Here is a 144,179-nt window from a genome sequence, read left to right as displayed (position 1 = left end):
TGATGTCCCAGTGAAGTTTGTTTAGCTTACATAATACCATCATGTAGGTACTTGCATGATAACAATTAAAGTAAAGAAATTTCATAAAATAAAAACATTTATTCTCCAGAATTTTGCCACTGGAATCAAAGTATTTTTAATCAAAAACTCATAAGTTCATATAGCTTGTTCATTTTATTGCTATGTTACTGAAGAAGGAAATTGGGAAGCCCAACAGATAGGACTTGATATGATACGAGTTGCATGTTATTGTTTATGATGGCTCTAGAAGATGTAATATGAATGTACAATTGAATGATAGGATATGATATGAAATATGATGACTGCCAATTGACATGACCATGCCAAGACATTCCTATGCTTGGTATGTTATAAGATACTATGAGGTTGAGGTTATCAGGCCTAAGGGGCAATGACTTTTGAAGCTGTCATGAAACTGTCATGTCTGTTTACTTAAAAAAAACATGATCATATGTTTGTGTTTGTAATATATTCTTGCCTTTTATAGTGCTCTTACTTACTGCATCATGTTAATTTATATGGGTAAATTTGTATTTCATCTTTGATGTTTAATTTTTGGTGACATGACTAACATTTTAGTTGTGTTACTTTGTAGATATGTGAAAGAGAATCGGCCTTTCTTTTTAATTCGAGTTTTTGCCCTTTTTAAGCCTTTTTTCCCCTGGGCCAATACTCAGAAGGAATTCTGATAGTTATACATGTAGAAGTTGAAGACTGTTCAAATGGTGAAATAGTTCTTGGTCAACACTTTGCTCAATACTAGTACTCTGTTGTTCTTAGTTCTGTTCTTGTTTTTGTATTATGTTACTTCATCATAAGAGGTAGATGGTGTATTAGAATCAATGACCACAGGGCCTCAGAAGGGGAGTTAAGTAATCTAAGAGCGATGATCTGGTCAGTGTAGGAGATTGATACATGTATGATGATGTTACAATCTGCAAGATGACTCAGATATGAATCTGATGACCCTCTAGAGAATGTGAGATGCGATCTTAACACACTGCTATCAATCATAAACACAGCCAATCTGATGATAGTCATATCATGCATATGAATATGTTATTGCATTGTTGGCCCATGCAGTGCCCCTGTTCCCCCTTTGAATAGTTATTAGTGTTTAAGATATTATGGGGCATCATTGCATGTTGCATTTTACAAGTCTCTCTTTTTCAATACTGTCGGTTGTGTATGAATTTTCTTCATTCTGCAAATAACAATGCTTCATATAAATTGAACTGAACTGAACTTGAACTTGAATTTTATTACTTATCCAAAAAACAATTACAGCATAAAAACTGTACATCAAAGAAGTATAATGAAACATAATGGGTAATAGGAACCAGAAAATAGCATGAATACTAGTCGGGTCTGGTATGATATGAATTATTAAAAATACTGTTCAGCAGGTAATACCATTTCAAGGTAAATGTCCCACAAAGGTATAAAAATCAAAAGCCAAAACTAGGCACACATTTTTTTGTAAAAAGAGCTAAATTAAGGCCCTATCAGTTACTCTGACCTAAGAGCAGTACCACAATATCTTTCCTTGTCTATAAAAGTGACAGTTTGTGAAATGAATAGACCCCCAATAGTACTCAGGCTATAATATTACATGTAAATTATTCCACTTTTGTTGAAATGTCACTTGCTTCCTTTTGTCCTTAGGGAGCAGCAGTAGATAGGATCTGTAGTAGATATGATATCACTTTCAGGCAAATTAATCATGATTCTCTTTAAGATTGTTTTCAAAAGGAGTATTGTGAGCAATAATTAAAATCTAACACTATTTTTGCATCATGTTGTAGCTGGGGCATTAAACCTCATATTATTAACCTCATCATCCAAAGATTTGAACCGGACAAACAATTAAAAATATGGCATTGTCCAGAGTCTCGAGATGCTGCTGCTGTCCCAATCCACCAACTTTCGACAAAAGCCTCTCAGCTCTCCATTGATATTTGACTTGTATTTTCAAAGGAATTGCTGCTTTGTAGAAAACTTCCACGTCATGATTATGAAAACTCTCTATTGCATCGTAAACGTGAACAACAACTCAATGACTCGATCTGCAAATGATTCTACACTACATTTCAAAATACATTTCAAAATGCTTTTTTTTTCATGTTTGTTGGTTATCAAAGATATGAACAACTAAAACTGAATTAATTTTGAAATAGCCTAATATGCCAGAATATCAAAGACCACGCTCATTGATAAATGGGATGAGGTTATTCACTGCTTCAAAGATTTTCTTGACAGATTTTCTGTAAATATCAACTAAAATATAGTAACCATATACACACATGTTAAAATTGATCATTGATCAAACATCACATGACCAAACATCTTGGCCTTGATCACTCCACGGACCTCAGTAGTAGGTCCATGATCACTCTAATTGTTTTGTTCTTTGCCACTTGATGATCATTGACAAATTGATTTTAGGAGGCTGACTGATACACAACATGTGCTATACAGGCTTTCGTGTACGGCCATTGGAGAGGATGCCGGAGGTTGCGGAGGTTGCGTGCCTCACCAAGTGTTTCACAGGTCATACCTTGATCAAATACCAGCAGCCGGTCCTTTGAATGCAGAATTACCCAACATCAAACAGGGATAAACCGACACACCATGAGTCTTTTGTTTTCCCTTCATTCATTGCATGCACTCTTGCACTTGACCCAATTCCATTCCTAGGAAATTTGACTTTTGGCATATTTTTAAGGTGTTCTTGGAGACTTTGTTGACTTTGTGGTCCATTTCTTCCATTTTTGTTCCTTTCAAGAATCGGAACGAGAATAAAGAGCTTGATTACATGTAACCAATGTGACAGGTGTGAATAACACTCAGAATGCAGTTTAAAGGAAGCCGAAGCAGAAGATTATGACACATTTACCCCCATTTCGGCGTTTTGGGTTGCAGTTACTGTTAAACAAAATTAATATTCTTTTATTTATTGTGAATTTTTTGTTATTTCTCTTTTTGGCCCTAGATTTAACAACTTTTTCTCAAATTATATTTGTTTATTCCCCACTTTAGCTTTTTTTTTTGCTTTTGCTGTTTTAATGAAAATATTCTTTTTATGGTGATATGATTTATTTTCATTTCTCATTTTGGTTTTGACAACTTTTCTCGAAATAGATTGCAAATATTCATCTACTTTGGTGCAAAAAAAGAAGATAACTACCTCCACCATTGGATATTAGCTCCAATATCTATCTGTTGAAAATTGTGAGATAAATGGTGAAAGCAGAACCCGCAAATCCTTAGTTTTTTAAAGTTTATCTGCTGATAAAGATTAATTATTAAGTTGCTTGTAACAACTTTGGCTACATATATACATATATAAAGCTCAAATGTGTCAATGATGAATAAATTTGCAGGAGCCTACCTATTAAGGACGTTCCACAGTTATGTTTGTGCGCATTATGATCTGCGCATAGTTTACAGTCTGCGCGCTGACGTCACAATGGATGAACAGGTGATTAATTAGCTGCGGGTATGAGCTGATTTTTCTCATCTTTAACTGCAGATCCGATGTGTTATTTCATGAAGCTATAAAGTGGAATTATTCCATGGACCATTCAAAAAAACATTCTCTACAATTTCAAAATACTTTACTCTGCAGTGCTGCCAAGAATCACGAATATTACCCCGAGTTTGAATAAATGGTAGAGTGGTTTTGATTTTTTCTTCACATAGATACAAAGCATTCGGCGCATTTTTGGTGTTTTAAAAAGCACATTTGCTCTAATAAAAATGCTGATAGTTTAAAAACAAGCACATGAACCCCTATTTTTTAATGTTTGTACCGCTTAGGTATACCTTCTTCTACAACTCTGCAAATTTTGGTGAAAATGACATGGATTTTGAATAAAGTGCAGCATTTATTGTACGTTTGTAGTTTGTAACTGAAATTTCACATTTTTTAGATTGGGATTTTGTTATCTTTTATGCAATTTTTAAGAAATGGCAGTGCTGTTAAACTTAAAATTGCAAACAAATAGCACTATAAATAGATTCTCCATTCTAACGATACAATTATTAACTCTCTTGCGAAATTTGATGACTTTTCATGTATTTTGACTGAGTAATAGAGGTTTAAACTCATTGTAGTAATCTTGGGTGGTCTAAAAATGCCAAATTCTTTTGAATGCGCAATTTTTAAGAACATCAATTTGGGTGAACTTTGAAGCTCTATAGCAAAAAATCAAGCACATGGACCTATGTTAATTTTTGCATATTTCGAATATTAAGGTTCTAAAGTATCTATGTGCAAAGTTTGGTGAAAATGACATGGATTTCACTTTAACTGTGGAACGTCCTTAAAACACATTAACATTAACAAGTGTGGAATAGTATACAAATATACCAGGCTTTGAGTAAGTCTACAGGAATTATACATCCGAAGTTGGACTGGCATTACTATTTTTTCCCGAGGGGAGGGAAAAATAGTGATTATGCCAGTACAACCGAGGATGAATAATTCCCCCTATACTTTCGAAATAAATGCCTGGTATATTTGTTTTATATCCTACTTTAATAAGTTATAGAAATAGATCTTGATAATCTAGTTCTTGTACTCTTAGTTCATCCTTTTTAAAATCTGAACCAAACCAGCTGCGCTGACTGACCTACTTTTCCTGAAGCGCTTAGCTATGCGCTCAGTGTGCGGAACGTGTATTAGTGCTTACGCCATCATGATCTGTAACGTCAATGGTGGAATAGTCGACTATTCCATCATTGACGTCACGGAATAGCACATTTTCTTCGGTGGGTGTTTCATTTTCGACATCGTCGCAAAATAGTGAGAATATGTGTGGTCACATGATACTATTTAAACCAATCAGCATACAGGATTTAAATTATGTAGGATATAATGACTTATATAATTTGTTGCAATTAAAATGAGATTATATGAAAAACTGACTCTTTTTGTTTAATGTCAGAAAATACTTTGGGCTCACAGTTTGGCTCTTCATAGTTCAATCCTTCATAAAGTTATGCATAACTTTATGAATATTTTTATGAAACTATCCCCTGTTCATTACTTGACAGAAGAAAACATCCTAGATATGCTGTGCATCTCCATCCACCATCCTTTGGTAAACTAACCAGCAACGAGCAAGATATGGTGCTGTATTTATGACTATATCTTTAACAAGTAGGCAGAGTATGTTTATTGAGATAGGTTAAGATTATTTTGAATTGAAGATGCTCTTGGTCTGTATTCAGGTGAAGAGTGATATCTTTAAGGTGGCGTGATGACATTTTATCCTTGATTGTTCTTGACTCAATATACAAGTACAGCCTTAAGCTTAATGTATTTCCTGTAAAACAAGAAATGTAACCGCACTGAATGATTTGTGTGTATAAAATAACTTGATATTCAGTGCTTATTTTTTGTCAAAAAATAAAAACCTGATTAGCAAAATCAGGTAGGGTATTCTGTATTCACATATTAATTCCCTGTGGACCTATTGGTGTTTGAGTTTGGGTAATTTTTATTTCATCATTGATAGCACCAAACTTAAAATGAGGCTATGCTGGCTATCCTCAGATGAATATCACTATGCTTTTCACACTGCACCTTTTTTCCTTAACCCCAGGCTAACCTCAGTCTAAAAAAATAGTATGGGGTTAAGAAAGACAGTGTGAAACCAAGAAAGATAATATGGGGTTAAGGATAGTCCGGGGTTAAGAATAATCCGGGGTTAAGAAAAGTGTGGGGTTATGGAAATGCAGTGTGAAAAGCATATACATGTAATTGAGCTACATGTATTGATAATGCGGTTTGGATCATTTTCTGTAAACTCTAGTTATGGAGCTAGGTTAGGCAATCAAAATTGTGCTCCCAACACCAAGCAACAGATCAGCAGTACCAACACTTACTTGAAATAACCCATTTTCATGTCTGTGATAAAATCTGTGGACTAGTGATGAAGGGATGCTTGCAGGATGCAGAAAAGATGCGGCTTTGACGTTAGGCTAGGTGCCTTGTTAAATAATGATATACTACCAATTCTCCTTTAAAGATCCTCTCTGTAGAGAGTATTGCTTGCTGCAACTGCTTGGGCTTGACTTAAACCATGACCATGCCAGGCATGTAGAGATATGATAGCAATAAAAACCTCATTAGAGAGATACACAAGATTGGTGAGAGGGGAGTAGATGATGGTGTGATGAGGGATGAAAAACAGAAGGAATGATGACAGAGCGATGAATGAAGAGAGGTGAGCTTTGAGGTAAGGGGTTGTGGTTTAGAAAAGGAAGGGTAAAAGGAATTCTCATTTATAGTTCATATGGTTGGATGTCACTTGATTGAGATTGCAATAAAGGAAAGAAATTTACAAAGTAGGCCTATTATACAAACTATAATGGAGATTAGAAATAGTCCAGATCATAACTCATTACTATCATCTAATGAAAAAAAAACCAAGCTGTATAAATGAAGGGTTTTCACATTTTACGAGTTAGCCAGTGCATGCAGATGTGGCAACCCTTAATATATCTATTTCACGAATTGCCATTTAGTGAATAATAAAAATGATTTCTTGATCTATCAATAACCCTTGATAAACAAATCATGGGTCCTTGTCATAAAACTTGTTATTATAACAAATTTAAAATAACAGGTAAAAGCTACTGAAATCTTTCAGTCTGATTGGCTGATAGTACATTTGTTATTATAAATCTTTATGGAACAGGACTCATACCAGAATGATATATTTTTATATTAATGATTAGTGTGAAATGATGAAATGACTTGCTTCATGTATGTCCGCATCGGCTGGCTAGAACGGCCAGTTGTGACAGATCTTTAATATGCTATTTTCAACTTCTAATGTCCAGTGACATATCACAGAGACATCACCTTGTCATCAGTTGACCATGTGCTGGAAGATTGTAGGGATCAAGACACAAAGACCATAAGAAGTGTCATACAAGTCCAAAAGCATCTTGGTCAGATTCGTTCCAGGGGAGCATTTCACGAAGAATTATGTCAGTGATTTGCACCAGCAAATGTTACAAGCTACTGACCATCCTTGTATCTGATTGGCTGAGTACAAATTAGTCTGTGAAAATCACTGACAATACTGTTCGTGAAATGCTCTCAGGTTCAGGTGTGTCCTTCAAGTTCGCTCCATAATAAACATTCACCTTCATCCGTTTAAAGTCAGAAAGGTTTTTTTGACTCTGCAAGATAAGTTAACATGGGGACGCTTTTATGTCATCCAGGAATGTTGATGAGGAAAGGATTGAGATGGTTACTGGTAACCCTGTGATTGGAATTTAAAGTGCAGTGGATATCCAGAAAGGATTACTGATTTGTTAACATCACAAGGGTCTTGAATCCATTGTTTTCAGATTCTGATTTTCTGCTGGTTTTTACTTGTAGCAGGATGAAAGTTTCTAGTTATGATGCCCTCAATGACATAATGGTATCCCAGTTATTGTTCACCGGCATTGAAAGGGAAGATCTAACAGTGAAAAATCAAAGACAATATTTGAAACTGCATGTGTTTTAACTTCCCATTTCAATTCAGTTCAAATCAATTTCATGAAAAGAGATCATTTCATTACAAAGGATGGCATAAACATTGAGATACAGTTAAGAAAGGCTTAATTTTTTTTTAAATGTCTTAGAATAAAATATCCATGGGATGATTGTTGTTAATGAATAATCTTGGCCCACATCAGCTGTTTTGAACTTCGTATCTCCTGGCGATAATATTGTGCCCTTAATTTATTTGTAAGGTATGCAATGCATTTCATTCATATTTTTGTTGGCATCATATTTTTTTAACTGTACATAGGCCCTATAGATATTATTTTAATCTTGACTTTGATTTAAAAAAAATGATTATGCACACAATGTTCCCTTCATGTCAAAGAAATCTTTGCCAAACTTGCCATTTTCACACTATCCTCAACCATCATGGAGATCTGTTGCATTAAGGAACTTCTTTGGCTGCTTGATTTGCATGGTGCGCTTGAAACAAAATCTGAGCTGGGATGTATCAATACCCGACATCCAATGAAACACTCATCTCGGGTGAATCGTGGGGCTCTTCATAGAGGGTCATATCAGAGCAAGGTCAATGCTAATGAACCTAGTTAGAGCATTCCAAGGATTATATTAACCCATCTAATACCCCTTTCATACTGCCCTCTTCATTTTTCACTGGCGAACTTCGCCTGCGAACTTCTCCGCCTCGCATTCCTCACTTCCCCGGCGAAGAAAAAAATGTATCTTTTCGCATCGACACTTCTTCCCCGGCGAAAGTCAACGGGCGATTGCAGAACAAACGAAAGAAAATTGTAAACATTACTTCTTGCCTATTACAAAAAGGTATCAAAAAATTAATTACAACATATTTTCGAAGTATTACGATAAAAACAAACAATATCACCTTGTTTTTATATTTTAGCGCATTTTATACATGTAAAAAGTGCTTTTTAATAAATATTGTTAGTAAAAAAAAAATTATGTTCGAGGGTATCTACTTGGCCATAGCATTCAGCTGAGCTTGCAACTATCGCACGCGGAATCTCGGTACAGGGGACTTCGGGAGAGAAAAAAAATGACCTCTGACGTCATTAAAGAGGAGAAGTTCTCCGGTTTGCTTTCATACTGGCCTTTTCACCGGCGAAGAAGTTCGCTGGCGAACTTCACCGGTGAAGTTCTCCTGTGTACCTTTCATACTGGACACTTTCCCCTTCGCTGGCGAACTTCGCCGGTGAAAAGCGCAATATGAAAGGGGTATAATATCTGTGATGAGGTGCTTTTACACCTCCCCAATGAGAAAAAATATCAAGTATTTTGCTAATGGTAAGGCAAAGTACTTTAAAGAAAATACCAGGAAATTAATAGGTAAGTAAGAATAAAAACACCCTGAACTATTAAGCCTGTTGGAAAATGCCTTTTTAGATTAAATCATATTCAATTGGTGAAGTTTGTATGAGGTGCAGGAATTCCCCTCCCCATGCCTTGGACAATAGTGAAAACATGGAAATGAATTGCCAAATGAGTATCAAACTTAGAAATTGCATTAAGTCATGCATCTATGATTAATAAATAGACTGTACTTATGTATATTCATTTATTGAACAGAACTTTTGCACTTAAAAAAAATAAATGAAATAAATATGACTTAGACTCAGTTGTTGTGGGAGGTATTATAAGGTGCTCATTGTATTATTTAATAAATTCTTAACTAAGTCTATATGCTTTGGCACTATCTCTATCATGTCTCCTGCTCTATTACATTTTCAGACTTGAACATATTTCTGAACTGTGTCACTGTCTTTAGAGTGCAAGTGCACACCTGTTTTCACCATTTGATGCAGATTACCCGCCCTTGTCATTTTCTACCATAGAGGTCATGGAAGTCAAATAGCAGGGTTTGAAATTCAAATTGTTACAAATATGTGGCATTGTGAAATCTGCCATTTTCCCATTTTGATCCGAGAAACATCTAGCATATTCCATTCATTTATTTTCCATTGACATTCATGGTGAAAAAGTATGGTGATCAGCTCAAAAAAAAAAGATTAAAAAAAACCTGGGGTTGAAATTGACTGATTTGAGGGTAAAGATTGTCAACTTTTTTTGGCATTATGCCTGTAATGTAGGTATGTTGAGGCATCAATGGCATAATGAGCCTGAAATTTTCAGGGGGCCAGATATGGCGTATCAGGCAAAATTAATTTTAAAAGTTGCAAGTGAGCAAAGTGAGTGAGCAAAAATTGCTATATTTTTATTACATTAATCCAATTTTGTGATAGATTTTGACGAAATATTTAGAAAATAAAATCAGATTTTAACCTTCTCTCTTTCTTTTTTCCCTTTTCTCCTTTTTTTCTTCTTGGTCATGATTTTTTATATTTTTTTGGGGGGTTGGAAGCACCCTGAAGTCCCCCCATATGTACGCCACTGTGAGGCATTATGGGTTTAATGGTATATATACCCCTGGAATATGTTCCAGGTTCAAAACAAACCCATGTTGATTTACTTCTTCTTCATATGCCACAACTCATTAGGGTCCTACCCCCCACAATTTTTTTTAAATAGATAAATAGAATAAATGAATAAAGTAAAATAAAATGAAAAAATACAAAAATTATAAAAGTAAACAAAAAAAATACAGGAGATGCATGCCAGGTTAAAAACGGACTCAAGTTGATTTACATCTTCTCCTTCATGTGCCACAACTCCTTACCCCCCCCCCTCCAAAAAAAAAGAAAAAAAAAAAAAACCAGGAGATGCATGCTCTCGACAGGTGAAAAAAAAGACTTAGGTTGATTTAGTTCTCCTCCTTCACATGTCACAACTCAATGCCTCCCCCAATTAGGAGATACAGGTTCAAGGTTCAAAACAAAACTCTTTAGTTGATTTGCTTCTTCTCCTTTATATGCAACAACTCCATTCTTCCCAAACTGGTTTCAAAGACCACTTAAGATTGCTTACAAGACGGCTCCAAACTTTCCCCATTTACATGTTACACTGGTTTTTTACTAAACTGATTTAAGAAAGTATATAAAAAGGGGGTCTTAGCTATTCCTTTTACCCCATTCACCTCCCTACTAGATTTAAACTTGTGGAATGTTACAATAAAATGTTTGAAATCTATTGTAAATTTCCCTCACAAATATAGAATTGATAGATCAATCTTAACTTATGCAAATCAATTTAAACTTCTTGTTTCAAAAAGTAAACCAGTGATTTAGTGCAAATTTACAATCATTTGCAAGACTTATCATTGATTTCTGGATCTGAATTTGACTTGGAATTGATTGCAAGTTTCTTGCATGCTCCACTAGCGTTCTTTATAACAAAACTAATGTTAGTTTTAGGGTTATTTTTGTTTGTTCCTGGCCCCCTTTTTCACAAATGTGAATGGGATCGGATCTCAAAGTTTAAATGTTTGCAGAGATGAGACCAAACCTCTGGTAGTTTTGAGAATCGAGGCAGAGTTAATTTTCTTTGAAGGTCGGGTGTCAGTGGGCTGAAAAAGAGAGAGAAAAAATTGTTTATATTTCATTTTTACGTATTCTTGAATGTGGGTGTACCATCTACATGTACACCCTTTAGGAAGAGGTTTGAGATTGCAATTGCAAAATTTCATTTCAATAGTATATTTGAGGACGTGTAAAGCATGCTTTAGTTTAATGTAATATTTAAAAAAATTGATCAAACTTCTGTGATACTTGATTTTTTTAAATCCAGTTTATACTTAAAGCATAGTCTTTCTTTTATTTAACATTTTGATTTTAAGCATACTCTGTAACTCACTATGTACCACACATGTAGAATTGTAATCTTTTGTAATTTTCTTCCCAAATGTTCTTGACCACCCCCCCCCCATCCCCTGCCCGAGTTGAAGTTGGATTTCAGGAGATATAGGGACTGTATTACTGATATTTACTTCATGAGCCAGGGGTCTACAAAATGATTCCCCCATCATGCCAGTGTGGGAATCTCATAACCTTGGTAACTGACCAGTATAGCTTGCAATGACCTATTAATTATGGAGAGTTCAAGTGGAGAGTTTTCTTTTTAAATCAACTGGGCTACTAAATCAATGGCTTAATTCAATAAACGGTTTAGTCGATTTGAGATGATGAGGTTGAACATCAGTTGTATTCAAATGACATTGGTACTCATGATAATAGAATCATTAGGCTGTGCTGCACCAGACCGAGTTTGCTCAATCTCAAGATTTTAGACCGATCAGCCCTATTCGAGAGTAATCTCGTGAATTCTGTAATTCACAAGTCTATTTCTTTGTTTATATTATATGTATTTTTGTTTCCTTTATTGTAAAGCATGTAGAGAAGCTTTCAGTTTATTATGCGCTATATAAGAGAAGTATAAAGAAACCCCGTCCCCACCATCGCAAGAAGAGCGATTCATGCTCGAGCGAGGCATCGATGCATTATGGTGTGACACCGTGAATAAATAATCCCGAGTGCGTCTGCACCTGCGAATTAGCAGGATAATTCGTAAACTAGTGCGCTATTTTGCAAATAATCCCAAGTTGACTTGGGATTGCAATCTCGAGATTAATCCAGCGAACTAACGTACGTGATAATTGCATCTCCATTACAAATAATCTCGAGATCGGGATATTTGCCGGATCAGAAAGAGTGCACTAATTTGAAAACTCAGGCTGGTGCAGACGACCCTAATCTAGCCCGTAGAAACAAGCTATGGTCTTGTTTGATGTGATAGCTGAAGGGGTATGGGGGGGGGGTGGAGTGGGGTCTGGGGATAATGCTACTGATATAGAACTATAAGAGAATTCAAGTGCAATCATATCTCATTTAAACACAGATGGTAAGGCACCCACAGATATTTTCCGAAACCAGGAATCATCTCCAACAATTGAAAGTAGAAAATCATGAGTGACATTTCCCTTATGAGCAAAATCCTTTATATTCTGGGCAAGTTAGTTTTACCAGGAGTAACTGTATACTTCATGTCATGAAGACAGCAGTGTAGACTGATTGTTATCTAGTCTTTATTCACTGAAATACCTGCACACCCCGTCAAACTCTTGTAGAAGTCTCGTAAAGTCTTGAGGATGTAACCCAGAAGATGAAGGCTTGATCCAGTTTGGAAATTGAGCCGGGCACGATTTCTTTTTGTTTTTGTTTGCTTTCCATACTTCTTCCATGACTGATCGTAATCTCTTCTATCGTACCGAACTATTATGGAGTGAAAGAGGTTTACTGTCAGTAGGTGGTTTCAGACCGCCTCGAAGTTCGTCAGTTCCAGGTATTTTCTGATCGGGAAATTTACCCCGATCCAAAAATACCAGGTAATATTGGCAATGTGAAAGCAAATTACACGTAATCTCCCCGAAAGAAAATACCCACTGACTAGTAGGTACTTGTCAAAATTACGAGAACTTTCGCAGGGATTTTTCCAAGGTCGCAGGTATTTTGGCAATGTGAAAGCAATTTACGGGAACTTTCAGCCTAGCGTGTAGTTTGGCGCGGGCGCCTTGGGTGGCTGCTGAGCTAGTGATTTTGAATTTCGCGCCTTGCTTACTTATCAGACCATACTGCGCATACTCGTACCTTCAGGAACTTATCCCGCAGGGTATGTCTCGGGGCGTTGTGAATGCAGGAATAATTAATGGGTATTTTTTAGCCTAAAAAAGTTCTCGTAATTTAACGGGGATTCTCATGATCGAGGCGGTTTGAAACCACCTATTTTGAGATACATGGATTTTAATTTATCTGTTTGGGTCTTCTAAACACCCCTAGGATGATAGACTGCTCAAGGATTATCAATGCCTGGCTGACATAGCAACAATTCTTGTTGAAAAGCTTGTGATGTACATATGCTTCATGCCTATACATGTATATATACATGCAGGTCCTGATGCTAAAGACAGACATTTACATTGTAACAGACACTTGGTAATGTTAAATAAAGAGAAAATGTGCAGTTGTAAATGTATGATACAAAAATGCATGTATGCATTATTACACACATATGTTTCTGAATGTGCACTTTACCAGTAAATTTCACTAACTGATGATTGAGTTCATGCAATTATTTTATATTGATTCTTCTATTGATCTATTCAAAAATACATTGAGTACCGGTATTTATAAAAAAATGGATTAGTACACTATTTTTCAGCTTTTGAGGCTAAAGAAATAGAGTTTTAAAAATGCTCACAGAGGTAACTCCAATTTGATGCCAACTGTAGAGTATACAGAAAGTCTTACAGATACTATTATTTCTAACAATGTCAGAATATTGCTCACAAATGTCAGGCGCGGCTATCGACCCAGAGATCGTCTTCAGCAACTTGAGGAATTTGGCATCCCAGCAAGGGCCCGACAGTTGGCCCATGTAAGTAGTAGTACCGCGAAGAGACAGAAGGATGCTTCCTTTTTGTAGATATTAGTAGTAAATGCCCTTCTTTCTCTTGATGGGCATGCCATGAAGGTGGTTTGATTCATCGGTCCTTCAACCTACTGTAACTTAATTAGAATATCATATTTTGTGGAAGGTTTAGCTGGTCCTCCATGAGCCAAGTTTTCTCAATCAGGAGATTTCTGCTTTATTCTGGATTAAACTTGTAATTCAAGACATTCCATTTCCATCAGCCGAAGATGAAGGTTATTCTCGCTTGGGTGTTGAATGTGACGTTAAAAGGCAGTAGAGCAATTCAACGTGATTTGTAAAGATACAATACAGCGGACTATTTCCCCCCAGGCTTAGCATGGCTAGCCTGATCAGGTGCTCAAAGATTGAAGGAATCCCTTCCTATCCGGTACCTTCTTACTGCACCTGGGTGGAGAATGGCATATTTATATAAACACCTTGCCAAAGGATGCAAGTGCTATTGTAGGACCTTGTGGTTCAAAAGTCCAGAGATTTTTTACGCTGAGCCAGATTAGCTCTACACCTCTGAAACACTGAGTATAGCATGGTATTTTGAAAAATATTTAGCTGACTTGGAATTGTTATGTCAGTTTCAGCCAACTATCTCCATTACAATTTTTTCTTAAGATGGGTACGTCTGATGGGAATAGTTTGCTGGATCAGATAGCTGGAATTATTTAAAAGCTTGGGCTTGCAATAATGGGTCAGAAAGTCAATTTGATCTATAATATAAAGCAATATATTGAATTTTATTGTTTTCCTACTTCACACTTGTGAAATACCCAATATTTTAGCCTGCATCAGGAAGACTTTGATTCATTCATGAAAACATATTTCTTAAGGTGTGAATTACTGGGAAATGGCTACTTTGATGTTTTCTAGATTTTAAAAACTCATCAGTGGTTTCCATTTTGAGAATTGAAATTATCAAACTAATTCTTATGTAAATAATGCTTATCACTTCTAGCTTCTTTCTTGGGAGTTACGTGAATATGTTTATTTCTCACATTGAAATAAATCATACAGCATTGCATGGAGATTCGACTGGTGGCAGACCTGCAATACTAATTCAACACCTGTGAGAAATAGGGGGTGTCGCATAATTTGATCAGTCACAATTCTATTATTTGTTTGTCCCTAGTGTTTTAACCTTCCACTGTCCTTTCATTTACCCAAATATATTATTCACACCTGCTCATTGTGTCATAATTCATCAAAATAAAAATAATGGCATAAATTAGATTTATGAGGAATGGGAAGATTTCGGATTCCGCAACTTGTCAACGAACTACCAAATAGTTGTGACCTGCTTTGCTCTTTGTTGTTGTTGTTATTGATAGGATAAACATAAGTTATATATTCCAGAATTTTTGGAATATTGTTCTATGATTTTAGAAGTTGGAATAATTACAAAGTTGTATTTTGTTTCATATCTTACAAAGATGTGTTATGAAGAGTAATTCAATCACAAATAAAATATGTAGATTGAATATGGTCTCTAAAACCTAGATGTAAATCACATTAAACTTGCTGACAAGTGACCACATTTTTTAATGTTAAACCAATCCCCTACTTCTTTAATTATTTAATTCCCATACTCTTTGTACACTTTGAACAGGGACTAGCCTGTTAGGCAATGGATACGCTTGATTGGAAATGATAATGGTCAGTCAGTTGCATATATTAAACAGTGTTTAAAGTGTGTAAAAGAGTGTAAAAGTTATACTGTGATTAAACATTTTAGTTTTAATATCAGAAGACAAGAAGAAAGATAAGAGAGCAAAAACAAGATGAATAAATATTCATTTCATCTTGGAGAAGTAGCTTATCAAAAGTTATTCTTCCAAAGTTTTGTATAACCTTGGGGGGAAAGTCGCATCACCAAGAAAAGCAAAACCTGCTTCTTTTTCTAAACTTTCCTCAAATGAATTACATCCTGTTAAGTCTAGGGAGATCTAGAGGAAACGGCAAATAATCCAATTGGATTGTTTTTGTCGAAACTACACGGTTCAATTCTTTCGAAGTCTGTTTAAATTGTTTTGGGTTCAATTTTCTTCATCATGATGCCAGGACTAGATATTTTTAGTCTGACTTTCTCATTGTAGCATCAAAACCAATGAGTCTGTTTGGGGGATCAATTTGATTGCAAAGAAAAAAATATAGTTTTCCAATTTATGATGTCGCTTTGTTCATTCATTTCTTGATATGAATCACACATCAGCAAATCTAAACCTTCAAGGGAAAGTTTACAGTTATCAAATCATTTTATATACAAATTGCTTCTAAAATTCATTCATATATGGTCGTATTTTAAGTATTTATTTTTTTCAATTATAAAAGAGGTAAGTATGAGACTGCATCACAATAACCAGGATAATCAACAAAAACAGAGCTTGACTTTGATTTCAAGTTGTTGTGTAATACCCCTTTCATAAACCCAATAAAACATATCCTCCAATTAGCCGCCTAAGAGTAATGCGGATAATTCAATAAAAATTGCGTTCACAAACTCCATAAATTATTTTTACGAGCGCCCGTCCTGAAAAAGGCGGATAATCGTCATGACAACTGAACACGCCCCCTCCAATGCGGTTGTGTTGGAAAAGGGTGACCTTGTGACCGCACCATGGCAATTATCCGCATTATTTGGAAATACGTTCATAAACTCAAATCTTGTCCCGATGCCACTATTATGCGGATAATAGCAGCATCAGAATAATGCGGATAACTCTTGTCCTCCTCTGATTTTACGACCAAATTATGCTGCTATTAGCCGCATAATTGTGTTTTATTGGGTTTATGAAAGGGGTATAATTCTCTTTCACCTGTTTTGAAAAATCTTGTTCCAGGTTGCAGATCTGCAAATGCAGATTTAAACTTTCCTCAGTGATCCTATGAATCCTAAGAGTCCTTTTTATTTGTTACTTTTCAAAGGAATTTGAACAAAGCCAAAAGTGGCAATGCACTTGGAATGTAGAATACATTAACCTAATCCAAGAGAAATAAACTGACTTGAGATAGTTCTTCATCAGACCAACTTTCCTCAATCTTGAGATCCTGTAACCGATTTTAAACTACTAATTTGTCTACATCTGCTTTTTGTACTCTCTGTTTTGTGTTACCCCATATGGTCTAATCCATGGACGGATCCCAGATTTTCAAAAGGGGGGGGGGGGCACATTTTTCCAATGAAAATTTGAAGAAAAAAAAAGTTTTCGTCTAAAATCTGAGTTTATTTCGTCCGCATAAAATTTGAAAAAGCAAAAAAAAAGGTCCTCACTTTCAAACAATGGGGCACACTAGGGTTAAAACGGTAGGCCTATGTTTACATTATAAATTTCGATTATGGCTGTGCCCCCCCCCCCCCCCGGATCCGCCAGTGGTCTAATCCTACTTCGTCTCCAATCAGTTTGTTGCCAATTTACCATTTTGACTTTGATATCTAGTGATGCTATAGGCCTACCAATTTCGTCTAATATCCACTTGGTTTAACACCACTTGGTCTAATGTAAGATGAACTATTTATGAATACTAGTATTAAATGATTTTTAGTAGACTAAGTGGGAATTAGACCAACTGGGAGTAAGTCTCAATGAAAAGTTCCTTCGTCTCACCTTTGTCGTCTCAATATGACACCCAAGAAATAGCGAACTACTTGCATTTCTGATTGTGGATATGTGCCTGATATATCAAGACAGTTTGTCTTGTCAAGACAGTTTGAAAAGTCAGGCTGATAAAGACAAGCCCTTTGTGCGGTAGGTCTTGATCCTGAAAAAGAGACTCCATCAACACATCTTACTTTCAAAACTTTGAATTGAACAGTAAATGATGCATTCCATCAAATGGACAAAAAAATCATCCCACCTTTTAACAAACATCGCTTTGTACCTGTTCAGAGAAATATTTCTTTATCTCATCAATTTTTAGTCTTTTCCTCTTTTCCAGATCTCTAACAAAGAGGTATCAAGGATGCATCAACAGCATCAAGGACTTATGAATGGAATGTGTCAAAATTCATATTTTTTCCATTTTCCCAATTATATTGTGGCCTTACTGCAGGCAACAGAAGTTATTTGAAGGAAGGATGAATAGATTTTCCCTATAATTTTTAAATTTCTATTACTTCTACCCTAACAACTACTATCCTCCTTCTACTATTCCTACTTCTACCTCTTCTATTACTTTGACTTCTTCTTCACTATTGTCATCTAGTTCTTCCCCCTCTCCTTTCTCCTCCTCCTCCTCCTCCTTTCAACCCGTTCTCCTTCACCTTCTCCGATCCTTGTCATTCTCCTCCCATATCTTAATATTCTTCTTAAAATTATTCTGTCTTTCACTTGTACCATAATCATCCCCATTCATTTCATTTGTTTTATCATCACCTCAACAAACATTTGACCAAGTTTCAGATTTTCTCGTTTCATGTGAGATATTGTATATGTTGCATCCTCACTTGTTAGTTCACACTACATCAGCTTTCAGCCATGACTTCAAAATGTTCCTCAGAAATGATTTGAAGTCCTCATATTTCAGCATGATCCCATGTTTCAAAATGTCAACGTTCTGTGTCCCAAGATGGCCTATTATAAACTGAAAGTGTGGATTAATGTGTTTTCTTTATGATTTATGATAGGAAAATGGGATTTGGGGTTATATTTCATGTTGGTGAGATCATTGTGTCAACATTTATGAAGTGAAAATTGGGAAATATTAAAGCTGTAATTTGTATTACATTTAGTATGAATTTTATAATGGTTTCTTCAAAGAGTAAAGTTTTCCAGTAGGCCTAAATTACTCCAAATTTATCTTTATTTAACTGATTATCATGAATCAAACTTTTCCATAAACAATTGTTTTGTTAGCCCATTAACTTCAGAACACATATTCCTGTTTATACAAAGTTTGCAAGTGCAAGCCAAAATAATTGTTGCATCCACATGTTCAACATATTAGCAATGCACATTAATTTCCTTTGATAAATTTATGGCGTAATCAGAAATGATCTTTATTTTTCTCACTGTAAAAGATTTACATGCAGGATTATACTTTTGATGGGATATGATTATTAGTTATTGTAAGGGGATAGCTAGTCACCGCACCTCCCCATACTCCGTGCAGGAATTCAATGTGGTGGATATCTCCATCTTGTTGTGAACAACTTGAAATGTTTTGAGGATTTGATTTGTGATTGAGGCAGACTTGATGCTAATTGCAACGACTTATGAAGTAAACAAGGCCGAGGGGAATATGAGGGGAAAGAATACTTGCTTGACATGAAATGTGAGGCTTACGAATTGGCTGAATACCTCTTGGACGTGAGATATGGGGTATTTCAATGTGTCCCCAAATGGTACTCATGTTATTTTTATGTCACTTTGGCCTCACTGGCTTTCCTCCAACCATCAACAATCTACTTTTTATTTCAAACATCAAAAGCAACTTCTCTTTGAGTGAGCTAGTGCTAGTGGGGAGGGGGGGGGGGGTGCTTCAGCATGTTAGAATTACCATGATAGTTACCCCCAAAATTGACATATCTCCTGATGTTTTTGATGTTTCAAATGGCACATTAGTTCTAGCCCTTTGCCCTTCATGATATTATTATTGTTAATATTTCATTCGCTTAATCAAACATAAAAAAAACAATGAGTTTTTCATTGATGTAATTGATGGAGAGAGATCAATACGAAGTGCACCATCTTGTTCACAAGTATGCATGAAATTAACCCTGTAAGTATTCATTTGCATTTTAATACTTAATTTGATAATTTGACAAAATAGGCCTATGTACTTCTGTTTTGGAATGAGTTTTAGGGTCACATGTTGGTCAGTTATGAGTTCAGGTAGGGGCTAATAAAAGTAGGCCTATACATTTCATCAGATGTTTGAGATACCAAAAGGGTGGGCTGTAAGCATATATCTTAATATTTGATATGAATTCATTTTGCCCAGGTATTGTTGGATAAATACAAAATCTTTTCCAGATATTTGATTATCATTTCCATCTGTTATTAGGCTGGTGTTGCTTTATCAGTCCCACATGCTCATCCTTGTGTGAGGTTTTTGTCTCTTGAGGCCCACGGTTCATGAGGGCTGGTAGGCCATTGACTTGTTTGGTTCTTGTTAGCATGCAGTCATGATGTCTTCATTACTTCTGAGTCTTTAGGTGCCTCCATACCCATACATTCACAAAAAATGCAAGGTATTTTCTGATCTAGAATTTATCTTGTAGGTCATGTCCACCCCAGAAAGGTATTGATTTGAATCAAGTGAGAAAAATCCAACGAACAATGAAAATTTCATTGATATAAAATTTCGCTTATTTTTCACAAAATAGTTCTATGCACCACTCAGCGACAAGCAATATAAATAGTTGGTGATGTCCCTCACTCACTATTTCTTTTTTTATGGTTTGAATTATACAATATTTCAATATTTACACATTTGACAATAAGGGTAAACTTGACTGAGCCAAAAAAATTTCAAAAAATGGTAAGTCCACTTATTCTGGGAGAAATAAAACTCACTTCACATGACAGTGAGGAGAAAATTAGAATATTTCATTTAATAAAATACAAAAGAAATAGTGAGTGGATGATGTCATCATTTGCCTCATCTGCACACCGAACAGGATGTGCATATAACTGTTTTGTGAAATTAGGCGAATTTAAAAATGTCATAACTTTCTTATTTTACATCTGATTTTTATGAAATCTTCAGTGTTACTCTTGTTGGATTTTTCTCTTTTTATTCAAATCAACTCTTTGTTGAGGTGGGCTGTCCTTTAAATGAGAATAGCAGATATTTTGCCTGGATGAAATAAATGAACGTCTAATGTACCCATAGATAACACATTCAAGGGTAATTGTTGGCTCTTTTGATTTAAAAGTTACAAGAACATTTTGTAGTCATTTCTCCACCAATGATATGGAGATGTTTGTTGTTCTACTGTGAAGTGTGAAGGCATATTACAGGACTTAGTAAGATAGGATAAATGCCCATCAGTTTTTTTTTATTAATGAAAGCAAGAGTATTGTTATTGGCCTATAATTATGCATCTGCTTTGGATAGGTAACAGTGGGATGATTATTTGGGACTTGTGTTTTGTTAGGACTGAACAAGTGTTCATAGTTCATGGGTATTTTCTGATCAGGTAGGTATGAATGTAGGCTACTAGCGTACCTTCTGACATTTGCATTTTCATATTTTAAAATCAATACCAGGAGTTATGTAAGGTCATTCTTTAGAGATCAAAGTGTAGAAGTTCATTTTTTTGTTTATCTTTGGAGGGGAGAAATCTATTCCACATGGTTTGTGCAATTTAATAGGTTAATTATCCAAATATCTACAAATAATTGAAAGGGAAAAAAGGCTTACAGTTACAACTTGACTTTGATATTTGATTTTGTTTCCAATTTAACAAAAGTTTTAAATTTTGATGATATTGCTGGATGTCCATGCAGATGTGATGACTTAGTCTGCCCCTGACATGAAAATCTACAAACGAATTGTTGCAATAGTAAGCCTTTGGCCTAAATTAAAACAAAACAAAACAAACAAAATTGTCTGGATTTTGCTATTGATTTGTTATCAGGGTTGACTGAACTTGATTCATTGTTTAATTTTCCTCACCTTATAGGCATTCTTTGAGAAAAAAATGATGATAAATTAAAATTCAAGTATGAGAGGTGGGAGAACCCCTGGGGGCCCCCAATGAAAAGTTTGAAAATGGGTTAATTCTTCTACAGCCAGCGTTGTGAGAGAGAGACCCATAAATTTATGAAGTTATTTCCTAGAACTTCAACTAGTAATGTATTGGAAAGGATTTGAATCCATAAAAGATGGATAAGATCTCTGCTACAATTGGTGCACAGGATAAATTTGTCAGAGCACCATTCAAATAAGAATAATAACAATATATTTGAATAATTGGATTCCTATATAGGCCTAAGTATTAACCTTTAAGATTCACCCTGAGATGAGAATCAGTAGGTATATACAGACCAACTCAACTGTAAATTTACTCTCTAAATGCAAAGGAGCTAATCTGAGTCCCTAACACAAAGGTTAGCGATTGATCGTACGCTTGATTTTCACGATTGATTGTACATTGTAGTCAATGCAATCAATCGTAGAAAAATGTTCTACGATCATTGCTAAGCTTTGCGTTACGGGCCCCTGGTCCCTAATTACACTTCTCTCTAAATGAGTTGACGAACCAGTCCTGTTGGAGTGAGTTTTTGCCTTTTCTTGAGTGAAAGTTAGGAAAAAGATGCACACTTTCACTCCACAAAAGTTGGAGGTTCTCTCCTGAAGGATTGAAATCTCGCTCCATTGGGACTGGTCCCTTATCTCACTCTGCATGGGAGGAGTTTGAACTTCTTCAAGCATCAAAATACCTGATAATTATCTTTGGCATTCATACCGTCCCAAAGCAGACTCTTTCACTGTAAGTTCATGAAGTTACGAGATTTCGCAATATGGTGTTTTATATAACACCTAGATAGATCCTTGTGATTTGATTGGTTGTTTGATATCGTTCATTCAGCCCATTTTGAAACGACTTCATCAACCGTGCAATTTTGGATCCATTCATCTTGCAATTTTGGATCCATACGATTTTGTCCATTGCACGCGCGCACTGAGACTGCAGCTGCAGGCATCAGCAGTGCGCATGTTGTAATGACGTAACAAACAACAGACCGAACTTGCACTGCTTGAGCATGTTTTGCATCGAAATTCATAAATTTCATATGAAAATAAATAATTTTTTAGTTGTCATATAAACCAAATAATGAATGTTTCTTAATTTGTGCAATGGACAGAATACTTTGTTCAGTTAAAGATGAAATAATGATCCATTCAACTCTGCTATGCCTCGTTGAATGGATCATTTCAGCTTTCACCTCATGAAGTATTCTGTCCATTGCACTCATAAACATTCATTATTTGTATGATAAGCAGGTGAAGCGCAAGCAGCCCATGTCACCCGCACCCAACTACTTGATGGGTTGAAAAAGTTTTTATAATTGGCTTTCACACTGCCAAAATACCTTCGACTTTGGATATATTCCTGTGAAAGATCTTGTAAATTTAACAAAAGCTTACTTTGTTGTGGGTATTTCATTTTGGGAATGTTATTAGTATTTTCTAAACGGGTAGATCCGGCAAATTTTGCGATAAGAGAATAGCAGGTCTTCTCGAACACGCCTAATGGTCACACCCTTTCAAATACCACCACTACAAGTGAACAGGCCTCACCACTTCCACTGGTAGGGGTTAACCACTTCCCAAATGAAGATTTTCAAATGGTTCATCACAAATGATCATTGACATGTCCTAACCAAACAATAAATGATCCGCAAAATTGCCTGTGAAGGCATTTTCATATTTCTTTATTCAAATCACCCCCTTGGGTGCCTATATGCAATATTTTGATTTTAGAGTAGCCATAGGGGATGGATGAAATTGTCACATGGAAGGTACTTTGGTAAAAGGGTGTTGAGGTTATATTTTAAAGGGATGGATGAATTTTTTCCATGAAAGAACGTTTATAAAATTTTGTTGAGGTTGAAGGGAGATCAATGAAATTGTAAAAGCAATGAAAATAGAAGTTGCAGAATGTGGGAAGAAATAAAAATAAATTCTTAGGGACGATGTATCAGATATCATGAAGATCCTAGAAAGTTTTAGAAAGGTGAATTACAGAGATTATTCTTTGAAATTTATGACATATGAATTTGACTTTGATTATGAAGTAAACATGAAATCTTAGTAGTCTTTTGATATGATTCAAATTGTTATTTTTTATTGCCTCATCCAGTCATTTTGCAGATGTTATCCTTGCTTTCCATTTATAGGCTAAGATTGCCAGGGAAACAACACAGGGATTTGGTGGATTAGTTTAATCCATTTTCTAGGTGACCCTGTATACAAAATGTTTTGAAATAAAAGAGGTAGAAGAAATATTAATTTCCACTGTTCCCAAAGCCATTATTGTATTACTACTCCCATTATAGCATATTTTGCATTACATTGATATGTTGCAATTATGGACTGCTCAATTGCATTTCCGTCTCATTATAGGAAAGGATAATTTCATGGTTATGATCACACATATCGATTAAAAAAAATGAACCTGAGCTTTTAGGATTGAGCACATCATACTTTTATGATCATTCATTCATTTCCCTAATCCATCTGCTCTGGCAAATGTCATTTCATGCACTATCTACTTCAAAATGAGGCCCATCAAAAATGCCATGGACTGTAAAATTATAGCCCAATTTATTTAAATGTCATTCCAATTTCAACAATATATGACCTTTTAAGAGCCCAATATTGAGCATTGTTTCCAAGAAAAACATTTTTAAAATGAATTGACAATGAGCAGCCATTGATGTTCGCTTCCCAGTATATGCAGAGATGAGTTTAGGCCTTTAAACGAAACCAGCTCCCCATGGCGCAGAAAAGTAACTGACATTTGAAGGTTTATTTTGATGCAGCCAACGCTCCAAATTGAGTTAGATGTTTTCATACATAATATTGCCCTCTCACTAAATTTGAATTTAAGCTGAAAAGGTTAAGTAAATTAACCCTCCCAGTGTGTCTTCAAAAATCAAAAATTGAGAAATTGCAAGGAGCAAAAGAACGTATTCTACTTTTCTTTATTTAAAAGTTGGCTATTGTGTCCTGTTTTCATTACAGCTATTGCTATGATTATAGGAGTAGATACATTTTTAAAGGTGTGTAGGTTCTTTGTCATCACTTTTCCATTTGGCATTTGTTTTTTAACAAAAAATAATAATCTTGACTTTCATTTTAGTCCAAGCTGATTCTTTAACTGCACATGTGCAGACATGATAAACCTGAGGAGGGGAAATTGTCATCTATTTCTAGTTTCCAGAGAATGCACTATTGGAATTCCTTGTTTTCCTGAGGAAAAAGATGCACAGATGTTACAAAAATTAGACTAAAGTTGTGATATTTGTAAGGTTAAAGATAAATGAAAGTAGTTGCAGTAAACACTGATTTCACGAGAAAGTGTGCGAAACCAAGCTTAATTGTCAGTATATCATCGAGGATCTAGATCTGGTAGTTACATAAACTGAACTTTGTGAAATCTTGAAATCTACATGTACGCTGAAAAACGTTCACACTGAAGATCACCAACACAGATAAGCGCATGTGGGACAGTGTATTATTATTGCTTTGAATGTCGGCCCGACGCTTGACCCGAATCCCGTGCTTATTTGTTAATTTCTCAGCAATTAAACAATTTCTCCAGAATCCTTTGGCACATATATTTTATTTATACAAACAGACACTTGGGTGGTCATTTCATTGGATTCTTACGAACTCATTTTGAAATCGTTACCACAACTGGAATTTATCTTTAAATGCAAAAGAAAAAGTGAATGAGAGACATCAACAGTTCTCAATTATTTGCCTATCAGCTATAAACCCCTCATGTTGTGAATTATGTTCTCTATTATGTGAAAATAAATGAAAATGTACTTAGTTGCTTATATATTTACTTTGTATTTAATTGTTTCATCATTTGAATACTCATTTATTTGTTTATTCAAAATTATTCTTTTTTTTTAGGGGGGGGGTGCACTTTAACTATAGCAGAAAGTGTTCACCTAATTGCAGGTGTTTATTGCAAGAATTTCAAAATTAGATTTGCCTCTCATTGATCTCTAAATTTGTTCATATCAATTTGTCCTTTTCATAATTTTCTTACTTTTGAGATTATCTTTCTGACGTTGACAAGTGATAATATTGAGTAAAAATTTCAAACCCTTATGAAGTTTCTAACCACAGCTCAGCAAGTATATACCATAAACCCTATAGAGAACTCGGTAGGGAAGAATTTAGTTGTGATTAGATAATTTACAAAAACATTTCTGTTAAAAGTGCAGAAAGCTATGATGCATTGTTTATTTTTAAAACTTATGTTAAAAAAAAAACTGTCATAAAAGGAAAAGTACCTTCAACTTGAAAAATCAAAATGGACTCTAACCTGAGACATTGAGCACTTTAAAATAGTCTGGCTATCAGAGATTTTTAAGTGGGAGTACATTTGGCAATTCTGCATATTGTTTGTTATATGTATTGAAGTTGTTTTTCCTTTAAAACAACAGTATTAGATCTCAGATTGTGACCATTATTTCTCCAATATAGTAGAAATAGGTAGTTGTGTGATTTATGATCTGCCATCTTGAAATAACAATGGTCATTGTATTTTGTAAAAATTTCATTCTTCTTGGGGCATTCTGTTAAAATAGAATGAAATTAAACTTACTGAGAATGATCTCAAATTGTGTAACACGTATATGTATAGGCCTGTATTCTGAACTCGGGTTTAACTTAGACCAGTTAGAGGTGGTACCTCCTTGCTTAGACCGTAGTCTAACTCTGTGCTAAAATTATGGGAAGCCAAACATGTCAAAATTTATTGACGTGGTTTGTTTCTTATATTTACTATGCTCTTTCCTAATTTGTTAATGGTGAAGACAATTATCGTATTTATCCTTCCCAGACAGTTAAGAATGATTTGAGAGTCAAATGAGCTGATACTATGAACCTCTACTGTTAGAGATTTATGGCACTATTGGCAATCCATAGTTAAACCATAACTTTAGACCAGAGTTCAAATGAAATTCGTCTTCAGAATGTGGGCCATGTAAAGATCAAATTCACATTAGGGCCGTCTGCACCATTCCGAGTTTTCAAATTAGCGTGCTATTTCTGATGTTAAATTATCCCGATCTGAACAATCTCGAGATTATTTGCAATGGAGACGCAATTATTGCGCTACTTCGTAGGATTAATCTCGAGATTGCAATCCCAAGTCAACTTGGGTTATTTGCAAAATAGCGCGCTATTTTACGAATTATCGCGCTAATTCATAGGTGCAGACGCACTCAGGATTATTTATCCATGGCGTCGGACCATAATGCATCGATGCCTCGCTCGAGCAGGAATCGCTCTTCTTGCGATGGTGTAGACGGGGTTTCTTGAATCTCGAGATTAATCGCGAAGAGGGCCGATCTGGCTAAAATCTCGAGATTGAGCAAACTCGGGATGGTGCAGCACCACCTATTGTGTTTGATTCAAATCTACCACAATTTCTTTGCAAGACGTGGCCCTGCTCTTTTGACACTGGACAAGGAATAACTTGCAGTTTAATTTCAAGTGTGAGAGAAAGGAGGCATAGCTAAGGCTCTTCCACTTGATTTTTAATGGGAGGAAATATATAGGCAGGATGTGGGTGTGAAAACCTGGACAGCAAAGCCAAGAAAATACGGAAACAGATTCTTGATCTCAACACAAAACTTAGTCCATCTTTAGATTTAGATGAACTTAAAAAGTTTGGATCAATCCTAATTGTTGACTTCCAGATTGACTGGTTCCTCCAAGAATTATTTCGTTGATTGTAATTTGAGCTGCTTATAGCATGCTATTCAACATGCACATGCACTTTTCTCTGTCTCAAAAAAAAAAGAATAACAAAAAGAGAAACTCTAATCTTAGGACTGACGTAATGAATTTATTGCAGTTTAACAATGACCAACCATCCCTATAATAGAAGGAGGAGGTATGTTATAAGCAAGGCCAACATAAATGTTATCTAAGGTTTTGAGTTCCAAGTAATTATCAATGTAAACAAAGGGGTTGATTTGAGTACAAACTTGTATGTTTGAAGAAAGAGTGCTAGATTTAACAGTCGATATTCATTCTGCTCCTGTGTTGATGGAGGGTGAAAAAATTACTGTGTATTTTTGAATGGTTAACTCACTGGGTAGGGGCTTGAATCATGGACCTCCTGAATGAGAGGCTAATATATATATATATATATATATATATAAAAGCAGCTGTACCACTGCACTTCTTTTTTTAATGTTGTTTTCAGTGATTTGAAGGAAAGCATGTTCAATGTTTTGTTTTTATTGGGTCAGGCTAGGGCAATCTTCACCCAAACAAGGAAATGTTTAGTCTGGGACTCTAATTTACCTACCTCGTATAATTGATTCACATCATGATTTTACATCTCCAGGGACCTCCCACTTTACAGTTTCTGAGGACTCAAAGTGCCATACCGTAATTGAGTATGCCAGCCACAAATTAAATATTTCCATATTCCATGCATGATAAGTTAATAGTTGCAGTTGTAGCTTAACTTTGGTTAAAGGCCTAGTCGCACTGGCAGACGGACACAAAACGTATTCATAAATGATACAGCGGACAATCACAATTTCGGGATGGCTCCATCCGTTTTCCAAACAATGAACAAAAATGGGTGAACAATGAAATCACAGTGGACGGATGCTCGATGGATACAGAGCGTATGAAACAAGCATGCAAAGAGTACACATCGAAAACGCAACGTTTTCCAATGGATGGCAAGATTCTTTTCCGTTTATCCTCTCTGCATCCGTAAGTGCAGTGGGACCAAGCCTGTAGGCCTGTTAGGAGTTGCTTCCTTTATCTCAGTCTTGTTTGAAAGAATTTCTATAAAAATTAGACATATTTGTTCAATAGCTTTAATATCCCACTGAAAAGCCATATTCTTCTTTAATAATGTCTTGTTTGTTTTCATGGCATTTATGTTAGTTACTGGTTTGGAAAGTTTGCAAACTCGAGGTAGAGTTGTGTATCAACACGACCCCCCCCCCCCCCTCCTCTGTCGAATTTAAGCACTTGCCTTGGCAGTGTTTTGATTTTGCAAAATATGCCGCTGGATTCGGTTCTCCAGAAAAAAATAGGGTTAATTATAATTATAGTCAACTTAAATTTGGGGGAGAGGGGGGGGGGGGGCACTCATTACACCATAGATACCATGCTTATACATCATGTATTTTTGTTTCAAAATTGACCCATCCAATCATCTCAATGCAACCAAAACAAGTTTATGTAACTCTAGCCTAAATACTGCCTCAAATATTCAATTTTATAATAAAGTTGACAAGTATAGGCCTACCCCATTTCCCTAATTTGGTAAATTTGATACCACTTTCACCGTAGATGCGTTACTCACCCGGACATTAAAAGCAACCCCTATTACATGCTTTTTTGTACGAGCGTATTGTAATGAGAATGGGCCCTTTTTGCTTCAATTCTGACCGGACAATGCAGTGTTTCTCATTTGGAGTAATTTTCGCCAGAGCAAGTGGCATGGAGTCCTCATGTGGTTGTGAAGTTCACCAATGAACTATCATTTGTCAGGTGGGGTCCATGCAAGAAGATTGTATTAACCCCTGTAACCCTGACGAGGACATGGTCTACATTGCCTTGATTGCTAATGATATTGTTGAGTAACAGGTGCTTTAATGAAATGTATGCATGTTCTATTTTGTATGTGGGCTAATTATCATGCTGGGAAAGTGGGATATCATATGAACGCTTTCAGTTTCAGACCCATCTGATCACCAAAAATACCAGCTGGGTGTTTTATAAAGCTGTTCGTAAGTTAAGAGCGACTGGTCATCCTGAAGTGATCCATTGGCATTGATTTAGTTCCTAAGAAGGGGTCTTCGACTAGAGCTTTATGAAACACCCACCAGTTCGAGAACTTACGAATATAGCTTTATGAAACACCCACCAGTTCGAGAACTTTTTCTTGCCTTAGCACACAAGCAGAGAGGTGTAACATAAAAGATACAAATAATTGTTTAATTAAGCGTAATTGCAAGTTTATGGCAATCCATGTACAATAATTGAGATCAGTTATAAATTTTGAACTTTGTTTTGTGTTTCACCCCTCCCCCTTGAGAATATTATTTTTTCATGAAGAATAGGTTTACAAAATCAAGATAGACATAGGAACATAGCTGTTTAGCAAAGCATAACATTCAAGCTTTTGTAGGAATTAAATGTATAGGCCTAGAGTAATAATCACAATATGTTCCTAAAAATCATCTACATATTTTCGATCAGGGCTCGTACAAGAAATTCTGCATGCTTTCAAACAGGTGAAAATGCCTTGTATTCCTTCATTGGGGTAGATTTGATCAAATAACGCCAGATAATTTTGGCTTTCGAGTTGGTCTGAAAATACCTTCTGTATTCTGACACAAATGCTAACACAGTATGGATTTGTAGCTAAACATTAGAGGACCTGCTTGTATTATAAACAATGATGAAAATAGTTTATCAATATTTAAAAGGACCACACACAAGAATAAAACATTGCAAGATTCAACTACAAATGTGACCCAAGATACTTATAGCACATTAATGTCAAGGAGGTTGGTATGGTAACAGGTGTGTTGGCTCAGTTGGTAGAGCGTCCATCTCACTACCAGGAGGTCTGGAGTTCAAACCCTGGTCACGTCAGACCAAAGACGTTAAAAGATTTGAGTTGCTGCTACCCTGTTTGGCATTCAACAAGTAAAGGGATAGAGCCATGTCGATCTGGCACTGCACAGCGGCTGCCGGGCCCAGGATCAATTGGGCAAAACAATTTTTCGGACTGTTTCATTTCTGATGTGTATTTCGAACAATAAAATATGGATTTTCATTTTTTCATGGTGAATAAGGGCAAATATGCATTATGTTGTAAATTATAATTTGATTAAGTAATCTAGTACATTTTTTAGGGGTGACAATTGAACCTCAAGAACCGTAAAAAAGTTTTCTTTGAAATTTGTATTTTGAAATTGGTTTGCAGTATACAGCCAATATCTGAAATCCCCTTTTAATGTTAATTTTCCTTTAATTGACGTAAGTAGGTTAGATGATGAGAAGATTGTTTCAAATGCATTGTCTGTGCCTAATCTGCAGGGAAATCCATTCTTTCCCCTCTCAGATTTTGGTCGCTTTGGTAATGATGACATTAACCAAGATATCATAGGTTGTACTCATCATGCCCATGGACTTTTACTCTAGATTACAGGGATTTAAAAAGAATTCTAGATACATGTAGAATGTGGTTAGTAAAGCTGTAACTATAGATTTCAACTTAATCCTAAGGATTTATGATAATGATTATGATGATAATAATGAAAATAAGTTTGAAAAAATGATGATAATGATGATCATTGGTAGCAATAATTAGACCTCTGTTTGCTGCTAGTATCTAAAACGCTTTGAGGATATGATAATAATAATAATGAAATAGGCATTTATATGGCGCCATCTATCTAGAAATATTCTATTCCGAGGTGCACAAGATGGGAGAGTTCGGATGAGTGTCAAAGTGCCAAAAACTAATACTGTAAGAAAAGGTAAGACTTCAGTTTAGATTTGAAATTATTATTATTATTACTCTGGCCAACATATTTAATCAGCTATGCTTCACATACAACATTATGCACATTCTCCGATTCCCTGGGTAGTATTCTAGCCAGTGGTTTCAGTCCAGAAGTACCCCCTTGAATTCTTATACTTCTTCAAATACTTGTCACTACCATACAAAAGGCATTTTATGAGTGATGAGCATAAAAAGGGGATTGGCCAGTAATTGGAGGTCTTTTGAAATTTTGATTTTGATTGATTAGACCTACTTATATCTAGAAGGTTTCCTTTTTATTGTATTCCATCTTTTCATACATTTAGCCCATACTGTACCTGTGTGGTTGAATGAAAAAAGTGTGTTAATTTATCTTAAGCTTGTAATCCTTTATCTATTTATCCATCCTTCCTGAGGGTTTGGATTATGCATTATCTTCTATAATGCTTTTGTTAAAATTATTTAGATTTTTGGAATAAAAGCTAGAGTGCAGTTTCATATTTCAATGTCAAAAATATTCTTTTCTACTGATGTGGGATGAGTAAATGATACTGACAATTTATATGGGAGCTTCTTAGAACATGCTTTTGGCGATCAAGCATGGCATTTGTGTAACTATATAAGCCTGTGTGCATACAAATACAAAGAAAAAGTGCAATAGATAATACCGTTAATTAGATTATGATACAATCAGGGACCTCTATGGTACAATTAAAAAGGAATACAATAGATAACCATGATAATAAAGAGCTATAATTAATATTAGGGTTTTATTGTCATATTTAGAAAAAAAAGAAAATGGTAAATGGAGTCAGTAGGGGGAATCGAGGGAGGGGGGGGGATGCAATGGATGGGGGTGAGAGGTGGAGGGCAATGGAGACAGAATGCCCGCCCTCCTTGGCAGAATTCGTTACTCGTCAGAAAAATTTTGGCTGAGGAAAGTGCTTCATATAATCACCTCGACTTTGTTATTTTTTAGTCTTTAGAATATTTTTGATCTCCTGACCATACTTTACAGGTATGGCTACTGGAGGATGGTAATACAGCACTTGTGCCCTCTCATGCTATAGAAAAAATATGTATCTGTAAATAAATAAATGAATGAGTCTCTCTGTGTCAGTCCCCTTTTTCATCCTCTCTTTCTCTCTCTCTCAGTGTCTCGCACCACTCTCTTGCAACCTCCTGAGCTCAGTTTTTTTTTGCCAAAATTCTTTCCCTAGAGAGTCATCCAAGTTTTCATCCTGCTATCCTGTTGCTAGGCAACAGTAAACATACCTAATAATTTACATCATATTCCATTGGGTATCAGTTATTACCCCCAGCCTACAAGTCTCTGGAATTTAATTGAATAAAGTTGAATTACTTAAAGGTATCTAGGAATTATACTACTGATTCTAGGCTTGCATGGGTTTGGCTAAGGAGAGTCGACAGTCTGTGCTGCTGTATCTCTCAGCAGGCAAGGCCTGGCAAGCAGGCATCTTTTTTGCAAGCGTTTTTCCCCATTGTCCTATCTTTGATAGGATTGCAAATTTATTTTGAAAAGCTACTTACAGGATCCCATCATAAAATCATGGCCTTAATTTTGGCCTTTATTTTGGCCTTTATTTTGAAAATGTACAAAATCAAGCCTAGCCTATGGAGAGAGACTGGGTGTAGGGGGAGGGGGGGGGGGGTCATCAACAGTTGGTCAAATATAAACAATATAACGGTCAATACACTATTGTAAGATGAGAATTTAGAATGATATTTAAATGTAATTCACAATATTGGACCTGTATCAAAACTAAAGACATGTCTTTTTTTATTGTGGGATGAAATAGCAATTCCATGATACCACATTTCATCCCACAATACACATGAAGTGAATCCCATACAGCTGTAATACCTCTGGCATATCAAAAATTGACATCATATCATCCAAGTTTCAAGTGCATGATTTTAAGTATTGGGAGGCAGTCAGGAAAATATAAACTGCAAGCATTGATATCGATTCAAGCTTGAAATTTTATTAAGCCTAGATGTTTAGTTCAAGTTTGTGCAAGGTGAAAGAAGGTTATTGTGTGAGCGAGTATTTACTTTTCCTGATTTGGAAACGGGTTCTGAAGGAGTGTGGCTGAAAAAGTGACATAACTGGAACGCAAATCCTCTGAATTTCTGATTAAACATTGAACGAGGTTATCTCGTTATCAAGTGATAGTAGTGCTATTTTCAGTAACAGGGTTATGTTCATTTTCTGAGATTAAGGATCATGATTAAAAAGTGGATCGTATTACAATCAAATATTTTATTTACTTTTGAAGTAAAATTGAATTTATCTCTGTCAACACCAAGTGATAGAAAGGAAGGGAGACAGTGAGAGTGAGAGAAAGAGAGGGTAAGGGGGGCAAAGATGACATTTTTGCTTGAATGAAAGACAGAAAGATAAATAAAAAAGAGCAAAAAATATGGAAGATGGACAAACATAGCTTGTTGAGTTAGAACAACAATTGTAAAATGAAGATTATAGAATTCACAAAACTATCAATGTCATCTTGTGAACACTATACTGACTTCAGATTAAGGCCAACCCTGGCTAGTCTGAGTGCATTTATGTCAAGAGTTACTATATATCTCAGCTATATGATCTTGATCTGAAAGGGATACAAATTTCTTTGTGAATGAGTTCTTGTGTGAGATAAGTCTGTTTGGTGAAATATTGAGTATGTAAATATAAAGTGCCTAATGACTTGGTATTTCATTGTTATGCAAAGTAATCAAAATATTAGGTAACTTGTAAAAAAGATAGTTATTGTTTGGAAGCTGTACTATAATAACATGCGAATAAAATTCTACTTAAAAAATGTAATTTTTCCATTGAAAATATTTACTTCTTGTTTTAAAGAGTTGGAATAAAATTCTCAAAATAAAATGTGAAAAGATCATTCTTTGCCATTGCGAAGCTTTACGTACTTTTTATATAATATGTTCAGAAAATTCTTGAAAGGGGTATAGTCTTACATTTTAAGCAAATTCTAATAATCAATATATAATTGTAACATATTTTCATTGTTTCTTATTTTCTTTTCATGTGCTGCTTTTGATGGATTTCTGTTCATCTTTACACTAATCAGGTAATTGTGATCAACTCTTATTTATTTATATATTTTTTTTTTTTGGGGGGGGGATAATGTTTGTCATAAGAGGTGGTTATACATTTTGGTTTAGCTTGTTGGAGACACATTCTTTGTGGCAATCCAAGAAAATTTACCTGTGATGTGGTTGTTGTTCAATACCAATCAGATGGAAGAAATTCTAATCAGAGGCTGTTTCATAAAGAGTAACAATTCTTGTAACTTTGCAAGTATGTTAACTGCCATGGAAACCGTGATTGTGATTAGCTGCTGAGCCCAGTTGTCATGATGCTCAACAGCCAATCAAAATCAAGTATTCCATGATAGTCACCATTGGATGGCAAAGTTACCGTAATGGTTACTTTTATGCAACAGAGCCCAGTTGTAAGTTGTTTATGAAACAGGCCCTAGAAAATATGAGGATTTTTTTTTCTTCAGGTTTTTATCAAAGCACCTTTGGCAATTATCTTTTCTTCTCTATTCCATCACCTCCTTTTGATACCAATCTCTCATCCCTTTCCACCATCTTTCACCTCCATTTATTATCATCCATCAGAGATGCCTGAAGCTGAAACACTCCATTAACATTCAATTATCTCTAAACCAGTAATAAAGATCATCATTGGTTTGTCTATGATGATTTGTGTGTTATTCTAAGGTACCCAACGTTGATCAAGAACTTGTTTTCTTCTTTCAACTGATGATATATTTTTTGACCAGTGGTGATTGATTCGACTTGAGACCATCTGCTTCCATGTCTGTAGAAATTTCTACCTCCATTGTATGGGATACTGTCTGGAGAAATTGATACCTCTTTACTTTTGAAAGAAAGTTGGGATGATATAGTAATTGATTTCATATCTTATATTGTCCTCATACTATCTTCTCCACTTTTGTTTGTAACATGTTGTCTTTTCAAACTCAAATTCGATATGATTACAACAGAAAAAAATATCATGCAAAATCATTGCATTTTTAATAATATTAAAAAGACTAGAAATTTAATGTAAAGAAATGTACAAACAAATTATTTTTTGTTATGAATTTATTTGCATACATATTTTGAATAGAAATATAAGTATTTTTTGGAAATGGGCAATTCCCTCAAGGCTCAAAAGCATAGCTTTTTTCATGTCAGCCCCCCCCAAAAAAAAATAATGAAATAAAAATTGATATAAGAGAAGAAATAGCTGTTATGTGCCTACAAATATTCCCTGATAACAAAGAGCAAGAACCCTCATTGATATGGCTTGTATTGCATTGTGATATCCATTGCAACATTCATGTTGCAATTGATACCAAAAACATCCGTGAGCCTTTAATTTTCCAAGTTTTTAAGGGTTTGCAATGGATACAAATTATTTATAAGATGTGACACACACAGGCTTACATAATTCTGATCTCCGGCCATCTGCACAACTGTTGGTGTTTGATTTTCTTCATATTATTGATAGTATGGGCCCTTTACATTATTATGTTGTATTATTCATTACATTCTATGGCATTTATATAATTTAATGTTCATCTGTGTTTTCCTCTTTCTACGGCCCCATGCTGCTTGCCTGATATGTTCTTCCTATTCATAGATTTGTGCAATTTTTGATAACATTCATGGGCAGGAAGATTATTAATCCATGTGCAAAAAAAACAAAAACAAAACAAAGTGAAGAGGGAATATGCTCTTTTAAAACAACGGTAAGAGAAGTATGAAGCTTTCTTGTCTCATTCTCCTATTCCTAATTATGCCTCTAGCTATTGGTAAGATCCAAGAGAGGGCGTGTCTTATTTTATTACCCTTTTTGTCTCGCCTGCATAGCAGAGCGAGACTATAGGCGCCGCTTTTCCGACGGCGACGGCGGCGTCAACATCAAATCTTAACCTAAGGTTAAGTTTTTGAAATGACATCATAACTTAGAAAGTCTATGGACCTAGTTCATGAAACTTAGACATAAGGTTAATCAAGTATTACTGAACATCCTGCCCGACTTCCAGGTCACATGACCAATGTCAAAGGTCATTTAGGGTCAATGAACTTTGACCATGTTGGGAGAATTATTTTCAAAATCTTAACCGAAGGTTAAGTTTTTGAAATGACATCATAACTTAGAAAGTATATGGACCTAGTTCATGAAACTTGGGCATAAGGTTAATCAAGTATAAGTGAACATCCTGCTCGAGTTTCAGGTCACGTGACCAAGGTCTAAGGTCATTTAGGGTCAATGAACTTTGGTCAAGTTGGGGGTATTTGTTGAATTACTATCTTAACTTTGAAAATTTATGGATCTAGTTCATGAAACTTGGACATAAGGTTAATCAAGTATTAGTGAACATCCTGCCTGAGTTTCAGGTCACATGACCAAGGTCAAAGGTCATTTAGGGTCAATGAACTTTGGCCAAGTTGTGGGTATTTGTTGAATTACAATCATAACTTTGAAAATTTATGGATCTAGTTCATGAAACTTGGACATTAGGTTAATTAAGTACCAATGAATATCCTGTGCGAGTTTCAGGTCACATGACCATGGTCAATGGTCATTTAAGGTCAATGAACTTTGGCCGTGTTGGGGTATTTGTTTAATTACCATCCTAACTCTGAAAGTTTACGGATCTAGTTCATAAAACTTGGACATAAGAGTAATCAAGTATCACTGAACATCCTGTATGAGTTTCAGGTCACATGACCATGGTCAAAGGTCATTAAAGGTCAATGAACTTGGCCGTGTTGGGGGTATTTGTTGAATTACCATCCTAACTCTGAAAGTTTATGGATCTAGTTCATAAAACTTGGGATATAAGAGTAATCAAGTATCACTGAACATCCCCTGTGAGTTTCAGGTCACAAAACCAAGGTCAAAGGTCAGTTAAGGTCAATAAACTTAGGCCATGTTGGGGTAATTGCTGAATTGCCATCATAACTTTGAAAGTTTATAGATAGAGTGAATGAAATGTGGACATGGGTGTAGTTGACAAGTCTTAAGTGACCGTTCAAATGTCATTTATGGTCAATGAACGTGGTATTATGTCATTATATGAATGGTGTTTTTGTGAATGATTATTTTATAGTAGTTTTCAAAGTTAGCACTGCTGCTATATTAAATCGCGTAATGCAGGCGAGACTGCCAGAGGCGTTCCACTTGTTTATTTCATTTTTTTCTGAGAATTCATGAGACTGACGGACTGAGAAAATAATCTTTTATTGATAGAATGAGGATGCACTTGACAAATGAAATATAGTCAGTCTTTGACTCTACGAGAGGCGGAGTCATGTCCAAATTTTGTTTAGGAGTGTTCTCTGAATGTATGCCAATAGGCATGTTCATACTGCCTTGATCACTAGAGTGATGTTAAGTTATGAGAGCTTGTTCAGATCTTGAAATACCTGATAATTATTTTCTACATTTATACGGACCCAAAGAAGACCCTTTTGGTGTAAGTTCTTGAAGTTACGATCATGCGCAGTATGGTCTGATAAGGCATGAGATTCGACATTGCTAGCGAAGCAGCCAACCATTTGGCCCTTCCTTGCCAAACTACATGCTGGGCAAAAAAAGTTCCAGTAATTTGCTTTCACACTGCCAAAATACCTCCGACCTTGTAAAATCACCACAAAATCCTTATAACTTGGATGAGTACAACTTGGACAAGTACCTACTGTTTAGCGGGTATTTTCTGTTGGGATATTTGCTTTCACACTAGGTGGTTTCAATCCACCTCGATCACAAGAATCCCTGTTAACTCATTGAGTGCTTCGTGCACGCTACGTATCCTACTATAACATGCCACACTCGTGCTCGCACGCCTACTATTGAATGCTTTGTGCTTGCATTGTTTCCTACCCTCGCCTGCTTCGTGCATGACTGCGCACATTCGGAATTACAATCATTGTTACGCCATATTGCATTGTATTGCGCATCGCATGCACGCCATTATTTGCACTATTGTGTGCAGTGCGAACTCTGCTTTCTGACAGATCAACTTACTCACACGGTTTACATTCGACTTTTTCGAGTATTTCTACATTTTTTATATATGGCTCCGCCTCCGAGAGGGAAGAGACCTAGGTTTTTTTATCTATACAAAACACTCCACAAAATGGAACTACTTGATACAACTCATATTTTAGCGGTAAAGATAATAACCAATCCATATAATGAGGACACCATTATAAGGGGTATGAAATTTCCTACAACTTTACTACACAATATTTTGTGGATAAACTAATCGTTAGAGGGTTACAAGCAATTGTAATCATGACAATTGAAAGGAGTGAATACGACTCGCGATCCCAAAATCAATGTGGCACAGGGGGGTTTTGTGGCTGGCACAGGGGATTAGCATCGGATTAGCACTGTGGCGTTGGGTTAGTAGTGTGTATGGCATGTTAAGAGTTAAATTACAAGAACTTTTTCATGCTAAAAAATACCAGATAATTATTCTTGCATTCAGATTGCCCGAAACACACTCTTCGGGGAATTTTTTTGAAGTTATGAGCATGCGCAGTACTGTCTGGTTGCAGACGAAGAAGCACGCGCTTTACAACAGCGGTACGTATCGCGATCGTGGGACGGCCGGCCGGCCCGGGCGGGAGATCCGGCCCGGGCGGGAGATCCGCCTGCGGCCGGCCTAGCTCTAGCACGTACTAACTATACTCGATTGTATGCGCAAATCATTTGTTCCCTTGTATCTGCTATTGCACTAGATTTCTCTCCACATTGAAATTAAGGCCTTGGTGGCCTCCTCACTCCAGTGCAAGTCATCTGGTATAAAAATGTAGAATACCGGTAAATATCACCCTTAATTCTTTAAACTAATTTTTTGAAGAAGAAGGATCAACCGCCGAGTCAAAGTCGAACCCTGAGTCACGTCGCATGAAAAGTGCACGTATGTTTATCGCTGCATGCACTTGCTGGCTTGCTTGCTCGGTAGGCCTCGCATATCCATGCATATCGAACAGCGCGCGCTATGCACCGGAAATTCACTTATCGCGGTGATCGATGGGATACAAGTTCTCGTACTTTGCTTTCGATCAGAAATAACCTGGAACTGACGAACTTGGAGGCAGTCTGAAATCACCTTTTGATAGATCTTTGGCCATTGACCACCATTTGGCTGGCCAAAATTTTACATACTAAGTGAATACATTTTGACTGGGCAAAAAGGGAAGATCAAGACAAGTCCAACTTACTCAGATGTGAAAAGATACAAAGTTACAGTATTAACATTTTAATGAAATTGCCACCTCGGTGGGGCTATCTAGAACTTTTTTGAAATTTTAGGGTTGCTTATCAAAACAAATTTTAAACCAGATTGAGCAACTATATGAATACGGACTTTTCAGAATAATGTTATCTTTCAACCACAGTGCTTTTGCATTGTAAGGGGAATTGTTATTTTTGAAAATACCCTTTCCAGGATATATTGAATGAATATTTAGGCACTCCAAATATAATCCTGAGGAAGTTTTCCCGTGGGTTAAATTTGTGGGACTGCCATTTATTTTTCTGGAAATTTCTTGTTTGCTTTAATTTTATTCATGGGACAATATTTTGACTTGCCCTTTTTGCATTTAAAACCAGTTATCAAGGAGAAAGAAATCAAGATTATGATTGTCTTTTTTGTAACATTAAAAAAGCTTGATTTTTTAAAAAAGATTAAAAAAAAGAATTTTAAAGATTTTTATTAAAGATTTTTTTTAAAGATTTTTTTTTTTTTTTTTTTGTTTTTTGTTTTTGGGGGGGGGGGGGGGGGGGGTGAATCTTGCAGATTCTTGGTGGTTCTCTCTCTCAATGAGAAGTCAATGCCAGGCCAGTTGTTCACTATCAATTTTCTCTTCCACCCACACAACAAAATTGAGAAATGAAATAAAATGATTTTGTGTTTTTGAATAATGATGGATGCCATCATTTTGGTGGTGTAAGGATAATACTTTCACCTCCTTTGAGATTAACCAAGGATGGGTATGTCTACATGGCAATAACAAGCTTTTAATATCAATAGTTAATACATCATAAATTGACCTGTACTTGAAATGATGAAATATACCATGGGATGGGTTTGTTTTCAAGTTGATTACCTTGTAAAAAAAAAAGACCCCATATATTCAGGATGTTGATATTCATGTTCGTTTTCTTCTCAGGCTTTTGTGTTTTTGCCTCCTTGACAAAGCCCATGCCCATATTCTACTGCTATATGTGGACTATTTAATTTCATTTCTGATGCAATTAGTAAAAATGCTTAAAATATTTACTATTGTAACTGAACAATGGATTCTCAAAAATGTAAGGATGAATCAAGTTTTTGTTGTAATCTGAGTGATAGCCAAAATGAAAGAAAACGGCAACAACAAAGGTGTGGGAATGCAAATTGAAATAAAAAGGAAAATTGGAATTAAAACAAAATTCATCCTCATGGAGGGGGGCTGCTCTCTCCTCCCTTTTTGGATCCACCAATGCTTGTTTTATGTGAGGTATGGTTGGGGGAGGGGTGATGCTATCATACAACTTACTTTGCCCCCCCCATACAATCCACCAATAATTGACTTGTGTGATGTGTGGTAGTGGTGGTAATGGTGGTGGTGGTGGGGGGGGGGTGGTGATACGCAACTTTCTCTAGGATCCCCTCCCCCTCTCAGGTCCTTTAGTGCTTATTGATCTGAGGTGTGTTTGGAGGGGCGATACCATGATGATACAACTTCCTTTAGGACACTCCCCATCTTAAAGATGACAAGGGATGAGATAGATTGAGACAGATGGAATGACTTTATGGGTCGCATGAGAGAGGGGCGATGGTGACAGACTGACCACTGATTGACCATGACAAGCTCCCTTTGAGCTTGACCTGGTCACCACATTCCAGGAAGAGTGTGGATGTCTTACACTGAATTGATTTTCTTTAGCTTGTATCACAAATCAAAATTAGAACACAAAAGACGTCATGGTGATGGGGATGAAATTACACTTAGGCAAAATATGTATTTATACTGCACGAAATATTTTAGCGGTTTGCAATGTTTCTATGACTTACTGTTGATGTAAAATGATTAACTACACAATGATAAACCACCATGCCACTCCTATTGATGCACCCTTTAACCAGTTAGCTCCTACATGTACTTTTTGGCATATTGGGCACTTTTATAGAAGAAAATCACAAAATTCACAATATCTTTGATTTGAGTTGTCTGGACCCCAATCTCCCACTCGAAACATGGAAGTATTAATCTTTGAAGTTCTGGCAAAATCCCAAGGTATTTTCTTATGTTGATATGCAGGGTTGTAATTAGATTTATACTTTCAACAGAAACCAGATCAAATGAAGTTTCTTTTGCATGTATTTAGGATAGAAAGTGTCCTTTTTTCTGGACACCTGTTGTTTATCTTGGTTTCTGTATTTCGAAATAAATACAGAAAGAATGCTTGTCATACTGCGATAAATTATGTATTTTCTGGTTCTGTTTGTATAATTTCTGCAAGTTGTATTTTTTTATATGGGCTTAACCCTTTCCACACGTACTTCGCACCAATGCACACTCGGTGCCGTGCGAACTTCGCATTTCACACTCAACTAACAATGCATTGTTTCCCTCCCTGAAAATAATTCAGTACAGATGGGTTCATGGTCCAGCACACAAAGAGTTAAAGAAAGTGATATACAGCAACAGACATTGTTGAAATAAATCATTGTAAATTTTAAGTTTCCAATTATCAGACAGCCATCCTTGATTGTGTTTAAAAATTTTGCGAGGAATGGGCTAAGCCAGTGTAAATCTTTAAGGAAGGGTTCTAGATAATGAATTGTATTATATTCAAATCTATCATAAAGCTTGACTTCATCACTTTATTGGTTAAAATCTGTACTATTATTACAGTAGTTAATAGTTATGATGTTTTACTTCAAGGGATGCTTCAGGCTGAAAATAAAATGATTTGAACAGATTAAGAAAAATCAGGCAAACAAAACACTGAATATTTGATCAGAATCGGACTAGGAATAACAAAGTTATGGCATTAAAAAAATTTGCATTATTCCAGTTAAACAGTTCTTGGCATTTCTTTATGAATGTTATTGTATTTTATTTTATGAAATAAGGTTTGTTCAATTTTGTTCCTTTAAGAACCAAATATATTGGAATAACAACTGATTAAGTGCATTAGATATTCATTGCTGCAACTTATATCATTACAAGGGAGACAGATCATTCACACATGTATGATTTCATGTAATAACATAAGATAAAGGAAAGTGGGGATGTGACATCATCAGTCCATCTAAATGAATATTCAAGACGATGTGCATATAACTCTTTTCACAAAATATTGCTAAACTTTAAAAATTCAATAACTTTGCTATTTGTTATCAGATTTTAATGAAATTTTCAGCAGTTTGCTCCGTGAATTTTACTCTACTTCTCTATTTACTCTTTTTTACTATATACTATTCTTACTCTATTTTTTTCTATTTACTTTGATACAAATATTTTCAGCCCGGAGCATCCATTTAAGTAATGCCTCCGCCCCCTTTTGGTCCTTCGATGGATTTTTGTTATTGATAAATATTGCATCCCATTTTCTTACCCCATCCCTCACTTGGGAATATATAAATGTAGTCTGAATGAAAATAGGTAATCATTGGGACCTGATATATAAATTTAAGAAAAGTATTCATGCTTTGAAGATTACTATTCATTACATTGGCCATATAGTGCATGCATTTATATAGAATTACATTAATTGCCTTCTTAGTGTTTTGATAAGCTTCTAAAACTATTTATCAAAGGCATTCAAGTGTAAAAGTTAATTACCAATATGTCCATAACATTAAAAAATATGTTTATTTGAAATAATAATTGTGTTTGCTATACTTGATTCGAATGACGGGGTTTTGCTTCTTGAATTGTATTTCCAGTTTTTGCTTCTCTTTACTAATTTTTTTTATCTTGGAGCACTTGGCTTTTCATCCCTTTGCGATCTGGAAGCATTCCACAATGCAAACAGTGATTTTCGCTGACAAATTTACTCTGAGCCAATCAGATGCAAGGATTTCAGTAGCTTACAACAAATAGTCATTGAAATTTGTTTCAAAGAATGCTCCCTAGTACTGTGTCTTGATGGATAAATCCTCATTGTCACGGCCACCAACAATCAGTCCCAGATTGAAAATTAAATTGGCAGCTTAGAGGAACCTTCAGATTACTGCTGTACTAATAGATTTGTCAAAGTGTGACATTTAGCCATCGGTTTGATCGTAACTGATTTACGTTCTGTTCAGACTACAAGAAAGAAGGATCATGGGGTAGATAACACAAGAATTAAAGAATCTTTGTTTAGGAAGAAGGGACTATAAGTACATGAAGAAGGTAGTATCATTTAAGCATTGAATGTGCATTCAACAATAATGGATTTCTTTTATTTATTTTATTGTTCAATTGTCTGTATTTCTCTTTATGTATCTCTTTATTTATTCATTCAGTCAGTCATTTATTTATTTATTTATTTATTCATTCATTCATTCATTCATTCATTCATTCATTCGTTCGTTCGTTTGTTCGTTCGTTCGTTCGTTCGTTCGTTCGTTCGTTCGTTCGTTCGTTCGTTCGTTTGTTCATTCATTCATTCATTCATTCATTCATTTATTTATTTATTTATTTATTTATTTATTTATTCATACATTCATCCACCAACCCATCCATTAATTCATTCTATTTTATTTGGAGGGGGGGGGGGCTAGGGTAGAAATAATTATTTTTTGCTGAGCATGGATCCAGGCATGGACGGATCCAAGGGGAGCAATAGGAACATGTCCCCCCCCCCCACTTCCCCCCTCTCTCCCCTTTATGAAAAACTCTTTTTTTTTGTTTTCCGAAAATGTTCTGTTAAATGATCTTTTTCACTGAACTGAGATTTCCTATATGTGACATCTTTTGCACAATTCACTTCTGCATATAATAAAGTCTAGTTATAGTGATGCTGATGCAAATGTTGGTCGTCTGAACAGGGGGGACTAGCCAAACAGGCAAATCTGTAAATTTGTCGCAGATGGAGAATGAGGGGTGTTTTGGTATTAGGTGGCAGGAAAAAACTTGTTGGGTATCCGTAATGGTTTCATTATCAAAGTAGATCCCAAGTATTTTTTATATTCTTTTATTTGTGAGATTGCCTAGGAGCCATTGAGACATTTATCAACTTTACACATGAATCATAGATTGTATCAAGAAAAGCTTAATCAGCAAATAAAAATGATTGATGCAATACATGTATTTTTAGAAGCTCTATGGTTGTTGAAAATGTGAAGTGTCCATGAGTCCTCATTTTCTTGTAATAGTTTCAATTGAAGAGGTTTTTGAGAGTTGATTGGACTGGAGTCCATATAAATGTGATTTCCGTCCATTTGAAAACAGTATACTCTTCAGTGGAGAAGAGAAAGAGGCTATTGGAGCATATCAGTTCCAGGCAGTAAAACATGAATTGAAAAGTTGAAAAGAGAGGTTTCAATCTGTGACGCATCTTGGCAAATTAAAGTTAGAAGTTTCATGTGTAGAATTTAGTAGGATTGAGGGTAAAATAAGCTGAAGGAAATTATAATAATGAAATAAGTGCACTCACATCCTTTTCAAGGCATTTATCTATATTTGTCACTCTCCACCCAGGTGTAGTATATGTGTACCTGGAAGGAATGCATTACATGAATGCTCAAGTACCTAATCACATTAGCAGTGGGGTATGATGTACATCACTGAGAAACAAGTGTCACAGATCTATTGGTATAAATGCTGCATATTATTATTATTATACAAAAATAATAAACAAGAACAAAGTCATATCATTATTTATATACAAAAAATAATAAAGAAAATTATTTTCTTGTTTTATCTATTCAGGTGATACCTCAGTTGATTGCTCGCATTGACACCAGGCAGCTCGTCGGGCGTCTCATCCAAGAATTGCTTATTGATATTGGAAAACATCATCCTCAGGTAGGTGGCATTGATTTATAGATATCACAATGTCACATTTGATTAAGGATACTTTGATCTATATGTTAAATATTTGTATGTTTAAGATTCCCAATGCCATTTACATATATGATGTTATATCTTTCACCAAACAATGAACATAGATTAATACTATTTCAGAGTGCTGTAATTGAGGGTGGGATGGGTAGGCTTCCAAACAAGAACAAAAACATGTCCATTCGGTCATGGAAGAGCCATGTACGTTGCTATGTCAGGGCATATGTTATCTTTTGTTAGGATACGTGAAGCCCCACTCCCCCTCCCACCTATTTGATCGATTGATTGATTTAACATTTAACACTGATTCTGTTGACTTTTGTGTGGATAAGCTTCCATTTCTATTTTTCACATTAATCTAGAATGCATTGTCATTTATTTTATCATATTGCTTTTTTTTCTTGAATCATTAGGCTTTAATCTACCCTCTGACTGTTGCATCCAAGTCTCAGAGCTCCGCTAGACACAATGCCGCCAACAAGGTGCTTAATAACATGTGTGAACACAGTAATACACTGGTACAACAGGCTATGATGGTAAGTGCCCTTTCATCATAACTAAAACAGAAACCACATCTCAAATTTGTTTGTAATGTTTGTTGAGATCATCACAAAAAACCGCTACGCTGGTGTTGATGGTCAGTAACATCAGGTAAATAAATATCGAATGTGTATTATAATGGCAGCTAATGATTATTCAGAATTTAAAAGAAACGTTAAGTTAATATAATTTTTTCTGATGTATCAACTTGAAAACTACTGGTATTTATACCTCCCTTCATTCTCATTCTTTCTTTCTCTCCCCCTCCCGTTTTCATCTCTCATTCCTACTGTCCCTCCCTCTCTCTTTCTCCTCTTTTTAATTTTTCTTCTCTCTGATGCACTCTTTATTCCCTCTTCCTCCTATCCCTCCCCTTTCTCCCTCCCTTTTCCCCTCCCCCTTACTTTCCTACCTTCCCTCCTTCCTCATTCCCTTTCTTTTCTCTCTTTCTCTCTGAGCCCCTCTCTTCTCCGTCTCCTTCCTTATATCTCCCCCTCTCCCCCCTCCCTCCCCCCCGGCAGGTAAGTGAGGAGTTGATACGAGTAGCTATCCTATGGCATGAGCTATGGCACGAGGGTCTGGAAGAAGCGTCAAGACTCTACTTTGGCGAGAGGAACGTCAAAGGGATGTTTGCAGTCCTGGAACCGCTCCATGCCATGATGGAACGTGGACCACAGACCATGAAGGAAACCTCATTCAATCAGGTACTCTCCAGGACCCTGTTATTAAAAGATACAATCAATTTCATAATCAATCTTAACTGTAAGACAGTGACTACATTGTGCTAAAATATTAAAGTATACTCAATTTGTCAATATTGATTATATTTCATTATTCAGGGTACAGGGTTGGCCCTGGAATGACTTTAAACATGGGGAATGTGGGAAACCCCAAGTCATCATTGATCGATGAGAGATGCATAATTTTATGGGCATATGGTTACCTTAAATCAGAAGATTAAAGCACAACAATTTTCTCCAGAATGTAAAGAAAAAGGAAAGAAATTTATCAGAATGGAGAGTGAAAATATTTTTATTGGCCTAGGTCAAAGTCAAAACTGCTTGTGGCTGGGGAGTCCAAATTCAGAGGCTTATTGAGAAGAAGTGACCCTAATGCAACTCTAACTATCCCTTACTAGTGCCTCTTTTGTAAATATGTTCATAAATTTACTCAGGACTTTTACAAACAAATGAATCTCAAGATTCGTGGGAATGTCATTCTCCTGATTTTGAAAGAAATGTGACTAAGTATATGTCTATATTACAAATGTAAACTTTTTATGCATGGAAAATCTTAACAGGTATGTTAGTTTGATATGAATAAAGAACGGAACTGAACTGGAGTAATTGTTGTTGTGAAAGAACATTGGCAGCAGCAGCAATCTTGCTGTCACAAACTCTGTCACTTCAAACCAGCAGCTGGATGTACTTTTCTTCTGAGAACATACATGTTGTCCTAGTCACATCAAATTTGGTCTGGTTCACCTTATCCAAAGTTGTGTGAAAACACCTAAAGAGCAACAATCCCTTCAAGACCTGTCCCAGTGCCATTTCAGTAACCCTGACATGGTGTATGTTTAATGTGAGCGATCCTTATGGAATACAGTAGATGGAATAAGTGTATAAACAAGTTATTTCCACTGTTTTTATACAACCCATACCGAAACAGGGATGAGTCCGTATTGTGCTCGACAACTATTTTAGTGTGAACAGGCCTTTGTTCAACTCAACCACAGAAAAATGTTACTTTAACTTGAATGTAGCAAGGGGGTGAAAGGACTTTTTCATGTTTGACATTTGGCAGCCTCTAAAGAAAAAAATTAGTGATGAATTTTTCTAGCCCCTGACTTTCCCTCCAGCATTTCTATACAAGTCAAAGTGTAATTCAACCTATTCATACTTTTATTATTTAGTTATGATAGATGTTGTTGCTCTTGGATAGTCATTCAAAATTCAAACGTCATGTGCAAAGTTGTGATAACAGATTAACTTGGCCTAAATCATGTGTTCAAAGTGTTTTAACCTTTCAAATATTCTATTTTAGAGTTTATCACAATAAGATAAAGTGTAACAACTAGTTTGTTTGAAGGGAAGTATGAGACCTTTTTTTCTCCACCTTAGGACATATAAGGCATATGTAGTTCTTTTACCTCTTGGTTCAATGGATACACATATACCTTTATTATTCTGAATGTGCTCATATCATACATGTATATGCAGTGGTTATTGGCATTTGGAATGTTTGAAAGTTAGATTTGGTGTTGTAAATGATGCTTCCTTGGATATGTATCTTGCCATCTCTTAAACTTTCTGTTAAAGAGATGGCAAAATACAAATCCAAGGAAACATTGTTTTTACTCACTCTTTCTGTTAAAAACATTTAAAAAAAATCGTTTTGTGCTATGTTGTATCATTTGTGTAATTTTTCAAAACTTATCTTGTTGGAAAAAGGGAAATTGTGTGAAGCTTTTCTTTAAATGCTCACTGAAATGAGTAGAATTACTTGTCAATATTTTATGTAGATATAGATTTTGTGAGTTGTATTCTTAGTTCGTCTTCGACATTGATTTCTGATCAATGATTCATTTTTTTAGGCATATGGTCGAGACCTGATGGAAGCACAGGAGTGGTGTAAGAAGTATACAAGATCTAGGAATGTGAAGGATTTGACACAGGCATGGGATCTCTATTATCACGTCTTCAGAAGGATTTCTAAACAATTACCACAGGTAAACGTTGTTATACAAGAAATAAATAAACTCTTCAATTCATGGTGTTAGTATCATCCCCATATTTTAATGTCGGGACCTACGTGTATATGTAGTCTATAGACTCATGTATTTGTGTATTTTATAGAGAAAGTTATTTGCAAGCTTTGTGGTTGATTCTTACCAGCATACCCACCTGCTTACATTTCTGTATTTTTTAATATCCCCTTTCTCTCTTTCTCCCTCTCTCTCTCGCTTGTCTTGCCCTTCCTATAATATGCTTCTGTTTATTTTCTGAACATCTTTTGATTAAAATTATCTTTTTCTAATGAATGAGTGGCCAATGGCACTACGTAAAATTAAACCAATAATTAACTAAACATTGGTTATGAAAATACCATCCAATGGCCCAAATTATTTTCATTTTCTTAAGACTGGTTTGACAGGGTCTAACTCTACCAAATATCTGGGAAGCCAAAAATGTCTAAATGTTGTTTACATTGTACAAGTACATGTGTACATGTTGTTTACATTGTACAAGTACATGTGTACATGTATTGTGCTTTGTGTGTTCTTTTCCCAATCTTTAGTGTGGAAGAAAAAACATTTCACTTATAGTTCCCAGACTATTTTGTATGAATTTAGCGTAAAATTAGCTGATGAATTGAACCTCTACTGTTCGAGATTTGTGTCACAGTTGGCTCAGTTGAACACAACCTAGGCATGCTCTACTTGCTCAGACATCTCAAGATAGCATCAAATCAATCAAGAAATATCTCCTCTGATGAGTTCTGGGGAAGAGTAAATGAGTGGATATGATACCTTTATTACACCCTCCAGCTAGAAATAGTAACAGATTTCATGACCCGGGGCTGGTTACAGGATTCCTGTGAGTGGGATCTATAAGAGGATGTGACAGGTTCATCTGCTTCGGTCTATATTTTCCTAGAGGAAATATTTTAAGGAGAACTGTTTTGGAGGGATATATTTTTGATAGGAGAGGCAGGATATTGGTTACTGGTGGGGGAGGGGTGGGGGAGGAGTGGAGGAGGAGAGATGAAGAATAACAATTTGTAAATAGACACAAAGAGAAAAAGGGGGTATTGAAGAGCCGAAGATAAGTAAAGGAGAGAAGGGGCAGAAAGGAGAGGGAAAGTTAAAAAGGGGACGGGGTGCCACAGTCTGAAAGAGGAGAGATGAACAGAAAATTTAGAGAGAAAGGACTCATACAGGACCAAATATAAGGGACTGAGAGGGAAGGAAAGGAGAAGGGAGAGGGAATTTAATTGAAATGTAGGGAAATTTAGATGGTTGGGGAGGAGAGAAGAAAACAGGTAAAGAGAAAGAAAGAGAGAAAGTGGGGGTTTAGAGTCAAGGGATAAAAATACTGAGAGGTTTTAGGGAGGGGAGGAAATCATTTCTCATTTGGCTCGGAGTAAACATGTTTATAGGTCAGTGAACATCATGAACAGTAGAGGGGGTAGTTTCATTGATAATAAAAGGACATTTCAAATGCTGTTCTAACATGATACGAGAACTCCATTCTGCCATTTGTGATCTGATGGCCTGGGTTAGAAACATTCATCTAATGTGCACGTCCAGTCTACATTTTAAACCATACCGATTGGTCACATTGAATAGTCATTCATTGAGAGAATGTCTCAAACAAAGGGGTATTATTTACACATCTTGTAAATTTAATTATTTAAATTAGCTTCTTATCAACTTAAGACATTGTTTACAATGAATAAGAATGAAATAATCAGAAGCTGAAAGACAAGCATACCTAAAATCACCACCACAGACAAGAACGTGTTGGTGTGTGCATAAATTAACCTTTGAAAAGACCTAATGACAGAACCACAGTAGTCATTTGCAAATTGCATAGCTTATATACTAGTCCCCCTTTAGCTCCATGTGTTTTATTTCTAATGCTCACTGTTGAGCTCTGATGAGGCATCCACATTCTTTATCCAGTCCCTTGCAGAAATGGGATATTGACATTTTTATGTACATATACATATAGCAGTTTTAAAGTATGTAGGTTGATGTCATTGTAATAATGATTTGGTAATTGCTTGTTTTTCATTTCTCTCTTGTTCAATTTGTAATCGTTATCCAGCTCACCCAGCTAGAGCTCCAGCTTGTGTCTCCCAAACTCCTGATGTGTCGAGACCTGGAGCTAGCTGTTCCAGGAACCTACGACCCCAACCGACCTGTCGCTAAGATCCAGAGGGTCCAGTCAACGCTGCAAGTCATCACATCCAAACAGCGCCCTCGCAAGTTGAGCATATTTGGTAAGGCACTGATAAGTAAACATATGTCATCTAGGTTAAATATAAAAAGGACTTCATTACAAATAATAGAACATATCATACCGTTGGAGACTGGGACTGTGTGTGTGTTAAGCACAGTGGCCAGTATTCTGTAGTCAGGTGTAACGTACACCATGGTCTAACTCTGTGCTGAAATTATGGGAAGCAAAAAATTGTAAAAATCTTGTTGGCATTGTATATTTCTTGAGTTCACCTTGCTCTTTCATCATGCGATAATGGTGAAGAAAAGTAATTCAGACATCATTCCGAGACGGTTGCGAATGATCTGAATGATTTGTATTGTTGTTGTGTCACGTTTGTCTTTGCACAATTAAACCACAACCTTAGACCAGAGTTTAAATTAAACCGCGGTTCAGAATATGGGCCAATAAGTTGGTCTCCGACAGGTTAAGAGCAGGCAAATACTTTTGTGGATATTGAGATTGGCTACTCTGGGGCCTGTTGCAGAAAAAGTTGCGATCAAATGCAAATAAAAAAATCTTGCGCAACTTGATTTTCAGCCAATAAAGCACCCGTATTCGGGACTTGCGCTTGATATTTTGACTTGCGTTGCAGATCTGAATTTTTAATGAGGCAGTAAGTCTTTTATCTATCTTTCTTCACAAGTCAACCTAAATTCTTGCCATTTTCTTTGACCTACAGGAAGTGATGGTGCAGAGTTCATGTACCTGTTGAAAGGTCATGAAGACCTCAGGCAAGATGAGAGGGTGATGCAGCTCTTTGGTCTAGTCAACACCCTACTGGCTAACAACCCTGATACTTTCAGAAGACATCTCAAGTATGTTGTTCTTGATGTAGCTCTTACTCTATAGAAATAACATTGTCCTGTACAGAAAACTACCTATGTATAGAGGATAACTACCTTCCAGAGAGTGACTATCATTGGAATTATGGATATTTATGTCCTATTTGTGCTACTCAGGAATCCGTGGTTTATGTAAAGGCTCAAACCATGTATATGTTTTATAATTTTTAAACCAATCTTTTAACATGCTTCTTACAATTGTGCTATCGTTAACACTGTATATATAAAAAGGTTTTGTACATTTAATTGTTCTTCACTTGAAATTATCTAAATCTTCTTTTTTGTGTTTGTGTATCCAGTATTCAGAGGTATGCAGCGATTCCCCTCTCCACAAACTCTGGTCTTATTGGTTGGGTGCGCCATTGTGACACACTTCATACACTCATCAGGGATTACAGGGACAAGAAGAAGATCCTATTAAACATTGAACATCGCATCATGTTGAGGGTCAGTACCAGGGAAAAGAGAGGGTGGGGTGGGGGGGGGGGGGAGGAGGAACCAACTCTGGTCTTATTGGTTGGGTGCGTCACTGTGGCACCCTTCATACACTCATCAGGGATTACAGGGACAAGAAGAAGATCCTATTAAACATTGAACATCGCATCATGTTGTTGGTAAGTAGCAAGGTAAGGAGGAATGGAATGGCTAGGGATATTAGGGGCAAGCTTCTGGAGTAATTAACCTTTTCATATGCCTGATCACCATTTTATTTATTATTACATAATAAGAGCTTGAGGAAGTTGGAAGATAGAGAGAAGAATAGAATGTAAGGGGACTGCAGCTAAAAAAAGTCTCTGACAAATATATTTTAATATTAATCATTTATCGCTGTCTTGATTGATAAGAAATTTATTTTCTCAATGATTTCTTGTAAATTGTAGATGGCGCCAGACTATGAGCACTTGACGTTGATGCAGAAGGTTGAGGTATTTGAGCATGCTTTGGATTACACCCAGGGTGATGATCTGGCTAAGCTGCTATGGCTCAAGAGTCCTAGCTCAGAGGTACGTCTGGGTTACATTTCAGTGATTTCCTCCACCTCTCGGCCAATTAGGTGCCAGGATTTTCAGTAGCTTAAAACATCCGTCAGTGAAAATCGTTGACAAATTTATTCATGAAACGCTTCCCTGGAATTGGAGAAACCAATACATCGATGAAATGAATCCATATTCACAAAAACATGATTAATAATTTAATTTTTCATTTAATTTTTTTAATTTTCAGCATAATACTAATCAAGATATTGCAGTCAAGTAAATCATGTCAATATGATAAATTGTGCAATTTTTACAGTTGATGTATATATTTAGGATAAAATAAATATAAACATTAAAAAAAGAAATGCATTATGAAATAACTTTGTGATTCATATCTGAAGATCAAATTTTATGATTTCAAATAGTAATGACAGTCAAAACAAATATTTATGTAACCCCCCCCAAAAAAAAAAATATCAAGATATTGGTTATATTAATGATAATAAGTTAGTGTTTAATACATGTACATCAGAATGACGCCTCTGATGGCTTTACAGAAATGACACGTTTAATAATGCAGTATTCGTTGTTTTTTGATTGAAGGTTTGGTTTGAGAGAAGGACCAACTACACAAGATCTCTTGCAGTCATGTCAATGGTAGGATATATCCTTGGTCTAGGAGATAGGTGAGTACTTACTTTCACTTACCTATTATTCTTTACTTCGTACTAATCAACAGGTTTTAATGTCAGATTGCAATTCAGCAAGTATTTGTTATCCAACATCATAATAATTAAGTATACTCATGGACTATGGACCTTGAACCACAAGGTCCGGAGTTCAAATCCAACTGGACCTCTTACTTTGACAAGTTTTCAAAGCCAGGGTAATTGTAGGCAGCACTATATATGTATAAAGGATGCATATTATTATTATTATACCAAAATCAGTGTGTTTTTATTGATTTGATATTATCAAACTATTGTTGCCATGAGAAATTGACAAAATAATTACTGGTGAATCTGCATAAGCCAATACCGTGGGACCACAATCGACTTGGAAGATGCAAAATAACACAAAATTGCATGTTATTAAAGGTCTGAAAACTTGCTTGGAATTTGGTAAGTATTCAATCTTTGGAAGACTCACCTGTATGCGGACCTATTCATACTAATATGTACTATACCAAAACCAATGCTTGTTAATAGAAGAAGAAGTACATGTAATTTGGTGTTGTGAGTTATACATGTATCTTCCTTTTATGATTTCCAGGCATCCGTCTAACTTGATGTTAGATAGGTTAACAGGCAAGATTATCCACATTGATTTTGGAGATTGCTTTGAGGTATGTAATGGTTTGCATTCTCATTTGTATCTGTTATTGTTGTGGGTCACCATAGCTCATACCAAAATAAACAATCATCCATAAGGCCCTGATATTACAAATTACAAAAAAGAACTTTAAAAAGCTTGAAAATTTATCAAAATTAGTCGATTTAAGGAGACACAGGAAATTAGAAATTAATATAAGAACTCAAATATTAAGATTTGTTTATAGCTTTAGGCACTGAAATATTCAAATGTACAGGGCTAAAATACTCATTAAGCCATTTTAAGCACATTCCACATACATCAGCATCCTCTCCATTGTCTACTCAAAGAAAACACGCAAACCATGATCATCATGCCATTACAAATGTAGTACAACATGACCTTGTTTTTAAAATGTAGCGTAATTATCTGAGTGCCAGTGGCCATGCACTCCAAATGAAATCTGTGAAAGGAAGTTCTTATATAAAATTTAGTGCATACATCGGTCAACACAGGTGTGGGGAGAGACAGGATTATTCACACATTGATATACCTTTTCTCTCCCTGTGGTTGCTTTAGACTTCAATTTTGTAATAGATTAAACATAACCAGAAGATGTACCTATTTTATGCTTCCTACGTGTATTCTTTCTTCAATTATGCCTTAGATTCTCAGTGAATTTCTTTCTATTTCTTTCATTGTACCTGAAACATTTTGCAGTAGTTTCCACATGCCATGATTCATATATTATTCATTATCACCCTTACAAGGCATTTTAGCAGATAGATATATGTCATATTTCGCTCGCTACTTTCAATCCGAGACCAACGGGGTAAACATAGGAATATTGTACAAAAACAGAGGGCAATATTTGCCATATTTCTGCTAGTGCGCTTGCACAGTAGGAGCCGATTTTGATCGCTAATTTCAGTATTTGCAAAATCTGGTTGAAACCAGTTTGTGAACCACCGATGCATTGTAGATAATGCAAGATGCGGCCAGTGCATACACATTCCAAGCTGATCAGATCCAAGCGCAAGTTTTTTACGCGATAAGTGTACGTGCGCGTCATGTATGATGCGCGACTGCGCGGTAACAATTTATGTCACAATTGCTTTAATAGCAAGGATTAATTCGCCCAGTTTGTGAATAATCCGACATGAGAAGTAGTGGTAGGCAAAGAGGCATATAGATTATTCCAAATTATAGCTTGAATTACATGCACACATTATTCAACTCTAGGTAATAATAATGATATTAACTGGCTTTCCTTTCGGGAAACATAAAATATATTGCCCTTGCCTAAAGGCTCGGGCCAATATGATTCCATTGCGAGCAACATATTTGATGTTCCCCTCAAGGCCAGTCAGTATTATATAAATATTACCATCTAGGTCTGTTGAGGTTGTACATGTAATTGAGGTCTTTATTTACTACATAACTGTACTTTGAATGCATCAAACTAACTTGATAAAGGGGTGGGTGTTATTAATGATGCTGAGCGATGATTATTTTCTATTTTTTCCCTATTTATTATTTGATGTGTCATTGGATATATCCTGTTTTTGCAGGTTGCAATGACAAGAGAGAAGTTTCCTGAAAAGATTCCTTTCAGATTAACCAGGATGCTCATCAATGCTATGGAGGTAAAATAAAATTAATTAGTTGCTGACAGTTATGAAGATTGAAAAGGGACGTGGATCATTTTTATGATTATTTCTTTTTCATTACGCCCTTTTGAATATACTTTTGACTTCCACTTGAAATTTCGAAATTATTTTTGCATCATTGAATAGCATACAATGTATTCTTTTGATATTTGAAATAAAAGGAAATAATGGTAAAAACTACACCAAAGTCCCTTTTTTGGGGGAAGCCGACAAAATTACCCTTTATCGTACGGAAAAAAAGCATGGAGAAGGTTGTTACAAAACACCGATATAATACTTATATGATATCAAAGGATATTAGGAAACCATCTAAGAAGAGATGAGCCTAAATTGAATATTACAATTATGAAGGCTGAAAAACACTTTCATTGACTTTATTATTGATTATCTACAAGAGTTAAGGCTACAGCACTTTACCAGAAGTCAGATCTGTGTGTTTTACGCATGAATCTTAGAAGCGTCTTTTCATCTCTATTCCTCTATTCATTATGTTTACAAAATAATTGGGAATGGTGCTGTCTAGATCTAAAGGTTATGTGTGTCATTTGCAAGACCTTCCTGCATTCTCCATTGTTTTGTCTAGGATGAATATGAAAATTAACGGTGAAAAGATGTTTGCGGGATTCCTGTAGGGTGCATAGACTAACTTTTACAGTGATGATGCATTTTTCATTATAACATTGACAATGGTGTTAATAGTGATGACAGTATACAAGAGTTTTACAGGATAATCTAATTTTTAAAAATCTAGTTTGTGAAATATCTTAAGGTATTTTGAGTGAGTGTATTTTGTAATGACTAGTACTTCAGTTAGAAAGGAAATCACAGCTTAGCGGGTTAAATTTTCATGGATAAATTATCTATTAATTGTACGTTTTCAAAGTGTTTTTTGTGTTTCAAGAATATTGCAGATTTTGCAAAGGATCAGTTTTGTTAAAGTGATTGGTTAACATTGGTTTGACTTAAAAAAAATATGAGCTAGAAGCTCACACTTGTCACCTGTGTCTGTGATATGTTACAAAAATGAAGCCCAGAAAAAACTGCGTTCGAAAATAATTATTTAGTGCTTCAAAAATTGAAATATAAAGTGACCGAAAACACCATCTTAATTTCATCCCATACACTTATGTGTACTATTTAGGCGTCTATAAGACGCCTATTTACAAAATCGGGGTTTGCCTTGTAGTTTTAGCTTTTCATTCTCAATAATGGTTGTTTTCAGGGTTGATTAGTTCTAATACATGTACATGCACTTGTACACATGTTTCATCTTGGTTTGAGAATTTTTTAAATTGACTGCTCACAAAGTTAAACAATACCTTTAAGCTATTGCTCGAAGTATTCATTTTTTGTCTATGTTTTGTAATTAGGTGACTGGGATTGATGGCAACTACCGCATCACATGTGAGAGCGTAATGCAGGTGCTTAGAGAGCACAAGGATAGCATCATGGCCGTACTGGAAGCATTCGTATATGACCCTCTCCTAAACTGGAGATTGATGGATAGTAAGTGGATGGAGTGAGAGATGGATAGAAAGATGGGTAACTGGATGGATTGATAGATAGATAGATAGATAGATAGATGGGTAGATAGATGGGTAGATACATGTAGATAGATAGAGATAAATACATACATGTACATAGAATGGTAAACCGACATAAAAGATTGATCGATAAACATTAGAACATATATTTCTATTCTGTGTCAATTCATTACTACATGTACATAATATTTTCATATTTTACTCTGTACAGCTCCAAAAGGAAAGAGATCCAAGGCCAGATCAGGAGCATATTCTACCAGCCAATCAGGTACAGGTAATAGTTTATTTCTTGGTGCTGTTGCTTCAGTTACGTATAATGTATTGGAAATGTATTATGTGTGTAAATTTTCCCTGTGCTTGTATTTTTTATATATAAAATGATTTACCAAAAAAGGTGTCACTGCATCTTTTTATCTTGTTTCTTGTAAAAAAAATCTGTGTTTTTTTATGATGTGTTTTAATCTGTTCTTATACTTGATGCAACTTGATGCAACAAGAAATTGGTTGGAGGAATGTATAGACACCCTTGATTTGTAATGTATGAATATTTTGTATCAACATAGATATTATAAGACCTGAACTATTAGATTTTAGATTTCGATTTTTTTTTAAGTAATAAAGTTTTAGCAGTCATAACATGTACATATATACATATTTCAAGCCAATGAATTGAGCCCATAAACTATTTTTTTATAATTTTCTATTTATAAGACACACAATTAACTAACATTTAGTTCAGATGTACATGTAAGTTACAAATTATAGGATTCTTCAATGTTTTTATTTTTTTTAATTCTTAAAGAATGAACTAGGAAGCATTTCAACTTATTAGGTAGAATATGTCAATAATAATGAATACACTGTCAAAGCATAATACATTTCTTATAATATCTTTAGACCTACTTGATGAAATGGATCTTGAGATCCCCAAACAGAAGAAGGCTGCTGGTCAAGCTGAGTCTGTACAATCCCAGGGTAAGCTTTCAGCAATTAACCAGGGAGTGTTTTACAAAGATTTAAATGGGACTCGTAGTAGTACTTAACCCGTTAGAGACTGCATATATGTGAGCTGGTGGAGTCTATGGAAAACATGTGTTAAAGCAAAATCATTCAGTCATTAATGCCAGTTGTAGCAATGATCTTAAATCAAGTTTGCATGAAATCCAATAAAATGACCACTCAAGTGTTTGTATTTGAATATAGATAATTGATTAAAAATGGTTCAGGTAGAAATTCCGTCATTGCGGCAAAATGGGAAAAATAAGCATTGGTCAGGTCTGTACATTGTATATCATTAATGTTATTACTTTGCCATTTTTTACGTTATTGTTATTTTGTATAATTTGTATTGTGACTTTGAGTGTGTTTCATATACACTTGTGAGATGATTAATTTGGCAGTTACCATACATGATTGTATTGTTGTTGTTCTAGATGGGGAGCCTGGAGTCCAACCCGAGGCATTAAACAAGAAAGCCATTTCCATCATCAACCGAGTGAAAGATAAACTCACAGGTATGTCAATCATTAATTGTTTGACTCTCACCTCTTGGGCATGTTACTTAACCATACTTGCCCCTAGAAGCTTCCATTACCTACGTTTTTTGTCATTTTTTTCCCTTAGAAATATCCACCAAAAGTGTGCAGCAGATCATTCATGTATTTCCTTCAAATTAAACTAAACCCTTTTTTTGTAAATAAAGACTTAACCAAGTACAAAGTCAATTGATATCATACAGAATATAATTGCACACAATGTACAAAGTTTGTATACCGAAATTAAGTTACATGTACATGCATTTCCATCACCAGAATCAAAGACTAACACACAGTTATGTCGGTCAATCATGTTTTTAGACATCTTATTGTTGTCGTCTTTACGCCCGCCTTGTAATTATAAGGCACCTTACCAAAAGTCTGTGCCATGGCTATTAGTAGGAATCCCACTAGAAAGTGCTCAGCTTCTTTCAAAGCAGCTGTTCCCTGCAATCCCACTATTTTGTTTGGGGTGATTAGTGACAAAAGGACTGAATTTCCTGCAGGAGAGATGTGTATTGACCAAGAAAGCAAGGAAGAGAACAACAAACAGGAACATTTATCTCAAGATTGACACTAAAGGCACGATAGCTCAGTAGAGCGGGGGTCTCGAATTCCGGTAACACGGGTTCGATTCCCACTGGGTGTGCTGATAAGGCATTAATCATCATTACCAGGCACTTCGGAGAGCCCTCGGTCCTCTGGTGGCTTGCTTACAAGCATTCATGCATTCTTAGCAATCAGGTTAAAAAATCAATCACCATTTACCATTATTTACCATTTCTAATGCTATGCTTTGTGTATTACATGGTTGGATCAACTAATAACACTGCTTAATGGTTATGCTGCCCTCTTTTGTCAGGATGTGACTTCTCAACCAACGATCCCGTAGATGTTCCCACACAGGTAGAGCTGTTAATCCAACAGGCCACATCTCATGAGAATCTATGCCAGTGCTACATTGGATGGTAAGTCAAACTAGTAGAGGGCGCCATACATGATTAAAAAAGGTTTTTTGCCCATCAAGATACATATCAATAGGGATATAAGAGGGGACATGGCAACAATAATACAAGTGTATTCTTCATTTGCCATTAAAATTTTTGATGTCTATAAATGAGTGATGATCTTGACACTAGTGGACATGTACAATGATGGTAGTGATGATGCTGCTACTGATGTTTATGATGGTGAGGAGGAGGATGGTGATGATGATGATTATGCTGATGGTCATGTTGATGATGATGGTGATGATGATGGTGATGATGGTGATGATGATGATGGTGATGATGATGTTGATAATGATGGTGGTGATGATGATGGTGATGATGATGATGATGGTGATGATGGTGATGATGGTGATGATGATGATGGTGATGATGGTGATGATGATGGTGATGATGGTGATGATGATGGTGATGATGATGGTGATGATGGTGATGATGATGATGGTGATGATGATGTTGATAATGATGGTGGTGATGGTGATGATGGTGATGATGGTGATGATGGTGATTATGGTGATGATGATGATGATGGTGATGATGGTAATGATGGTGATGATGATGATGGTGATGATAATGATAATGGTGATGATGATAATGGTGATGATGATGTAGACAAGCATACATTTTCATATAAACTGCTTTTGTTATCTAATCTACCATTAGTAGGCGATAAGATTTGCATCTATATTAATCTATCATAGGTAATGAATATGTGTGTAAATTATTATTGATTTTTTTTTCTCTATCATTGTCTTACACAGGTGTCCATTCTGGTGATATGCATTTGAAGAAAAAGAGGAGTTATGATCACGTGCGAGAAGAACAAATCCTTCTGCCCCGTTACATAACATTTTCACAGGTCAAAGGTAATGCACCTCTATTGCACCGTGTATGACTAGCTGTAAGTGTTGTAGAGCTTCAGTCTGTGGCACAGCAATTAGTGCTTAACTGTAAAAATTACTTATAAAAACACTAAAACACACAATATGTGCAGTTAGCATAACCCAATTCAATGTTCTTGTGACCTCAGAAATCTATATACCTTCTGAGAAATTCAAAGACGTAAATTAATCATGGTACATGTAGCATAATCAAGTTTGAAAAATATGTTTGACAGAGGTGATTATTGACGTATCGATGGTCAACTATGTAGACATTTTATGGAATTTTAATTCATTTTTCATGCATGCACATGGTTGCAGGGCCCACAGCAAAAAAATTTCATTACCGAATCGACCGCCTTGTGTAGAATAGATATTATATGACAGAATTTCTTCTAAAAAAAGAGGAAAGATAAACTAATTTTGTGGACTTCATGGAAATATGTCATGTATTTCTTTGTCCTGTGTATTATGGAACCAAAGACTGGGATCGTGTTTAAAAAAGGGTTTTGTTAACCATGGAGTGATGGCAATTTACTCTGAATATCTAATGAAAACAATGATTTCAAAATCAATACAAAGAGAATTTTCTTTTTTGTGAAAAGAAAAGATTACTCGTGAATGTTGAAAATAATGTACATGTATCTGCAACTTATAAAATGTTGAGATTTATTAAATGGACTCATGTTCAAAGGCAAATCATGTGGATGATAAAATGCATTAAAGGATGGAGAAATGCATTCTGGGAGGATATAAATGCATTATGGGATTGAAGGGGAGGAGGGGGCTTCTGGGCTTAAAAGAAAAAAAGACTTTTGTAAAATAATATTTTTTTTTCAATCACATCCTTCAAACATCTTAAATTTTGGCATTGACCAGATTTTCTCAATTATTGTAGAAAGCAAGCAGCATTTTTTAATTTAATTATTACTAGTATCCATGGCAACTCTCTGCAACAGGATTGCTTGTGAGAAATGTGCAATCTACTTATATGTCATTGTTCGGAAAGAGCATCGGAAAGAGAAACATGTAGTTCTTGTGAAAAAGTCACAAATGTAGCATCATACATTTCATCTTTACATGTAGCAAAGTGAATATGTACAGTATTATGATATCACATACATGTACAGACAAAGGTCGGGAATATCAATGAGCTGTATGGAAGTGAATGTTTAGAGGGGCGTTGCCTTGTGTCTAAACATTGGCCTGCCCCTTCGATACTTGGTGTGCTGGCCTTATCCTGAAATAAGTCACCTCTCTTCTCGTGTGTGTGTGCGCTCATTGTGTACAAAGTCAAAGGGAGATGAAAGAAGTCACCGCCGCTGACGAAATGAACGGCAGTGAATGGAGTGGTGACTTAAACCAGGATAATGCCGGTGTGCTCAGAGCTCTCAGATGTCTGTGACGTCACATGATGGCTCTCTTGCAACCGTGCATCAGTTATGTATATCATTGTGTGTTATAAGCCAGTACAAGCTATTTTCAAGCAATGTTTAGCTCTCATTGGGTTAGGTTCAAATTCATCAAACCATATGAAATATAATTATGCTGTTAAAACATGATTGTAGCTTTGAAATTTTCTGAATTTGAGATTGTTATCCAAGGGAGCTGTCATGTTCAGCATCAAAACATGACAACAATTGAATTACAGTCCCATTTTTAAAATCTTGAACTTCTTAAGAATGTTGCTGAAATATCAAAATGAAACATGTGAATTCATTTTTCTTTTATGCTTTCATGATGGAATGAATTGATTGGCCAATGTGTATATCTTTATTGAGCAATGAATAAAATATGGCATATACCCCAAATATTTAGTTGGTTTTCCTTGTATGTCCTACATTGTTGAGCTTGAGAATTTTCCTCGTTTCACAAATTGTTGAAATCAAACAGAAGTGAAATGTCACTGGTAAGGAGCATGTATCTGGGTTTTACGTTTCGTTCTATTGACTTACATTTAAATTGCAACCGTATCTACAACAGTATCATAGTCCCTATGTCACAAAGATTTGAAATCAATCACTTCCATCAACCACTCGGTCATTGTTTAAATGTGAAATCGATCGCCAAGGGCCTTACCAGCCCTTGCAATGATAAATTCATATGTAAGCAAGTTGAAATAACAGGACATGGAGATATTATGTCTGCAATAAATTGAGTCATACTATAAAAGGGATTTTATTGAAATGATTGAAATGTATTCAGAGTAGACAAAACAAAGTTCTTCTTGGCAAGAAGCTGTACTTTGACGTTGATATAATGCTCTTTATCAAGATTTGTATGACTTTAACTAGATCATTCTCATCAATTCATACAAGATATCTTTGTATTAGTCTTCGTATTTTGAAATAAGAATCGTACAAGGACTTTTCATCATAATCATCAACAATTATCAATATCAGCAGCAGCAATATCAACCCCATCAACACAGTCAAATACCATACATTCGAAAGAAAGACAATCTGAAAAACGAATTATGGTTCAAGATTTATACATTTCCAATATTTACATATAACAACTTCCACGACTCATTAGAACGTACCTCTATAAATAGTCGAGACATTTGCACAACCTACATGTAGTATAAGAAAGTAAAAATATGTTGACACTCATATGGATTATTATACTACTTGAACAAGGGCTTCAGGACTAATTGTGATATATTTTCATCAAAGATAAGGATGAGAAAGAAACAAAGTGACATAAAAGGTAAAGGACGAGTGTAGATGTGGGTGAGAGAGTGAGGGGAAAGAGAGAGAGAGAAAGAAAGTGACATAAAAGGTAAAGGACGAGTGTAGATGTGGGTGAGAGAGGGAGAGGAAGGGAGGTAAAGAAAGGATAGAGGGTCGGATGGAGAGGAGGGAGAGATGGAGAAAGGGGATATGAGGGAGAAACCGAATCATAAATAGAAAGATAATTATAGCCATTCATTCATATACAAAACCAAATTGATTGAACCATTGTATTAAAAATGGATAAGGAATTCCTAGAATGCCATATGGTAATATTTTGAAGTACTGACATTTCCTTAATTACTATGTATGTTTTTCATGATTCAAACATGTATTACAATTTCTTTCTCCTGCATATAAGTACAATGAAGAATACATAATATAGATACATAGCCAACACGTATATGATTGATACAGAGTCATTTGATTCACTGAGAGAAATTTTAGTGAGGTCTAATCCACAAAGTACCAAAGAGAGGTAGAACCGTTTATGCAACTTTAGAAGCCTAATGTGAAAGTTTGTTACATTCTAATCGTTCAGACCAACTCAAGACCAATCAAGGCTATGATGTTTTGCTTGAAACAATACCATTGGCCAAACTGTAGTCTGATTAGTTGGTGTGGCTGCGGTTTCATAGAACTCCATCACTGTTCCTGCATCGTGATCTTCAAACTTTCCTGCGCTGGACTAGTACTCCCTGAAAGGCTTGTGCGATACGACGAGGCGGAGAAGCGATGCGTTCCACTGGTGATCGGTTTCCGGGACCCGCCCTTCTGGATCATGGTGGAGATGGTGTAGAGGTATGGGTTGAGTGAGGAATTGATCGGGAGGATGAAGACAATGGTCCAGACGTACGTCACAACGGGGATAACGGCTGAACCACTCTGGGATAAGATACCCATGATGATCACGGGCATCCAGCAAAGGAAATCGGTCCCAACGATGATTGCCATTTTCATAGCCATCCTTACTTCATCCTTCCGCTCTGTTTTACGTCCGGACGATGCTGCTGCCTTACGAACGTAGACAAAAATGGCCACATAGAACACAAAGACTGCTACAAAACACATCAGGTTGAGACCAATGAAGACTGCGGTGGAATACGCCCAGCCTGAATTCCCAGTCGCGACAAAATGGTGTTCAAAGGTGTCCCCGTTGCCGGACTCAACCCAGACGCCCTGAAAGCCAGTTGCCGGGGTAACGAGTGGCAAGCCAATGCAAACATCTGAGTAACCATAGAAACCTGTGATGCGATCGCCAATGATGACTGGAATGACGGCAAGGAGAATAGCAAGGAACCATGCCAAGCATAGGGCAACCCGAGAAGAGCGGGTCCGGAAACGGAATACCCCGAACGGAAACACGATGCAGATGAAACGATCCAGGCTAATCAGAACCAGAACAAGAACAGACGCTTCACTGGAAACCATGGCAACGAAACCTGCCAACTTACACGCAAAGCTTTTGCGCCATGACGCCGAGTGCAGATAGTAGTCCGCACCGAAATAGGCATCTGCGCTGCCGATAAATACCATGTACACGCCCATAAGTAAGTCAGCAATCGCCAAGTTGGTGATGAAACTCATCTGCACTGAGTTTTCACTCCGGTCAAGTTTGCGTTTGTAGGTACGCCAGGCAATCACTAGAACATTCCCCACCAGAGCACTGATACCAATGAGCCAGATGCAGATTCTTAACAAGGTGTTGCGTAACAACCCTTCGCAGGTAGCGAAAGGATTCGGTGGTGTGTTGCATTCCCCAGATGGCTTGAACAGGCAACAAAGTTTGGGGTCATCTGCCGTCCTAGAAACAGCAAGAGAGGAAAGTGTTCATATTATGTTTTTCATTATGTTAACTATCCAAATGTGCAATATTTTAGATATAACTTCGGATATGGACATCAATGAATGTTGATCTATCAAGTGGTTTCAAAAGCGCCCTTAAAGAGAAATTTTTGCTTCAAAATCGATTACAATCTTCAACATCTAGAGCATGCCAAGATGTTTATAAACTTGGCACATCGTCCATATTTTAGAACCAAAATGTAAAAGTAATTTTTTCGGGGGGGGGGGGGGGTAAATGGTAGTTGAGTCTGATAAAAAAAATATAGCATTTTTTTGCATAATATATGTCTATGTTGTTAATCTATGATCAGTGATAAAGTAAATAACATGCCAAGCTCCAATTTCTTACTATGAAAGACAAAGATGACATAATTACCAAAGAAAGATAAGATACCATATAACACCAACAAAAAAGAAAGAAAAAACAAATATTTATGCCTAACGATCCAAGTCCATGGCAACTCCTGTCGAGTGGACAAAAAAATAAATGCATTCTGTGTGTGTTCAATGGTGATTGTTGTATTTCGGGCACTTCTGGATGCACAAGAAGGGCTCATGCATATGAAATAATTTCCCATAATGAATTCAATTTGGCCAAATGATAGACTTGGTTTGTTCTTGTAGTCAGGTTTGAAATATGAAATTATAGTATCTTACAATTCAAGTAAGTTGTCCATTCCATAAGCAGCATCTTCGCCTACGTTGACTACCTGTGTCTCGGATATTATCCTAAAATCGAATGGAAATATTTTACCTCGTTGAATTTTCTACTCATCAATTCAATCAATTTTTAATTCATTTTATTTCCATCAAGTTTCACAAACCTAAAATACACTGGGTGAGGCCTTTTCTTCTAGAGATCTGTTTCATTTGCATATCACGCGTCTTGGTCATAAAACTGCTTTGTGATAAAGCGAAAACTTTGAACTATCATAACTTTATAATTATCTGATTTTGATGAAATTTCCATCATTATTGTATGATTAACTCGTTTTAGTACATCAAGCTTTTAGAGCTAACTTAACCTGAAGCAAAAAGAATTCGGCACATACATGGCCATGGATATCATAATCTTTGATGTAACTTATAAAACCAACTCTGCAGTCAGTAAGAAAGAAGGTAAATGTATGACTGAATAAAGAACATAAACAACGCAGAGTAAGTAGATAACAAATTGAAATAAAACTGATAAACCAAGAAAAGGAATAACACACATGTAGGCCTATTGATTACAAATTAATATATGTAATGACATGAATATCGAAATTTGTGATTTAACACGTTATTGATTAATTCTAAATATGTAAAGAAATAAAACAAGGTATAAAGACAGGAAAATAGACCTATGAATGAATGAATGAATGAATACAGGAATAGAGACAATATTATATATTGATTTAACTTAATGATTAATACTTACAGTATTTCTAAGTGTGACAATCCTTTGAAAGCATGGGCGTCAATCAGGACTAAAGGGTTTCCACTTAGGTCTCTAACGAAAGTAGACAATTTGCAAGAAAACTAATGAAATAGTAGCTTCAAAATTAAGTAATTGTACATTTTAAAAACTATGATGGATCACATTGACCTGAAAACTGGAACTTCATAATTATAAGATCAGGGGCCCGTTTCATAAAGGACCTGCAACTGTTTTAACTTTGCCATTACGGCAACTATCATGGAAACCTTGACTAAGATTGGCTGCTGAGTCCTGTTACCATGGTAGTTGCCATAATGGCAAAGTTAAAACAGTTGCAAGTCCTTTCTGAAACTGGCCCCTGACGTGACACAGAAACGGGTCTGATCAGGTGCCCGTTTCATAAAGGACTTGCAACTTTTGTAACTTTGCCATAATGGCAACTACCATGGTAACGGGGGTCAGCAGCCAATCAGAATCAAGGTTTCCATGGTAGTTGCCATAATTGCAAAGTTAAAACAGTTGCAAGTCATTTATCAAACAGTCAAATCTGGACTGTAAGTGATCACATCAGACTTTATCCTGGATTATTTTCTTAAGTCCATCTCCCGATATTTTTTTCTTGTAGAGCAGGAGCGTACCGTGAGCCGGAGGAGACAAAGCATTGGGGGGGGGGGGGGGGCACTGCATTGTTCACAGACAATGCAGTGCCCCCCCCCCCCAATGCTTTGTCTCCTCCGGCTCACGGTACGCTACTGTTGTAGAGTGCACAATTATTATTGACTGAAGAGAAATTGCCAATGCATTAATCATTTTCAGATTGATATCTTGTTGGTACTAAAATTGGATATGAGAAATACATGTATTAAAAAGATATGCACATCAAAACAAAATTAAACAATATACAAACTAACTTACAGGTAAGTCAGATTCATCAAGCTGACAAATGTTGAATTCCTAATGGATGCAATCTTGTTAATACCCAGATGTCTGAAAAGAAAAACAGGTTCAACATGATTACATAAGGAGATTGTATTTCACATGATTATAATTCATTAGGTCATTTCTTAATATCAAGGGTGTCGCTTGAAACGCGGAATAAAGGAGTGTGTTTTAAAGGCCAATTTGTACCAGTTTTATTCGAAGTAGAGGTATAGATTTTCTTAATCGTGCTTGAAATACCGCTAAATAGGATGGCCAAATTCAATCTGCATAGGCTATGGAACTATCATAGTCACATCTCTTGAAATAGATAGTTTGTCTATAACAAAATATGGATCTTGCACATCTATGGGTTTGAAGATGAAAACTTATTTGCCAGTTTAGTCTTACAGCTTTTTAGTAATCTGCGTTGAATCATGTCCCAAATATGAATTTTGCAAAATATGAAGAATACCAAGCGAGGATGAGCATGATTTTTTTCATGAATATTGGATAAAGAAGATGTTATTTTATAAAATGGTTAGCTAAAATTATTGTTTTAGTCTGGACTTTAAATCGATTATTACTCTTGAGAAGAATATGTACTTACAATGAATCTAAATTTCCAAGACCATTGAAAACTCCCTTCGGCAGCGATGATATGTGATTCGACTGAAGATCTCTGTTAAATAAGAAAAGTCACAAAGAATAACAAATCCATATTTTGAATTTCATTAAGAAAATATGTTGCTTATAATGTCCTATATTGCTTCTTCTACGAACAGAAAGTTATTAATAAAATTGTATACAACCGTCAAATGAGGTGTTGCAAGAAAATATTTGCAATCAATTGCAAACTTCTGCTGCTAATCTACAATATATGTATTGTAACTATACCAAATTTATTTTAACTACTTGTTGCAAGAATTAAGCAGACCAGCTATCAAGTATGGATTTTCAAATAATTGCCAGACTTGTGACTGATTTTGTGACCTAAATTTGACTTGCAGTTGATTGCAATTATCTTGCAACGCGCCCCATAGGTTTAAATTAAATAAGAAGGTGAATTATTGATCTTTAACAACGTTGGTTGAATGTCACTTTTAAGGACATGAATATTGATTGGTTGATAATGATCTAGGCAAAACCGTCAAATTATGACTATTATTGCCTTCTTCTTATATAATGATCAGAAATAGTTTTTGTTTTTTTTTTAACCAAAAAAAAGAAAGATGGCTCACTCTTATGATTATTTTTGGAAAGAACAAGATAATTATATCATGTTTGATTACCCACCATGAATACTGGTGGAAATTGCTTTGTGGTATATATTATTTTTTTTTATAAAGCGCTTTTCATAGTGATTTTGTTGTATGTTGAAATCCGGGGGGGGGGGTGTCGCATAAAACAGTTGATAACTTTCTTATATTTATTTGTATTGATATGGTTGTTCAAGGAATGATTAAAGAGGAGGTGCCCTCTTCCTGTGCTCTGCCTGGATCCGCCACTGACCGTTAAATCGAAAATGTCTTTTAGGGAGACAAATTTATATCAAGTATAAAGCATTGCCAATGTGACAGCTTACGGAAGACGAATGGGAATATTTTTTAGCATTATTCGGTAATAATTTTTTTTTGTCAAAGATCCAACTTTGCATAAAAGATGTTGAATTCATACTCAATGAAAAAAAAAAACGTATAAGCAAAAGAGTAGAACATAAATCACAAACTGCACTGTTTTAATCTTTACTCTATCATAATAATCAAAATATAAAAAAGAGGGGTATGGGCAAGATATTTGGATGTTTGCTATTAAAACGGAAATTAACACCTTTTGTAACACAAGCTGGCCTATCCCCAAACAAGTCTTCCATAATCCGAATTGGGCAAGATAATGGCAATATACTGATAATTGATAGTTTTCAGTGGTAGTAGAGTAGTATAGACAATATACTAGTGCGATGGCTCACTTTTCCATTGATATGATCTATGAGTTTAATCCAAGAAAGCTTTTAATTGTCTGCATTACCTAACACACTCTTGACTCTGTCTACTTGAAAATATAATATTTTAAAGACAATTTTTTTCTGGATATTAATAGATTGATACTCACAAGTAATGAAGGGATACAAGGTGCATAAATGTTAACGGCTCCAGCACTTCAATATAATTACTCTGGAACGACCTGCCCCCAAGCAACAATATAACAAATACATTCATAAATGTTTTAAGAGGTACAAATCTTCATATTCTTCATTAAATATTACACTGAAACAATGATTAATATTCATTTAATTTATTTTTATGTTATAGTATTGATTTTTATCCTATTTATTATTTATTGTACTGTTGCATTGTTAGAATTTGCCAAATAAGTTTTGACTGCTCTGAAACATGGCCCTACGCAGACATTGTTTTTTATCAGCAGGGGGAGGGGCTGTTGGCAAAATGTGCAAGCTTATACAAGCGAGAGAGTGAAACGAGCTAGCTGATCATGGGGGCGTTTCTTCTACGTTTTAATCGAAATGGAAGGATCTGAGGATCAATTTGAATTGGATATTGTGTTTTAAATAAAAATAAATAAAAATATTATGACTTAAAATTTTCAGGAGGGCCTGAGGAAAGTCCCGTGGCCAACCCACCTGTCCAGTGCAGAATTATGCTCATTCTTCGAGGGACTGCCAGAACAAATATGTGTATACTGTATACCCAGTTGTTGTGTGTCCGGACAGGTTGTGTGTCCGGACGATCAATTTTAGAAAGTCATTTGGAAAATTTTACAGGCGAAGTTTCATCAATTTTTAGTACAAAATGTTAGGAAATATTATAGAGAACAAAATAGAAGATGATTACAACTATTGAATTCATATTTTTAGTGTAATCCAAAGACAAAAAAGAAGGCTTCAAAAATTATAAAGTGTCCGGACCCCCCATCCTACTTTGTTTCATGAACTATTGATGTCGACTCTTGGTCCCCGTCTTACAAAGAGTTGCGATTGTTCCGATCAACCTAAACTATGAAACGTCAACATTCAAATATTTTCTAGATATGATTTATATTCATACATTCATCGTTATCTTGAAGATTCTCTTTATTTACTAAGGAGATTGTTGAATAAAAACTATGATATGGATGGATTTCCATACAATTGAAATTGACTTGATCAATCATAACTCTTTGTAAGACAATAGTCATTTATTGAATAATATCATTCAAAAAAGGTTTATAAAGGTTATACGAAACCGGATTTAGACCATGAAGACAGAGAAAACAAACAACTTTCTGATTAGGACAGAGTTTCTCTTTTATGATGATTAATCATCAGGGCTTTCAGGATATTATCTGAAAACATATTAAACACCGTCTGAAACCAATGTTTTATGGCTGCTTAATTAATAAGTGGTCTGCCTCTCTGTTTCCCTGATATTCTAATTTATATTGCCTTTACCCAGACAGCAAAGCAACATCTATTATTCTGCTTCTGTTTATGGTAACTCCCGTAAGAACTCAGTAGAACAGCATTTTTGCTGGTAAACGCCAAGCTGGATTACAATCAATTACCTAGGAAACATTTTACGTCTAGGTTAATCAGTCTCGATGGCTGACCTTATATTGCAACTATGAAGTCAAATTGTTATTTTTCTTCTGATATTATTGTAACTAAAATATATCAGGCGTTGAGAAAGAATAGTGGGAATTATTCATCCGAGGTTGGTCTGGCAATTACCATTTTTTCCTGAGAGATGGAACCCCGAGGGAAAAATAGTTTTATTGCCAGTCCAATCGCAACGCTCCCTCGCAACTTTTTAAATATTTTGCCCGATACACCATATCTGGCCCCCTCAAAATTTTTGGCCCATTACGCCACTGATTTCAATCGGAGAATCGTGGTTTTGAATCCGATTCGAATTCGAATCCGAAACGATTGTATGTTTTCCTTTCTGTAAGAAATTATGCTGCACCCAACCCAGGTGGGGGTACCTGACAAGATCAAGTCCTCGGCTGCTCTGAGCGCTGGAAATGACACCTCGATTTTTACGCCGGATAATCAGGTAAAAAAAAAAAACAATACGCCTCTGAATAGATTTCTAGATAGAGCTCGTCGCGCGCAGGACACCTGCGCGATGTCAGTAAGAGAACATGGTAATCATTATCCTAAAAAAGATTATGAAAATGGATTAACTATTATTATCATTATCAATATCACTACACTATAAAAATGATGTGCTAATATAGCACTTAAAGTGCTTGTATAGTGACTGCACTACGAGTGCTGATTTTCTAGTTTAAATGAACTAGCAAATCAACACTCGTAGTGCAGTCAATATACAAGCACTGTAAGTGCACTTAGTAGTAGTAGTAGTAGTAGTAGTAGTAGTAGTAGTAGTAGTAGCAGCAGCAGCAGCAGCAGCAGTAGTAGTAGTAGTAGTACACACTTAAAAATAGGTAGTCAAAATTTGACTAGTTTGGGTGGTCATTTCAAAATAACCCTGGATGTAGTCAAATTTGACTGCATATGGGGTCAACCTTTCACTGTTTACTTTGCCTTTTGGCTTTTTGACTGCGCCGGAAGTTAAAAATGACTAGGTGTATGAAGTGGAAAAATAACTTGCCTAAAGAGTCATCATCAAAATGACTGCAATGCAAGTTGAACGGCGGAGGGATATATTACTGTGTGCAGTGTTCAATAATCAATAGTTATTTTGCTAATACTTGTAATGTTGTAATAGCAAACAAATTTAATCAGTGTGAAAGAAACAACATTTTAAAACTTTCCATGTATTTCACTTCATTTGCGTTGTGATATATATTATTTTTATCAAAGAACTATTTTACTTCAGGTCGAATCACTCAATGTATGGTGAGTATGATTTCGAATATCCCGCGCCGCCGCGTACGGTCGATCTCAAGTTGCGAATTTTTTACTGCAGTCTACGTCTGCATGCGACCGCTTAGTTGGTGTTGATGATGGAGAGGCTCCTAAATAAGTGGGGATTAGTTGCTGTGTTTGAAGGTAAGAAATTTGTCTTGAGTGTCAAACATATTTGTGTCTTTACTATGTAAACTTACATGATTGTAGTATTTCGTTAAGCTTAAGTAATTTCACAAAATAACACGTTGACATTGGCATTGCCATTGCACTTGCAGTGCATGGCATCATGTAACCCAGAGAGCTCCCGCCCGCGCAGCGGGCGGGAGCCCAGAATCTAAGACTTAGTAACACTTAACATAACAGACATTAATGCTAAGTCAATCGTATTTCAACACTGATTATTCTGAAGTAAAGCGTTCCTGAATAAAATAAACTGCTGAGAATTATACTTATTCATATGAAGATGAAATAGAGGGGACGGACTAGGCCTAAACTTCAACTTTCAAGCTTGAAGTTTGGGCCTAGTCCGTCCTAGACAGCTGGCAGCCGTCTGTTTTGAGGAGTTTTTTAACATTTTTTTTTTAAAGTTCTCCTCATACACAGACGGCTCGCTAGCGTGCAGCCACCATTAGGGGACTTGCAATGCAAAATCCCCCCGTCGGGGCTCTTCAATTTTTGTCTTTAATCAATAAAAATTTTGAAAATTAATGCGACCAAAATGCAAATTGATATTCCCTCTTGGCATTAATTGCCAAGAAACGGAGAAAAATCGAGTTAAAAGGAACAAAAACAGTGACTTACCTCGGCTGTCGCGCAAATTCACTTCCCCGTTTTATCCGATCTTAAGTACATAAACATATGGCCATTGAGTCCCCTGTACAGATCGCGCTAGAACTTCGGTCTCTGTATTTGGTGAGTGAAGCCAACGGAGTTCAGCTGAACAACCAACATAACAGACACCGAAGCTTTTGGTCTAAGTCCGTCCCCGCTATTTTCATACCCCATGACTACATCGACAATCTCGCTAGCCGGCTAGCACCGGCGATATCAAAGGCCGGATCCCGCTCTGACCATATCCCTACATTGACCTAAATTTGAATAGGCCTAAAATCTACAGTTTGTCGTAACTAAAAAACAGGAGGTCGGAAACAAGTCCACATCTACCCCTGATAATTGTCTAATCACAATAAAACTGAAATAAAGGTTTACTTTGGACCTACATGAAGCATTCCGATGAATGTCTAGATCTACGACAAACTATAGTCTATATAGACCCCTAGATATAGTATTTTTTGAGAAACTCAATGATCACACTTATTTGGAAGTCAGGCAAAAGAAATATTGAAATTGAGGTTTACATAGTGCGTAATACAGGATGAGCCCCGAACCCCGGCAAACACATTACAATTTGCAAGTGAGATCAAAACATGAAAATGAGCGTAACTTACTTTTATTCCTATGGAATGTCATTAGAATAGTATTGATGTTCCCTCCAAGATTTTCCGCTCCAATGAAGTTCACTCAGAAACCATGATTTCGAACATCAATTCTATAAACAGATAATTAGTCTAGCTATTTCGTTTCAGAAACTTCAAATTCGCAGAGTCCAAAAGAACGACACTTCGCACAGATATCGTAGGGAATTGTGGGACGGAAAAAAATGTTTAATGCATGAGTACATGAATAAAACATTAGCGTTTAATCCAATCATACAAGTGCATTATGCGTATTTTGACGTCATTCTCATGAATAAAACATTGACCCTCCAAAATCATCCTTCAAATTGTCCGCCGGCAGCCATGTTGGCTATGTACAAAACCTATGGGAAATAAAAACACGCGGAAAGAGTTCCCTCTCTAGTATGTCGTAAGATCGTATCTCTGTGCCTACAACACACAGTACAATGTCCCATGCAATGTCTATCACTCTATGTGCTTGTGTGCTTTACGCATACACACAACCCAGTGTGTAAGCACTGCGCGCATATCATATGCAAATAGGTAAACAGGCCAGTCTATTCTCAAGCAGGGTAGAGTTAGTTACTTACAAAGATAATCAAAGAGTTGCCTAAATTTTAGCAATATCAGTTTTAGGAAAAAACAAACTGAATAATCATGCATTTAGAATCTATTATAATGCAATGAAAATGATATTTAGCCACTGTATCTTCTGTTTGACATATTTCCCCATTATGTTGATACCCCTATTCCGAAATTGATGAACCTATATGGTATGATAAGTTTATTGAACTTTATTGAACCCTGTATGTCTAGACTATTCCATTTTCAGTTAGGTATGTGGTGCATCATAAATGACTTGGAAGTACTAACAATTGTTTTTCTCACAAGTAAAATGTATTCTTATAACTGCAGGAATTTATTTTTTCATAAAGATGTTATTTCTTAAGATTTATGTCTATCATTCATCCCATGTAAAGCTCCTACAGGTTGCATAGGGCCAATGTCTTATTACTCTGAAATCATATATCCCCATAAGTAAGTGCTGTGTTCCACACTAAGTATAGATTAGACTCTCAAGTTGCCAATGGGAAGAGTGGTCATTGAAATCCTCTCTGACAGGCCCTCTGTCGCGAATGAGTTAAATCGTAAGCACAGCTTACATCGCAAAATTGGATGTTCAGTTGAATTTTTGGACAGTTGAAAATTAACGCAAAAAATTGAATTTTGAAAATGAATAGAGTTTTGTGTCTGATATGAAGACAAATATTGGATTTTGGACCCTGAAATTTTTTTTTGATGTTAAGCCGGCATGTACAATTTTGTACGCCAATGTTAAAAAAGACGCGCAAGCGTCGTTTTAAATCGTAAGCACAGCTTACATCGCAAAATTGGACGTTCGGTCAGATTTTTGGACAGTTGAAAATTAACGCAAAAAATTGCATTTTGAAAATGAATAGAGTTTTGACAAATAGACAAATATTGGATTTGGGACCCTGAAATTTTTAGAATTGGATGTTTAGAATTGCAAAATTGGACGTTCATTTAAATTTTTGAGAGGACTGCCTTTCAATAAAAAAAATACTAATCAATAATAAAAACACGATATTTTGAGCAAAATAGGAGTCATGCTGAATAATAGGCCTACAAAATCAGATTGATGTAAACATTTTGTATTTCGTTATTCATTGCACTATACATAATTACATGTACATATCAACTCGTTAACAAAAACTTTTGATAACAAAAAGTATTTTTGTCAAATCTCAAGAAAATGCCTCACATGGTATAAATTTAAACAGTTCTGACAAGAAGTAAATTCTAATTCCCATGTACTTTAACAAGTAACAAATAATTTTTTTCTGGCCTAACTGAAAAAAAAATACTGGTATAATAAAAATAACCGTTCAAATATTTGTTTTTTTCTTTACCAAATTCTAGGACATAAGTGCTATTCTGGAAAAGGCTGCTGGTGGCCAGTCCATTCTCGGTGAACTTGAAGAAGGTGGACCACAGAGTGCCTCTAACAGACGAAGAATGGTGAGAATAGTTGTATCCCACCTCATGGAGAAATATGGAAACAAGTAAGAAAATACTCAAAAATTTCCAAACAACTAACAAAATCAATAGACCAGGGTTGGAGCTTAGACCAGTCAAAAGCTATTTTTCACAAAAGTGGTGAAATGCAGGTTTGCTGCCAGCTTATGCATGCCCTGTCTGGGGATATATGAGGGATGGATATAAGTTCTCAACCTTCAGGTAGAAGGAGAAAAGATAAATTGATGATTTTCATATCCCTGATATGATTCAACAACTCTTAAAATTGGGGGGGGGGGAAGTTTCATTATAAAAATTAACTGAAATATTTGCTTTGTTACAAAACTTTGACTGTTTCAGGTTTCTGAAGATAACTTTTCAATAGAAAATGAAAAGACAGTTACAATCAATATTCATCTCCAAACTTGTTCAGATGCATGAGAGTCATGGTGCAGTGACATCACTGGAAGATGATTGCCCTTGCTGTGCTGCTAAAAAGTATGCAGCATAGTTTAAAGGCAGCATGCAGGGAGCATCTGGAAGATGAATGAGTGCAAAATCTATTTACTAATAAAAGACAAATTTGTTCTTATATTATCTTATAGGTATCTGTAGTAGATCATTATTTTTTTCCTTTCTTCTTGGATCTTTATAATAATAGACCATCTGCTGAACAGAAGGTGGGCATGGCAATATCCATGATTCAACAATTTCCAGCACTGAAAGATGTTGAAGGACCTGGTTATGTAAGTATAAGTTTAATCACGTTAAAAGAACATCATTTGAAGCAGAAAATTGTGTTGTTATCAACAAGTTGTTTTTGTCCCATTGTACCCCATGAACAATAACTTTGAACAGAAGAGAAAATACCGGACTCATCTAACGCTTATTGGTGGCATTTCGGTTTCTCTCGTGCCATATTCTTTCTGTTGTTCGATAACAACAATATGCGTTGTCAACTATTTTGCACCATCATAAGTGTTTAAATACTGAATTGAACAAAACTTTTACACTTAAATGTTACACTTTTTTAGGTTGTACTGTAAAGTAGGTGCTGTATATTCACTCATTGCTGTTACATGTATTTCTTTGTATAAATTTCGCACATAGGAAGCATGGTATACACCAGCAGTAGAGGGTGAACATGCAAAGGGCTTCATCGAAGAAAGGTTGAAAAATGTGAGAAAGAGAATGCCAAAGCAAGGGTGGACATCTTTGGAACCTTCAAGTTCAAGTGAGGAGAACCAGAAAGAACCATCAACCAAGGAAAAAATTGAAGAACTAAAATCTAAAGGTATGTTAATGTGCCTAGTTTAAGTTTTGTTGCATGCTTTGTGAACATTGAATGTTTAATTATTACTGGCTCATCTTCAAGTTCAAGTTGGGTTTGGTAGGCTTACTTAATTACAATCTTCAGAATTATCAGATGATTTATAATGTTCCACATTCCACAGGGACCAGTCTTTGGTCTACCAATTTTCACCTCATGATGCTCAGCAGATTGCTTGTGATCAAGTTAGCTCAATCGGTAGGGCATTGTACTCCAGATCTTAAGGTTGTGTGTTCAAGTCCCAGCGCAGCCATGATTTGTATGTTTGATTGAAATTCCCTTGGCCACGGAACTAATTGCTTATTGTCTCAGCTACCGGTATAATATTCGGGGACTCCGAGAGCTGGTCCCAGTTGCAATATTGTTCTTCTAGATGTAGGCTGAATAGGGTTCTGTGCCCAATAGCAGCTGCATCCCTGGATGATGCTAAATGGAGTGTCTTTTGGGTGAAAGTGATCAATGCCATTTCTCTCAAAGTGTGTTGAGGCTGTGAGTTTATGCTTTAAATTTGTAGAGCGCACTTTAAAATCATCTGCATGGTTTTTTTTTTTTTTGTTGTTGCTTGTAACACTTAATCAACTTGCATCAAAGGCATGTTCCAACCTTTTACAAGAAACCTATAACTAGTTTAGATAAATTTTTACAGGTAGCTTAGTCTGATTCCTGCAGTGCATCTGGTCAGGAACTTACATCCCAGGGGGGGTCTGTCCTCATTGAAAGGGGGGTATCATGCATGACCAAGGACTTGCCAAAAGCATCCTAAACAAGTATTTACAAATGCAAAAATATACACCCTAAATAAGTATGATTATCGTTAATTTGCTACCCTAAGTAAGTAATCCCCAAAGCAAGTAATAACTATTTTCAAACCAAGCAAATAGTGATATATGTTTTGCTTTCCGTGCATGAGGTCGGGCTAATTCAAGTGTTTGCGGGCATATGCAAAGTGTTTTTGGCTGGGATTTGGGAATATTCCATCATTGTGATAAACTGTAGTGTTAAATGAACATGCAATTAGCCCTAAGTACACAGGTAAGGTGAATTTTTTTTTAAGACACTGAATGCGTAACTCATCGGTTTAAAAAAGTGACCCTTTTTCTTGATTTTTGGTGATTTTGAGACCCTATTTAAGTTACGCACGTAACGTGCATGATTGTAAAAAACACCCTTTTTACGTGAATTCTTGGTCAAGCATGATACCCCCCCTTTCAATGAGGACAGACCCCCCCCCCCCCCCCCCGGGACTTACATCAGTGCACTAGATCTTAGGATTGATTGCCGTCAAATTTTAGAGCCTTAAACAGGTGTCACCGGCATGGTGGCCTAGTGGTTAGAGCGTCCGCCTCATGATCGGGGGGTTGTGGGTTTGAACCCCAGCCGGGCCATACCAAAGGCTTTAAAAATGGTACCTACTGCTTTCTTGTCAGGCACTCGACATTAGAAGAATGGAGTAGGGAAGTTAAACACATGGCTACCAGTGGACTAACCCCCTGCTGTAGTTTCTCTTCTTTCCAGTAGACATGTGGCCTAGGTTTATTGAAATGGAGATAGGCGCCGCTCTATGGGCCGAAAGGCTTGAGAAGGACTTTAACTTTTTGTAAAAGGTAGTTTAGGGTTTGCTGTAGGTAGCCTACTATTGATTTTGTTTTTTATCACCTTGTCTTTTTCAGAAAAAGATATGGAGCCGGAGAACTTGGAAGAAATGAAGCAATGGCTTCAACATAATAATAGCCCTATCCCTAAAGTGGTGGAATTCATGAAGAAGACTGCACTGAAAAGACAAGAAGAAATTCACTCAGAGAAGAAATCTACCGTGCATGACATCGAGTTGCAATGGCCTGGACTCTTTGATGTCCCTAACATGGTATGGGGTAACTTTTGTTTTCTTGGTTTATGTCAAAAGTACAGTAAAGCATTAATTCTTGAGGTGTGCTTCTCAAAAACCCAAATAAAATTCCTCATTGATCTTTTTTGCCTGCCAGGACCAGTAACAAAAGTCTACCAAATTCTGCCTGTTTTTATTTGGTACTACTGATAATAATATACTTCCCTACATGTATCTTTTGCCAGGTGTCATTAACATAATCAAGGCCTAGCTCCTTGGTTGCTGGATATTCATTTTGCAATTAGACATTACACATGTGCCCACCCCAAAATTACCATACTGAATCAAGGTTTTACAATCCTTCTTTATGCATTTTAATTTGCATCACAGATAGATGGTGATTTCAGAGCAGTTCATGGGGATGTGTCTGACAGATTAATCATGAAATGGACTCAAGAACTGGCAAAAAAACTACTGCAGTATGGAGAAAAGCAAAGTCCACAAGTGCAAGCCGGTACATATTTTCCCCGGGGGGAGGGGCACTCAATATGAAAGTGACGTACGAGTAAGATCACACATCTCGAACATAGGGGTCTTTCGGTGATGTGTTCAAATGAAAAATAGGGGGTCTTTGGGTGACAAATGAAAAATAGGGGGTCTTTGGGTGACAAGTAAAAAAATAGGGTGTCTTTCAGTGACAGTCTAAAATCTGGGTTTTTCGGTGACACACCAAGCTAAAAAATTGGCTCTTTTTTAGTGTGATTAAATGGCATTTTTCTGAAAATCAAAAATTTGGGCAATTTTTGGGTCAGAGAGTGCAAAATTCATGGGTCTTTGGGTGACAGAAAAAAATTGGGTCATCAAATGGAAAAAACGGGGGTCTTTGGGTGACAGCAGTCCAAAAAAGGGGGTCTTTTTGATCGCACATGGTGCGAACTTCAATATTGAGTGCCCCCTCCACCACCACCCCCACCCGGGGTATTTTCTGTAATATTTTGCTTTTCAATAATTTTGTATACTGTTGTAAAAAAGATGCGATTCAGTGTTAAAATATTTACCATGGAATTGCTCTATTTTAATTGAAGTTTGTTTTCCTTTCAGATATAGATGATCAAAGTGCACAGGATGCAGGTCTGACAGCACTGCCCTTGATACTGCCTACAGGAAAACTGTCAAACGCAAAGAAATCCAGGGCTACGGTGAAAGAAGCAATGGAGTCCTTCATTGATTTTCAGCCGGTAAGTATGGAGTAAATTTTAGTGCCTACTAAATGAAATGTTTGGGTATAGAGGTGGGATGCAGATGGGATATATCCAATTGGAGGATGTTTTTGTATATCTTCTTGCACATAAAATGAAAGAAATGCCTCAAGTACTCCATTTGGTTGAAAGTGATATGTAAAGAATGGGACACGTTCATCAAGACAACAACAGTTTGGCTGATGTGATGCTCACACAGTTTGTATTGCATAGATCTGTTTTAATTGTTATCATCGGAGATGCCAGACTTCAGGAAATTTTTTTCAGCATCTCCAGTACAAAACAAGATTAAAAATTCATATTTTCAAGAAATTTTATTAGCGTTTCAGGAAAATGTCACCAAAGTCACTGGCATCTCTGTATCATTTTGATTATGGCTCGATTAACTGCAGAATTTGCATGCTTGTCGCACTACAACATTTGTAGCACATCCCACATGCAGCCCAAACTTTCCATGTTTGCTAATTGAAGTTCAGCTGACAGGTCCCTAATAGAACTCGACTCTCACTCTACACCTAGATCTGTGATAGATCTTTAGAACTGTGATATAAAGAAAGGTTAAGTTTATATGACAACTTCTATCATGATCATGGTCAAGTTACAGTAGTTACCCTCACTATATAGATTTGACAGACTGACCCATGATGTCAAACGCCAGGCAGTATAGTCAAATATTGTTCCTCGACCAGCAAAGTGTGTGCACACAATGTACATCAGGACCATGCTAAAGCTATATCTATCTACAACCCACTTACCAGTAAGAATTAAGTACGCAGACAGAAAATATCTAGATTTATTTTTTAAATGTAAATTAATCAGTAGATTTATTTTCTCTTTTTACAGATAGGGACAAACCTCCCTCAATACTTGGATGGACTCATGTCAAAGAGGCGGCAACCATTTGTCCTGGCCCTTGGCCCACAGAAAGCGCCAGCACAATATTTTGCTGTGGTTGAGGGCCGTGCCCTTAAGCAAGACAGCCTTCTGAAGGCTGTTGATGTGTGTTTCAAGTTGTTTTATGTACTTGACCTGGAGTATCCATCTGCGTGCTATACTACATGGGAGTTTATTCAAAAAGTTCTGTACCAGGTAAATGCCAAAGACAGGAACACCTCCTCCTGTGTGAGGTCATTAAGGACATATGTCCTTCATACTTAATTTTCAACCATTTAATGGTCAATGTCAGTTCAGCAGAACTCAAAATTCTGATATGTCTCCTAATTTGGATATGTCTGTATGCCATGTATGAAATTTAATACTAAAATGGATTTTACAAGTTCAGGTATCGAGGTACGTCAATTCCTCAAGGCAGCAGCTCCACGTGCGTACTTAAGCAGCATCTTCAATTGCTTGCGTGTGTACGCATGCGCCTTTAGGGTTCCTTTGTGACATCAGATAAATGCGTATCAATTTCACTGCCTATCCTTTTCAAATCTATTTTAGTCATTCGTATACAGGGGGGTACAAAGGGTATCCAAATTCCAATACCACATTTTGATTTTAAATTTTGCAAGCAACAAAACAAACAAAATTGCAAAGTGGCAAGTATGCCAACATTTTCATTTTGTCTGCTAAATACCTCTGCGTTTTAAATTGTATCTCTGCAAATTAATGCTAGTGGCTTTAGAAGATGGGTTTGTGACAAAAAGCTCAAACTTGTCATTTTTGTGGCAAATTATGGTTTTTCGATCAGTTAAATTTATAGACTAGGTTTAAGCCAAAATGTTTGCACAGATAACATTTAATGTACATAAGTTAATCTATAGCAGACACATTAAGCAAGTTTTGACATAATTACCACTGTGTGATATTGTTTTCTTGACATTAATATTCTGGTAGCAGAATTCAAAGACCTTAGCCCTCATTCATTATACTATGCCATTTATTATACTATGCCATAACCAAGGCGCATATCCAAATTGTGATTCGTATTTTGAGTTCCGCGAGTTGATGTTATTTATACCACTGGATGTACTGAACTACATAGGCCCTTCAAACTAGAATTTAATGAAAATGAAAATAATATGCTGAACTGCATACTTATCAATGTTTAGCTTGGGATCATTGTACTAACCTTGGTGTGATTGTGAGAGGAGAGGGTGGCCACTCGTGTGTATACTTTCAAAAATGACCCCAAGCTAGGATTCACCAAAAGTGGTCAAATTTACCCCAAACAAGGATTTTAATTGACAAAAAACACCCCAAACAAGGGGTAAAATACCATGTGATCACAAGGTGTGATTGCGCCAGTGAAATGACTAGAATCTATGAATAAGTGATGTAATGTGTGGTAATTGAGTTGTATTGCTTTTTTACAATTGAAGTGTTACAAATAGCAAGTTTTACTTTTACTGATGGAATTATAATACACGGCAAGTTTAAATTTAACTGATATTACTGCAAATAGCAAGTTTGAATTTAACTGATACATTATTAGAATTTGATTAATTTCAACTTTGAATTTAACTGATAGAATGACAACTATTAACTGATTAAAGAAAATGATGTAACTGATAGAATTGTAAATTATAGCAAGTTTCAGTTTAAGAATTGGTGTGACCCTTGGTACATTGCTGTTTGCTGACAAAGCATTTTTCAGATGTTGGACTTGCAGCTACTGCTCCCGAGTTGCAATAGAGTTACATAGAATGTGTAGAAGTATTTCTTTGAAATAGTTACAAATAGAATTTTATAGAGGGAATTTTCCAAAAGGTCCTTCCTGTTCAAAAACCCAATGTAAATACATTAATATGACTTTAAAATGGTACATGTGTAAAACCCATCGAAATGAGCCCGATACATAGTGTTTATGGATCGATCAGCAATACAGCTTGATTGGTGGCGAACACAAGTGAAGAAATTCATGTTTTAATTCGTACTTTTTCGATATGAACTGAAATTGAATTTGTTTTAAATTAATTAAGCAAATTGACTTCCATGTTATCCTGTAACTTATTCAGTATTAATGTACATCAGTGTAAAAAAATTGGGTAAACAGGAATGCAGATGATATGCAGCTTTTCTTGGGGACAATTCATGTAATAACATCTAGGTGTCAGATGTGGTGTATCATATGCGTGTGTAAATGCCATCATTCCATGTGAATCTGATGCAGACACTTTGTAGATGGCATACAGATCTTCAATAGAGAAGATTCATCTTGACAAAACCAATATCAATTACTGACCTGACAGTTTCGGCCATCCTGGTCGAAAGCCATCTTCTCTAGAGGGCGTTCCGACGAGAATTGGATCATAACTGTCAGGTCAGTAATTGATAATTGGTTTTGTCAAGATGAATCTTCTCTATTTATGATGTCAATGCAGTCAAACCAGATGAATTTATTCAAGAAAAAAGCATACAGATCAGATATTTGGCCTACTACCACATCATTGATCAATCAAGGTCAATTATTTGAAAAGCAAATTATAAAATCTGTAATGTCTTAATAATGTTAGAAAATGCTTCAGTGCTTTTCAATTTGACAGTGTACTTTTTAGGATCAAATTTTAAATGTTACCACTCTTGTATTGCTATTTAGTGTTTTGGAAGCATCTAATATGTTCTTTATAAATAAATTATTTGTTTATGCACAATAATCTTTTAGTTTTTGTGTCTAATTAATGTGTTAAGCTTACAAGTAGTCGGATACAACTAACCACTGAAGTCAAAATCTGACTACATTGAAGTTGAAATTGACTACATTGAAGTGAAAGGATGGAGGAATGAAATGACCCTACTGTCTATTGCATTTGACCCCTTTTCATTTAAATGTAGTCAAATTTTGACCTTTTTGTAGTAATTTTTTACTTCATTTGGGTCATTTGTTGACTACCATTGTAGTCAAAATCATTTGACTACATCTAGTGGGTCATAAATGACCCCCATGGGTTCGGTGTATAGTTGACCCTGAGAATGGGGTCAAAAATGACTGTTATAGGGTCATTTTTGACTACCTATTTTTAAGTGTGTAGTAGTAGTAGTAGTAGTAGTAGTAGTAGTAGTAGTACTAGTAGTAGTAGTAGTAGTAGTAGTGATAGTAGTATGGGTACTATCTATCATACTCACAAGTCTTCGAGGTTGCTAAGACCCTCGAAAATCCCTTGACTGAGCCGTGTGATATCATTGTACATCAGAATCCTGGTATGTATGACATAAAATAATCACAGTTATGGAGGGGGGATACGCTGTCAAATCTTGCGTGTTCATTAATATTCATCAAATGAGCAATTTTAATTATCCAATGGATGGCACTTATTGAAAAAATACTCACCTGGAATAACATATACATAAAAAGTGTATTCTTTTATCTACAGAAAGAAGAAGAAAAAATATTTGCATGGTTATGGAAAATTATTCAAACTAAACTCAAGATATATACACCAAAACAAGTGGAATGCCTCTGGCCGTCTCACCTGCATCACGCGATTCAATATAGCAGCAGTGCTGATTTTGAAAACTACTATAACTCGCACAAGATGTTCAGTGATACTTGGTTACTCTTATTTCCACGTTTTATGAACTAGACCAATACACTTATAGAGATATGATGGCAATTCAACAAATACCCCCAACGTGGCCAAAGTTCTTTGACCTTACATGACCTTTGACCTTGATCATGTGACCTGAAACTCGCACAGGATGTTCAGTGATACTTGATTACTATTATGTCCAAGTTTTATGAACTAGACCAACACACTTTCAAATTTATGGCTGTAATTCAACAAATACCCCAATTTGGCCAAAGTTCATTGACCCTAAATGACCTTTGACCTTGATCATGTGACCTGAAACTTGCACAGGATATTCAGTAATACTTGATTACTATTATGTCCAAGTTTCATGAATCAGATCCATAAACTTTCAAAGTTATGATGGTAATTCAACAGATACCCCCAATTCGGCCAAAGTTCATTGACCCTAAATGACCTTTGACCTTGGTCATGTGATGTGAAACTCATGCAGGATGTTCAGTGATACTTGATTAACCTAATGTATAAGTTTCATGAACTAGGTCCATATATTTTCTAAGTTATGATGACATTTCAAAAACTTAACCTTAGGTTAAGATTTTGATGTTGATTTCCCCAACATGGTCTAAGTTCATTGACCCTAAATGACCTTTGACCTTGGTCATGTGACATGAAACTCAGGCAGGATGTTCAGTAATACTTGATTAACCTTATGGCCAAGTTTCATGAACTAGGTCCATATACTTTCTAAGTTATGCTGTCATTTCAAAAACTTAACCTCAGGTTAAGATTTGGTGTTGACGCCGCCGCCGCCGTCGCCGTCGCCGTCGGAAAAGCGGCGCCTATAGTCTCGCTCTGCTATGCAGGTGAGACAAAAACTATCAAACTACACTGTAAAAACTGTGGTGTTAAAACTGACACCAGTGGGTGTTAATAGAGGACCACACCCTCTGGTATTAAAATTACATCCTAGAGATTGAATATAACACCAAAGAGTGTACATGTAACAACCAAAGGTGTTGCAATAACACCTATAGGTGCTAAACTAACACTGTCAATTTAACACCGGTGTAAAATAACTGGTGTGGTCCTCTATGTACACCGGTTAACACCGCAGTTTTTGCTGTGTAGAAATATTTGACTAAAAGGTTTTTACCACTGAAATATATTGACAAAAACAGATCCCATTGATACACTGTACTAGTATATGATAAAGATATCGAGTGGTGAATAAATGGAATAAAATCGAATGAACTATAAAACAAATAGGGGGCTTGATGAATTAATTAACAAATGCATAGATAAATGAACTAACAAATGCGTATATGTTTCAAACAACCTATCACCAATGAAAGGTCAGGAAATAATTAAATTATATAAAATAATTCGGTATATCCTTACAGGTAGGATTCGTGGCCTAGCATCTTGTTCTGAAACGTTATTATCAAATTAAACTGTAATAACGGCCTTTAATAACGCGCCCACAACCATTTACAACACGATTCGCTCACGTAATATCCTATTGAAAAATGAAGGCAATTTCGGACAATGCCCCCAATCAGCCAACGCTCATCCTTTTTGACTTGGTGATTTGACCGAGAAAGTACTGTCTGAAGGTCACCTCGTACGCCAAAGTGAACCGTTGGGGGTCTTAATGACAACTGAATCTAAATTTGAAAACAAAGCGGTCTCTTCGGGCCAACAAAGTACAATTTTATTTATAAATTTTAGCATGCCCAATTAAGAATTCAATACATATCATAAGATGGCCTGAATTCTGAACCCAAATTTAACCAAAACCATGGACTAAGTCTGGACTAAAAAAAGCTAAAGGTGTCAAGAATTTGTTTACACTGTAATGCTTCTGGTGTTTTCTCCGACCCTTCTCATATCTCATGGTAAAAAAAAAAAAAAAAACCCTTGTCTTTGCCATTTCATTCTTATTTTATTCAAATGCCAAATGAAAGAAAAATGTATAGGGATTGATGCAGTGGCGGACCGTGACCCGAAGGAGACAAATGATTGGAGGGGCACTGTATTCTTTGTGAACAATGTTGTGCCCCTCCAAATCCAATGCTTTGTCTCCTCCGGGTCACAGTCCGCCACTGGATTGATGTCACATTTAGCTACCAATAATTAAACCACATTTTTGGGCCATTACTAGGACTTTCCATTCCATTCTACAGTTAATGGTGCTATTGTAAAGTTTTTCCTTGTGTACTTAAACAATTCATATTTTCTAAGAGGTTAAAAAGATAGGACTTACATAATTTTCAGTGATTCGAGACCTCTGAATGCCCCAGGTTCTATCGCCTGAAGTCCATTCATGAATATGTACCTGAGAAGAGAGAGATAGAGAGGGAGATCAGAGAGAGAGAGAGAGAAGGAGGAGGATGGAGTTTGAAAGAGTGTGTGTGAGAGAAAGAGAGAGAGAAGATAGAAAAGAGAGAGAGGGGGGGGGGAGAAAGACAGAAACAGACAGGGAGAGGTCAACAGAGAGATAGAATTGGATGGAGGGGAGGGAGGGGGAAGCGAAAATGAAGAGAACATAGTGAAACAATGTACCCTACGAATAATGTATGAAAAAATGTATGAAAATTGTGATAAAACACATTTTTTTCATAATAACATAATTATGTTCATATAATATATTGGATTAACATCATGTATGTATTCATAAGATAAGATACACCCAAATTAAACCTTTTCTTATCATAAGCGTGATGAAAACTTCAACATTATAAATCTTGGTCTCTAATGTCCGTTTAAAGCTTTGGTTAATGATGGACAATGTGAAATACTGAGATATTATCTGTAAATTAATATTTTACAAAAGTTAAGTGACCGTATTACATCACTGATTCTTAGTGAGAACTATACTGTTTCCGAATTTGTTAGATCAAGCGCCCTTTTCTTGGCAATGTTTCATTTTTCTTCATAGGTCCATCAAAGCACTTATATCTTCAGAGGTGTTAAAAGTACATAACAGTTGAATAATAATTGCATTTTAATTATCTAATACTTACATTTCCTTTAAACGTTTCAGACCTTTAAATGTATCTGCTTGAAGTCTAGATATCTTATTTTTCATCAGGTCACTGAAAGAAAGTAAAATAGAAAAGAGGTAAAAAACCCAAACAAACAAACAAACAAACAAGGGAAACTATTTGAAATCGTCTTTAATAAACCCGTGTATAGTATGACACAGTTGGAATAGGGGAGATAGTTAAAATAGGCAGCGCACAAATAATTTGCACCAAGGGTAGTGTAATAAGAGCATAAAGAAGCTCGGAACAGAGGAAGAGGAGTTTATGAAGGTAGTCCACTATCCCCCATCTTCTTCAACGTGTACCCCATAGCAATGATTTAGATACGCTTTGGAAATATGAAAGAGGCAATTATTTGTGGAAGACATTTTCATTGCTGGAATATTCCCCAGAGAGTATGAGTGTAAGCCATCCGATGCCCGGGTATTAGCGTATCTTTAAAAGAGCTCAGAAGTTTTGTTTTGACGTATCAAACTTTATCATACAAGCCGAATATTATTATCATTTGTATCATGTTCTTTCACTACAACACTTACATGAATACAAGGAACCGAAGTTCAGCGAATGTGCCAGGTCTCATCACCGTAAAAGGAAAAGATCGTATTGTCCTGCAAAAAAACAACATTAATCTACAATGAAAGTGATAAAATCCATAGCCTATATCCCCGTTTATACGATGTACGTGCAAAATACCTTGCCCTACCTCGTACATTGAAATTAAAATATTATATATTTTGTAGTTTGATCATTCTTATAAAAAAGACTCACATTAATTTGGACAAATCATTATAACCTCTTAATCTAGCTTTAATATGTCCACAAAAAAATATGTTAATCAATATATTGATGCTAGTATATGCATACTAATGTATATTCTCTAGTGAGTGATCCAATACAAAGGACTCTGGTGGAGACTTTGGTAGTGAACGAATATACAGGTTTATTATACAGGCCAGGCAGGTCAATCAACAGGCATGGTATCCATGTTGTGGTAGGTGTATGAAGTGCTTAGATATCCATACTGATATCGTAACAGTGAGCGTACTCATTGTCAGTTTAATATCGTTTTATGAATGAAAACATTTTTGTTTTCAATGCAACCATGCAGCTCGGTGGTATTCCTTCTTAAACCATCCTTAAAATATTGTTAAATTCAGGTCGCGGGTTCAAGATTGACCTTCCTCGCCAACGCTATGAAATATCATTACTTAAGAAAATCATACATTTATGTGTCTCCTTTATCCCGAGAGTTAAGAATATGGAGAAGACAGCAAGTTTATGACAATTTCCAAATATACAACTTGTAAAACCCTGAATATTGATATTGAGAGCACTTTCTTACAGCATGTTCAGGTTGTTGAGTCGAGAGAAATTGAGATTGACCAAGCTGACCAGATCCAATCCTTCAGTTTCGTTCATTTTCTGTTCACTAGACTTCTCAACCCATCTGAAACAACGAAAATTAAACATTATAATTGCTTACGATCCATATTTACAGTATTTTTATATGAACTTTGAACGTTATAATTATCAAAGAACATTAATGTATAGAGCTTCTTCAAATGAAATAAATTTCCCGGTGATTTGCGTCAAATTCCCACGTTAACCACGTGACCGAAATACTACATTTTTTACGTTGTACCTCTTATTTTTCAATTTTTTAATGTTTTTGTTTGTTTTGTTTTGTTATTCGTTGTATATCAAATGCATTATAGATCTTTTAAATATTTTGTTGTACTGATATGTTTTACAATGTACTGGCCCCATCGAAGGCCAAGAAAAACAATGTAGTTGCAGCTAAAAACGGACAACTAGACGTTATTTCACTTTACTTTTATACTTTCGATTTTTAATTTTATATGATATATATTTTTTAATATTACGGAGAGAAAAACTTCAACAGAACGATAATATAAGTTTCTTGGGAGTTTGTATTCTCATGTCTTTTAACCTTGTTTTTTTACCTTGTTGAAAAATTATTTTCATTCATTTCATGTTTTGATAAAAAAATCTATTTGGTTGTACATAAACTAATTGCATGCTACAAATACTACTTTTAAATTATAACATCATGGAAAACAGATGAACTGAAATTGCTACACTGGGTAAATAAAACAAAAAATTCAAAATATTGATTATTCAAATATTTCGCTGCACAAACTGAATAACAATTCAATCAATTAAATAACTGTCATGGTTTATCACCAAAGTCATAGCAGTCAAAGGTTGAATTGCGAAATCTTTTACAAAGAAGGATACAAAGTACGGTATTTACAATATCAATATTCAATAATCACAACAAAAATTATTCATGAGAATGATAACAAAAAACATTGAAATATTATCTGTGGTAAAGTGGAATTGAATAAAACGGATTGGTAAGGGAAACGTAGGCTTTGATTTAGTAAATGATAATCCTTGATTTAAAATATTATTATCCTCACAATTTTCTCGTATCTTCTGGTATCATATGAGCTTGAACCGCATTCCATGTCACCTTTTTACATCGCACCGAGAGAAAATGGCACTCACAATCCAATGGACACGAAGTTGCATCTAATAAGGAAAAAGGGAAAGGGAACAGAAAACAATTAAACAACAAAAGAACCTAAAACCGATAACATATACAGAGATAACCGCCCACATCCAAACACACACATGCACCCCCACACACACGCGCACATCCCCGCGACCACGCACCCACATCCCATAAAACCATATCAAAACATTATATAGGGCATTGGAGTTATAAGGCATTTTTTTAGATGCCGCCTAGTTTAGCCCCCCCCCCCCGTTTCGTATTCGCGCCATAAAAAGTAAAAATGGAGATACGGCTCAAAATGAACCCTTTGGCAAACACAATACAAAGATTAATTGCGGTTTATATACGTGTGTGCGAGGAAGCAACCACCTAGAGCTATATATAAATTAATCATAGTTTTTTGTCATCATCCATGGTCATGCAAATGCTGAAGAAATTAGGTGGTTTTGTGAAAAGCTCCCGAGTCATGGGTTAACTTCACCAATATGCGCCTCGAGTCAATATGACGAAATATTCTCTGAATCAAAGTTAGGAGTAACACCTGAATGAGACTGAACTCGCAGTAGAGTTTCTTTACAATAATTTTTCTATTATCCGTATAATTTAACGTGATTTAATGATCGTCAGATAGAGAAGTTAACGCTTATAAGTATGACTTGCAGTAAGGAGAAGAGGGTCACTGTTTAAATGAAAGGTTTTTTTCCCCTGACCAGATATTGACTTTAATAGAGGGAAAGAAATTTCGGAGAAATTCTAATAATTCCACCACCATTCCCTAGCCTGCCTCCCCCAATAAATCTGTGCATATTAGCTCACTCTTCCGGTCGTGTTGTCTGGATCTTAAAACCGAGCTGAATCAGCCAAGGACTTTAATTTATCAATGGACAGTGACATGTTCCTTGACGTTTTACCAATTGCCCGACTGACCAACATGGGTATTGGTGAAACACTGCGCAACCAAATTGGCTTGAGGCACGCCCGAATTATTAGGGATATGACCAGAATAATAACTGATTCAGGAGCTCGCATCACCAGCGAAACCGTCCATACATTTTCATTGGCGGCTGGTGCCTAGTGGGTAGTGGTCTTTGCTTTACAGAATGAACGTCCATAGGTCATGCCAGAATAATTATAACCTGTTGTCATGGTAGTTTGGGAGCTGTCAGTGGCAATTATTGCATCATCATTAATTGCAGGAATACCTGTAGTAAAAGCCAGGTTTAGCCAGGCAGTAGATTAAGGCCAAACTATGTCGGTGGGGTGGCGAACTAAACTTAAAGGATATCCGTTGGTGTTGGTATTGGTGTTTGGTAAAACTTGTATCAGCCACAACACTTTATCTGAAAGTTAGGATTCTTGCTAGGATTCACAAATAATTCACGGTGTTAGATAATCAATAATATTAATGTCGTTATTTCCCATTTTATATTACAGCTTAGAAAACAAAACTACAAAAAGTTTGGTTGAATTTTTGCAAGTATTATCTATTCATGATATTGTTAGAGTTTAGCACTATTGACACCACCAACGACACACAATTCACAACACTGGTGCTAGAATGCACAATGTCTGGTGTTTAATCATTAATGATGTTGAAGATATCATCTGAAATTTGGTGCGCAGTTATTCAAGTAAATGAAATATTACCGAATCACTATCGCGGTCGCCATGGTTGTAATTGAACAAACGAATTGGAATACCAATGATGAAATCCAGATGATTTTGTTCATATTATCACGGAACAGAAAAGCAATTTCTAATTCGAAAAGATTAATATGGGCCGTGTTTGGCGGTATTTGCATAATCTATTACTCACGTTATTACCAATTTCTATGCGTTTTCATTTTGGCATACAATCAATTTAATACTTAAAAGTGCACGATACGAATCCAGAGATGAATTCCGTCTAATTATTTCAATGTATTCGATATATATGATAAGCATATTACAGGGGTGAAAGCAGGTATTAATTACTTTTATTCATGGAAATTCGAGGTGAATTTATTTCAGAAATAAAGCATTAAAAACGGCGTTTATGCCACATTGATTAAGCCTGTACATGACCATAGAGTTACCTCTAATTATGAAAACAAGATGTACATACTGGGGTCATGTGGTTTGTTCAGTCCACGGTGTCAAATAGTCAAACCATCTTCGAACTCTTAAATTCCAGTATATTCACTGCATCCCTTGCATGGTCAAAGAATGTTGGCTATGGGAACACATTGTGAACATTATTGTTGTCTATTTTGGCTTAGTTACCTTGGCCTCGTTCTGGTCCCCGTCTTACAAAGAGTTACGATTGATCCAATCAATCGTAACTCCATGGAAATCCATCAGTGTCATAATTTTTTCTACAGGAAATTTGCAGAATGTGTTTTGTAAACAAAGGAGAACACCCCAAATTGTCAAGAAATCAATGATTTCATGGATATACATTCATTTTTTTTCACTTCATTTATTTCCACAAAATTAAAATATATACAAAGCGATACACAAATACATTTTAAAATAGTAGTGGACCAAATGAAAGCTCATCAGGCTTGTTTGGATGGCCCACAATAACATTCATAAGCGCACATAGTACGTAATACATAATACATACATAATACTAAAAATACATCTATATGGCATAAGACAGGACAGGAAAGAAGAAGAAAATAAGAAAGATACAACATTATAAAAAGCACATCACAACATATAAAGTCCATCTATCTGGATTAAAAAAGCATGCATTTTATATGATGACTTTCGATAGTTGCGATTGATCGGATCAATCGCAACTCTTTGTAAGACGGGCCCCTGATATGAACTGCGAAGATGCACTTTATAGTCCCTCAGTAGTGGCATTAAAATATATTTTTTAAATGTGACTTAGCTGTGAAATAAAAAAGGGGGTTAAACTTCCTTACAAAATATGGACGTGGCTCGTACTATGTCTAAAGAAATACTTGCTAAACATTTCATCGATATCAAACCTCAGAAATTAAACAGGCCTAAATAAAAAAAATTGGTGGAAAAATATTTGGATGAGCCCTATCCAACATGTCCAATATTCTTGTTTTAAAGCATGTAAGAGAAGCCGGGGGCGAATCCATTATGGTTAACGGGGTGGAGGATGGGAGTGAAAGGGGGGTGGGATGGGGCGGTGATGAACTACAAGAAAATGTCACATAAATTATTATAACCATAATGCCAAGTATGTGAATCAGTTTAAAACCCTACTCAAAACCTGTTTAAGAGATTATTCACATTTGTGGGTCGGTCAATTGGAGGTGCACCACTGAACTGGAAATACGTATTTCCAGTTCAGTGAGGTGCACACCAGTTTTGATTTTTGATTATTAGTATAGTTACATTAGCTGTGTCATTTTCCCCTGCCACATTTTAATCCCAAGTATAAACCATAAACAGAACACAATGCGCTTATAGAAACACCAGTATTAAGCGCCTTATAAACGTTATGTATTATTATTATTACACATGCAATTCCCAAAACAAATTTTCAAAGCGCAATGCTGAATCCCCCTATATCATGCCTATATGAGAATTGAGAAATATTGTTTCCTCGGAACATATCTTTCTTTCATCACATACATTGTGTTGTTTTGATTCTCTTATGTAACAACTACACCAACTTCACTTACTGCAAGCAACCTCGTCGTCCCCTGATGGGCAGTCTGAAAACCCGTCACAAATGGCTGGCGGGTCGACGCATGATGACGGATGTGCGGGACAGACCCGCGGCTCACCCCGGCACGGGCGGGAGTAATCCACACCTGAGGGTGGAAGAGACATCATTCAACATGGGCATCATGAGTGTGTAATGGCGGAGATGGAGTTTCCTAACAAATGGTACAGTTGCAGATGTTAGATGATTTTTACAAACACAATGTCGTTTAGACAAAAAAAGCCACTCATCTCACCTAAACTGGTGATAGGGCCTTCCGGTGCTTTGGATCTAACATTAAACCATGCAAATACTGAAAAACCTTTAGAACAGTATAATGCTCAGCAAGAAAGTATAAAATATAATGTGAATCCAATCAATATTTCAATCGGATGTAGATTAAATATGAGGTATCTTTATCTACATGATTTCGGTTTCATATGATTTATCATGTTAATTGTCAAACCAAACGTAATTACTTCATATCTACCGTTGATTACAATGAAGAAAAAGTCTGTCGAAACAACTCCCAATGAATAAACGTTAGATTTAAGACAACGTAGTAAACCTATGAGCATAAATCAATTAAATTTTCAATTGGATATTAGAATGAACAATCAGGCAATATTTTGTACTATATATGTCTATTTTCACAGACTTATAACTTAACATCTACCACTGATTACAGATGAGATGATATTTATAATATCGGCGGTTTTAATAAGCTTTAGCTTTAAAACAACGTTTTAGGTAATCTTCTAGATCAAATACCTTACACAATGACATAATTATCACCATCGTTATATTCATCATCGTAATAGTCGTTATCATTGCTGTTTTCGTCATCATCGTCATCATTGTTATAATCAGAATCATCAAATTTATTGGAATTGTCTTCACTTATATCATCATCATCATCATCATAATCCATTTAATTACCATTTTCATCATTAAAAGTTTAACTTTGTGAGCAGCCGATTAAAAAAATTATCAAACCAAGATGAAACATGTGTACAAGTGCATGTATTAGAACTAAGAAATCCTGAAAACAACCATTATTGAGAATGAAAAGCTAAAACTACAAGGCAAACCCCGATTTTGTAAATAGGCGTCTTATAGACGCCTAATTAGTACACATAAGTGTATGGGATGAAATTAAGATGGTGTTTTCGGTCACTTTATATTTCAATTTTTGAAGCACTAAATAATTATTTTCGATGGCAATTTTTTCTGGGCTTCATTTTTGTAACATATCACAGACACAGGTGACAAGTGTGACCTTCTAGCTCAGATTTTTAAAAAGTCAAACCAATGTTAACCAATCACTTTAAGCTATAATTATAGTTATCGTCATTCTCATAATCATAATCGGAGGAAGAAAATGAAGATGACAAAGAAGAAGAAGAAGATTTATGAAGAAGAAGAAGAAGAAAAAAAACGAGAAGAAGAAGAAGAAGGAGGAGAAGATGAAGAAGAAGAAAAGGAGGAAGAAAAAGAAGATGAATAATAATAATAATAAGATGATAGAAGATAGAAGATGATGGAGAAAAGAAGAAAAGGAAGAAGAACGATCAGAATCATCACATTAATTGCCATCATTTCCATCACAATCATCATCATCATCATCACCATTATTATCATCAGCGTCGTCGTCGTGACTGTTAGCTCAACCGTCACCATTGATATCACCGGTGCCATCACCATGATTACCGAAAACACTATCATCATTACCATCAACATCATCATCATCCTCATTGTCTTAGTCAATACCATCACCATCCAACACATATAAAATAGGACTATTATGCGAAATAAAGGGATTAACTTACTGCAGAAAAACTCATCGTCACCATAGGGGCATTGTACCTTCCCATCACAAACCTGTTCCTCGGACAAGCACAAGGGAGTAACTCCATGGCACATGTACCCTTCTTGGCAGTTACATGTATTGTTCTCTGAAGAAGGGGGAGAATCAGTAAAAAAAGATTCAATCTTAACAATATGTTCGTGGGCCCTGTTGACTAAAATGTCATATCAGTCTGATACATCCGTCACAACTGTTTTTGATCATGTTTTGTTTAAGTTGATTGCCAAGAAGGCATGGTTGCTTGTAACAAGCAACCAGAGGACCGAGGGGTTAAGGTCCTCTCCGAGGGACCTGTTAGTGACTATTGAGGATAAATGCCTTATCGAAGTGCGCTACCGTACTAAAGTGAGAATCGAACACGGGTCCGGATTGCACAACAAAAAAACACTGTCCCAACCTAGTGACAATGTATTACTATTTTTATATTATTTTGTGAGCATAAACCTCAGTATTTAATGCAAAAAACCTGCTTCCGCAATAGCACTACTTAATGTTCAATTTACATCATGCGTATTCTGTACACAAAACGCAATTGGCAATATGCAAGATTATTTTCTATCTAAAAAAAAAGAAGAAAACACACACAAAATAAAAAAAATTAAAAAATCAAGATTTTAACCGCGATGAATGTCCCGAATGTTTACCTGTATGCAATTTAATTATTATATACTTTATTTAATATGATAATTATAATTGTGTGGATATTTGCGATTGTCAATGGAATGTTTCACCAATTCATCGGCAGAACAAACAATATTTTGAAAGCGTTTTATGCACGTTCTAGAAAATGTGTGGGAAATATCTACGGACGAATTTAAAGTGGTTATCAGTGTGAAAATGATTTTAATTTTTTTGCTGTTTTACTGGACGAGAAAACTGTCTAAACTTTTAAGCTTGTTAAGCATGGTAAAAAGCACATGCTAAGATATTAATTATTGGAAAGGCTTTAAGCAGATTTAAAAAGAAATATTTTAAAGAAATTTCCCATTTTATCTTTTGTGGATTAATGTGTTTAGTATTATTTTTAAAGGGTTAATTTAAAGCAATCATTTGAACATAAAATATGCATATCACCTGGTAATTAATGATATAACATGAATCCTTTGTATTATTATTGAAAGGGTTAATTTAAATCAATCAGTTAAACATGAAAACTGCATATCACCTAAATATCAATATCACGTGAATACTTTGAATGCTAGACAGAAAATTACGTCTTGATTGTCTTCGAGTTCGTATTACCCCCCGAGTGTAGTAGAATAATAAGAAGGCAATTGTCTCTTGGGAGGCATAATTTTGTAGGAGGCAGTTTTGTGTGACTTCCCAAACATGACCTCATTATAGCTCTCCAAAAATATAACCAACGAACTTGGGAATCATGATTATAGGAATCACATCCTGGAAAGAGCGTGTGTGATTCTTGTATAAAGTTATGGAGGTTATATAAAAGCATTATATCACCATAACCGTTACTTACATCATCGCCGATGTGTCTTCAACTACTACTACTACTACTACTACTACTACTACTACTACTACTACTACTACTACTACTAATACTACTACTACTACTACTATTACTACTACTACTACTACTACTGCCACTACTACTACTGCCACTACTGCCACTACAGTTGTTGTAGGTACTACTAGTACATCTTCTCCTCCTTCTTCTTCTTCTTGTGGATGTGTTACTCCTGGCGTTAAATATTATAAAAATACATTGAATGAAATTTTATGATTTACCCGATAGTGTGATTACAAAATAATGTTCACTTTACCTGCATCAGCTCTAGAAAGTTCAGATGCCAGAAGGATAAAGTTGAATATCAGACCACATTTCCATCTCAAACTCCCTGCCATCTGTGAAAAATGAAATATGATAAAGATGATGATGATGACGACGATGATGATGACGCCGATGCCAATTAGTACGAAAAATGTTAATGAGAATGGATCAAGGGAATTTGTGATTGCGCATAGAGTGACCAACAATGTCCTATAATCATCGTTTGATTTTTTTACGTTATAGAAATCATGCATGTGCTTCAAAAGAATAAAAACTATAGCATCAACATAAATTGCATCCCTCCCATTGAATGCAGAGTTTTACATGACGTAGTGTAATGAATAATCATAACAGTCTTCATTTATGTATTTTGAAGAGTTTTATTCCGAAAGGAGCTAAATCAACTATTGGCGTTTTCCTGCAAATCAAGGTCGTTCAATTCACCTTTTCCTTTATCCATGCTGTTTTATTGTGATATATATGACAGTTCTATCTTAAAAAATGAATTAAAACATGTTTTCTTTTTAAATCTATCATTCAATATCAATTTTAAAGATTTTTTTGGAAATTCAACTTTTTATGGATATAGCTCCTTTTGGAATAAAACCTTTGTTGAATGTCCATTTTTTCCAATTTAAACATCTTTAGTATTGACAATTTAACACGAAAGGCATAAATATAGCTAGCAGAGTACATTTTACATTATATCTGATGTTTATTCATTTAAATTTAAAAAAAAAATCATCTTTTGATAGGACGCTGACTTTTCGCTTTTTTTATTCCCAAAAGCGCTAAATCAAAAAAAAAATCCATCAAAATTCGCAGAGATGGTGTGAACATGTATCCACAACATGTAAATCCAAATTTGAATCCATAAATTTGTATTATGTGTTTAAAAAATCAAATGCGATATGGTGCATTTGATTCCAGGACAAAGATACATATATTCATATCAAAAACTCAATTTTGGTCAAAAGTGGATTTAGCCCCTTTTGGAATCATGCTCTTAAATTTGTTCCTTAATTTCAATTAAACTTACATGGTGAAATTAACCTATAATAGGTGGATAAGCAGAATGTGCTTAATTACAATATTGCTAATGCTAAGTTAGGGTGATCCAATCAATACTGTATGTTTTTCACTTTATTACTGACCAATGATTTTAAATTCATATCTACTGTAGACATCGAAATTTAACACATTAAGTAAAATAAATATGCAGTGCAGTCACCAATGCCCTTACAACAACGCAACGTTACTAATGTCGTTATCACCAACAGCGCTTAAAGCTTATTTTTCTAAAGCTATGACCGTATCCACAGAACGGTTCCTCGGGTTCATTCAGTCAATTATGTTGATGTCACACTGGCTAAACCGACTCCATACCGATCAAAGCTATTACGCTATTACCAATGACATGACATCGGGTGGTTTGGAATCTGTCTTATTTGTGTGACTGAGGTTTAGTGCCTTAAGTTTAGTATCTTAAAAGGTCCATTATCCTCAATTCAGTCAAGAAACGTGTATTTTTCAATTCCATATAGCTGCGCAGGTGTATTGTGACAATAAATATGATGAAAATGGAGATTGTAATGAGGTGTGTTTCTATATGAAGTTTGGGAAGGAAAAACATTATATACATGCAAGTACATACTTATAACATTTCTAAAGAATGCAATTGGTTTGAAATAAAGCGATAAGAATTACTAAGAATAGTATTCATAATCGTATTGATAAGATCACCCTAACTTAGCATTAGCAATTTTTGTAATTATTCTGCTTATTCACCTATTACAGGCTAACTTCACCATGTAATTTTAATTGAAATTAAGGAAAATATTGTTAATAATCGTTTGCTGCATTATCTTTGTCGTTATTGTTGGCAAAGGAAAATTATTGATTGATTGATTGGACCAAATGGCCTTTTATTTGCATCCAAGATAAAATCATACATTTAGCATGATTAAACAAAATCTAAAAATGTTATAAAAAGGCAAGGGATAAAAAAAGCAAAATACAATTTTAGAGATAACAATTAATGAAAAGCACAATATACATGTACCGGATGCATCGGATCGGCAAAGGCCGAAGGCCTATAGTCCCCTAAGATGACATACAAATACATAAAATATACACCAGCACAGAAATGGCAAACAGGCAACTAATAGTCTATTCAATGAATGATTGATTAATACGAGATGATTTGTATTGTTTTTTTTAAGAGACATTGACTGGCAAGATTTCTGCTCTGATTTCAAATTATTCCGAATCATAGGTCCTCTATAATCAATAATGGAACGAGAAAAATCATATCGGTACTTATAGTACTTATAGTATCGGTACTTATGGCAAGTATAGATCATTATGATGTCTTGTTGCATATCTATTGACAGCACTTTGAGAAATAACGAATCATTAAAACATTCAGGCAAAACATTTTAAAAATACTGATACATAAATATGGCAACGCAGTAAACATTAAGGTCAAATATTGTTAAAATATTATGATTTTTAAAAATTATGTCGGTATGCTCAAGGTATGGTGACTATTTTTTATTATTCTAATAGCATGTTTCTGCAGCAAGTATAACCTCTGTAATAAGTATTTTGATCGATTTCCCCATATGTTGCAATAACTCAACTGTGGCAAGATCATAGCATTATGTAATTTCACGAGAACTGACATTGGTAATATATGTTTAATTCTACTAAATATTACTATGACACAGGATACCTTACGAGAAATTTCATCTACATGATATTTCCAAGTTAATTTGTTTTCTAATTTCACATCAAGAAATTTTAGAGACTTTGTCATTTGTATTTCATTATCATCAATATATATTTTATTTTGACTTAAATCCAGGTATTTATTTTTTGTTTTGAGAATTATTAGATTAGTTTTATTAAAGTTTAGTAACAATTTGTTTGCGAAAAACCAATAATAAACTTTTCGTAACTCAATATTGATGCATTTGGATGCTCTTACTATATATTATCGTCAGAAACAAAAAGGCTTGTGTCATCTGCGAATAAGATAATTATGTCACTATAATTCGGTAAATCATTCACACATAACAGAAAGGGAAGGGGGCCGACATTTGAACCTTGGGGCATGCCCGTGGAAATTGCATTGCCAGAAGAAGTAAAATTTCCAATGCTAACAAACTGTTTCCTGTAAATAATTACTGGTTAAGTCATTGTAATACCCCGAAATCCATAAAAGTATAATTTCGTGATTAAAATACGGCGATTCATACAGTCGAACGCTTTCGAAAGGTCTAAAAAAAAATCCAATTAACGTTTGTCTATTTTCAAAATAAAGTTGGCGTTTATTTCTGTAAGATCTAAAAGGGCGTGGTGGATACTGTGTCCCTTTCTAAACCCATACTGCCTCTCGTAAAGTATATTGTTCTTTTCAAGATATGTCATCATTTGATCACAAATATTTTTTTCAAAGATCTTGCTAAAAACAGTTAAAAAGGTAAATGGGTCTGTAATTATTCAAATTAGTTTTTATCTCCCTTTTTAAAGACAGGTAATTCTTTTGCAAGTTTCAAAGTATCTGGAAAAATATCATGCTGCTATATTGTCGTCTATACTACCTCTATGCAGGGTCGACGCAACAGTGGGACATTAAACTTTAAATTCAATAGAAACACGGAATAAACTTTTTTTATCTTCACTCTTTAAAAACTTGAAAAAGAATAGGGGAGGGGTCGAAGCCTGTCCCAGTTTAGCGTCGATCCTCCATAAGAATAATATAGACGACAATATAGCAATGTAATAACCTGAAACGAAAACAATAAATGCATGTTACCAATGCAGTGGCATCGATCTGAAAAAAAGAAAAAAAAAAGAAATTGCACTAGTAAAAACACGACGTCATACATGTTTATTAAAAACACAGGATATCGTGTTTTTTTGTTTCAATTAAGTATTGATTGTAAATATATACTAACAACTCTTTGCTAAATGTAGAAAATATCTTCCATTGAATCTTAGAATGTGGGTGTTTATTTTTCTTTTTTTTTAATTTCCAAATTATGTTTACGAAAGTATTGACTCAACTAAAACTATTCTAATCATTTGAAAATTAGACAAGACTGAACTGTTGTCTTCAGGTCCTTGATGAAACTGTATGGGACCAGTGGCGTACCGTGGGTCAAGGCATTGGGGTGGCACCAGCAAAAACAATTGAGTCACTTATACCGTGTTTACACTTAATCGGCATTTGAATCGGCTCGCGGTTCTGAACCGCGAACCGATTCAGCATCGGCTTTTTCATAGCGTGTAAACGCGAGCAACTTGAATCGGCTCGCGGTTCAGAACCGGCAATTTGCACCACCAAAGTAGTAGGTTCTGAACCGCGAGCCGATGCAGAATCGGCTTTTTTACTACGTGTAAACAGAAAGCCGATTCTGCACCGGCAATTTGTGCGCATTTCAATCACTTTACCATTGTGACGTAATTGTAAGCGCACTGATCCAGCGTTGTCTTTATTATGACGTATATTGTAGGTATGCGTATCATTTCAGGTTTTTGCATCGGCTCGCGGTTATGAACCGCGAGCTGTAACAACGTGTAAACGCAATCCAAATGCCGATTCTGCATCGGCATTTGGTTCAGAACCAATTGCCGATTAAGTGTAAACTGGGCGCGCAAAGCGCGCTAAATTTCCAGGTATGCTGACCTAATAGAGATTTTGACGGACTGTGCCATTAAACAGTTATGTATTTCACTTATCAAATAATGCGAGCGCGAAGCGCGAGATAAACATTTCTTGTATTCAGACCTAAAAATTGCATTATAAGCATTTTTTTCTAATCATGATACGTACCTGTCTCACCATAAAACAATACCAGCGCGAGCTGAAATATGTGTATAAAACATACCCCAAACAGGGATATTGTAAGCCTATTTTATAGGAATTCATGAAGAGCATACATATCTCACAATGTCACCATAGTACTGATTCTGTTAGAATTATACTTTAACACATCAAGCACATTTTGTAGTCATGAAAAAGAAGCATATATCACTACATAGAATAATAAAAGCTCGAAGTGCGAGGAAATAAATTTTTTGTGTAATGACTTAAAAACGGGATGTTTTAGTAACATTTAATCCCAATGAACAGGATCATTTATCTCATTAAACGGACAATGCGAGCACCACGAATGATGAACACATAGGCCCTAAGCAAATGATGTTTCATAAAGTTATAGAAAAAATACTTCTTATGTAATATAATAATATATATATAATATAATATTATATAATATGCAATCTTCTTCCCCAATTCGTTTCTCTTTCTTTCTCCATCTTTTCCTCTTTTTCCCTCCTTTTTTTGCCAGCCGTTTTTTTTTTTTTTTTTTTTTTTTTTGGGGGGGGGGGGGGGCACGTGCCCCCCGTAGTTATGCCAACATAACCTGGACCTACTGTTTAGGGGCCTTTTGGTTACCTACATGTACCAATTGGTAATTACTGGAATAGCTAGAAACGGCAACGAAAAGGAAAAGGGCAAATCTCATGCAAAACGAGAGGCACACTGTCAGTGAATATCAATAATGCCAGGGAAAGTCTTTGATAATCCCTCTAATCTATCTTCTTCTTTATTGGTGTTGGTAATTTCCTTTGTTTACTAGATTGTATATAATCAATTCTGTGTACTCCTCCGGTTGTTTATATAAGTAATAATGCTGTAGCAGACCGTCACATGATAATTGGGCTGTATGTAAACAACCCCCTATCTGCGTTGAAACGGTGAAGACCACTCAAGTATTATACATTTCTCCACTCCACTATATGGTTGATACAACCTTAATGCTGATAAGCACAAAAAGGTCATGTTTTATCCGTTTGATTCATCATAATTTTTAAACAAGTGGAATGCCTCTGGCAGTCTCGCCTGCATTATGCGATTTGATATAACAGCAGTGCTGACTTTGAAAACAGCTATTGAATAATTAAACACATGCAAAAGAAAACATTCATATGATTCATATAATAAAATACTATTTCCATTGACCCAAAATGGGCTTTGACCTTGGTCATGTGACCTGAAACTTGCACAGGATTTTTATGGATATTTTTTTATTGCTCGTATGTCCAATTTTCATGAACTAGATCAATACAATTTCAAAGTTAAGATGACAATTCCACAAATACCCCAACATGGCAAAAGTTCGTTGACCCTGACTGACCTTGGTCATGTGGCCTGAAACTCAAGCAGGATGTTTAGTAATACTTGATTACCCTCATGTCTACGTTTCATCAACTAGGTTCATATACTTCAAGTTATAACGACATTTCAACAACTTCGGTTAAGATTTTAAGTTGACGCCCCCGCCGCCGTCGGAAAAGCAGCGCCTATAGTCTCGCTCTGCTGTGCTGTGCAGGCGAGACAAAAATGAAAAGAAAAAATAGAAGCGAATTATATGTAAACTATAACCTTGCGGAACGCCAAAAATAACAGGATACGCGACATATATTTTTTTATGCAATGATTTAATAGACACGGCAATAACAATGTGCTGAGAAATACTGAGCGATATCAGGTGAAGATGAGCGCTGCTAAATTTGTCAGGACTTTATCCATTATAGTCATTTTGGTAAAATATAATGCTCGTACATCCAACTCAATTTTAAAAAAAAATGCAATACAGGGCAAGATTCAGTAATGTAAATCTTTATATTGTGTAATGAATAATTAGTACAATACATTTTAAAATACAAACATGAATTTCCAACGCTAATTCAAGAAAAAAGTGGCGCTTCTGGGGCAACGGTCGCAAAAAGGAAAGAGAAGAAGTAGAAGAAGAGTAGTAAGAAAAAAATAAGACGAGAGAGAGAGAGAGAGAGAAAGGGGGGGGGGCAAAAAAAGAAAGAAGGGGGACAAGAACCCACGTGAAAGTTCAATCTGATGATTAATTATATAGAGAACAAAAACAAAAGTATATATAAAAAAATAAAATCTACCGGTGTCAGAAGTTCGAAGTGGCACAATTGAAAATGGGCTGGGGCACAAAAATATCACTTGTCCCTGTCCTGTTTTCACAGACAACCCCCTAAATATGTATGAAAAAAATGCTTTTAATTGAGTTTATTTTATTGACACTCTAGAGAGTCCCCGAGGCTTATATCTGGGTTTGTCCGATATACATGTATGTACATGAATTTCCTGTAAAGAGTCTAAAGGTCAAAGCCCCTTCTAAACCCTCAGGCATGTCAGGGGTCAAAAAACAAAATACGTGTATCTTTACTTTAAAATAACGAACAAGTGCAAGGACACTTTTCTTGTCTCTACCCCTCCCCGACGAGGATCGAGTGATCTTCTCTTTAAATTCCTGTTAAAAAAAGAATGAACGTCAGCATATTATAGTAAGAAGAAATGAAATAGATATATCAATGTGTTAACTTACATTACAGTCCAGCATCAAGATGAAATGGTAGGCATCCTATAAAAAAGTGCAAAAGAGGTGAGAATATATCGAACGTTGTCATGAAAGTAAATGTGTTCACGTGAAAATTACTAAAACATGGAATGACCTCCAGATATTTAAATGACCAGCATTTGAAAGTCCGGTTTGGAGATAAAATTATTAATCGCTACCAAGTAATTCGACAATGCTGAATCGCCGAAATAACATTTAAATGAAATGACGCAGTGTCCGCCGATTTCAAAGTCATGCCAACGTTGCTAGGTCAGAAGTCTTGCTCTGTTGACCGAAGGATCGAACAGAATTCCGCCAGCAAGAATGAGGGCAAATCTACCATGTCGAACAGACAATCAATCGTGGAGCTTAGCACTCCAGGGCATCAGTCCACCAAGTGACAGGTTAATTTGGGATTCAGGGCGATCCCGTGTTAATATAAGAGCTTACTATTTACGGCGATTCAGTCCGAGTTCTCATTCCGCTAATAAACGACAAACGATTCGCTCGTCCATGTCTGATTTCATTACTCACAACCCAGCTTATGGTCCTTTGATCACTGAAATGCATTAATGAGTTTATGCGACTTACAGAATTCAATTTCATCGATCATTGAAGAGACGCACAAAGATATATATTTCTTTCACGTCTGATATTCATGAGTGATTTCTTGGCAACTTACAATGTTCAAGACATCAAAGCCTAAGCAGAAATTTGAGGAAAAAATGAAATTATCCAATTATCCTATTTTCCCCTCCCGTCTAACTTGTTTTAGTACACACATGTATATAGTATATATATATATATACAATGGGATGAGGCCAGGCCAACTCAACAGATGACGCAGGACACCATTATTTGCTTTAGCTTTCGTCTTTTAATTGAGACTTCGTCAGAAGCGTCTGTAATTACAGACTATTGTGATAGTTAAGTATGACCGTATCCTATCTCGTTCTTTAGGAAAGTAATTAATTTTTTAATTTTCCCCCAATTTGTAAACAATAATGCGTTTATATGATGTAAAACAAAATATAATTATAATTCAGATTATTTTGTTTTGCCAGATACTTAGTACATAATTTTAGCTAATTTAGATTCATAATAAATCACTACAATCTCCAGCTCTTTGAGCTATCGGGGGGTGGGGGGGGGGGGCGGGGGAGGGGGGTAAACTCGCCCTATTTTTATGAAAAGGAAATCTAGACTTTTCACCTCACAGCTCAGACCGTAAGGGTAGCATGATGAAAAATGGCCAGCAATATATCTTCTGGGAATTCCCTATTTGAATGGACGTTCTCAGATAGCTGTTATTGGGAAAATGAACACCATATTATCTTCTAAAATATTAATGGCTTGCATATAAATGATATGATCGAGTTCATAGGGTCCTCGTAGTCAAAGAAGGAAAGAGTACTGTCGGCCTATATTAAGTGTACTGGTGTATGGTGTACATGGTGTATGTTTTAAATAAAATAAAAACAACATGGTGTTCATCATCCTTAAATGGGAACTTCACCATCATGATGACTTAAAAGTTGTTTTAATAATAGCAGAGGATAACAATAAACATTGGTAAGAATCCATTCAAGTTTAATGTAGCTATGTATTATTTAGGTTTTGAATCTTTGATGTCACTTGTAAGCAGCTCCCTAATGTGTCATGTAATATAAATCCCATAAAATGACATTTTCTCAGCAAAATGTAAATATTTTTACTTCTGTATTCATTATATTACCAGATACATCATTTTCATACCTGCTTCTATAACTTCAATATTTTCAGCCATCGTGGACCGTTCTCACACAGGAATTTAATTGAATTTACATGTCATGTCTTATGGAACACCTCTTGCATTCGACGTCGCAAATTAAAAACTAAAATAAAAAGAATCCACTCTCTTTCTTTGTGGCGAGGTGCGCTGCAGTTGATCTTCAGTGAGATTGCTAGTAAATGTGCAAGTTACATGCCAGCCATATATTTATAGATATAATATCAAAGAAGCTCACATTCACTATATACTTTAAAGAATAAAGAGATCTTACATGATTCATGAGGAGTTAAGTTTCAAGTTTATTTTTAATTCCACTTAACATCAAATAACATTGTCCATGTCGTCAATGAATTAACAATAGTGATTTATATACTTTATAATCCACATGACTTCCACCTGACTGACAGAACTATGTAAACACACGCTCTCGACATTCCCTTTCTCCTTCAAATACTTACTATCAGATAAGACATTGATATTATCTGAAATTTTATAAACTAGACAACTAAACAAATAAACTGAATCTTGAAAGACCATGCCATTTCATACCGATGTACAGTGCCGGCCGCGGGAAACGTCACAGTGCCCCCTAGGGCGAACGCGGTAGCCCGTAGCGGACATTTGAGGGGAGCGGACGAGGGAAGACGCCCGCGTCCGCTCCCCTAGGACATGAGTGCCCTAGGGGAGCGCCCGAGGATAGTGCCCGCGTCTATCCTAGGGCGTTTCCCTAGGATGTTCAGCCGTGCATTCTTGGTCGAAAGAGGAGGTCTGATTTGACACATTCGTTCAAGACTGCATGTGATTTTTATCTCATATCAAGCATAAGTTTTCGATAATTTATCGTGGATAAAATCTGTTATGAAAATTACAAATTTTGGGTTGTCCGTTATTTCATTCACTGACATGGTTAGTCGTGATCGTAAATGAGTTTCTGACGAAGGAGCAGGTATTTGTCGATGTTGACCCTACATTCGAGAGGTCGTCCTAGAACTATTTACTCTATTCTTTCCCTACATGGTCATCCTTTTTTATATACCCTGACATGCCTTTCAGGCGCGGATCTACGAGATGCATATAAAAGGGAGAAGAAGAAAGCAAAAATGAAAGAAAAGGCGAAAATGAAGGGATGGATTGAAGACGAGAAGGAAAGAGTTAAGAGAAATAGAAAAAGTGAGAGAAGGGGAAAGGGAAGAAAGAGAAACAGAGGGGATAAAAAAGGGAAGGTGAGGCAGAAAGAAAAAAGGGAGAAGGAGAAAAGGAAAATAGATTGAAAATCGAAGGGGAGAAGAAGAGACAAAGGAAGAAAAGGAAGGACAGAATGAGAAAGAGAGAATGATAAGGAGGGGGAAATTAAATAAAATGAAGAAGGGAGACATAATAAAATGGAGTAAAAAAGCGAAAAAGGGAAGAGAAGGAAGGGCGCAGGAAAAGGTAAGAAGTACAGGGGACAATAGAAGTGGGACTTAAGAAAAAGTAGAGGAAAAGAGAGAAAGTGGGAAGAAAAATTTGGGAATTTGTCCAGATTTTCATGTCAGAAAATACGTTAGTAACTCGCATATGCCCATTTTTACGCTGATGACAAGTATTGAACATTCTTGCGCTCAATCTTGTAATTATTTTCTCTCACCATGCTCACAATTTCCTGCTCTCGTTGCATCAATTAAAAACTTGTCCCGAATTAACATCCGCTCATTCAAGAAAGAAGAAAGAAAAAGGAAAGAAAAAGGCAAATAGGAAGGGATGGAGGGAAAATGAGAAGGAAATAGAAAAAGTGAGAGAAGCAGAAGGGAGCGAAGAAACGAAGGGGAAAGAGGAGAAAGAGAAAATAGAGGGGGCTTATTGTTTCATAATAATATGGATACCATATAGTTCTGCAGTACTTAGTTATAAAACTTGTTTTACTCAGTAATGCTCACGCGTGATGATTAAAAGGATTTTCGACTATATAAAGGTGAAACGGGACGGGGCTTTCATTCTTTAACTTGGCTTGACTGACTCCTTTGTTCCCCCAAAAGAATTGTTAGGTTTGATAGTTAGCGTTTGCGTGAGCACCCACCAAAACTCTTAAGAAAAGAAAAGAATGGTTTGTATAGCTGCTCCATTCTTGCTTTGTCGGCAAGTGATAATTAACTCGTTAAGTACCCATTCCACACACTACTTCATAGTAGCTTTCGAAAACATACTTTTACTAGGGTATGTGTTTAAACATTGAAGCTAAATGCGCTAGATTTTTTTTTAAATAGTTACATTATGTAAATAGCTTTGGTTGCTTTGGTCTGAAGCGCATTGAGCATCCAATCAAGATGGAAAGTGCGCTTTACAAATGCCATGTATTATTATTTTTAGCTGCCATATAACACTGAATTCTGTATTATACCAAGTTGCGACTTGGTTTTATCATTTCCAATTCATATAACAAAGTATATTTCTTCCTTCTTCTCATTTATTATTTCCACCACTTTCATCTCTTCCCAATTCGAATATCTACCAATGTAACTTAAAAACCGCAATAGAGTGCAGGTAATGTAATCAGATGTTTTAGCAAAAAGATAAATATGTTCCATTTAGGTAAATTTATACTTTTTATAGGGTGAGGGTTTTAGAGACCCGATTTGAACCGAAATGAAAAGAACATCCTCATTTATTGTTGTTAACGCATCAACAAATTAATCCCCCCCCCCCCATTTCTACGAACATCCTGTCATAAATTGGGAAGCGGATGTGATCAAAGGAGATCAAAGGTGTGGGCGGGGAGCAAGACTCTACCAGACTGTTGACAATAACAAAAGAACCAAATAACAAATCGATGAGCACAACCAGTTTTGCTGGTGTTCGCTTTTTGCACGTCTACTTTGTATGATCTTGGTCATACTAGTATTCGTTTTCACGTACCTTTCATTCCCTTTATTAGGGTTTTATCAACAATGTCAACGAATTGACGATCCCAATATTGACCGCACGTTTGTTTTAACATAATGAGAATTCGCAAATGCCCTTGATATTCATAATTCTGTTTTATTTTAAGTTTGTCATTAATGTTTGTTAACATTCACTCTGTTAATAACTTGTCAATTTTGATTTACAAAAAAAATCATGTCTGCTTATTAATGTCTTTTGTCTATTTTAATTATTTTTTGTTGTTGATATGCCTTTCTTTCTTCTTTCCTGATTCCACCCTGTGCACCCCGTTAAAACTCAAGGAAAAATATTTCAAATGTTTTCTAGTTCTTACACTGTTCATAATAAGGAGATGGGATTAGGTGTAAAGTTCACGCTGAAGGGAGAGGAATGGGTACGTTTGGAGAGAAAAAAAAACTTATCACAAAAGATAAAGAATTGATCTCCATGACATTAAATCACAATTGTGTCCTATTTTTTTTTACAAGTTTGTATGATACATGTATGCCTCCCACGTAAGGCGTAAGGAAAATAAGTTTACCTAATGCATCAAATTAGATTAATTGATTAGATTCATTGCGGTAAATGAAAAACAATAAATTCGATGTTCCAGCAAGGGTGACCAGATTTCACAAAATTAAATACGGGACAATCGACAAAGCACTATGTACAATCGGATCGACCGAGCCAGGCCAAAAAATCAACAAAAAGGCTACACAATGTTAGACTTGTTAACAAAATATATTAAGAAAGGGGAAGGGAGGGTGAGCGGAAGAAACAAAAGAGAAAAAAATGAGGAAACAAGAAATGAATTGAGAGGAAAGAAAAAAATAAGGAAAAATTAAAAGGAAAAAAGTTTGAATAAAAGGATAAAAGAAAGAATAAAAGACAGATAAAAGTTTCCGTCATTACTTGAAATGAATAAAGAAAGAAAGAATTAATATAAAGGAAGGGAAGATGAATAAATGTGTGAAAGCAAAAACATAAGGAGAAAAAAGAGAAAAGTAAGAAAAATTGAGGAAAAGAGAAAGAAAGAAAGAAAAAGAATTCCTTCATTATTTGAAAGAAACAAAGACAGAAGAAAACATGAAGGAAGGAAGAAAGGAAAGAGGGAATAGGGGAAAAGAATTAAAAGGGAAAACAGAAATGAAAAAATGAAAGAAAAGAAAACACATAACATCTAAAAAAAAATATTCTAGAATAGATTCTGATCACGCTAGTTTAAAAATATAATGGTCTATCACAACATAACCAGAGTACATGCACATGTAAACATAATGCAATGTACGTACCCTAGGGTACCCGAGGATAAGTGCGGGCACGGCCAATATTATATAGCACGCAGGAAACTGCGGGCGCGGCTAAAAACCCTAGGGGGCTCCCCTTGAATACCCTCGGTTAGACGCAAAAGCCCCCTAGGGTGTTTGCGTGCTCGGGCGTGACGTTTCCTGCGACCGGCACTGTACAACGACAGGTGCGGCAATCCCGATCGCAAAGATCACGGTTTATTTCAATTATACCATAGCAAACGTAGTACAACTAAAGAAAATAGGTTAAATGGATTATTGCTACCACGAATCGGAGAGCACTAATCACTCTGAAATGTACCGCAATTTTAGTTATCGTTCATTTATTCCAGGCATTCATTCATTTATTTCCGTTATGAAAATATGCATAGTCTAGGTCCCAAAATAAACCGATTAATCTTTTACAAGGGCAATGCATACGCAGTCAAAATGAAAAATATGTTTACACTAAGATGTTTACAAAAATCTTTACTAAGCAAATGTCAATAATTAAGAGGTTGGTTTAATAACAGAGAGGCTATAGCCTCTCACGTCAATTAGTTTCAGAATCCAAAGTCAGAAAGATGGGTAAAAAAAAATCCCAGTTTCTTACACATGTCCTGTTTAAGCGATTGGTTCAGTCGCAAAGAAGTTACAGTAGGTTAAGATCAATCTTAATCACACAGCCACACACAGATCCCGGGGGATATCCCGGTAAGCAGGAGATAATCTGTATTTCTTTGTAGGCCTATCTCACAAATAGACATGTTGCCTGAATGACTCTTCATGACCAAATCTGAATAACGCCCCCTCAGCCTTGGCATGGACAGGAAGATAGGGAGAACCATCGATATCAAAACACTGGATCGCGTTTTTTCGAGGCCACCGGAAACATTAAGTAGTCCTAAAGTTTGTTGATATTTTTGTAAACATATTAGTAACAGCTTTATTTAAAATATTTCAAAAGATTGTTAGAATTAGGAACATTCATAGAAAGACAATGATTAAAAGAGTTATTAGACAACCTCGGTTGCATGAAAAAAAAAAACACACACATGAAAGGTGTTTGAAATAAAAGGATAAGTTAATAAGTTGATATGAATTTCCAAACAAAAAATTAAATGATTTTATTTGTGACATTGAAATAAAAAGTGATTTTACATTTGAACCGATGACTGATTTTTAGTAATGCGACGAAGTATCAGATACTCGTGCTCTATGCATTTGTGAAATTACTATGAAAACAAGGGCGGCGATAATGAAATAGAAATAAAAAAAAAATGGCGTGCGCTTTGCGCTCAAAACAATTATTGTTTAGTAAAATCCCCGGAGTTCTTAGAATGTCCAGTTTTCAAGTCGGAATACTTAAACAAAAATCAGCTCGCGCTTCGCTTTTGCATTATTAGATTGGTGAGATATGTATCCTATTCAGGAGTCCTCCTTATATCCTTTTTTCCAGGTCATTTTGTTAATGATGTCAGCTCGCACTTTGCGCTGGTGTTTATTTTTTTAGTAAGAAATGCATGTTTCTCCAAATTACAAAAACTGTTCATATAATGTTTAATTTTTGTGTCTAAATACATAAAATATCCGCAAATTTAAAGGGATGGTCCGGGCTGAAATTATTTATTGCTTAATAAAAAGAGTAGAATTCACTGAGCAAAATGCCAAAAAATTCATCAAAATCGGATAACATATAGCAAAGTTATTGAATTTTAAATTTAGCAATATTTTGTGAAAACAGTCGTCATGAATATTCATTAGGTGGGCTGATGATGTCACGTCCCCACTTGTTCTTTTGTATTTTATTATATGAAATAAGGTTTTTTCAATTTTTTTCCTCCAAGAACTAGAAAAATTGGATAGACAACTGATTTAGTGCATTAGATATTTATTGCTGCAACTTATTTTATTATAAGGCAGACATATTATTCACACAAGTATGAAAAAATGAAAAAAAAAATGATTTTATGTAATAACATAAGAAAAAGGATTAGTTGAATGAGAAAAGAATACATAATTTCCTTTTTTGTCATGTTTGTGTCGTTTTTATACATGTCTAGCATGAAACTGACCATGGGACCACTAATTGTTCATTTTTTTTTCACCTTAAATATTTTTTTTTTTTTAAGGTCACTAAACCGCTTCCTAGAAATATTGTTGAAAGTCATCAGCGCTGACCAAAAAAAAGCCATAATCTGGAATTTCAATAGTAACAGTCTTATATCTCTGCTTCTACCAAGGAAAGTGTTGTCAGATTTGAAAACTTATCGGAATTGAAGATGAAACCACAAAAAACATGATATGCTGGCACAATTCGGAGTTTGTTTTGTTTTTCCCTGCTATCACGTCACACATGTACGCCAACACACATCCATCCCTCGTCATGTACACGCAAATACTCACAAACACCAACCATAACTCTACCCGAAGCCATATACACATATTTCTCAACCCACCGGGACTGAGACCCACACACACACACACGCACACACACATCCGCACGCATGCCTACATGGAAAGTTTGATTCGAAATGCATGTAATGGACCAAAATAAGCCCCTTCTTCTTCTTCTTCTTCTCCTCCTCCTCCTTCTTTTTCTTTTTTTTTGTCATCTTCATCTTCTTCCTCCGATGATTATTATGAGGATGACGATCAATACAATTATAGCTTAATGATGATTATGGTACAGTAATTAAGAAGGGGACTATGATGATAATGGTGATGATTATTATGATGATGATGATGATGACGTAAGTGATGAAGATTATGATGTTGATGTAAGTGATGATGATGGTGATGCAAGTGATGATGATGATGATGATGAAGACAATTCTAATAAATTTGATGATTCTGATTATAACAATGATGACGAAAAGGGCAATGATAGCGACTATTACGATGATGAATATAATGATGGTGATAATTGTGTCATTTTGTAAGGCATTTGATCTAGAAGCTTATTAAAACCGCCGATCTCGAAAATCTCATCTCCTCTGTAATCAGTGGTAGATGTAAAGTTATAAATCTGTGAAAATAAACATACAGAGTATAAAATATTGCCTGATTGTTCATTTTAATGTCTTAAATCTAACGTTTATTCATTGGGAGTTGTTTTCGACAGACTTTTTCTTCATTGTAATCAACGGTAGATATGAAGTAATTACATTTGGTTTGACAATTAACATGGTGAATTATATGAAACCGAAATCATGTAGCTAAAAGATACCTGATATTGAATGTACATCCGATTGAAATATTGATGAGATTCTCATTATGATTGCTACTGTCTTGCTGAGCATTATGCTGTCCTAAAGGTTTTTTTCACCCTTTTCTTCTATCCAACCTCCTTTCACTTTGTCGTGTACATCTATCTCTTCTGTTTCTTCTACGATAATTGATTTCAAAACTGTAAATTCTATAATGATTACACACCTAATTCTAGAATTAGGGGGGGGGGGGGGGGAGCAACAGCCACTTAACAGTCATACTCATCAATTATGAACTGTGAATTTCAAGGTGTAAGAGTTAATGCAGAAGATATTATTGTGTTAATGTATAGTTTTATATCTTTTTGATGCACTGTTCAATTCAATTCAATTCAATTTGTGTATGTAATTACATTTAATTCCAAATAAACCTAACTGATCAAAATACGTAACAAACCACAGTTCGGGTATTATTTTATCGCTTTCACTCTTCGGACAACCTGTAACTTTCCCTAGATTTTAAAGTCCTTATAGGTTTTTTTTTACGCATAGAACTTATAAATTCAGTATTTCAATATGTTGACGATGACATTTCTCTCAACTGAACATTCTCTTTTAACAACAGTCAATTAATAGATTTGGTAGATGACTATGTAACAATTCTCTGTATGATTTTGAGAATTTCAACTACATGCACTAGCGTACCTACGGGGGGGGGGGCAGAGGGGCAGTCTGCCCCCCCTGACGAGCCACCACCCATGCATGTATCTCTGCCCCCCTGACGAGCTTGAAAGACCTTTTTGCCCCCCCCCCCTGACGAAAATCCTGGAAAATCCTAGGTACGCCAGTGCCTACATGTATCAAATACCATTAAAAGAACAGAGCTATGTTTACAGATTTTGAAATATTGTGAATACATTACCTTTTTAACATTTTTTTTTTCGCTTACTTGGTTAATTCTATGAACATGGTAAATAATTATTTAAATTTTTTCTTAATAAATTAAAAAAACGGATATACATGGCTTTTTATTTCAATATATATAAATATATAGTTTAGTGTGGCCTAGGTTTATAGTTTAAAAGCGCATATATGAATTCATACTGGGTATAAACAGAGATTGCATTCATTCAAGTATATGGGTTAGGATATGGATTTGATAATCACAATTAAAGAAAATTATGATTTTCCGTATTTGAATTAATCAAAGTATACGAAGGAAAATAATCAGTTTAAAGCCTGGTTTAATTAGAAAATAAATGTGTTATAATTTGATACTATTATTTTTTTTTATTATTTGATTAGAACGGAATTCATATGTCTTGATTTATTTTCCTTTTTTTCAAAATCGTTTTTGGGGTTTGTTTAGAGGTTTTCGTTTATTTAAAAAAACAATTGATTCATTGTTCAGATTTTAATGGATAATTTTTGTTTGTTAGTTTTTTTTTCAATTCTTTTCGGTCCCATATTTATAAAGAAAAAAGTAAGTCCCCCCTAAATCAAATTGCTGTAACTTTTGAACGGAATTATTTTGAGATATGATATTTCGTAGGTGGTTTTCTACACTCATTAAGCAACTCCTGGTGGAAAATGAGATTGATCGGTTGGGTCATGCATGAGTAAATAAAGATTGAATTAAAAATTACCATTTTTGAAAGTCACAAGAGTCGTTTTTTCAGATTGTGCAAATACAAAGTTGGGCAAAAGTTGTTTTTGGGTGAATTTTATGGTGTTAATGCTGTTTTACTATCCATCATTTAGCCACTCCACACACAATTTTGATATCGTATGTTTATGGTTGAGTGAGTACAATGTATTGCAGGGGCCGCGGAAGCGGGGGGGGGGGGGGGGAGGGAGTGGTGGAAAATGAGATTGATCGGTTGGGTCATGCATGAGTAAATAAAGATTGAATTAAAAATTACCATTTTTGAAAGTCACAAGAGTCGTTTTTTTTCAGATTGTGCAAATACAAAGTTGGGCAAAAGTTGTTTTTGGGTGAATTTTATGGTGTTAATGCTGTTTTACTATCCATCATTTAGCCACTCCACACACAATTTTGATATCGTATGTTTATGGTTGAGTGAGTACAATGTATTGCAGGGGCCGCGGAAGCGGGGGGGGGGGGGAGGGAGGGGTTCAGCCCCCCACTTTTTTCCAAAAGCATGTACACAAATGTAAAAATTACCATACGATTGTGATTTTTTGCATGGTCAGTCCCCCCCCCCCCACTTTGAAAACCGTTCCGCGGCCCCGGTATTGTGACGTATCATCATAGGGGTTTATGGTAGTATCCTCTACAACTTGTTAGATCATGTTAAAATTTGAAAATGTTGGTGGTTCCCCCGATTATAGGCCCCTCTCCCATTTTGAAATTCTGGATCCACCACCGATTGGCCATAAATTAAACTGATCCTGAGAAATTGTTAGGAAAAGACTACATTTATGCAGTATAAAGAGTATTCATTCCTAATTTTTCGAATGTGCTCGCTCAACCATGAAAATTTTAAAAGTTCGGAAAGTGTTGGTGATAGAAATGATGGATGATAAAAACAACAGCAATTAAAGTCACATTTGAAACTGAATTTTCCCCCAATATTCACTTTATTACCCTTTAAAATGAGTCTGTGACATTGAAAATACCCCTTTTCCCACTTTGATGCGTGCTCACTCATCCATAAATAAACAAATCGATTTCATTTTTACACAGAATTCTGCCCATAGGTTGATAAACATTACTGCTAAATGACATTGCGAAAGACAGCCTTGAAAAAAAGTTCCACCATATTGAATAAGGGGTTACTTATTCTGAAACATATGCACCCATAATGTACACAATGTCTATGAGAGAGGAAGTCAAAATTTTAACAAATTTGAAATGAGGGGTTGTTTTATAGACGGTATTTGTTACTTCTGCCAACAATTATTTCATGAAACTTCGCAAATGGCTTCAGAGTAACACTATCCAAAAGGCGCGCACACCAAAATAACCACTCGATACGGCACAGAGTGGGGCCAAGGCCTTGAACTTTCTTCTCATTTGCATACTTTTCGAATATAGTGTGCTCACTGATGCATTAAACATCGGGATTTTCATAAAAATCAAATCAAATGAACTATGCAAGGAGGTTTGTGACAGATATCCATAGTTACAAATTGCATTTTTTCCAATGACATAAAAAAGAGCTAATCACATTCCACATGTTCATTCAAGCGCGAATGTTTAATTAAACGCCTGTGAATCATTGAAGCATGTTAATTGGTCATGAACAAAACGAAAAAGTTGAGAAAAGATCATTTTCAGTTACCAAAATTAAACAATACTTGCTTATGATATTTGAAAATCGTATTTTTTGTTTTCAATAAATGTTCATTGAACCGTGAAACGATGAATATTGTTGAAGATACTCTTCCCAAAAATAACTGTCATCATATTCGATCATTTTTTTTAAGAAATGTGTAAAAAATCCGATTATAGCAAATTCGGACTTGTGTTTATTCAACCGTGAAAATTAGCCAAAAAAGTTGTATCGTCTTTTAGAAAGTACCTTTTACAAGCCTTCTGACTATTTTTCATGATGAGAATGTGGAATTAGTTCCAATAAAATGGAATCAAAGTCATGATATTTGGCCTGTGACTTTTGAAAAGTGACATTTTTGCCTTCTGACGGTGTTCACTGAAGCATGACGTAAAATACGTCCGTAACTTTTACTCAGAGGGTAGCTTATAAATTTACCTACACGCTCATGTAAAAATATATTAAAAACTCGCATTGGTTCGGAAATTATTCATGTTTGTTTAAGGGGGGACTTACTTTTTTTGTTGAGTATATATATTTGAATATGTGATTGTGCTATTGATTATGTAAATATTACTGATACAATTATATTAATTATAACAAATTGTATGTTATGCGGACAGGGCCGTTGAAAATGCTGACAATGCTTCCCTGTATAAATAAGACTACAAAAAAAAAAGGCACGGAAAAAAAAGGCACGGAATGACAGAAGAGACGAGATCAATACAGATTTGTTGTAAGAACAAATGCACAATTTCTTGAACAAGTTTATGATCGTCCAATCGACTCGACTGATATTCAAAGCTTTTAGCTGCTATTATGATGTTTTTAATTTAACAATGTTTTGATGACACGGACCCCAGATTGTAAATAAAGAAAAGATTGAGGTTAGGTGATAAATGCCAAATACTTAAATGGGAAGTTCACCCTGACAAAAACTTTATTAAAACAAAGCTGAAGAAATGATAAAATATATTGGTGAAGGTTTGGGGAAATCCAGCATCAAAGATTTAAAAAGTTATTATAATTTTGAATCGTTGATTTGTGACGTCACAAATCAACGATTCAAAATTATAATAACTTTTATCATTTCTTCAGCTTTGTTTTAATAAAGTTTTTGTCAGGGTGAAGTTTTAGAATGGGTTTTATTGTACCTTCAGTATATAATCAGACGAATTATTTCACATCCGCCCCTGAAAGAAGTAAATTTTAGTCATCACGAACCATTACAAAATTAAAATGTATGTTATATGGGGCAGCTGCTCTTATGTGACGGCATAAATCAAAATTTTAAGATTCAAATAACTTTCTTGATCTCTCATCTTGATCTCTCATGGATTTTCCTCAAGCCTTCAACAATATATTTATTATTTTTTCTGATAATTTTACAACAAACTTCCCCTTTAATGGACAGCAAACCACGATACTTTGAATAACTATCAAAGTCAAAATAACAAACTCATTATGAAAATACTTTTTTTTTAAGCAAAGGCAGATCTAAAAGTAGATACGTTATGGAACGATTTTGTCTGCCCTCTTACGAAATACTGGATTCAGGAAATTCTTAAATACAGATGACGCAATCCAGGGAGATGCCTTGATGTTGAAGAATGGACAAAATGAATTGAAGAGGGAAACTGGTTGAAGAAGAGTTTCGTGTGAAGACGTACCATCCATCAGTCTTTACTGAAGTACTGGACAATTACGCTACTTCATTTTGGGAGTGGGTGAAACTCCGTGGACGTTATGGCCAAATGAACACTGTTTACGTCAGTGTTCACTTCTAGCCGCTTATATTGACTTTTCTTCTTTTCATTGATGAGGGCTGTTCAAGTTTATTGCACCAGAGAGAGTAAGAGAGATATATATATAGAGAGAGGGGGGATGGGGAGGGGGAAGAACACGGAAAATAAATCACTCTTCTATAAATAAAATAAGAATGTCAAAAAGTCACGTTTGTTAAAAATACACCTATGAGCCCATCACCTATACTTTGTGAATGCCATAAGTGTAGGCCATAATATAAATCAAGAGAAAGGGGTATTTCCCTGAGGTATTAGGTGATGTTGGATCTGAACATGCGTGCAACCTCTTTAGGAGGACTGAGGAGGGGGATGACAAGGGATTCCATTATCTGTTATATAGACTTTTTTAAGTATAAAACAGTTCTCCTAACCCCCAGATTATTAATAAAACAAACCTGGAATAGGTCTATATGCGCGTTTACTGCAGCTACTTTCAATCTATCTTTTATTCCATGCGAAGTAATATATGAAATTCACTACATTCTAAGCATTGATCATTGAACTCGTTTCTCATAGAGCGAAACTATAGAACGACTTACGTTTTTTGAAAAAGAATCACTAAAAAATAATGACTAAAACAATTAAGTTTCGCTTCTATACTTAACAAAACTTACCATTGGTTGGAACTCTCTTCATCGAGTTATGAAATATCTGTCTTAATATCATCTTTCATTGATCAATTGTTCGTTTTACTTCCGAATCTGATTAATACAGAATGATATAAAACGTGTCCGATAGGTAGGAGGATAACCTTATTCGGCAATATTATACCATTCTTCCTTCCCACGTGAGTTTGGAGATAAAAAACTATTTAGATGAAAATGTTGGTGTTTGTTTGATCACATCTTCAAGAGGTTCACCTTGGGATATCCAGGAAATGTGGTAATTTAGAATAGTCAATTAACACTCGACGTGAGTCTACGGGCATGATGTCATCTACTGACTCAATTGCCCTTGATGTTCTGTCTCTTGGGAGGGTGATTATTTTCAGTCTTCTTCAAGATTGATGCCAAGACGTTTTGATAAGTGGGGACAACATGACCTAAAACATTTTTACAAACGACTTATATGGGTAAAATAGACTTATGCAATTGATATCTCGCTTTTAACGCTCTTCTCGCCTCTCTTTTCCCGTTTTTCCTACATGTATTTTCCTTCACCCCTCTTTTTGTCATAACTTGCAAATTAATGGAGGTGAGAACCCCCTGCCCCCTGTAGCACCGCTTTTGTTCTTCCTGGCAAAATTAGTGTCAGATTTATCCCCAAAATATGAAGGACGCAAAAATCCGGGTAAAATGACCCGGTACATGCTATATATGACACACACAAAAAAAGAGCTAGACCCAGATCTTTTTCTTATTTCCGGGTCGAATCTGCATTTTTGTCTCAATTTTTAGGTTATCAGGGTAATAGAAATAAAAATGATCACTGTTCTTCTCTATCATATCTTTTGAAAAAAAAAATACTAACGCACACAGGTCATGCCTCTAACAACACGATACGATCAATGTCGTGAACGTAATGTTTTAATATTTATATATATTTTTACAAACATTTACAAACATCAACATTATCAACATTGTATCTTTCTTAACCCCATGGTAATGATCATGATCATTACTACAATATATATAATGTATATACTATATATATATAAATGTGTGAAGTTATACATGTACTACAGCTTTGGCAACTCTTTTATTTGAATATTGTGTGAAAGAAATGGATGAAGAGAACAATGGTAGGCGTAGCTTAAATCAAGGTTCCCCAGAGCTATCTACCCTTTTTGAAAAATTGGTGATGCCGAAAAAATGTCTCTGCCGGGAATCGAACCCGGGCCCCCAGCTTTGAACGCCGGTGCCCTAACCACTAGACCACAGAGACGGGTTAGTGGCTAGGGCGACCCCGATCCGATACTATATATATATATATATATATATATATACACACACACACACACACACATATATATATATATATATATATATAATCACAAAAGGTTTAGTAAATGCCGTAGAAATAAAATCGTAGATTTTAAAAGGAGCATAGCTATCAAAAATGAAAGGTAAAGTCACACTCTTCGTCAGTGCCCATGATGTGACAAAAAAGAGAATTCAAAATCCGTTTCTGAAACAGCCGCGAAAAACACGTCTGTTCACGTCTGTTTTTTCACGACTGTTTCAGAAACGGATTTTGAATTCTCTTTTTTGTCACATCATGGGCACTGACGAAGAGGGCTACACGGGCCTATTAACATTGGGAAAGCAAGAGATATTCATTCGAGCCAACCCATTGCTATTTTTTTTTGATATGGCTGATTGACAAATTGTATGCATATGATTGTCCATCTAACACTGATTCTATTTTTGGTAATTACTGAACTTCCTTTTCCCAAATTGGGAAGAAATATCACAAATTTTGGACTATATTTTGACTGGCGGAAGGATTAGGGCTATTTTGCTGTTTGAGGTGATGAATCTGCTCCCCCCAACGGTGTCTTCAAACACGCCAATTTATTTTTAAAATGAGCCGGTCGAGGGACCCTTTTCTGGTCAGATATGGATTGCCAGATATATATCCTATCCACTGGTAGTAAACATTCGACCCCCGAATTTCATCCTTATTTTTTATGAATTTTTTAAAGTGCCAATTTAACACACGAGTCTATGGGGAATGAATTAGGCAGGTGATACCAGAGTGTGACTTTACCTTTCATTTTTTAGAGCTATGCTCCTTTTAAAATCTACGATTTTATTTCTACGGCATTACTAAACCTTTTGTGATTATTTTATTCCTTATGCCGAAGCAGACTATTTCTATTATACATATATATATATATATATATATATATATAGTAGCATAGAGAGTCTCTAAAAACATAGAGCAGTTCGAGACAAGTACTTCTAACTGAGATACAAATACAGACAAAGGCGCGAGTGCATTGGAGTTGGAAATTGATATTGAATTGGTCTACGAAGCCTTATTCATTAATCTATGTCTTCTTTTTCAATTCTTGGTATTAGAAACTGTAATATTCTTTTTTTCCTTTCTCGTTATCTACGCGTTGGGGGATGTGTTTACTAAATGTCTCATGGTGCTCTTCAAAACTAGGATTCAATATTCATTTCATAAATTACACAATGCTTTCTAAAAGGCTCTTTAAATACCGTTTTGATAATTTTGTGGCAAACAAATTAACAAATCAAAAAAGGGAATCGAATATTTAAAAGAATACCATCTATTAATATGTTATGGGTATTGCTAGCGTACTCAAAATAAGCGATCGCCTGGGAAAGATAATTCCATAAGTTAACGAGCAATTAGGATACTGGCGGGCCAATAGACTGGACAACGCATTCATAATGCATGTAATAGGACAAAATATAGAAAAATATATACTTGAAAAAAAAGAGAGAAGGGATTATGAAAACCCTCTAATTCTATATGACAGTTTAGAATAAGGTCGAAAACCTCTTTTTAATTGTTCTTTTCAAATCTCGGAAATTTCTCAGATCTTTTGTCGAGGGCAAACCAACAGAAAATGTAAGCATGATAAGGAGATTTTTTTTTTATAAACATGCTTACATAAACAGAAAATGCCAACAAGCGCAGCGGCGATTGAATACGCCTTTAGCCTAACCGGTTGAATTTTCCCAAATTGTGCAAATTGATTTGCGTTTTAGGGAGATATGCCTTTCTGAAGGGGTGATAGACACTTGCATGTCCACGTAGTTGCCGTTGCCTTGATCATGCAGCTCTGTCTCCGGTTTATGTGTGGGGGAAACTCGGTGACTTGTTTGACATGGCGCCGGCAGCTCTTTGATCAGATAGTAGCGTATGTTAGAATCCACTTCGCATACGCTTTCTGCAACGTTCAGAATCTATTGAAAATGCCCGTAAAATCAAAAGTAAAAATGGACAGAATTAGACATCATTGTCGAGTCGTGGACCGTGGCAGCACATCACTTCATCAAGATTCGGACCGGAAGGAAAATTCCAAATGAATTGTGTCGTTTGTCCAGAGTCCTCTTCTGGCCGCACATAAACGTTTTTAACACTAACAATGCACTAACAGAGGCCCTGTTACAACCGGTAATGTGGTAGTGATTCCTTATGTTACAACAATTTATTACTTGCACATTGAAATAACTGTTTTGACTTCACAATCTGAAATATGGGACTGGGCTTACTGTTAACGCTCTGTTAGGCTAACAATGTTCATTTGCGACCGGCACAGGACGGCACTGCTGTTTTGATTCACCGATTTTCGAATATGGGGCTGCTTTATGGGACTTTTGACAAGAGATTATCAGCGTTATAGAAAGCGTCTGCGAGGTGATAGCTAAAATACCCTATTATAGGCCTATATACCTATCCAGCATGCCGAGAAAGCAGAGGTATATTACATTAAAAAGATTAGTCCTAATTGAATTCACTGAATCTTGGTTTAAAAGAAGTGGAAATACTTAAAAATAAAAGTGAATGAATTTTTAATGTTTTCTTCCTCGACGTCAATAAATTAATGAGATTTATTTTGACGTAAGGTAAAAAAAAAGGCATCCACGGTATCAACAAGTAAAACAATATTTTTCAACTCGGTTTAGTCTCTTACCATGCTTATACAGACAGACACTATTTTTTTCTTCTGTTCAATAAAAACACACACGCACACAACTCGACCCCTTTCACTCACACGATTATAGGGCTCCATGACATTTGCTTTGGCGACAATTGCTCCGATGGAAAATCTGCATATTTAGCCTATATAAATATAAAACCTAACCTACAAAACCGAATAATCTAATCCAAATCTCTACATTGTTCTGAAATAAAAACTTTATTACAATCCTAACTCTAACCCAATGCCCTCTGAGATACTGAGACAGGAACAGTTATCACGGGAGCAAATGTCCTGTCACCCATTTAATGATTATAGTGATGACTAAAAATAAAATGCAAATAAATCCTAACTGTAGACAGTACAAGAATGCCAGATATCAGATATTCTGTCTTCTGTGAATAATTGAGATGGGCGGAAAATTGGGGGTACATACATGTTCCCTCAATTTAAAAAAAAAAATTGCCTCCATCCCCGCGACATATCCGTAAGGAAAAGACGCTTGTTGTCGCCTACGGCCGTACACTCGTCCGTATCGAAAGACAGACTACGCTTTTTAAAAATGTTTTAATGATCAACAGTCTCATTGATATCGAGCCGTGTTTGCAATTCGACGTCGACCATTCACGACAATGAGTTCACAACACACCAAGAAAAACATCGATTGTTGATAGTCGCAAAACTTCAGGAACTTCTTGGTCTTGAGGCATAATGCAATGTTTTGGTCTACGGCAGGCTGCGGCAAGCGTGCAAATGTTCTCTTCTAACATTCCCCGGTTTTTCTTTTAAGATGGATAAAAACTAGCAATTGCTTTCCAGAAATAGCTTCAGGCACAAGCAATTGCCAGCCAAGCAATGGGTCATATGCCTTAGAAATTTCGTATGCATAACTCTTTGATTGTGCTAAAACCCTTTTCTTGCCTTCAGAAAGAAATTGTTATATTAATGGTTCGAACAATAACGGTCATGCTGATACGAACACGACTCACAGAACAAGGGCTGGACTCGAATGTAGAGGTGTGGCAGTGCAAAATATACCGTGTTTTTCACGTGGCGTCAAACTATTCCTTTAACTTGATTCAAATTAATAAATGTATATAGTTTGCATTCGGGTACACTTACTAGGAAGAAAACATCTTAATTTAGGCTACTGTACACCTTGGAGTTCTCTCGGGTACATAAACATGATTATAAAACGAGAACGCCCTGATCAAGCAAACGCTCAAGCTGCTCTGACGGAGTTTGAAAAAAATCCACGCAAATGCTCAAAACGCACAAGCTGAATGTTGGCTTTATAAACACACTTTTTAGCGATATAGCTCAAGTAAATGCTACGAACCGGGCCTTCCAGGCAGTTAGAAAATACTTGAGCATAGCAGTAAAATCATAAGCTTGCTCATGTTTATTCACACGGAATCAAGCAAAAGCCTAAGAAAAACAATTGCTACTTTTGATGTATCTGTATATGGCCCATTGCGAAAGCTAATGATATCATGCTACTGTCCTCCTCCAGTAGCTTTGGTCTTACCAAGGACCTTCTACTACTAGTACGTCCATGGTCTTAGGACAGTTACCGAACTAAAGGCTACCATGTCGATTAAAAAAAAAAACGTTGTGCGACCGACTGCAGGGCCAATGCTGATCATTTAGAAGAGTGACCGATAATTAGACGAGACCTTTGTCTCATGTTAACATCGTACCAAACTCACTCAAAGCACCCACCGGACGTCCGGAAGCGTAAATTATGAACCAAGAGGGAACCCACATATGATGGTAACCCTCAATCGCTTACGACGAGGCCAAAGTAAATTTTTGAAGGTTTTTGCCAGTGATCAGTCATGTAAATGTTTTTTTTTTATTAATAAATTCTTCATATTGTGCTCTTTGCAGTACCTTTACCCATGACAACTTCAAAACTGAATTTACATTCCTTCCAGAACACTCCGGATGGCTTTCGTCATAATTGTGAAGTTTAAATTCGTCAGAATAATGTAAATACCCAGAGTACTCTGAAAACAAAGTTGTTAGACTTTTAATAAAACCTTGTGTTTGATATTCAATTACGCATCACACCGCTTTCGTCATGACCACTTGCGTACCGATGGGGGTGGGCTTGAGTGCCATGGCCACCAAAACAAAAAAAAATCGCACCCAAGAAAATAGAAAAAAGAAAAAAAGAAAAAAAAAGTTAGATGTCCTGTAATTGTAATGCTGTGCCCCTTATTTGTCGGCACATTGCGCCACTTGTCATGCTCATTTTCAGCAGTTGAGTGACATTATCACAATGTTAATGATAATGAAAGAACGATGACGACGACGATGATGATAATAACCAGAGCAATATGGAATATCATCGGTTTAAATCGACTCATGGACTTCTTAAAGGAAACAAAGAAAGTTCAGCCTCCTTTATGGATCGCGTGTATCAATCCAGCTATAGTCACAAACATTGTTTACATCCTCATGTTCCTGGATGACAACCCTAACGCCATCAATCTATATCTAGTCGCTTGGTAATCAAGCATTATTTGTTCATTATATTCACTATTAAATAAGTGTATCAGTAATTTCCTCCGCTATAATTCTTTTAGGTCGCTATGATGAAGGCAACATAATATTTCTAATTAATGTCAGTCAATTTGCTTTGAAAGGCTGCGTTGATTAGTTTAGTAACTGAACCAGTTGTTTCTCTGAAAATTATGTACAGTATAATATAATAATGAAAATAACAGTAGGGTAGTATAAATAGGAGAAAAAGAAGTAAACTTTCTTTCTTTGTTGATTCTGAAAGAATTTGCACAATAATGAAGTTCATAATTCCGGTTCCCTCCCCCTCCACAAACTTCCGCAGACGCACAAATAAACAACTATTACAGGAGACTTGCCAGCAAAGCCCTTAGAAAAAGCCCCCCCCCCCACCGGTTGTCTTGTAAGGGTGCGTTAACATGGTTAAATTGACATCCCCTTTCAACTCATCCTTTCGAACAAACATCCCCTTCCTGTTGGCACGAAAGGGTATCCATCCGGACCATCCCCACTCCGCCCTGCTACGCGATCGCAGACTGTGGTCACCAACCGCTCATCTTTACCATGCATGCATCAGCCAGCAGTTTTCATGATACGATCACTCCACAGTGTACTTAGTTTCCCCACATTTCCTATTAGATGTCCTAGGTGTCCAATTTGTAATCTTTAAACGCCCATTCCAGTTTTGAATAGGCCCCAATATTGATTTATAACAGTGGCTAATTTTAGCAATCCATTGTCTATTCGAAATGCAAACCCCGATCCCGATGCGATCTTTATAATAGCTTAAAAGTTATGTGTTTCTTGTATTGTTGGCGTGTTTATTTCTTTCCTTTTTCGGGGGGAGGGGAGGGGGGGGCTAAATCATACATCAATATCTTTTCTTTGTGTAAATAATATTTTCCATTAAATTGTTAAAAATATCTAGCCGATTTGTATTTTTAAACGTCAGATGTATCAAGAAAAAATTAATCAATTTAGCAATAATTTTATTGTCTCTCGCTTCACTTCCTGACATTATATTTTCAAATTAGTGCATAAACCAAACGACTTCAAAATAACAAAATTCTTGTTTTATTGAGACCATTTCCTAGGTTGAATTCAAATTGTTGAAGTTTGAACCGACGAAGATATACAATTACAATAACAAAATAATACGTGATCTTAAAGAACGTTCAAATAATATTGTTTCAAACGCGGTAGATATTAAGGGAAGGAATGTTACGTAATGAAAAACAAACCAAGTTCTTCATGTACAAAGTTTTTCATGCGCACTATATTGTGTGGAGCGCTGTGGCCATGTGGATTAGTATCCGGACTTTAAAACAGAGGATCGTGGGTTCGAAACCCAGCCATGGCATAAATTCCTTCGGCAAGAAATGTATCCATATTGTGCTGCACTCGACCCGGGTGAGGTGAATGGGTACCCGGTAGGGTTTTTTCCTTGAACGCTTAAGCGTCTATTAATATGGCGGCTCAGCTACAGCCGGGGTAATAATATGATACCAAATATCAACGCGCAGTTAAGTATATGCACATCAAGCTCTAGGTTGAGAATTTCATTTTCATAGGAGAAAAAAAAATCATAAAGACTTTTACCAATTTTTTGACATCATTTCCACTCATTCACTTATATGTTATTGTCTACAATAATTATCTAACAATACTTTGAGACAAAAAGCGCAACCGGGGTACTCCAGTTATCTGCTTGCAACTCACTAACTTCTACAACGGAAAAGAAAATGATTATATCTCTTTCCCATTTTTCTCCGAAACCAAAGTATAATACTCGATTGTGAATTCAGACGTGTCGGTGACCGCTCAGAGACCAAACGTGTTTGCCAATTGCGCGCGCTTTTTGCCTCGAGAGTGCTTTCGCCCGCCACTTTTCTGCGCCTTAAGTAGAAATAATTGTCCCACTGCGCATGAGCTCAGCCGTGAAGAAGTGGATTGCACACCGTCCTTAAAACTGAAGGGGAAACCATTTTCGGACTTTGATGATGTCAAGAGAATCACTGTTTCATCAATCGCTAAAAGTCTGACAGGAAAGGGAATTATCCTTTGGCAGCATAAAACCTCGTGAAAAACTTTTCAAAGGCGCACTTTAGTCAGAGTCCACCGGCAGTTGCACTGAATGAAAATTGATAATAAAAATTGTTCTCTATTAAAAAGGAATGATTAGAGATTCTAGAAAGGGAACCCGTGTCTAAAACTTTTTGAAGCCAATAGTTCGATCGGTTAATGTGTGAGATATCTTTATTGAATCGCAATCGCCAGCCAATCAATCCTCCAGCTTTGCCCAACGTCTCAGCGAATCCGTAAAAGTAGACGGATCGAAATCCTGCAACTAACAAAACATGAATCCGACAGTAAGCTCCCTACTTTCGTTAGCACTTCTTCTCTTTATAGCCGTCCAGATATCAACAGCATTAAGTATTTCAGACGAAACACAAGGTAAGATTTCAATATTTTACTTAATTCTTGTTTCTGTTAGATTTATCTTTGTATCAATAATGTGTCTATAAAATCTAATCACAGATTCGCAACTAACCCCCAACATCAACAACAAATGCTAATGTGCCTCTGCTTGCTTTGTTACAGTCGGCCTGCATCCTCATTTAAGTAACTATTTTTTTAATACCATTCTCCAAATAATTGTTCAGTTTGGACGTGAACTTTTGTAAACTCTACCAACTTCATAACCTTGCTAAGCCAGAAATTTCGTATCACGTTCATTTTGTTGAATATAAGTGAGAATTCTAATGGTGTTTTAACCTATAGTTAATGAATTGGCCATTGCTCTTCAAGAAAAGGAAATATTTTCCACTTGCAATGTCAACCCGTTGCGCTCACGTAACCAGCAGTTGAGTTTGAAAAGCAAGGGTCACAAACTGTAGCCTTGAGGGAAGGCTTGGTAGTGCTGATGGTATAAAGAATAGCACCACTTGACATAAATCCTAACCCTGGTCCAAGGTTCCTAACTCAGAGCCAAGAACTTAAGCGTAAGAAAGTTGAGTGTTTGATATGCTTCGTCCATGGGAAACCTGCTCACCAAAATATATAATTTAATTGTCTGTATGCGCATCTGTTAATAAAAGTGCGAGCTATATATGTGAAGTTCAGTTTGTTGTATCGATTGTACATGGAATATTACACTCGCCTTCGAAAATCAACCTGCACATTCCTTAGAAGATCCGTTTAGAAGTACGGTGTGATCATCTTCAGACTGGAGGTTATAGGGCGTCTCGAACTAAACCATTTTGAAATTGTGATTGACTGTTTACGGGTTTTGAAGTCTTTGGTGTTATACGAGTATGTATTTACGTAAAGATTAAGATTCTTAGCCGATAAATCTCAGTACTGCTATGTTACAAGTCTGTTAGTGTTGCATTTTTTTATCACCAAAATCCTCGAGAGTAAATAAAGAACTTCACTGACAAAGGTAAGCAAGGAAGGATCATTACTAGAAAGTTGGTCTGTCGGTCGATAATTAACTGTCATCAAATTAATTTTTCATAACTTATGTTTTCTTTGCATACGTAAAATCACTGGCGTAAATCATTGCGTCACACCTATTGTTCAGGGGAGGATGATCAATTGTTCCACCCCCCCTCTCCTTGAATAGCGTGTTCTCACGGACTTACGCCCGTGGGTAAAATGTAAACATGCATCTTACAACGTGTGCAAATTAATAGTAGACTAGAATGTATAATCGTCTGGTGTCTTCTACTTTATCAGTGGTAGATGATAAAATTTAATCACGCTGATTAGTATCAATGTCCTGGCTTTTGTCCCCCGGCCCTTCCAGGGACTAGCTTCTTAATGGATGTAAAAAGCACATTATTGGCGAGCCATCAGGAATACAATCGCTCTTTCATTTTTTACATGTTTAATGTTTTATGTTTAATAGCTTTTCCAACTTAGACTTATGCCTTCTCGAAGAGTAACAACATAAAAAACGAAAGAACTATAAAACCTAAACAAAAACATATATAAGAGAATAGGTCAATGCAACGGAATGAGCTAAGATTGAATAAAGATGAAATAAATAACGACGAAACGATAAGGGGAGGATGTGTGATTGATGTGGAGAGAGAAAATAAGGGGACTTATTATGTTTTAATCAAAGTCAGAGTGTGAGGAATAGTGGTTTGCATATTGTAAAGTCTCACAAGTTTAAACTGTCTCGATAATCGTCAATTACCAGAAGTAAAGATCGGAAAACCTACAGGAGAAGTCCTTCATTTCCGTACCTGGTGTGATGTGATGAGTAGTAGATATCAAGTCCTCTGCAACGGGGACGGATCCACGTACACAGTATTGCAAATGCCCGTCAAATGACAAAGAACAGATAGGAGGTCTTTGCCGAAAATTTGTAAGACGGAACAGCAGTTTGGTCCTAAGAATCAAAGCTGACTAAAAAAATGCAAATAAACCGTTTGTCCAGAGTCCAGGACGAAACTGCTGTTTTGATCCCCCAATTTTCGACAAAGACCTCTTGGTTGCGCTTTGTCACGAAGAACATTTGGCAATATGTTCTTAAATCCGTCTTGCTTCGTGGAGGCGAAAACTGCCTGATGAGTATGTTGCTAAAGCCCCAACATCTAACATCGTACCTTAAATCACCCTGTGATCATCTAGTTTCCCGTATCTTCCCTCTAAAAAACGCCACAGAATATAGGGTACTTGATTTGACGTTGTATATCACTGAACAATTCAAAACGTTTTGAAAGACTGGACCAAGATGACGATACATGCATGCTATTGGATCTCTCCAATTCAGAGAATTTCATTCCTTATTTTTATCAAGCTTTTACTGAAACTGCCCATTTGTTTGTACATTTGCTCCCATTTACAATTTAATTGATTCAAATCTGATCATACTTCCCTCAAAATAGAAAGATACATATTATTATTTATTATTATTTATTCGGCATAATCTAATACATAAACAACATATACAAACAATAGGAATAGGAGAGTCACATGGATGCCGTGATATAAATTTAAAAAACTATTCTGAATATTATAGATACAATATTTTCTTGGGAATCAAATGCATTCTTAGAAAACTGGAGACGCCATTTTCACGAAGTGAACATGTTTAACAAAGGTGAGGTTTCGGACGCTCACCTTCGGAAATGGGCATCTCGAGTAGAAACTCTTGTAACAACTGAAAAAAGAGACGAAATGAGGTCCTTCATATTGAAGTGTTCCCTCGAGGCAACATCATTAGCGGACATTACACCCCTCACAAGAATGTAAATATCTCATGAAAATACCTGGTTGTAGCAAGGGGCATTGAACGGGGTTTTAAATGCATTAATTGTCTCGGAGCAAATTTTTCATACCATGAAAAAAGTAAGTTGTATAAATCATCTATTCTTTTTAAAAGAACCTTCATATCTCTTTCATCTAGGCGCCATTACCATTTCCATCAGAAAATGGTGTTTAACTAATTGACCAAGCGGTCTATACAGCTAACGAAATGATTTAATCATTCTTCTTCTTTTTCTTCTTCTCTATAAGTACAGGCCGCCGTCTGGCGTATTGTCGTATTGAATTTAAGGGATGACATTTGGGCAATCAGTTGAATTGTTTTTGCTACCTTATTATACTTAATCCAACTCGGAGGCTGTTCAATATACATGTACAATATAGACCGATCAAATAATCAATCGCTTGTATAGAGTTTTCTTTTTTTTAAATCGAGTAGCATTCGTGAGTCAGTCACGAGGTGCACCATCTCACAACGTACCGAGCATTCCGACCGGGGGGGGGGGGGGGCGTTTCATAAAGCTGTTCCTAAGCTAAGAGTAAATTGAAGAACGACTGGTTACACTCAATTTTGGTAAATGGTATACACCAACATGTTCACTGGCGATAGTTTATCGCGTAACAAAGGTTCACCAGTCATTCTTAAAGTAGTTTTTAACTTACGAGTAGCTTTATGAAACACCCATACTGGTGCTGTTGTAAGTCGAACTAATATTCCCATCTTTACGTGTACGCATTTAACGCCTGGGTGGAGTGTGGTAGATGAAGGTAACTGTCTTGTTATAAGTTTGTTAGCTATGGATGGGATTCGAACCCCCACACTTCGTGTCATGTGATTGAATCGTTTCAGCACCGTTACTACCTTTGGTTGGTAATGTTGACATGTTTTATTTCTCTTTTAAGGAGGTTCAGCATGGGCTTTGGATGATGAGGAGCAACCCGCCGATTACAGGAGCGTTTTGAAACTGGTCAAATACGAGATATTGATTAAAATGATGAATGATTTATGCGACGAGCTTGATATGTGCCAACCCAGCCAGGTGCCTGCCCGACAACCCTCCGTCGTCCGAAGGGGGGAAAACAACGAAAGAAGGAGAGGTGAGTTTATCATTAACACATAGCCAATACTGGAAATGCATGGGCCTTGCACATTGCATTAAGTGCCTTATTAAATTCTATAGTTCAGTAAACTCCTTTTTTATTCTATTTTTTTAAAAAGCCCGCCTTCAAATTACCTGTATAATGTAGACTGGGGATTGTTCATTTTACAAAACAACTTTTGTGATATGTCAGCAAGATTAATTTATTTTGTTTAAAATTCTCTTATCGAAAAGTTCACGTCAATATTTTGTATAGGCTAAAAATATTGACCTATCCCGCGATCATTTGACATGTTTGAGGAATCAATTAGTTCCCAATCATTCTTCAATCGTTCATTTAATTTTTGTGTTCTGACACTCTGTATATGAATGAGAACAAAATAATGATGCAAGGTATATATTCATTCCTATGGTCACGAAAAATCAATCTGTGAAATCATCTTTGGTTTAGAACAATAAAGCAAATTGAAAACAGTATATCTTAAATCAAGACGATCGTAATCAGTAGGCCCTTTGACAGCGGCGGATCCAGGAGGGGGGGGGGGCACAGCTGGCCCGTGCCCCCTTTTAACCCTCTAGCACCTACAGATTCCTATGCATAATGGCAATTACTCACTGGAGGAAACAATAAAACTGGTAATAAGTAGGCATTGTTCCAAACAAATTGAAATATTTTTTTATAAATTTACTTTTGTTCATTACAAGTTATATTTATTTTGTAGCATAGGACCTGTTGAATAGAATGGTACATGGCAAAGTTCAATCAGATATACGAATATTGACCTTTGACAATCGTTTGGAGAGCGAGAAGAAAAAAAAACAAAAGTTCGGGTTTCAGCCGCCCCAGTCCCACGCCTTCAAAAAAATGTAAAGTATCACTGACAGAATACTAAAGTTTTCGCCAAATCTTGGATCAAATATGTCAAAAATTAATTCCAACTCACATCTAGATGTCACTCTGTGTGATATCCAACGTTTTGATGAACATATAGCAAGGCCCGAGCTTCTTCGGCGAAGTAAGTGGTTTTCCGAGACATGGACGCAGCCATCTTTGCTGAGATCGACTGCGCAACAGTCTGGAACTTGCTACACACCGATGCATGTCAATCGGTTTTTCTCTATTATACTCAATAGGAGCATACACTTTTCTATGCAGATCTATGTAGAAGCCAACCTATACGGTATGCACACGCAATATTACCACGGTAAATCATAGACAAGAGATACTATAGCGCAAAGAAAACGTACGGACGGTTAAGGGCGGTTCAGTGTGTAATAGGAAGGGCGGTCTCGGGCGGTTCAGGTGCTAAAGGGTTAAGAAGCAAAATTAACATTTATAATGTAAAAATTCCAATAAAACAGAAGTGTGTCCCCCTTATAAATTGAAGACTTTTTTTTGCTTGTCAAATTTTTCCTCGGGAAAATGTGCCCCTCCCCAAATTTGGAAAATCCTGGATCCGCCCCTGCCCTTTGGAGAATATGACTAAATGAAAAGCATAACTCGTCTGTTCATAGGAATCAATGCTGACAAACAAGATATATGTAGATATTTCAATAATTCCATATGCTAATAGGATAGAGACATTAGTTTTTTGGACATTATTAGCTCAATATCGTATCATCTTCCTTAACTTATGTTTCAAAATTTAATGGTAATATAACTCATCAATGAATAATAGGAAAAAGAATTTCATTTGCAATTTCTTCGTTAATAGAAATCGGTTATTATAGCGATGGTAATAATCGCCGTGATATTTATGAAATGAGAGTTATTATCTTCGCCTCAGCAGTTTAGTGGCAAAGACCAAAGCTTTAAAGGGACAGACTTTGTTCAAGTAAACTGTCTTTTTTTCTTTCTATTTCTATACGGCGATCGATTTCCACCCAGGCAATTTCACCCACATGCTATGTTTTTTTTTAATTTCACCTGCCGATTTTCTGCGACCGTCCAAACACGCTAGACCTTTTTCCCCTTTGTTCTTTATTCTTATAGCAAGGCAAGAACTTTGATATAATATCAACACTTTGTTTGGGATTGTTTTCCCTTTGTTGTCTTTGTATGTCTTATTTTGTATCAAATCCATGTCCCTTGTTGACTGGACTGGAAATACTTATCTTGAATACCACTCCTCACTCGATTCTTCTTCTGTTACAATATTACCATGCTCTTTTTACTCTGCATCGTCGTCCTTGTTGCAATAATTATGTATTTGTTCCACAACCTGTAGTTATTTCATTGAGTGAAATAAATGCATTGAATTGGATTAAATCACTGTGTTAATGTTGGACCATATACATGTGTATATGAATACCCTTTAGCGTGTCATTTGCAAACAACAATCCAAAACTATAAATATATTTGTATTTCAATCAGTTATTATGATTATGAAGAAAGTCTTATATAGGATTAGCCTCCACCTTCCTCATGTCTCTCCTTTTAGATATATTTTTCCTGTATATCTCTTAAATTAGTCTCGTAAGCCGAGCTAGCTAGATATAATTGACATAACAAGGGATATTAAAAGGGACAGAAGTCATCAACTGTAAGGTTTCAATCAATATGCTCATTTTGCGATAATACAGTTTTCTTTACCCTTAAAGATTTAGAAAGAACTCTATAAAAGATAAGAAACAAAAGTGAAAACAACATTGTGATATCTTGGGCATCCCGTAATTTCGGGTCATAGATTGTGATTGGCCCGCATTCCTCATTAGGAGATCCTCTTCAATTCAAAGCTAATCTAACTATCACTTTATACCCATGATTCCATGGCATTTGCTCAGAGGTCACTTCTATATTTCCAAGCATCTGGCTAGACAATTTCGTGATTACTTTTTAGGGTTTCTTTTCAAATAATCCATTCTTAAATAGAAACCCTGCATTGCAACATTTTTTAACATTGACCTAGAGTTTTTTGTTTCAAGAAGATTATATTAAGCTCTTTACATGGAACTACTTCGTCTACGATTTCCTTTGATGTTTAATGCAAATGTAAAGATCAATCACAATATATGTGTGTGTGTGTGTATTTGAGTTTTGTCAGACGTGTATCAATCAGATATGATTATTTACGTCTGGACCGACCTTTAACGTCACCATCCGAAAGACGCGACCGGGGCTCGAACCTCTGCATCAATTTGTAACTTCCCCACATAGCTTGGATTACAGGCGCACGCCACAACGCCTAGTTATATCATTAATTACAAAGTGTTTAGTATAGGACCTGCGAGTTTGTGTCTTCTAATTTTTAGTTTCGCGTTTAGAATGATTTCCCCCCTTCGTAGCAATTCTTATATACATGTAAGGGTATCATAGTTTTACACTGCATAACATCTACCTTCAACATATTCAAATTAAAAATTACGATTAGAAAGGAGAAACATTAACATTCATGTCATATATCTTTTTATTCTATTTTTAGGTGGATCGCACTTATTTTGGAGAACTGCCTTACTGAAGAATCCAGTTCTGAAGACCGCAAATTGATACCCGAAACACATCCTGAAAAAAAAAGTGTGTACGATATAAAACAACAGTAGGGGTGGGGTAATGAGTATCTTATTCCATTTCAAATGTTGACCATACAATAGGCTTATAAACAAGTTAACACAGATAGGCATTTTCTCCTTTACTATGACTTTATGTTCGATAACTTGTATTTCCTTAAAAAAATGATGGTTTGATTCTTGGGGAAAAACATTATTCAATTAAACGCCACTATCTACGGATTTCTTGGCGTAAAACCTTTTTAATTGAATTATTTATCTGGACACTGCACAGTAAAAGCGCTGTTTATTTTTTTTTTCAATAGCCCTGTTTACTATGTGAACCACACAGTTGTTTAAACAGTTCAAACATGTGTTTGAAATCACAAATATCAAAGTTTAGTTTCATATTTAATTATCAATGAATATTAGGCATGGTTGTTTAAATTGTTCAAAAATACTGTAAGGTTCATCATCATAGTAAACATGGTAAACACTGTTTTATGAACTTTTAAGCAGGGTTTGTGCTGTGCATAGACACTGATATAGCATATGAATAATAATTTAATCTGTCAATATTTACAACATGCAATAGGTTCTGGTTTTTCTTATTCACAACTCATAGGGTGTATTTGGTTTTATCTACATTGTGTTTTGATATTTTTAGATTAATAAAAATTGGATTGAAATACAAAAAAAAATCATCATATTTATTGTTTATAATTCAGCGCCATCGATATTTTCATACATTACTTTATCATGGTGTCTATCGGTTATAAGTTGTTACATTTGTCAATGAAGATATTTGCCGATTACACCCTATAAGGAAAAAAAAACAGCAAGGGACATCCTTTCTGTATCTTGTCGCGAAGGCTATCCCTGAGTCCGCGCTCATGGCCATCTGTTAACTGGTCTACTTGAATACGTGTTCCGAGGCCACTTAACTTTCGTTAATAGCCCCTTGATATTACGTTGTGGGGACGTTTTTATAGTGTGTAGAATCTCAACGGAGCCCTCTACAGCATCGCTTTAACATCATGGCTACCAATATTAGAATAAATGAATACTAAAGAGCGAATTATTTGCTAATACTCCAGGGGATGGTGCGATCCGTTCACTCACCTTTCCTTTTATAACAGGTTTTATCTCTTACATTTGGAGGCAAAAATTATTCTAAAAGTTAAACGGATTCTGCGGTTATGTTTATTCCGTTTATCAAGTAGTTGAAAGGTGATGATTATGTGTGTAATCATAATATATCATGTACTACATGCGGGTAGTTTATTTATTTTTGTTAAATATTATCTTTCTCTATAATCAATCGTCTATATGTTACATGTACGTCATTGATATTGTATAAATTCAACATGCAAAATAAATTAAGATTTTATGTTAAAAAAAAATTATACAGAACTAGAAATCAGAAAAAACACATTTTCTCTTAGAAAAAAACACCTAAAATGTTAGTTAATGCAAAATGCCTTCAAAATTCATTCTTTAAGATTAGGAATAGCCTATTTTAATAAACCATGTGAAAAATATCAATTACAAGATTTATATAATCTCTACACATTGATTACTGCCTATCGACAACATCCCGTATGCATGCTATTATTTGAATTATGTTACCTATATGAGTGTAGTGTTATGTATAGCTTTATTCCTTAGTACATGACAGTGGCTCTCGAGTAGTTTTATTTTTTTCCGTAGATGGGGTTGCAGGTATTCCAACTGTTCAATGATATAGTTATTAAAAAAAAGTTAGATAGATAGTTTAGTTCTACTGTTACACTCTTATTAAAAAAAAAACTAATATTGGGTAAAATGGGAACATGCATGTTGGTTCGGTAAAAGAGATACTAAACATTTTATAAATTTTACGCAATATTGTGTTGAAATAGCCCAATATAGGGTAAAAAGTACCCAGCAAACATGCATGTTCCCTTTCTATCTAATGGGTAAAATTGTACTAAGTGTTTATAGAGTGTAGACACTATGGAAATTGCTATAGCATCTGCTCTCATCTGCAAAGTGATAAATGTGTCGAAATAAAATATTCCATAGTATGCTCGTATATGGGAAATGTGTATTTGAAGTGTTTCTATTTGTTGTTTAAATCTAGTTTGTTTTTTAAGATAAACTTAATGTGAGAAGTCATTTATGTAATTTTCGAATCGTATTTGAGTTTTCCTGAATTCCGGAAATCTTGGGTTGTACACGCATTCTAATAGTTTATTGAGTTATTCTTAATAGCATATGTGATACAATTAAATATTATTCTACTTTATATTACAATGATTATATTGTCACTTATACCTCGGTCACATTTGATCTACGATGGCCGTACGACGAGTCGAAAACGGCCGTTTTCATATTTTTTGTACCAGCTATACATAGGTGGTTTGAATAAAATGAATTAAACGGCTGTTTTCGACTCGCCGTACGGCCGCCGTAGAGCTTATGTGACCAAAGTATTACTGGATTGCCTGTCTAAACCGGTGTAATATCGCTGTCCAACCACACACACGCTTACACACCCACCCCTCACACACCCATAAACACAACGCGAACCCCATCGATGAATAAGGTACTACTAGCTTTGATCGGTCTGGAGTCGGTTTTCTTGGTTTGACGGTGACATTATGTTCTTCATAGTAAAGGCAAACTGCAGAAGGCTCTCCGTGAATTACGATCGTAACCATTTTAACGAATGTGGGTGGGAAGATACATCTCCCCGGGAATTCCGAATTCCGTAAAGTAACGATGGGAGAGGGGCATCTAGTCCCCCTCCCAGCTGGGAGAAAATCTCAAGAAATCCCAAGGCTTGGACAGTTTGATAAGTTCAGTATTCTAGCTAATACCATCCAGAATTCTAAATTATGCTGTTCCTAATCTTGTACGTCATAAGACAACCAATCGAGGGTGTTAAAGTACTATTTAGACATAGACGTTTCACAGCAAAACACCTGAAGTTGTTTCTGTTCTTCACACTTTATATTCTTTTGTCGCCAATGCAAATCAGTAGACACAGCCCTTTGCAACGATGCAATTTTTGTTTTAAAATTTAAGGCTTTATGTGGTGTAACACAAAAGAGATATGCTTAGCATTGCCGTTGAGTATGAAATTTAATGCATGGTTTCTTCGTATATAGTCTGTTAGTTAACTTTATCACTGTATCGAAAGATTAAACAAGTTTGTAAAATTTTAGCAACACAGTTTGATTCTCAATAAAATAAGCATGATTGAAAATGGCTGAAGAATTCATCAAAATTGGAAAAAAAAAGAAATAACGAAGTTATGACATTTTAAAGATTTGCATTATTTCAGTGAAACTGTTATATGCGTGTTTTAATGAATATTCAATGAGCAAACTGATGATGACATATCTCCACTTGTTCTTATGTATCTTATTCTATAAAATTATATTCAATCGAATTTTGTCATCCAAGAACTAAAAGAAATTGGATTGACAACTGATTAAATGGATTAGCTATCCATTGCTCGAACTTGTTTCATTATAAGGGAAACATATCATACACACGCACATTAAATGAAAATATGAAAAGAAAAAGGACAGAGGGGATGTGAGATCATTAGCAAATGTAAATAATATTCATCATGATGTGCATATAACTGTTTCTACGAAATAATGCTAAATTTTTAGATTACATCATTTTGTTACTTGTCGGATTTTTTAATAAAATGTTGTTTATGTAAAATATGCAGTGTTTATTAAAAACTTTAATCGATTTCATTTCCTGAAAAGAATGAATCATTGAATTCATGTTTAATGATGATAAAATTATATTTTATACATCCGTTATTCTTTGAGAAAAGGAGAATCAGAATGGTAAATATGACTGTATGATTATGTGACATGAATTTGGGTTCATATGGCAGTCATTGAGTCATGCTGCTCATCACATTTGTTATTATATCACCATTATACTCACCATGGATAATGTTACGTCATTTACGAATACCATTCGATTATTGGAACTACCAGACAATTGCAACGCCCAATACAAGTAACGTCAATTTAGGTATCATATATTTTATTCATTTACATATCAATAATCCCGACAGATTAGATCACTTGTTCATCTTTATTTGTCAAATAATGATTTTTAATGATGAGTTTTGTTTTGAATGTTATAAATTTTCATGTTAAGCTTTGTTTTGAATATTATGAAGGAATGATTAGTAGAGGTCTCGTAATATATCATATTTGGGCATTAATAGGTATCAAGTATTGAGAGAACTCCCGCTGAAATTATACTTGAGCATGTTGGATTGTAAAATGCACAAATCTTAAATTGAAATGAATAAAGTAACATGTAAATCCTAGAAATTCGTGTCTTCTGAATCGTTTGAGTACATCACAATCTCTTGCACTAATTTGTTCATTTTTTAACCTGTCTTCCTTTTAGAAAAAAATCCTTCAAGAAAACAATTACCTAAAGGCAATTTATCATATTTATCCAATGAAAGATTTAAAACGAAAAATGATGAAACAGGATTTTTAAGGTCATATGTACTAAATAGAAAAGCAGGGGAAATGGAAAAAAAAGACAACGGAAATGGAAGATACATCACATCGATTACGTAATCATGGACAGAATAATCATAAAGATAGAGAAGGGAAAATTGTGGTACATGTACTTGAAAGTTAAATGGGAAGTTCACCCTGAAAAAAGTGTGTTGTATGAATAGCAGAAAAAAATAACAAAAAATATTTCTGAGGTTTTGAGGAAAATCCGTTGAAGATTAAGAAAGTTATTAGAATTGTTACGATACTGCAACAAATAACAATGAAAATTTTGTTTCAAATTTGATTTCCTTTTTTTATTACAGGAAATAGATCATACACTAAACAAAAAAAATAAATAATGATCTTACATCTTTTGAAGTGTTAGATGTGCAATCCAAAGTTATGATAGTCCTATATTAAATCCAGATAAAATCCAAGTTGGCTGGCGAAGATTCCTTAAAGTAAAGCTCACAATGATGGCGATGATGAAATTGATGTTGAAGCACGATGAATAACAAGTCACTGTAACGAGTTGAAATGTCTGTGAAGACGATGTTGATGATGATTAACAGTCAATTTCAGCAATCCATGGGTTGAAAAGCGTTCATTAAAACAGGTTGATGATCTCGATGCGAACTGAGAATTCCTCTCTCAAAGTAACTGCAAACAGTTCATTGATGGCGTTCAAATAATTCAACAGAAGATAAATGTTGTATTCCAGTTTGAAATAAACTATGCTCTGACATAAAGTCTGGTGTGAAACTTTGAGTTCTGATCTGATATGATGATTCCTTGAAGAAACTGCCAGCTTATATATAAATTTCCACTATTCTGGAAGCTTCTAGTGGTGTCTTTAAAAAAGAACTTTATCCTTTCTAGAATAGTCCACTTCTGGAAGACTCTTGAATGACCTCAGTGAAATTAACAATGTAAACATCATAGCTAATCTTATTGTCCTTTTCACTGCAGACAGGCTCTATTGTCTATCTTTGGACATTCTAGAAATAACAAAATTACTCCATCTCATTAAATATGCATGCCTAACAAAGCTTTACTGAGATATTCTGGAATATTCTTAATCATTATATGCTATGAATATCCTTAAAGAGGAAATAAATAAATAAATGAATGTAATTGCTCTTTACTATTCTTATATATAACATAATTATAAGTTTTGGATTTGTGACGTCACAAACGAGCAGCTGCCCCATATGTTATGTAATTCAAAATACATGAATTTCTTTTTTTCTAATAGTTCCTGATGACTTATTTTTGTTTTCTATTCATGATATGGTGCTAAATGATTTGTATATTGATATACAAAAGCTACAGTAAAATCCATTTTTATTTTTTTAGGTAAAAATTATATTTCATTGATTTCGCTAAGCAGGAATGCTGCTTTCATGTGAAGTCACAAATCAAATAATTAAAATTCTAATAACTTTAATTCTTTGATGAATTTTTCTCAAACCTTCGGCAATATTTGTTTTTGCTATTTTTACTATAAACTTTTTGTCAGGATGAACTTTCCCTTTAAATTGGACTCTTCACAGAAAATATGAATTAAATAAAGCATGGAATTAGGAAAAATTAAAAGACGATCGGGAAAAAGATATAGAGAAGAAAAGAGAAAAAGATGGATAGAGAGCGGCAAATATATACAAATATAAGGGGAAAATGGTAGAATAAATTTCTTTGTGGGTATGTATGTGGGGGTAGGGTATGTGTTATGGTGTATGGGTACGAGTGAAAAAAAATTGTGTATATAAGAGTCAACGAGCGAAATTGGCGACAGATAATGTTCATGTACATACGTGATGTATGTTGGTTTACACTGCCAATGCGTATGTGAGGATGTGAATGTGCGGAGAGAGAGAGAGAGAGAAATGGGGGGGGGGGGATGGACTTCATTGTTTTCACCATCACGACAACGTGTAGAAGAAAACCCCCCAATTATTTGAATGTTCCTGTTTTTTTTTCTTTTGCGACCCGAAACCATTAGAACGACGGATTTATCGAAATGAATTATGAATTCCATGTAGTTTCGCCATATATGGTAGTGTTGACAACATATCTCGAAAATTGCCTGAAAAGATGGATTGATCCCCTTAATAGTGAATACCAGAAAAGATGGCAATATGAAAAATAAATACTCGAGAAGCTTTATGGGTCAATTAGATACAAAAAATAATGTTGTGCATGTTTTTGGACAGCAGTGATATAGTTCGTATCAGGAAATTGAAACCCCTAAGATCAACGAGGCTTTTATTTTATACAATGAATGGTGCTAACACTTCATAAATAAGAAAAGTATATTAATATAAAAATAACGTTTCGCGGGAGGTTTCTGAATATCATACTATATGATACCATAACTATAAAATTCATATTCAAGGAATAAACCATTTTTCTCGCTTTAAATTAAGGCTTCCATCAATATTTTAGGAAACTAATTCGTTTTCATCACCTGCCTGCAATAGCATGAAATGTCATGGTAGCTAAAAATAATCGTTGTTTCAGGTCGGATCTTCAAAAAATTGATTAGTCACTGAAAATGACGTCTATCACTCCTTGATCTCCTTTCGGATATCAGTAAGAGCGTTTCGTTTGGTATCATTATGGAAATTGAATCATGACAATTAAAAAAAAATTATCATGCATAGTGTTTTGTGTCATGATAAAAATCAGTTAAATTATATCAATGCAAATGACATTTTCACTTTAAAATTCTTTTACTATGTATACCGCCGCCAGATTACTCTTTGTTACCCTCCCTTCAAATCATTTCTACTTCCTAATGCATATTTTTTTTCCAATAATGACTTTGAATTAAAAACATTTCATGGAAATTAAAATGATTAACATTGAATCCATCAAGTTGACGTAAATCTATCAACTCATTAATTTCATACGAAGCTACACAATGCTGCATTGCCGACTATTTCGAGCGGCAAAAATAAATTACAATATAATTAGCTCCGTACTCGATCCAACACATACACAGAAATTGCACGCACAAACGCACCCTCACCCACATCCTTACATACACACACACACATCCTCCCAACCATCCTCACACATGGAAACGTTCCCTCACGCGCGCAAGCACACACGTAAACACCATCACACACACACTCACACCCATACGCACTTTTAGAGGTTTCAGTAAAAAAAACCAAACAAGTTGAAAAACAGATCACTCTAGGTGCCACGAGACTAATTACCAAAGGACCAAATTATACTCATTCGACCAAACCCATTC

The 144,179-nt window shown here is 35.7% G+C and overlaps 5 protein-coding genes across 7 annotated transcripts; 3 read left to right on the top strand and 2 right to left on the bottom strand.

Annotated features, from left to right (window-relative positions):
• The first annotated feature begins 45,151 nt into the window (after positions 1-45,151).
• LOC129276025 (serine/threonine-protein kinase mTOR-like) lies at positions 45,152-62,405 on the top strand. Its single transcript, XM_064109676.1, has 17 exons — positions 45,152-45,245; positions 45,695-45,817; positions 46,343-46,525; positions 48,415-48,549; positions 50,651-50,825; positions 51,507-51,642; positions 51,969-52,116; positions 52,551-52,673; positions 53,250-53,332; positions 53,919-53,991; positions 55,529-55,603; positions 56,998-57,133; positions 57,383-57,439; positions 58,069-58,146; positions 58,605-58,685; positions 59,569-59,674; positions 60,475-62,405. The coding sequence occupies exons 2-17, from the start codon at positions 45,776-45,778 to the stop codon at positions 60,488-60,490; spliced, it is 1,647 nt and encodes a 548-aa protein (XP_063965746.1). The 5' UTR covers positions 45,152-45,245; positions 45,695-45,775; the 3' UTR covers positions 60,491-62,405.
• Positions 62,406-63,069: 664 nt separating this feature from the next.
• Positions 63,070-69,687, bottom strand: LOC129276027 (G-protein coupled receptor GRL101-like). The gene is made up of 6 exons (XM_064109363.1): positions 69,622-69,687; positions 68,120-68,191; positions 67,507-67,578; positions 66,592-66,663; positions 65,829-65,900; positions 63,070-65,130 (listed from the first exon to the last, which is right to left on the bottom strand). The coding sequence occupies exons 1-6, from the start codon at positions 69,645-69,647 to the stop codon at positions 63,972-63,974; spliced, it is 1,473 nt and encodes a 490-aa protein (XP_063965433.1). The 5' UTR covers positions 69,648-69,687; the 3' UTR covers positions 63,070-63,971.
• Positions 69,688-72,372: 2,685 nt separating this feature from the next.
• On the top strand, positions 72,373-83,889 carry LOC135156636 (uncharacterized). 3 transcript variants are annotated; one of them, XM_064109477.1, is made up of 8 exons: positions 72,373-72,523; positions 75,781-75,923; positions 76,538-76,622; positions 76,987-77,170; positions 78,877-79,070; positions 79,422-79,545; positions 80,133-80,269; positions 81,134-83,889. In XM_064109477.1, exons 2-8 carry the CDS (start codon positions 75,877-75,879, stop codon positions 81,446-81,448), a joined length of 1,086 nt encoding a protein of 361 aa, XP_063965547.1. In that variant the 5' UTR covers positions 72,373-72,523; positions 75,781-75,876; the 3' UTR covers positions 81,449-83,889. The 3 variants fall into 3 exon arrangements, with proteins under 3 accessions (XP_063965547.1, XP_063965548.1, XP_063965549.1); XM_064109478.1 differs by having other exon boundaries at positions 72,418-72,523; positions 80,139-80,269; positions 81,134-83,411; XM_064109479.1 differs by having other exon boundaries at positions 72,422-72,523; positions 75,781-75,879.
• A 465-nt stretch (positions 83,890-84,354) lies between these two features.
• Positions 84,355-105,493, bottom strand: LOC129276030 (vasorin-like). Its single transcript, XM_064109817.1, has 10 exons — positions 105,102-105,493; positions 97,670-97,751; positions 95,851-95,976; positions 93,999-94,130; positions 90,254-90,365; positions 89,152-89,256; positions 88,346-88,417; positions 87,789-87,860; positions 87,029-87,100; positions 84,355-84,430 (listed from the first exon to the last, which is right to left on the bottom strand). Exons 1-10 carry the CDS (start codon positions 105,114-105,116, stop codon positions 84,355-84,357), a joined length of 864 nt encoding a protein of 287 aa, XP_063965887.1. The 5' UTR covers positions 105,117-105,493.
• A 22,832-nt stretch (positions 105,494-128,325) lies between these two features.
• LOC129276339 (uncharacterized) lies at positions 128,326-138,551 on the top strand. The gene is made up of 3 exons (XM_054912722.2): positions 128,326-128,976; positions 132,703-132,897; positions 136,322-138,551. Exons 1-3 carry the CDS (start codon positions 128,880-128,882, stop codon positions 136,384-136,386), a joined length of 357 nt encoding a protein of 118 aa, XP_054768697.1. The 5' UTR covers positions 128,326-128,879; the 3' UTR covers positions 136,387-138,551.
• The last annotated feature ends 5,628 nt before the right edge of the window (positions 138,552-144,179 follow it).

The sequence above is a fragment of the Lytechinus pictus genome, chromosome 14 (assembly GCF_037042905.1).
Source record: "Lytechinus pictus isolate F3 Inbred chromosome 14, Lp3.0, whole genome shotgun sequence".
Taxonomy (NCBI): domain Eukaryota; kingdom Metazoa; phylum Echinodermata; class Echinoidea; order Temnopleuroida; family Toxopneustidae; genus Lytechinus; species Lytechinus pictus.
This window is presented reverse-complemented; position numbering and strand designations above follow the sequence as displayed.

Coding starts and splice junctions, on each gene's coding strand:
- LOC129276025 (XM_064109676.1), top strand. CDS start 45,776: ATGTGTGAACACAGTAATACACTGGTACAACAGGCTATGATG. Junction 48,550..50,650: donor TTTCTAAACAATTACCACAG/GTAAACGTTGTT, acceptor ATCGTTATCCAG/CTCACCCAGCTAGAGCTCCA. Junction 58,147..58,604: donor TGAGTCTGTACAATCCCAGG/GTAAGCTTTCAG, acceptor TTGTTGTTCTAG/ATGGGGAGCCTGGAGTCCAA.
- LOC129276030 (XM_064109817.1), bottom strand. Junction 95,977..97,669: donor ACTTTCTAGAGCTGATGCAG/GTAAAGTGAACA, acceptor CCCCTTCTTCAG/AGAACAATACATGTAACTGC. Junction 87,101..87,788: donor CTGAAACGTTTAAAGGAAAT/GTAAGTATTAGA, acceptor CTCTCTTCTCAG/GTACATATTCATGAATGGAC.
- LOC129276339 (XM_054912722.2), top strand. CDS start 128,880: ATGAATCCGACAGTAAGCTCCCTACTTTCGTTAGCACTTCTTCTCTTT. Junction 128,977..132,702: donor TATTTCAGACGAAACACAAG/GTAAGATTTCAA, acceptor TTCTCTTTTAAG/GAGGTTCAGCATGGGCTTTG. Junction 132,898..136,321: donor AAACAACGAAAGAAGGAGAG/GTGAGTTTATCA, acceptor TTCTATTTTTAG/GTGGATCGCACTTATTTTGG.
- LOC135156636 (XM_064109477.1), top strand. CDS start 75,877: ATGGTGAGAATAGTTGTATCCCACCTCATGGAGAAATATGGAAACAA. Junction 76,623..76,986: donor ATGTTGAAGGACCTGGTTAT/GTAAGTATAAGT, acceptor TTTCGCACATAG/GAAGCATGGTATACACCAGC. Junction 79,546..80,132: donor AAGTCCACAAGTGCAAGCCG/GTACATATTTTC, acceptor TTTTCCTTTCAG/ATATAGATGATCAAAGTGCA.
- LOC129276027 (XM_064109363.1), bottom strand. CDS start 69,647: ATGCACCTTGTATCCCTTCATTACTT. Junction 68,192..69,621: donor CTTGTATCCCTTCATTACTT/GTGAGTATCAAT, acceptor CTTATTTAACAG/AGATCTTCAGTCGAATCACA. Junction 65,901..66,591: donor TTGTCACACTTAGAAATACT/GTAAGTATTAAT, acceptor ATTCGATTTTAG/GATAATATCCGAGACACAGG.